The 102,047-nt window shown below is 35.0% G+C and overlaps 10 protein-coding genes and 1 pseudogene across 20 annotated transcripts; 4 read left to right on the top strand and 7 right to left on the bottom strand.

The window, feature by feature from the left end:
* Nucleotides 1-689: 689 nt before the first annotated feature.
* LOC114192761 (uncharacterized) lies at nt 690-2,605 on the top strand. The gene is made up of 4 exons (XM_028082572.2): nt 690-988; nt 1,065-1,244; nt 1,351-1,557; nt 1,687-2,605. The coding sequence occupies exons 1-4, from the start codon at nt 983-985 to the stop codon at nt 1,747-1,749; spliced, it is 456 nt and encodes a 151-aa protein (XP_027938373.2). The 5' UTR covers nt 690-982; the 3' UTR covers nt 1,750-2,605.
* A 2,023-nt stretch (nt 2,606-4,628) lies between these two features.
* LOC114191350 (U-box domain-containing protein 9 pseudogene) lies at nt 4,629-6,159 on the bottom strand (annotated as a pseudogene).
* Nucleotides 6,160-9,692: 3,533 nt separating this feature from the next.
* On the bottom strand, nt 9,693-14,040 carry LOC114191904 (U11/U12 small nuclear ribonucleoprotein). Of its 3 annotated transcripts, XM_028081355.2 has the most exons (6): nt 12,867-14,039; nt 12,581-12,695; nt 11,852-11,959; nt 10,831-11,525; nt 10,165-10,736; nt 9,693-10,045 (listed from the first exon to the last, which is right to left on the bottom strand). In XM_028081355.2, exons 1-4 carry the CDS (start codon nt 13,970-13,972, stop codon nt 10,881-10,883), a joined length of 1,974 nt encoding a protein of 657 aa, XP_027937156.2. In that variant the 5' UTR covers nt 13,973-14,039; the 3' UTR covers nt 9,693-10,045; nt 10,165-10,736; nt 10,831-10,880. The 3 variants fall into 3 exon arrangements, with proteins under 3 accessions (XP_027937156.2, XP_085531543.1, XP_027937155.2); XM_085675417.1 differs by lacking the exon at nt 10,165-10,736 and having other exon boundaries at nt 12,867-14,040; XM_028081354.2 differs by having other exon boundaries at nt 9,693-10,736.
* Nucleotides 14,041-15,193: 1,153 nt separating this feature from the next.
* Nucleotides 15,194-16,349, top strand: LOC114190376 (germin-like protein subfamily 1 member 13). 2 transcript variants are annotated; one of them, XM_028079228.2, is made up of 2 exons: nt 15,194-15,421; nt 15,566-16,349. In XM_028079228.2, the coding sequence occupies exons 1-2, from the start codon at nt 15,304-15,306 to the stop codon at nt 16,114-16,116; spliced, it is 669 nt and encodes a 222-aa protein (XP_027935029.1). In that variant the 5' UTR covers nt 15,194-15,303; the 3' UTR covers nt 16,117-16,349. The 2 variants fall into 2 exon arrangements, with proteins under 2 accessions (XP_027935029.1, XP_027935028.1); XM_028079227.2 differs by having other exon boundaries at nt 15,194-15,433.
* Nucleotides 16,350-19,240: 2,891 nt separating this feature from the next.
* Nucleotides 19,241-28,268, bottom strand: SEC (Tetratricopeptide repeat (TPR)-like superfamily protein). Of its 2 annotated transcripts, XM_028080152.2 has the most exons (28): nt 27,862-28,268; nt 27,266-27,411; nt 27,042-27,140; nt 26,881-26,931; nt 26,395-26,511; nt 26,208-26,264; nt 25,346-25,465; nt 24,950-25,012; nt 24,753-24,831; nt 24,095-24,204; nt 23,951-24,004; nt 23,791-23,858; nt 23,603-23,705; nt 23,225-23,427; nt 22,816-22,912; nt 22,171-22,242; nt 22,003-22,079; nt 21,792-21,908; nt 21,615-21,699; nt 21,354-21,521; nt 21,059-21,169; nt 20,885-20,971; nt 20,654-20,781; nt 20,440-20,522; nt 20,249-20,354; nt 19,978-20,124; nt 19,705-19,825; nt 19,241-19,617 (listed from the first exon to the last, which is right to left on the bottom strand). In XM_028080152.2, exons 1-28 carry the CDS (start codon nt 28,046-28,048, stop codon nt 19,504-19,506), a joined length of 2,970 nt encoding a protein of 989 aa, XP_027935953.2. In that variant the 5' UTR covers nt 28,049-28,268; the 3' UTR covers nt 19,241-19,503. The 2 variants fall into 2 exon arrangements, with proteins under 2 accessions (XP_027935953.2, XP_027935954.2); XM_028080153.2 differs by lacking the exons at nt 26,881-26,931; nt 27,042-27,140; nt 27,266-27,411; nt 27,862-28,268 and having other exon boundaries at nt 25,346-25,575; nt 26,395-26,454.
* A 7,321-nt stretch (nt 28,269-35,589) lies between these two features.
* PTAC3 (plastid transcriptionally active 3) lies at nt 35,590-45,127 on the bottom strand. Of its 5 annotated transcripts, XR_003605912.2 has the most exons (15): nt 44,647-45,127; nt 44,409-44,580; nt 43,669-43,886; nt 42,530-42,590; nt 42,160-42,232; nt 41,957-42,034; nt 41,034-41,191; nt 40,057-40,225; nt 39,027-39,492; nt 38,535-38,933; nt 38,043-38,246; nt 36,747-36,880; nt 36,137-36,471; nt 35,936-36,060; nt 35,590-35,712 (listed from the first exon to the last, which is right to left on the bottom strand). XR_003605912.2 is itself a non-coding variant. In XM_028080150.2 (13 exons), the coding sequence occupies exons 1-13, from the start codon at nt 44,986-44,988 to the stop codon at nt 36,285-36,287; spliced, it is 2,661 nt and encodes an 886-aa protein (XP_027935951.1). In that variant the 5' UTR covers nt 44,989-45,127; the 3' UTR covers nt 35,590-36,284. The 5 variants fall into 5 exon arrangements, 1 of the variants encoding a protein (XP_027935951.1); XR_003605909.2 differs by having other exon boundaries at nt 35,860-36,471; XR_003605910.2 differs by having other exon boundaries at nt 35,936-36,471.
* Nucleotides 45,128-47,148: 2,021 nt separating this feature from the next.
* LOC114192707 (GDSL esterase/lipase At5g33370-like) lies at nt 47,149-49,162 on the bottom strand. Of its 2 annotated transcripts, XM_085676302.1 has the most exons (6): nt 48,567-49,162; nt 48,355-48,482; nt 48,030-48,272; nt 47,810-47,930; nt 47,675-47,725; nt 47,149-47,589 (listed from the first exon to the last, which is right to left on the bottom strand). In XM_085676302.1, the coding sequence occupies exons 1-6, from the start codon at nt 48,820-48,822 to the stop codon at nt 47,354-47,356; spliced, it is 1,035 nt and encodes a 344-aa protein (XP_085532428.1). In that variant the 5' UTR covers nt 48,823-49,162; the 3' UTR covers nt 47,149-47,353. The 2 variants fall into 2 exon arrangements, with proteins under 2 accessions (XP_085532428.1, XP_027938296.1); XM_028082495.2 differs by having other exon boundaries at nt 47,675-47,930.
* A 197-nt stretch (nt 49,163-49,359) lies between these two features.
* Nucleotides 49,360-51,064, bottom strand: LOC114191349 (GDSL esterase/lipase At5g33370-like). Of its 2 annotated transcripts, none has more exons than XM_085676303.1 (5): nt 50,784-51,064; nt 50,533-50,660; nt 50,214-50,456; nt 49,886-50,138; nt 49,360-49,815 (listed from the first exon to the last, which is right to left on the bottom strand). In XM_085676303.1, exons 1-5 carry the CDS (start codon nt 51,025-51,027, stop codon nt 49,583-49,585), a joined length of 1,101 nt encoding a protein of 366 aa, XP_085532429.1. In that variant the 5' UTR covers nt 51,028-51,064; the 3' UTR covers nt 49,360-49,582. The 2 variants fall into 2 exon arrangements, with proteins under 2 accessions (XP_085532429.1, XP_027936320.2); XM_028080519.2 differs by having other exon boundaries at nt 50,796-51,063.
* A 17,859-nt stretch (nt 51,065-68,923) lies between these two features.
* Nucleotides 68,924-72,244, top strand: LOC114190477 (protein neprosin-like). Its single transcript, XM_028079375.2, has 7 exons — nt 68,924-69,715; nt 69,920-70,006; nt 70,154-70,405; nt 70,631-70,801; nt 71,141-71,194; nt 71,363-71,509; nt 71,585-72,244. The coding sequence occupies exons 1-7, from the start codon at nt 69,497-69,499 to the stop codon at nt 71,960-71,962; spliced, it is 1,308 nt and encodes a 435-aa protein (XP_027935176.1). The 5' UTR covers nt 68,924-69,496; the 3' UTR covers nt 71,963-72,244.
* Nucleotides 72,245-75,696: 3,452 nt separating this feature from the next.
* LOC146884826 (uncharacterized) lies at nt 75,697-77,514 on the top strand. Its single transcript, XM_085676045.1, has 2 exons — nt 75,697-77,091; nt 77,185-77,514. The coding sequence occupies exons 1-2, from the start codon at nt 75,697-75,699 to the stop codon at nt 77,512-77,514; spliced, it is 1,725 nt and encodes a 574-aa protein (XP_085532171.1).
* Nucleotides 77,515-96,280: 18,766 nt separating this feature from the next.
* LOC114191041 (ammonium transporter 1 member 2-like) lies at nt 96,281-97,965 on the bottom strand. The gene has a single exon (XM_028080189.2). It carries the CDS (start codon nt 97,912-97,914, stop codon nt 96,397-96,399), a length of 1,518 nt encoding a protein of 505 aa, XP_027935990.1. The 5' UTR covers nt 97,915-97,965; the 3' UTR covers nt 96,281-96,396.
* Between the last annotated feature and the right edge of the window lie 4,082 nt (nt 97,966-102,047).

The raw sequence follows: 102,047 nt of genomic DNA, 5'->3' as shown, positions 1-102,047 counted from the left end.
AAATTGTGAAACAAGAGTTGCTGAGTTATGAGATGAAACAAATGGTAAGATCCACTTTAGAGAAACAAATGTATAAAGTAAAATAGAGAAGAAAAAACCTTGCTTTGTTCCAAGAATTGAAAGGTACAACAGAAGGGGTAATGGACATGACGAAGCCGTGTTAAAGGATGAGATGGGTCATTCCCTGAATGAAATCATATCAATGGTGTGTCTTGGGTCCCATTGAAAAAGTTTGGCAACTTTTATTATTATTTGGGAGATAAACTGATAAACACATAGATGGCAAAGGCAAATTTAAGTGCAATAAGTGAGGAGAAGACAGAGTGAACAGTGACAGTTTGGCAGCAACAATAAACATTCAAAATCGAAGCTTTTTCAGATTGGTCATACTTGTGCACAGTAAGACACACCCACTTTTCTGCTGCACTTGGTCTTTCACTAAATGCCTGGTTTTTCTGGCCATTAGGTAGGAATGGGAAAAGGAATAAGAAGGCGATGGAGGGTCCCTTTCCCATACCTGTGTACTTTGCTGCTTCTCATTCAATTGGCCCCTTCACTCAACATCACTTTGCAGAACCAAAAGCAACTACCATACCATACCATTACAACAACAACAACCATCTTCTTACTATTATTAATATTACTATTATTAATATTCTCTGTGTTGAAACTGATTCGTGGTAGAAAAAAAAAATGGTCTGTGACGGCAGTGCCCTGGGCAGGTCCTTTATTACATAGACATGGTTTATGGTCACTACTCTGGCACCCTCAAACTGCACCCTTCATTCTCTGTCATAATCATAAATTCAACCGTGTAAAAAGGCTTTTACCATTATTCCACTCCTTCCCTTCACCCCTCGCTTTTCAGACACGAACCTCTGTCTGAGGTTTATTAGGAAACCCTCCCTCCCCACTTTATCAAAACCTTTTTGCTCTCAACTTTCTTTCTGCCTTTGGTTTTGGTTTCACTCACCTCCACAAAATGGATGTAAGCTTCTTTGGTACCCTTCCTTTTTAGTCACTACTCATCGTTATAACTAATCATTGCTTCTTCATGGTGATAGGAATGGAAGGAAGACGCACACATTCCAGAGTTTGGGAACTGGGATTTAACCAATGACTTCCCAATCACTCGCTACTTCGAGTGTACAACACAGCCCCGTCTGCTTCGTTACACCTCTTCCTCCGCTGAAACTCGTCTCCACCACAAACCTCCTCTCCCCCTCCGAAATCATACCAAACAGGTTTCCTTAATTACCTCCTCAACTTCATGCATGATATGGCCAAACCATGAAATGAAACCGTTTTTTGAGGATGTTGGAGTTGACTTAATTTGTGACTGTGGTGCAGGATACGAGGAACAAGGGAAAGAGATGCCCGCATGGGAATGCTAACAAAGGAAAAGTGTACGTAGTGAAGGAACAAGCAAGGAAGACTGATAGAAGAAGGAAGCATATGCAGGTGCAACAAGACGACACCGTTCCGCGAACTCCCAAACCCGTTGACGAAGATCTCTATAAGATCCCTCCCGAACTCCTCCACACTTCCAACAAACGGGTGTCTCATCAAACTCTCTTTTTTCTTATTAATGTTAATGCCATGTTTGTGTTGCATATATATAAATATATATCAGTACTTATTCTGTATACTAAACTTTTCTTGACTTTATTTATCATGGTTTTGCAGAAGAAAATTATGGGGTTCATTTCCAAGTGTTTTGTACAGCTTTCGTGTCACGAGCACTGCTAAGCTGGAGTTCTTATGAATGTGTTTGGATGACAGTGATGCGTGTTGGTTTCTAATAAGGGATTAAGAAGCGAATGTATTTTGGTTTTTTAAATTTATGTTTTGAGTGGGTATATTATATAAAGTTTCGAATTCATTGGATGAAGTGAGATTAGGATGATTCTGATACGTGTTGTAAGCGGAGTGAATGAATGTCAGAATGTCTAACGTTAATTAATAGTAATAGTGAATGTAGCTGTTGGTGACGGTTGTGTGGTGTCTCTTTTATTGGAATGATGCTCTTGGTTTTGGTAGGATGATGCAGTCATGCATTAACTACTCATTCCATCTATTGTCACTTTCACCAAGCAAACATCTTTTCTTAGCCATGACAACACGGTGAAGCATGACTAGGTGGACCACAATATCCATCCACACTGTCGGAAATCACCTCGCACATGTAGTTTCGTTTTTGTTTTCCTCTTTCTCTTCTCATCTCCAACTCCCTTCACCGGAGAAGCATGTAAGCCCTTCTTCCGTCTCCGTCATTGATGGTGACTTCAACAGCACGGTTGCTCCTTCACCAGCTCTTCAACGTAAACCTAGATATGGATCCGACATCAATAACATCATCGGATCGTACTTCAACATTCTAGAAGCGCCATAATACCAAACTTGGATCTCTATGTTTGCCAACAAAAACAGAGAAAGGGATTTCAACAGTGACACCTCCAAAAGTAAAAGTGGGAGAAACAGAGAGAGAGAAAAAAAAAACACTAAAATCGTTTAACAAGTTGTATTAAACGTGCAGAAATAAATTAATCAGGCTTCTTCAAGTTACCGCTATCCATCCACGACCCACGTACTAGGTCAGTGGCTTAACAAATTACGATATAATTATTTACATTTTTCAAATTCTTTTCTTTTTAATATGTATGTATATACATAAATATGTGTATGTGCATGTTAACTTTTTTGTCAGAATATATATTAATTTGGAGGGTAAGCAAGTCAATTTCCATATCAATATTGATTACAAATCAGGTTGGTTTCAAATTATATGAATAAACAATATTTAAAAAGAAATATTAACCTCGGAAAAAATAAGTTAAGCAAACAAAAAATTTAAATAGTTCACAAGTCTTGTTTAGCTGAAGGTGAAGGCTATTTCTCAAAGGGTGTTTTATATTCCTTTTATTTTGCTAAAAGATAAAGGAGTTTCTATTTGTCCTTAGGCTTTGATATACTTTGGGGCCGCAATCTGATAAAGTCAACGTTTTTTGAGTTCACTATTATTGGACTCTAAACTTCTACCTTTAATTAAAATATGGAGACACTTCTCATATTACTAACTTACTTTCATTTTATATATATTTTTTACGAGATTTTTTTTTTCAGAAAGTAAATTTCAAAATAATAAAAAAAGTACTTTCCAAAATGTATAAAAATAGTTAGTACCCAGTTAGAATAATTAGTATTTTTTATGATTAAATAACTATTCATTAATATTTTTTTCTTTAACTAATTAACTAAAAATGAATTACATTATAGCCTTCTTTTATTTATTATGTTTATTTGATAAATAAAATAAAAAATGAATTACATTGACGGTTATTCCATTTATATTTGTGAAAATTAATATAATATATAATTAGAGTGGTTGAAGGCAACCAAGTAACTGTGGTGGTCCACTCTAACACAGTACATGTTGAGGGATGATCCTATCAGCTAGCCTTTTCACATTACTATATGACCGATGCTTCAAAACAAAAATATTACCAGCTACTAATAATATTTTAGAGAAACATTTATCAATATTTACACAAAATTAATTTATTACATTAATGGATTCCTTTTATCTTCTTTTTCAGTTAGCCGTACTTCAGTGACAAAAGTTTAATTGAACCACCAATTTTTCTTTATAAAGAAATGACATGTATAACTCTGAAAAACTAAAATGTAAACTATTTTTATGGAAGTCCTAATTTTCATTTGATAAATGTTATGAAAGAAATCATTAAATACAAAATAATATTATGTTTTACAATAATGTAGTATTATATACAATTTTACATTAAATATTAAAAATGTATTAAATATTATGTTATTACATCTTACTCCAACTGACCGTAGCTGAATTAGGGTTAGGGCTAGGTTGGCAGTAGCTAGCTGGGCAGAGTAATAAGCACAAACGGTAGAATAAGGAAATAAGCACTTTCTTTGTTTTTTTTTTTAAATACAATAAAAACAAAGATTCTAACTTGAATCTTGGCCGCATTGTTTACTTTGTTTTTACAAATTTGAACCTCGAAAGTGTTAATTTGGGTCAAAATTAATTTCTTATCGGAGAAAAACTTCACAAATTTTAAATCAATTTTAAATAATCCCTAAATTAGGATGAAATTAAAAATAAAAAAAAATTCCTAGCTGACTTTAACTTAATAAAAATTATAAGGGAAACCAAAATCGCATTCAATGTTGGCACAACGTCATGAATTCATTCCTTTTATTATCGCAATAATTTATGTCAATAACTTCTTCTATTCGTTCAAAACCTTTTTATCTAAATACTTACAACCCTAATATTTTGTTTTATCATAAAAAATCTATGTGCGGGGTGTGAAAAAACTTCCAAAATGCAATTCAACACACCATTGACAGAATATGTAACGTGTCAAGCTATCAAAATTAATTATGTAGTACCAAAAATAATTAAAAACTAGATGTCTAACAACAAAGTAAACCAATAACTGCAAAAGTTGGCAAGCATTTTGAGAAGAAAATATGAATCTATTTATTCATGATTGGTAATGAAGGTGGTGTTACAATATTATTGTACCCAGAAGTCTTATTTTCTTACTTTCACTATACAGTTTCAGAGAACAAGAAATAGAAGAATTTGATCATGCACCAGAGCTTGGACTCTGAGTGTTTTCCGACTTTGAATTCGGACTCTTTTGCAAAGTGGACTTACCTATGCCAAGACAGTGAAGGATGGAGTTAGCTTTCCTTCTAGCCCTAGAGGACCCGTTTTGAACAATCTTTGAGAATGTGCCGTTGGCCACTTCTTCCTCTTTAATTTCCACCCTTTTTTCTCTGTCATGGTAACAGATTAGATGTAGAATTACAGCACCGTTTTCCTTCACGCTTTCTACTGTGGTATCCCTCAAGATATCAAGCAATAAACGGACACCGCCATGATTCACCAACGCTGCCACGGCATTAGTATGTGTGGCAAGAAGTGCCAACAGTGATAACATCTCATCAACAAGAATACGGTCAACGATCTTCCCAAGAATAATCTGCACTGCCCCTTCTCGCACGGTCCTCCCTATGTTTTCACGAGCAAAGCATAGTTTGAACAAGGCTGATTCAGCATCTTTCATGGCTGACGGATCTCCCTCTTCAAGTAAATCCACCAAGTATTTTATAGCTCCAGCCCTTCCAATTATATGCTTGTTCGAATCAAGAGATGCCATCGACGCAAAAGCTGCAGCTGCATTGCTTCTTGTCTGAACTTCTCCGGATTTCAACGAATCAATCAGAAAGGAGACCACTTTTTCGTTTTCTGCCAACAACTTCTTGTTCGTGTCGTGTATTGCGAGGTTTACAAAAGTTCCGATCAAATCATCTTGGAGTTCGGGGTCCGGAGGAGCTGTGCCGGATGATAACGGATGCATCAAAAGCTTAATCATTTGCGTGCTCCCGAGGACTGTTCGAACTGCGGACATTCTTTTTGCTAACTCACGAAGCTCCTTTGCAGCTGCTTTCTGCTCAGGAAGTGACAGTGACAGCTTGAAGAGCAGAGATCGCAAACGGTGTCTGTGTGCCTCGGTTAGTGGTTCGTTGTACATGTCGAAAACGGGATTTGGCAGGTTAACTCCGTTTTCTCTGCACCACTCTGAAATCATGCCTTGGAGCATGAAATTGGGAGTGAGAATACAGTGACTGAGAACAAGTTGGGTACAAGGGTTAGCTCCGTTGATTTCATTCAGCCACCTCTGGATGACTGGACGATCAAAAGTCTGCATGCACCATCATCATTCATCAATAATGAAAACCCTATATATCCTATAACAACTACTTTCTTTAACACCTTTCTTGGTATAACAGGTTCTTGATACGTGGCGATGAAGAAAGAGTGAATCTTGAATAGGAAAAATGATAAAGAAAAAGAAAGAAAACCTGTCCAGTGGTCAAGATAACAGGATCTGTCATCAAGTGACCGGAGAGAGGGCATTGAAATAGTGGGGGAACGGGTGTCATTAGATCGACGTTGATTGAGGTAGAAGCGGTGCACTTCAAATCCTTGAGTGCAGAAAGAACACGGATAGCTTTGTCTGCAGTGTGAACGGAGTAATCTTCATCTTCCACGATCCTTTCGATCGCATCCTTCAACTTTTGCTTCAGCTCCGTCACCGTGAAGGCCGCCATTGCAGAACAAGAATGAGATTTTGCTAGAAAGAACGAGAGTGAGAGACTGAGTGAATCAACGAACTTCGATGAATGCTGATAGCAGAATCAGAAACAATGTGAGTGAAGATAAGTGCGGAAGCGAAGTCATTTTATAGGGACTCATCTCACTCCACACGTGTGCATTGCACCAGTCAAGCCGTTATGCACTTTCTACAATAGTCTCAAACGCCACTCTTTTTTACAATCTGCGGTCTCAAAAATATAATCACTTTTTAATTAGATATATTTGTATAATTTATTTTTTAAGTTCACTTAATTAATTTTATATTCAATCGAAGTATTTTCTCAAAAATAAAATAAATTCTCAATTTAACTATGAAGCAGTATTTTCCTATATCACGGTCATTGATTATTATTACATTTGCGGAAAATAGCGTAAAATATTGGTCATTAGGCATATGCTAATTTGTAAGACGTGTACTGCTTATAAATTCTTTATTTAACTACGAAAAAAAAAACTCTTAAGTTCTGGATGCTATACATTTTATGATTTTAAAAATAATTTAAATGTATTCTAAAGATGTTTAATCTTGGATTTTATATTGTTTTTACATGTATATATTAAATCAATTATTTAGTAAACATAATTACATCATATATCATAAATTATATAGTTACATCCCATGTTATTATTTCTTTGTTCATCTATATTATATATCCAACATATTATTTTTAATTTAATATTTAAATCATATTTAAAAAAATATTACAATTTTTTAAGTACATGAAATATTTTTAAACAATTATATTACATATATATAATTATTTAAAAGTACGGGTTATATATAGGACATATTTGTGTTTTTAGAAAGTTCTATTTCACGAAAGATTATTAATATTATTTCAATCAACTTATAAATCCAATACTTTTTATGTCTTAGATTCTGGTTATTCCTCAAATAAAAATATTTACTGATCTGATTATGTTCATATTTCAAAGTATGTTAACATTATTACGGTTTTTTTTTAATCTGAAATCACGTCTTAAATTTAAAAGTCGAAGTTTCAATTATGCTGTTGATAATTATTGACCAATTTTCGAGATGTATAATGGAACTATCCTGGTTTTAAAAAAAATGAATGAATACGTTGTGGAATAAATCATGTAAGGAAACAAACTTGAAGATGCTTATACTTGAAAAATTTATTTTCACTTTTGATGTTCAAATTTCAAATAATGTTTAAATTATTTCTTTTACGACAATTATTAATAAAATTGAACGTCAATACTTAAAATATGATCGAATCTATTTGTCTAAGAAATTATATATATTCACTTATAAAGACTAAAATTATTGTTTCATATTATTTTCTCTTTCAGCATTTAATTAAATTGTACAAGATGCATTATAGTTATGCTATTTTTACTATAATGTTTTTTACAAGTATCACGTCTAATATATATTCTTGCATTTTCACAATGTAAAATTTGGATTAAAAAATTCTCCTACTATTTTGTATTCTATTTTAAATTTTCAATGTACTCCATATTATAAAATTTATACTTGAAAAATTATTCACTCCCTAAATAGGATAACTACGACAAATTAAGCTAACATAAAAACAATTTATTAATATACTATGCAAATGATTGACACTCATTTTGCTACATTTAGCATAAAAAAATATCATAAAATATTTTGTGTTATATTTAATTTTTTAAAGTTACCATTTAAAGATAATTAAAACTAAACTTCTTAATATAATAAGTAATTCATAAAAATTTAATCGTGCAAGGCACGGTAAAATACTTTAGTTTTCCTTTTAACATCCCGGAGGTTATGATCAATGTATACTTTCAGGGTCTTTCTTCCTACACTTCCAAGCATTTATTCTGCACATCCAAAATTTCTCTAAATTCTCAAAATATCCTTTGATCATTTAAGAAAATTCACGGACATCACACCCCAAAAATATCTTCGGATGTCGACTTCCAGAAGTCAAAATATATGACTTCCGGAAATCAAAATATATCACTGGAAGTTGCCTTCTGAAAGTCAAAATATATCACCAGAAGTCGACTTCCGAAAGTCAAAATATATCACCAGAAGTCGACTTCCGGAAGTCAAAAATCATTACCAAAAGTCGACTTCAGAAAATCATAAAACATTACCGGAAGTCGACTTCCGTAAGTAAAATAATTAAGTCAATTTTAAAATACGTATTAAAAATTATAAAACATATAAATTAAAAAAAAATTACTTTAAAAAATAAAAATATGTTATAAAAATACGAAATAAAAAATTGAAAAATAATTTAAATTAAAATAATAAAACTAAAGTTTTACTATTTTAATATAAATTATTTTTTAATTTTATTTTTAATTTTATTTATTTTATTGATATTATTATAATTATTTTATTTATATATTTCATGTGTATTGTATTTTATATTTTATTTGAATTTTTTAATTTTGTTTAAAATTTAAATATTTAATTTTAATCAAATTTTTAAAATTTTTTCAACTATATATGTTTTACATTTTTAAATTTAAATTTTTTTTTATATAATTTATTAAAATTTTAATAAAAATAAAAAAGAATTAAAAAATCATATTTAAAATAACATATATAAATAATATCTAAAGCAGAATAAATTTTTTATTTTTTTTTATTTAAAGTTTAATATTATTTTAATTTTACTTATTTTTATTTTTATATTTATTTTTCAGTATATTAAATAAAAATAAAATTATATATATTAAAAATATATATTAAGAAATATGAAAACATAAAAAATAAATAAAATAATAAACTAAAAAGATCATTAAAAGTTAAAAAATATAAATTTTAAAAAGAATTAAAAATATTCAAAATAAAATTTGTTTTTTGACTTACGGAAGTTAATTTCTAAATGTTTTTTGACTTCCGGAAGTCGACTTCCGAAAATATTTTTTGACTTTTGAAAGTCGATTTCCAAAAATTTTTGACTTCCAGAAGTCGACTTCCGATAATAATTTTTGACTTTCAGAAGTCGACTTCCGATAATGTATTTTAACTTTCGGAGTCGACATAATTTTGGAAGTATGATGTCTCCGGATTTTCTTAAATGATCAAAAGATTTTTTGAGAATTTAAAGAAAGTTTGGAGGTATAGAAGAAATTTTGGAAATGCAGGAAGAAAGACCCTACTTTTATTGTGATACTACTATTTAAGTAATTAGGATGAAAGTCCAAGTTTCTAAATGTTTGAGTTCTAAGTCTTGAACTGAGGTATCATCTTCTCTTTTTGAAAAAAAAAAAATCTATATATTTTTATTCAGTTATAGTATTTGAATTTGAATGTATACTATGGAAGAATCTAATTTCTTTTCCTTTAATTTTTTAATTCTTTAAATACCATGTCAAAAATTGTGTACAGGATAATAAAAGATGCAAAATATTTTAAGAACAAATTGTAAACACTTTTAATTAACTATATATATATATATATATATATATATATATATATATATATATATATATATATATATATATATATAAATTGTAACCGTTTAACCGCTTAAGCAAATCATTCAGAATCTATCTTTTGACATAAATAAGGCCCGAGGAGCCCTCTTTGCAACAAAAAATTGAATAAACAGATAGAACAGAGATAGTTGCCATTTACAGTAAGATGCAAACAGCACCATTGCCATATTTGTTTCCCTCACTCTTAGTATAATTACCTTCTGATATCTGGACACATTGACCGCAGACACACGATCATAGCTGGGTCTCTTCCAATAAGTAATGAAGAAACCTACGAAGCCCATTGAAGAGTCTGTCTCTTTAAATCAGTAAGTATCTAAAAAGGGCAGAGGGAATTCAGGAAGAAAGTGAAAGACTCTGTTGATTTCAGCTGGTCTGGAATCAAAGCATGAGAAATTAGCCGAGACAAAGGCATTTCGATCTCAATAATGCAAAAATATTCAACAAATTTTCTCAAAAAAATAAAAGCCTCAATAACGACAACCTTCACCAACCTTGCCATATTCTATGCTAAGGTTAGGAACAAATGACGGGGAGAGAACACATCAGGGAAGTTGTTGAAACAAAAAAAAGCTCAAGTTCAGACAGAATCCAACTCCAATCACTTCTTTGTTAGACACAAAAACGACAAAAACGTTACAAAAAGACAAGATAAAATTTCAGATGCCTGTTAGATAATATAAACTATATAATTGCTCTAGTTGTAGTTAAATGACTCAACATCCTAAGTAAAGCACTATCCAAACTGTTTCATTTTTCCTAGCACTGCCACATAGCCACACACACAATACAATGTACTGAAGAAACTACGTAGTTAAGTTTAAGTAAAACAACCATGAGATAATTAAAATAAAAAATCTTATGTAATGAATCTAATGTGGATGACATAATTGCCATTTTTAATGCTTTTCTATCGAGGAAAAATAAAAAATACAACGGTGATAATAGCGACCACCAACATCAATAAACCAGTCCAAGTAAAGCTTGCTTAAATAAATGTGCTTTCAGAATTAAGGATACAAAGGAGGATACATTGTCAAAATCGCCGAAGCTTGGTAAGTTATTACTGCAAATTTATGCAAAAAAAAAACCACGTCAAAAGTAGCAATTTACATTCAAATTTACATGCATACAACATTTAAAGAGGTAGCATAACTTACCCACAGGCCACAAGAGGTGTAGTATCTTCACAGTTCTGACCAAGACCAACCTAATAATGTTCCTTATCATAAAATTTATCGGACTTGATATATTTGGCGTCAGAGGATATATCATCATCACATATATCAAGAGATTCTGAAGGATCATATCGGTCTGAAAATGTCTTATTTGGGAAAGAATCTGAAATATGACTCCTGTGAGTGTCATTCTGCCGCCTATCCCTCGATCTAGATGAGTTATCATGCTTCTTTCTATTTGAGCAGTAATCCTGTTTGTTCTGATGACTACTATGCTCACGTGGTCTACTATGACTTGAGTGTCTTTCATGACTTGTAGAAGGCCGGTCTCTATGATCTTTTCCTCTGTCAGCATTCCATTGATCATCTCGGTAATGATGGCTTCGATGATGCTCATGTTTGAGTTGTTTGTAATCTCTAGAAAATGAAACATCCATTTCTTTGCTTTCATCGCAAAAGCTAGACTGTGATTGTTGCTGAGAATAACGTGGGTTGCTTGTTGTCACTGCAGGTGAGTCAATACTAGCTCTTGTTGAATTACTGGCTTCCATGGAAATGTCATGGCCAGGAGGCTTAAATGGAAACAATCCACCCTCTTCAGACATCTTCACAGGGTTCTCAAAACCCCCAGCCCGCTTGATTTGCTCCATGAAATCCTCTATCATGTACCTCATCACCTTCCAGAAGGAATTTAAAATTAAGTATAAATTAGCTTAAAGTAAGGAATTAAATTTAAAAAAAAAATGAAAATCTCTCAGATAATTTATTATTAAATAGTGTTATATGACATATAAGCCAAAACAAGTATGCAACAACTCTGATAGAACAGTTTCTCCAAGCTACCAACTATAACAATTATGGGACGATTACTAGATCACAAGATTATTCAGCTTTAATACAGAAAAGGAGCATTTGGAAAATGAAATCATGACCAAGTACATGAAATTACTATGATTCAACAATATAAGTAGAAAATTTCAATAACTAATGCAGTACTTCTAACCTGTAAAGGTGATTGATTTGTCTTCTTGCCACGATAAGACATTCTTCGACGTTTGTAATCCCTTTCTTCAGCTATCAACTCCTCTCGGGTCTTTTCTCTAGATGATTCCTACAATTGATAGAAATAGAAAACATGTTTAATAACAGGTACAATGAAAGGAAATATAATATTCACTCCCGGGATGGGTTAGGGGCTGTATGTAAAGGTGTTTAATTATTAAATGCCACCTTATTTTCGTTTATTTCCTGATTTAATAAGAAGTTTAAATTTACATGAGAAACAATTCAAACAATTTTCTATTACCGTTTTCTGTTATCACTATTTCAAACTTCATGTTTTAAAAGTGCAAAACAACGACAAAATTGAAAATATTTCCTCAAACAAACAGTCTCGTACGTAGCAGGAACTTGGCAAAAATTTATAATAACTTGCTCCAAGGTCATAAACGCATAACAAGTAGGAAAAATATATAGAATGTGGATTGAACAGTCTATTTCTTCTCCGGGAGGACCTAGGATATTCCACGACCAAGAGTCTCGGAGGAATGCCTTAAGATATTGAGATTCATTTAAAACCCAACCTCTCCTGACATAAGGTATAAGAAGTCCAGTTCTCTAAGTGCTAAAAAATGTGAAGAAAGGAGTAAAACCTGTCTACTAAGGCAAACTAAAGAAACGCAATACCAGAACAGAACTTGTTCTACAGAAAATTATTCAATATTAATAGTACCTGGTTAGATGATTGTGGCCTATGAATGCCATCATGATCAATTATGGGTGTATAATCAGGACGTTTTGCCCGCTCCTCATTTGCTTTCTCAGACAAATAAGAATGCTCAGCAACCCTGCAGAAATAAAGCTGCATATAATTCAGATTAAGCTCGCAAAATCCCAATTATTTGATTGTAAATGATCATAACAATACAAAAGACACAACTCATACCCCATAGTTTTCACAACAAAGAAGCATTTATGACAAAGAAATACTCAAATTGTGAAGAGGAAATAAAACATACAGCTGATAGTTACTTGGCTGCTGAGAAAACCAAAATCCCTTAATTTTCTGTTCAAACAAAGATCGCTCGTGCAATGCGGCAACAGCCGCTGCAACTTGGGACACAAAAATCTTCCTATTCAGTATGGAATTTTTCTTTTCGGCAACTGGAGCAGCAGGTTTGACATCCTTCATGTCCACACTCTCTTTATCTAAATTCTTAGACTCGTGCTTCGAAGTACCTTGGTCTTCTAAAGGAAACAACAACAGAACAGACGCACCAACAGTAATACAATGTTTCAGAAAATTAAGAACAAAACCCTTCCCGTTCGCTGCACCGTAAAGGATCGAAACCTGATACGCCAACCACGTCAAAGCCTGGTTCGAAACGGGGCAAATTACGTGAGCATTTTGGCTTTCCGTGGAAACGGAAGCTTCTCTTATAATCGACTTGAGACACAAACAACATAACAGAAACATATGCTGCTGCATAGCGGTGTCGACAACGACGCCGTATCTAGGCGAATTCGCTATTATCCAATCCATTAAGTGATGTTCATTGGCGATTCCGAGACCTGAAATGGCGCGAAGAACGGAGTTGGAGAAGGTGGTGGGAAAATCGTTCCAGGCCTGGAGTTCACGCGCGATGGAGAAGTAGTGAGAGGGGAGAATGGGCGCGTGGTGGGAGAGTGGGATTAGGTTGGAATGGGTATCTGTGTCGGCGCATTCGAGAGATAAAAAGGCGGGAAGCGTGAGGGTGGCGGTTCTGGTGAGGGCGTCCGCAGGGGAGAAAGAAACGACGGCGGGGCAATCACGGTAGAAGAAGTTGGAGAGGGAGTGGAGATAGAAAGAGAGTTGATCAGAGGGAGAGTTGTGGAGGGTTTGTGGGTAAGTGAGAGAGTGAGTGAGATCGGGAAGAGGGCGCGGAGAGGAAGGGCAACGAAGGTGGTGAAGGAAGAGCGCGTGTGGAGGAATCAGATGGTGTGGACTGAAAGGGCATTGTATTAGGTTAGTGTTTAGGGTTGGTGGGGATGGTGTTACAGAGAGAACGTCGTTTGAGAGAGCGATTAGGTTTTTCAGAGATGAGAGCGTTGAAGAAAGACCAGCGCTGTTACTCGAAGGATTCATCGATCTTCTTCCTCAAAAACTATCTTCACTTTCACACTCTCATTCCAGGGACTTCTTCAAATTCCAACTTTTTCAGTGTAAAGGACCAGGGCCTTTTGTTTGGAATTCTGGCCCATTATACACTGGCCTGAGCGAGGGTTTTGGGCCCAAAAACATAAAATGTACTGGCCCATTCACGTATGTGGGCCAAAAGCGAACCTTTTCGTTTTCTTAAATCCTAACTCTCCCAGACGTTAAAACAACAGTTATTTGGAATCGTGAATTCCACTATCCATGCCACCATCATTACCTCCATTATCTTCATCTTCAGATAACTATGTATGTCATGTTTTGAGAACTTAACTTACATTATCATTACTAAGTTGCTCAGTAGTACACATAAAATACTAAAGAAGATATACATTAGACCATTTTGCATTAATGCATCCAATACAGTAAAAAAATAAAAACATATGGTTTGTCAAAAGTATATTGGGAGTGCGTATATTTGTCCATAAGGATAAAGATAAAAATAAAAACACGCTATGTTTTTGTGATTTTGCAATAGGAAAGTAAAAGGGTTGGAGAACGATCACAATCTTTCAATTGGGATATTCCAAGTTTCTAAAAATAAATTCACACAATTAGTTTTAAAGTCATTGTCATCAAACTTCTTAATTACCTGCTTCATAACAACTCTTCTTTTCGGTACAAGTCCTATCATATCATATTCACCTATACGTCGCTTGTGTGAGTGATTCATCTTCAAACACTTGTGCTTTTGAAATCCTTAGGTGGTGTGAGAAAATTAACAAAAAAATCAAGGAAGCAACTTAGTTACTTCACGGATAGAGATCAGAGACTTTGTGAGCAGATAAATTAATGAAAAATTTGCCTTATAAAAATTTCCATTATCCCCCACTTACTCCAGAACGGTAACACGAAGGACCAATTAAAGAGTTTGGCACAAAAACAAATAAAAGCAATGAGGTGTAGCACTAGTTAAGGTCTTGCACACGTTCTAGAAAATGGTCAGAAAATTGTAGCCGCCGGTTCTCAAAACCAACAACTCTGAGTCTCTAATTCACCAGCTCCCATTAGAAAATTAATATTTGAAGCACAGGTAGTGGGTACGTACACTGTCGATTGTACAAGGCAATATTGAAGTTGTCATGGAGCAATATTAATCTAAGATAAACAAACTTGGTAGTCATTAAGAATGATTCAACCATCAAATAGTTATCTAATCCTGAAAACTGTAAAACACACAAACCCCTATAAATACCTACCTTCCCATGCTGCAAAATCATCAACTCTTACATATTTCACACTTACAATAGTTAGGAACAAAAATGAAGGTTGTTCAGTTCCTTGTTGTTCTATTGGCTTTGGCATCCTCTGTTGCCTTTGCTTATGATCCAAGCCCTCTGCAAGATTTCTGTGTGGCTATCAATGACACCAAAACCGGTGGTATATATGGCGGTATATATATAAATATATAACATTATATATATACATATATAAATTTTGTAGCTTTTTTCTGTCAAGAATAATCTGCACATGTCTATGTATAAAACAAAAGTCTCTTATTTGGTGGCTTTGTTCAATGTGCAGTGTTCGTGAATGGAAAGTTTTGCAAGGATCCAAAGCTTGCTTATGCTGATGATTTCTTCTATCGTGGATTGGGAGCAGGCGACACTGCGAATCCGTTAGGTTCAAAGGTGACAGCGGTGACTGTGAATGAAATATTAGGTTTGAACACACTTGGCATATCGTTGGCTCGCATAGATTTTGCACCCAAGGGTTTGAACCCTCCCCACACGCACCCTCGAGGAACAGAGATTCTTGTAGTTTTGGAAGGTACCCTTTACGTTGGTTTTGTGGCGTCCAACCAGAACGACAACAGGTTATTCACCAAAGTGTTGAACAAAGGTGATGTGTTTGTGTTCCCCATTGGTCTCATTCACTTCCAGCAAAACGTTGGTTATGGAAATGCTGTGGCCATTGCTGCTCTTAGCAGCCAAAACCCTGGTGTTATCACTATTGCAAATGCTGTGTTTGGGTCTAAGCCTCCCATCTCTGATGATGTTCTCGCCAAAGCTTTTCAAGTTGACGTCAAGATTATCGACTACCTTCAGAAGCAATTCTGGTACAACAATAGCTAGTGTTGGAAGAACATGAAACATTATCGTTATTATCACCTTCGAGGACCTTGGATAAATGATTTTCTAAATGTGTAGCTTTTCATGCAAAAGTCTCTCAAGAAGTTACTATACAATATTAAATAAAATGCATGTAGCTATGTATTATGTCTGTAACACAGTTGTTTTCGTGTGCATTTGAACCTTAATATACCAATATTGCAAGTCTAATAAAAGACGGGTAACTTTATTTAACATAGTTTATGAAAGTTTATTCATAAATAAAAAATGAGTGTACTTGAACTGAAAAATTTTGATCTTTTAAATTCGAAGTCGGTATATTTTTACTTGTTTGATTCATGAGGTGGTGTATATGTAAAAGAACATGTTCTTATTAATAATAAATTAATAAATAAATGTTCTGGAAGCATCCATCAACCTCAAAAATCCTAAAATCGTAGCACTGTCTCAGAGATTAACTTAGTTTAAAGTCTCTCTGCTTGACGTCAACAATTTAACATATGGCCATATATATAATATAACATTGGATAATGAAATGATTTTCCACATTTGAGATTCTAAGAGATTATTCGCATCTTTTCTTTTTGCTAATTGAGCTATTGAAATTGCTCAGTCCAAACGTCATTGGAAATCCTAACCAGAATTTTTTAAATATTTCTTTTTGTCAAACCTTATTGGAGTCTATTCATTATATACATAAAAGTACACATTTTATTTATTAGTTAGTGAAACATCCATATTATTGTATTAATTCGTCATAGGTATGTGTGTACACCTGTGGACACAATTCTCATAAATAATATCGATCAACGTCTATTTGAAATATATTTCAAATAGATGCTAAAAAATAATCATATACTATTTTACCTTTCTGAGTAATTTGTATCGATATAATATTTGGAAATCAAACAGGGATTGTAGAATAGAATAGATCACTTTTTTTTTACATTTTTTTTATTTAGATTTAGGTGATGGTAGAGAAAGGAAAAAGGTATAAACTCAAGAGTTATGCATTCTAAGTATTTACAAGAACACTTCAAATATGATTTTTTTTATCAACAATTGTAACTTTTGTTTATAGAGTTAACCGACATACAACTATTACAACAGTTTGTAAATTACAACATACAACATTCCCCCTTAATTGAAGCAACAACAATATTTTCTAGTTCATCTTCGAATCTTTTAAACATCTTTTCCTAACATAATGTAGCCAATTGGAAATCATATTGTTTATTTCTTCATTAACCAAAAGAATTTTAGATAAAGATGTTCGAATAAATTTCTAAAAAGAGTGAGAAACAAAACATCAATGATACATTTTTACTACAAATATTTTAGAACAATGAAAAGTTTAACCTATAATAAATAAAGTGAAATCATTTTTGGATAATGTTAGCCGAAATTTTCAAATTCGAAAATGTCATAAATTTAGGAAAACTTCTACATAACATTCCATTGACATATACAATAACGTTGGCTGACATTTGCAAGTTTGTGAATGTTAAAATTTTGGAGAACTTCTCCAAAACATTTCATTAATACTAGCATAAACACATGCACTATCACGTATGTGTGTACACAAATTTGTGTGATATTATATTAGTAGATGATGACATTGTAATGTTATTAAGTTAATATATAAAATAAAATTATATTTATTAAAATAAAGTGAAATATATCAGAAAAAATGAGAGAATAACTATTGATAAATAAAGAAGAAACAAATATAGACGATTTTGTAAAAAACTTGTAAAAATAACGGTCAATTTTCAAAAATTTGATAAATAATTATATTTTAAAGGGTAAAATTGATATTTTGAAATGTGAAGATATAGGATAAAATATATTTAGTGTACTATCCCTAGGCGGATTAAGGCAAGTACACGGCCAAGACCGCCTAAGCATAGCCCCACAAATAAAAATAATACATCGATAACCGTTCAAGTAGAACATAGCAGCCCAAGCAGCCACTGTAAAGGACTGTGTAATAAACCGATAACACCTAACTTAGAATACCACAAATAAGGCCCCTAGTACCCACATACGTTAACTCAGGGTCTAGGCCAAGCCCAGGCCTATCTAGAATCCAAACACTGGTCTAGTTCATAAGGATAACAGACATAATTAATAACCCTATAAATACACGTGGACCCAACAATTAAGAGGGACGCTTTCATTAATTCCTAATCCAATATTCAACTTTTTGAGAACCCTTTGTTGACTTGATCGTCGGAGCCCTCTTCGCAGGTAATCCCTTAAAAGTCCAAGCCATATACGGTAACAGCTCGAGAGGTCAAGGACTGAGATAAGGTGTTATTTATGTCCCTAATATCTCTTATTTGTTTCCATAAGAACAATTAGTATTAAAAAATGAAACTTAGACTAAAATGTGCAATTTTTTTAGAAAAAAGAAAACTCCAACTATTGTAATCAAAAGAGAAAAACAAATTAAATTTACTGCTGTTCAAATTTTAAGTTATTGCTTTCATGTTACACATTTTCGAATTTATGATGTTACACGTATTTAGTATTATTATTATTATTTTAGTAATTCAATTTATTTACTTTTACTTTTAGTAGTATCTACTTCTATTAAAAAAGTTACTCCTTTAAGTTGTAATCAATCAATAAGATTTTACACAAATACTACTTAAACTTTATTTTTGTGCTAACAATTCAGATTAAAAAAATTAAAATGAATTAAGAAGTAAAAATTATAATTATTAAAAGTAAATGATTGTCAAATAGGAAATTTTAATTTAATTTAACGTTACGGATCATAAGTAAAAGACGTTGGGTTGATTCCGACTGTGCCTTAAGCCCAAACCTAGCATTTCTAAGCCGAGAATTATTTTCCAGCCATTTCCGTATATGATGTTTTTACAGTAATCTTCCTTTTCAGCTCCAATGAAATTTCGATTTCGAACAAGAATCAGATAAAATAAGCTCATTTTATATTAAAAAAATACGTCCACCTCACTTCAAAAAATTCTCAGAATTTTCATGGTTCAAAACTTAAATAAATTTTATGTCCAAACAAGTCATTTCTATCAATGACATCTGAAATTAAATTATTTACCAAATTCCTCATCCCAATCCATCATAATCGCAGATAGAGAAGGCAAAACTCCAAAGCAAACATTTTGTTATAAATAAAAATAAGTCACATTGTTTTACTCTTTTAGACTCTTACTACTACAAGGTAATACCCACCCCAACGGAGTAAGTATGTCACAAATTTTCCTTTTACTAATACAAGGTAATACATCTCCAATGAGTAACTAAACCCACAACATATTTGAGTGAACTACGTCTCAACAATGTGGGTAGCTTCTATACGACTTTCTCTTAAATTTTCTTATCTACATTCCCGTCTAATTCCTATATCTATCTGTCGTAAGGGCATTCGAGATCATTTTCAGTGACCTTGAAATGCTGTGGGCGTTGACCGGAGCAATGCAGATTCCACATTTTGAAATATGATCTCTCAAGATTCCTCACCTGTAAGATTCCAGATCAACTTAGAGAACTGTACAGACAATGAAAACACCATATAGATTGTATAGTCTCAATATAATCTCCACTCACCCAGCGGGTTGTGTCAAACAGAGAGCACGTCATGCGTACAGCTTTAAGCTTAGAAGTAAGAGCTTGAAGCTTCGGCCGATTCAGAGCCAAGGATACTGCTCTTTCTTCATACTCTTTCATGCTATACACGGTTCCACAAAAGTTGAAAAGCAGCAAGTTAGCAAAAATAATTGTCAAGCGGCATAAGCACATTGGCAAGCCATGATGTTTGAAAAGCCAGGGAAGTATGGCACAACCACACTGAACAAAAAAAACAAACTTAAAAGTGCTGACCTGCTCACAATCATCTCCTCCCCCAGTCCAGTGGCAAGGCAGAGTGACCCAGCAACCCTAGTAGCCATTTTCTCAAGAGGTAGAGTAACCATCGGCAAACCTGCCCACAGTATATCCGTTCCTGTCGTATGTGCATTGCATAAAGGCCTAAAAGTGTACAGTTCACACATATAAGACGAAGAACAGAACAATATAAGTAAACAACTGCGAGGGAGTAAAGGCTGCGAATAGGAAAATGAAGCTAGACACAAAAATACGGGTCAGTAATTACGTGTCAAGGAATAAGTCAGCTAAAGAGCTCCGTCTGATGTGTTCGTTCTTCATTGCAACATCTGTAAAAATAATTTGATCTGGCTGTACCCCTTGTGCAGCAGCATCTGAAAGTGGTTCATGAATTAGAAAAGCATACAATAAAGATAACAAAAATTTGAAAAGATCTCACGCCCATACGAGAACACATACATGCTCTCAGTCTCATTTCTCCAGCTGCTGGAAATCTCAAGAGCCAGAGTGCACTGTTGGGTACCCGTTTAAGAATATTGCACCTAAAATAAGCATTGTCAGACACGAACAGAATAAGCTGCCAAATTTTGGAAAAATAGGAAACAAGAATTGAACATAATTGAGGGGCATTATATTTCATATAAACAAACAATAGAGAGCATCCTGAAATTACCATGTATTAAATATTTCAGGATCCATTTTGTAAAGTTGATTGAAGCATGCAAATATAAATTTATCCTCTGGTAGACCATAATCTGATCGTTTGTGTGGGCAGTTTGGATCTAACACATCCTGATTTTTCTGAATAAACAAAACATGCAGGACAATTAATGCGATGCATACAAAAACATACAACATTGAATTAAACAAAAGTTCTACATTAAATGTTAGTAAGAAAACTTACCTGTTTATAATCATTTACAAAGTAGCAATGGGGGAGATGGACAATCTTCTCAGAATAAATGTGTGCATATCGTAGTGGAGAAACAAACTGCAAAGAGAAATAATAAGAAATAAGGATGCATGTAATATGAGCGAGTTGATAAAAACTCATTCTCTTTTTTATCTAATATCTCACCTCATCAGTGACCAAGTAATCTATATAAGTAGCCCCAGTTGTTCCAGGAAATCCCATATATGAAACTTGAATTGGTGCAGGTTGCATAGCAAATATCTCATTTCTGGCACCCTGGAAAATAACAAGTAGAGCAACGTCGTGCAATATCAGGATAAAATTACAGTTCCAACAGGAGAAAAAAGGGTCAGTCACAACACCACGCAGTAAAAAAGTAAAATAAAGCCAACTTTGTTACAACAATTTGTACTATGGTTTGAATACATAAAAAATATATCATAGAATAACTAGTCCCTACCTTTGTATAACCATTGAGGTTGACAAGGATATGTATCTTATCCTCGTTGATCATTTTTGCAATTGAATCAGATGACATGGCAGACACATCCACAAAGTGTTCTGCTTCAGACTGAATACGTTGCCTCCATTCAGTACCATCATTTGCACTCAATGCATAGCAGAATACCTGCATAGAGATATAGATATATAGATAGTACATTGAGAGCATAAAGAATAAAACTTAATAGACAAATAGACTAAATAAAACCACATTAAATACCTCAACATTCTTCCGGTTGTGCATACCAAAAACAGATCCCATGAGATGTGACAAAGGGTGATTACCGAAGTCACTACTCACATACCTGCAACCCACATGTTTCCCATACTTAAAATTAAAACAAAAAACATTTTGGTACATAGAACAGGAAGTTCAGCTACAAAAACGATGACATACCCAAGCCTCAGTCTTTCATATCCTCCTTCCCGCTTGATTGGAATAGGAGCAGGATGGGTGAATGCAGGAAGAGCAAAACGAGATGCAATTACAGAGCAGTGTGCAGCATATTTACGGCTGCAAAGAAAGGGAAGGACATACTATATGTACTGAATAGAGCACTTGATATTTTTTAATTGGTTGTGCCTCCTGTGAACAGTAACATTCATACCTAATTTCCAGAGCAAGCATCGGGTCAAGTGGATATGCTATTGCATGGAAAGGCTGGACACTAGGAAGAACGGATATCTGAAGAACAGAAAGAATGATAAATGAAGGATACTCAAACAAGTACGCGTGTAAAGATAAGTGAAACAGAGTATAGACGACTACTACGGACATTAATCTGCCTCCTGATTATCCCTTCAACTTCCTTGAACATTTTATCACGATCCTCCCAACAGCAGACACACTGCAATATGACAAAAGATTATACTGATTGATGACAAAAGAAATTACATACTACATTAAAATATGTAATACTACTACCAACATGTGCCCATGAACTAGCAGAGCAAAGCATTGTGAAAAGCGGACCATAGAGCAATGGCATTTAAATACACACACCACCAGACAGGAAAAACATCTTCGATCCTTTTTGGCATGTGGGAAAGAGTAAAGTGATATCCCAAGGCAATACTAAAGATAAAAAGTTAAATAACAATGAGAACGAACATTGGTGCATTACAACATATAGTGCATCATTCAAATCACGAGTCAAATCAATTATACTGAAAAGCTCATCCAGAGTCCAATCAGGTAACATAAAGGAGACAATACTACGTATTATATTCATTCCAACCACATGACCGGACCAACGTAATCTATCAGAAGCCAGTCAATGAAATAGCCACTTAATTGTATGGAAGATGCATCGGGACAGAAAAGGTAATAATCAAAGGCATATGCAACAGGATTCTATCAAAAAGGTACTCTAAGAAACTTGCCAAAATTAATGCATATTATAATAGTGAATGAACAAAACCTGAAGTGTATGTAGTAGATTGCAAGTTGCTTCGGGGAAGTCGGGACGCAGAATCAGAGCCTGCTTGTAGCTCTTTACAGCAGCCTCTACATGTCCACTGAAATAAGGTGACATAATTCAGATTAGCTTATAGCAATGACAAAATATTTAGGATCAACTTTACACCAGCCACAGACAGGTTCTCCATGGGCAATGGAGGGATAAAGTCTAGACAAGAAACTTATGACTACTAATGCATCCAAGTAGAGTAAAAAGAGAATAAGAAAAATAATCCCTAAAGAATGCAAATTCCAGGTTCAATTTCAACGTGACTGAGGTTCTAAGAATACAAATTGCCTTAATTTCTCAATTGAAGACTATATCGCAGGCTTCACCACCCAAGAAAGCAAAACCAAAAAAATTAGTATACCTATCTTTATAAGCAGAAGCCAAATTTGCATGGGCTTCAGCCATGGTTGGCCTGACAGCAATGGCACGTATATAATCCTGGATAGCATCAGTAACTCTGCCAATCTCCTTGTATGTATTGCCTCTATTTACTAGCCCATCAGCTGCCAAGGGATCAATACGGAGGACTTCGTTGTAGCATGATATGGCATCTAAATAATTCCCCTACAATAATATGACGTTGAATGAGAAAACTGCCAGAACTGGTACAGTCATGAGCAATGCTTTTGCAAAAAGCTTCTGATCCTAACTGTTCCCCTTTTATCAAGCATGGATCTAACCTCGCTGTTAATAATTACTCATACGAGTATGCATGAGCTATATTTCACATATGCATTACCTGCTGCTTATAGATTATGGCAAGGTTGTTATAAGGAGCAGACAATCCAGTTGTTACATTAAGTGTAGCTTTATAGTATGAAGCAGCAGCAGCTACCATGTTCCTGCATCACAGAATTTTAACCAAGAAAAATCACTCTAAATATAACACAATTACCACCATTAATACGATACAAGGGGATCACATACCATTCCATGTAGATATTTCCAAGATTGGTCAATGCTTGTGGGTGGTTAGGCTGTAATGTAAGACATTGCTTCATCCCACAAATAAAGTACATGAGTAGGGATTTTAGATATATATTACATATGTAATGTAACAAGAGGTAATAAGATAAGAAAAAAATACATTATAGCACTGAATTGCTTCTTCCACTCTGCCAACATCTTTTAGAGCATTACCCTATAAGAAAATAAAATAAAATAAAATATCATGCAATACATATGCGTATTCAGCATTTCAAAACTATCTATGACAAAAGAAGAAACCAACCAAGTTATTGTAAGCTTCTAAAAATCTGGGGTCACATGCAACGGCTTGCTTGTAGTGTAGAATTGCCATGTCCAGTTGACCTTGCTCATAATATATACTGGCCAAATTTCCTGTGCACCAATTGAAGTCATTAGTGCAAGTAGGGTACCGAAATTGTAAAGCCAAATAATTTGAAAAAATAAAAAGGAAACTTGGATATGCCATTGGGCAAATAGATATCTGCATATGGGACAATCATCTATTCACTATCCTACAACTATTGAATTGTTATTTTCCACAAACAGCAAAAATATATCAACCAAGTATGCTACATTATATCAATGATCTTCCACAAAAAATTATGGATAGTGATTTTAGAAATAGATAGATAATCCATCAATTAAGTACGTACTATTCCAGTTGTTCAATGGTTAAACAACTGATTATAAGTTTCTAAAGAATTGATTGATTTTACATAACATGACTGGTTGCAGCACCAAAACAAACCCTTTTGAATCAAGGCCATCATATATTAACACTCAGAAGACCAAACCAGACTTTTAAGGAAGTTAAATGAGAGGTGTTTTCAATCTTCATTATATCAAAAGTATTTCCACTGATATTGTACAAAGAAAATAAATTAGCAGCAAACAGTAGAGAAGAAAAAAACAGAACCCACCATAAGCCATGCCATAGTTTGGTCGTGTCTGAAGAGCATGCTGATAACACGCAATAGCTTCTTGAGACATCCCTAAAGCCTGATATAGGAAAAATAAGAAAATTTTAGACATCCCTGAAGCTTAATATAGATAAAAAAAAAATTCAAGTTTCCAACAAGTACTAATCCAATTCAACCAATCATGCTTAACACCATACCTTGTAGACGTTCCCAAGGTTCAGATATGCATCAGGGAAGGAAGGTTTTAATTTAACTGCTTCCTGAAAAAAAAATTTCGGGAAAAAAAGTAGAGAACATATAAATTATAGTGTGACAGAAATGTCAGGGCAGCATCAGAGGCAATTCTAAATATAAATACATCAGAACCTCAGGAGAACGAAGCAAAAAGCACTAATCTAAAAATGATAAAAGCACAGAACATATGTATGATATAGAAAAACTTCCAGTAAGCACCATTTAATAACGAGAAATAAAGAATCACAAGCAAACTCAACAAAAAAAAATTAATAATACAATACGGTGCGCCACTAGCTTCTATCACACTTCTATCACGAGTTCAAGAAGTTCACTCAAAATGTAGAAAAGAGACATACCTTGTAATACTGAAGGGCTCTGTTGAAATCACCAGACTCCATGAACAGACCAGCAAGATTTGACCATGCAATAGCAAAGGTGGGTTGAATGCGCAGTGCCTCAAGATAACAACTGTAGGCCTGCAAAAAATGTTAGATTCTGACTATTTGCAGTCTTGGAGATGGAAGTTACAACTAGAACCATCATCTGAGTCGAGGCTTGAAGACAACAACTTGACATCTGTATCGAACTGTGGATTTGAACACAGTTCCATGCACGAATTATTTAAATCAGTATCTAAAATGAAAGAAAAGATTTAGGGTACAAAATACTAAGCATTGAAGGAGCGTTCATTGCTTCCAGACCAGTACACATCTATTTTTACTAATTTTATCTGGCTAGACAGAAAATGGAAGATGGTTATGACCCGAAGAATAACTAATTGTCACACTTCCCAGAGAATCCATCAGATCATCTAACCCAAGAAGCAATGTTAGGGTAAAGAAACTAGAGTAGCTCTGACAGTAAGATGTGGTACACCCAGACCTGGGTAACAGGCAGAGTGGCAGAAGAGGTCTCAAAAAATCAAATCTCCCACAGACTAATCCAACGAGATGGCGAATCACTGATACTTTGTAATCAAGTAGGGTATCATCTAAAACTAGGAAGCCCAGTCACTCTTTAGAGAGAAACTGCATTCGCTACAAAAGGGAAGGAAGTGGTACAACAAACCCAATTTCAAATATGTTCCAGTGTGGCGGAAAGGTTAAGAGAAGACTTTATCTCCTATGAGATATGAAGTGATAGTTCATAAACCAATTGATTGTAGAAAACCTCAAAACTCAAAAACACCATTTAAACAATATCAAACTTAGGACTTACTTCTTGCACCAAGCCTTGAGCTTTCATTAAATTACCCAAGTTGCTATGGGCATCAACCTGCAGTGCAACAGAAAGCAATTACACCAACCACATGATAAAACAGTGCAGAAGGAAACAGTAAAAGGACTCTATGCTTTCTGCTTAGCATGAGAATCTACTGATCATCAAACAAAAAGAAAAAAAATACCATTAAAGGATTAATAGCAAGTGCTTGACGACAGCACTGGGCTGCTTCATTGAGTCTTCCTTTTCGCATGTATGCACTAGCTAGATTTGACCATGCATCAGCAAAATTGGGACGGAGCTACAAGAACAAAATCAAGAGGCAACAGGATAAACAAACTAATCAAGGATTGCACAAGAACATACAAGAAAGTACGTAAGGAAAATTGGCATCAAATGAGGGGGGAAATTACTAAATCATTAATATATATATATATATATATATATATATATATATATATATATATAATTAAGATAGCCAGCCAAAAATATTCAATTAAATTAATACAAGATATGTCACTACCAAAAATCTGACTTTTGGTTGTTGAACAAAAATGACGACGATTATATTTTTGAAACATGGTACAGGACTACCACACTCGAAGTCGTAATAAAAAATAAAGCAAAAGCAATACAAACTATAGTTATTAGTAGAGAATTGCATGCAGACCTCAATTGCAATCAAATAGTAGCGAATTGCAAGGTCAATGTTTCCTTTCTCCTGCACAAAATAAAGCTCTGTTTATTCTGAAAAATGCATGAAATCTGCCAACTGCACACGAAGGTAGTATAGTGAGTTCCATCACCGAAATCAAGGAATAGGTTACTTACCTTCCAGGCATTAGCCATATTCCCGTAACACTCAGCAAAGTGTGGTTCAATCCTCAGTGCTTCTTCATTTTTTGCAACACACATATCAAAATCATGTAACTGCCGGCAAATAGTACCATTAGTTCAGAATGCAGTAGAAAAGGAACAAGAATCAGCACCGAGGATTATAAATAAATCATCCAACAAATGACAGACAACGCAACAACAATAAAAGAAGAACAAACCTGATAATAAATTGCACCCAGGAGTAGTAAGTTGTCAGTACGGAGCGGATTTCTCTCGTAGACAGTATTGCTGTGTTCTAGGGCTTGCTTATAATTGCCACTCTTGTACATTTGATGTGCAAGAGACAAGTGCATATCTTCATCGACTGCGTCAAGGTGAATTTTTTACAAATAATCAGACAAAATTATTTCATGGAAGCCTCGGGAAGCATGGAAGCGGTTCAGTAGTAAAAATTGTGACTTTTATCCAAGCACTCACAACTACCAACTAAAGAACAAAGAGCCAACAACATAGGTAATAAAACATCGAAAAGTACAATACAAAATACTCCCTACTAAGAGTTCCCTATCAAACCCTAATTATGATGTAGATGAAGCGAGAACAAAAATAATGTACAAGAAGTGTAAAACCTCCTGAAGAATCCGATTCCAGCTGAATTAACTACATCAATAACAACCAAGAAAATGAAGCGCGGATACAAAAACACAAACCCAAAAACATTGTGCAAGAAAGGGTAAAAGTGCCAACACAAAATCAACAAAGAGCTGGATGTGCAGTGAATATGGATTAAATACAAAATTAAAATTAAAAAAACCTTCGTTAGATTCATGACCGCGTAGCGGTAAAAGAGTGAGCGACGCGGGTTCCTGCTTAACGGAGAAGGGCTCGACGCGATCCCCGGTGAACTGCGGCCGAGAAGTGTCGGCGGAGCCAGGAAGCTGAGGCTGGTGATGGTAGTGGTGACGGTTGTGGGCATGGTTGTCGCCCTGCACGGAGATCATGATTCCGGCGGGGAGGGGCGGCGAAAACGATGAAAGGCGAATCAGAGGTCGCCTTAGAATATGATCATGTAAACTAGTGGGATCGGAGCGAGATCGCGTGAGATGAAGTAACGGAGAAAGAAGATTGCTCGAAAAATCCAAACCCTATGTGAGAATTTTCTCGAGTATTCCTTCTTCTTTCTCTCTTTTTGGGCTTCGTTTCTGTTAAAACTAGAAACGATGACACGGCGGAGAAGTGCTTTATAGGTGATGAGGATCTCTGTGTGGACTGATCTGGGCCGTTGATGTGATAAATCAAATGAAGACCACCGTTCGGTAAAGCCAGATTTTATTGTGCTTTGACACGTAAGGGGCTTATTTAATATTATTTAATAGTTCTATTATATTTTTCCTCCGACATACCATGATGCATTTTCACACATTTTCCTTGCTTTTTTAAATAACAGAGTAATATTAATTACAGCTAGATATTAGATTTATGTCTTTAATTTTGTAAGAATGGAAATAATATTATTGGAAAAAAATATTTTATTAATAAGTTTTGTGTTCAGATTTGATGTTAAGAACAAACATGCCTGTTATTTTTATTGCTGAAGCGAATGAGTTTATGCAGAAATTATTTCACTATGTTCTAACATGATAAACTATCTTTCAAAAGATAATGTGATGTTTTGGAATATATATGATTCATGGCATTGCTTTCTATATTTATTTTCTTTTATATTTTTGTTCGATTTCTCACAAACCTAACACATTTGTTTGTATGGGTACAAAATAAAATAGTTAAATTTTTTTTTTATTTTTTAGTAAAAGTTGAAATTAGTTTTTTTTTTATTTTAATATAATTTATTCTTATAATTTTATAAACATGTGAATTTAATCATTTTAATTAATTTTACTTAATTTATTTATTATTTTAATTAAGTTTTATGATAATATTTAAGTTATTTATATTTTAATGTTAATAAAAAAAATTACTTGTAACATTAAATAAACTTATGAAATTTTGATTATAAATACTAAATCAACACATTTCTAAATTTTAAAGATTAAAATGTTCAAAATTCTTAAAAATAAATAATTACAATTCTTACCAAAATCAAATCAAAAATATATTTAAACCAAAATAAAATTTATATAATAACAAAGTTAAGAATTCCAGTTTCTCTAATTTGTTCCTTATATTTAGGTATTTGTATTTGACTCAATTAATTTGTTTTTGATTTTTATATTTATATTTGATTCAGTTAAATTATTATTTTTATAAAATATTTTTAATATGACCATTTTTATTAAATTTAATTTAATATACATTGGAGTTATCATATAAAATCTATATTTGTACTAAAATTTAAGTTATCATTTAGATTAGTACTAAAATTTGAGTTATTTTTAAATTTTCTCTAGTTTTTTTATACTTGACATCTTAAAAAATAGAAAATAACGTACTAATGTTAACACCAATTTAAAATATCTTATTGAGTCATTTTTTCGAATATAAAAAAAATAAAAAAAAAATTCAATTGAATAAAAAAATATAAAAAACAAAATGAATAAAAGAATAGACACCAAATTCTAATTAAACAAAAATTCAAATTTAGATACTTTAGTTTATCCAAATAACACTATTTTGATATATAAAAAGTGATTGGTTGTATTTTTCCTTCTAGCATTCCGAAGCGTCTCGAAGCACCTCATTACTCAATTGCATGTGTCATAATTTATTGGCTTTTTGTTTGATCTTGTCTTATTTAATGTTAATTTTATTTTTCATAAATACATATATTTATCGCAAATAAGATTAAATTATTGTATTTACATATTATTTCCTATTCCAAATGACACTGTCGGTAATTATACTAATTAGTTTAATAATAATGAATGAATAATCTGCATATTTTCTTTTTTTCGAGACAAAATGCCATTTCAATAAAATTATTCTTGTTATTATTTTTTATAACTATAATATTAATACGAATTATTCACCAAACTTCAAATTACTTATTTTATTTGTTTTATTATTATTTTTTGTTTCTGTTGTCTTTTCAAAATTATATGGATTTTAATGTTTTAAAATATATTAAAATTTTTATTAATTTATTAAATTTGGTTTATTTTAAAGATGCGTAATGTAAAGAAAATATGAATAAAATAATGTACCTGTTAGTAATAAAAATATAATAATTTATTATAGATAATACTAATTATCTATATATGTAGGTCAAGTAACTTAAATTGCAATCAAATTATAATAATAAAATAAAAAGAATTACAGTATATCTATAAATTATATTTAATCTAGTGTAGAATATTTGATTCAACCATTACCGTTATTAGTATTAGAATTTTAAAGTCAAAAATACAAATTTGATTATCAGCGAATAATTATTAACAAAAAAATATTTGCAAGTGGATTTTTTCATCCAATGTTAAGTAATAAAACAAAAAGATATAATACAATTAATTTAATGTGAACAAGTAATTTTGTTTTAACCTTTTCATATTAGTGTGACACTAAACATTAAATGTGACTTCTACGTGTTGTATTTGTTTTGTCTGGTTACATGTTTGTGGTAGACTATGTATCCTTGATGTAACTTCTACGTGTTGTAAATAACAAGTAAATATTTTGTAGTATTTTTAGTTTGTGTCCTTTGTTAGGTTTGAGTTGAAACATTTAAAGTGTTTCACTTAATATATTTTTTATTGTTCATAAAAAGTTAAACATTAAATGTGAGTTATGTAAATTAACTTTTAACCTATTTTAAAAAGTGAGTTATATAAAAAAGTCTAAACACATATACATATATAGTATGATATTAAAATTCATATGGTTTAATATTTATATCGAAAATATAATATTGTGTTTCTAACCAAAGTTACATATAGACAGAATTTTAAACGTTTCTCTGATAAGAAGTTTTCTTAATTCATTTTCATACATTTTATCTTTAATTAAGAAGAGCAAAACACAACCCTACCATCAGTGGCGGGTTGAACAAAAACTTTAGGGTCGCCAAATTAAATTTGTTAGATATAATTTTTTTTTAATTAGAAAAAAAAACTTATTTTTTCTTCTCATTTCCTCTGCTTAAAACAAGCACACATTATAGTAAAATTCAAAAAAATATCACTATCTTTCGTTACTATATCATCATACCAAATCATGAATACCATCTTGATAAGCCCTTCGTACCTCATCAATTTGATTTGTTGGGTATTGTCAAATTTAAGGACGTTTTTCCCGGATCGCGTTGTAATGAATTTTTAAATTCATTATATTTCGGGGGAACCGTGGCTCCCCTATGTCCCTAAGTAATTCCGCCAATGCCTACCATGTATAATTTTATTATTGTAAAATAGGTTTCATAACTTTTATACTCTATAGACTAGTCGACCAAGTCAACAATGATCGGTTGGTCAAGTCAACATGAGTTGATCGAAGAGATTACTTTTAAGAAGGTTTTTAGAAATGTTATCGACTTGCTAATTTGAGCACACTGTGAATCGAATATGAGAAATTCCACACCTGTTTTCACCTTACTCAATCACTCTCAATTTGACTGAGAATTATAATTTGAGTCACACAGCTCCACCGAATGGATACACATTCAACGCATCACCGAATGGATACACCTTCAACACATAGGACATGCTAATCTTCTCGTATCATTCTTCTAAAAAAGTGCAACTTAGTCTGATCAGTCATGTTGAACCAATTGACCTAAGTGAAAGTAAGTTAAATAGGATTCAGCCGTGATCAGACCAACCCTAATCAAAGGTCCATGACACAAAAATTACAAATACAAGTCAAAGGTATGGTCGTTAAAACTTTTATCTCACATTAATTATAACATTTATTGCTTTCACGAATCGATCATGCATCGACTTTAGTATTGAAATACCTTTAATTCGTATTCACCGATGGATTGATGAACATGATCACAAACGGAGAACAAGACATGGTACTTGACTTCAAAATTGTTTAAATAGGCGTTCAAACCTACACTCAAAATAATTAGATATTTAAAAGTTAATTAGTTTAAAACACATTTGGTCTCAAAAATTATTTAAAAAACATCTATTAGCAAAATAGTTATATAAATAATTAAAAAGTAATTATTTAAGTAAATAATTATTTAAAAAACACATATTTTAAGTTATAATTATTAAAAAAACATGTAAATAAGAAAAATTGTTAGTTAACCATTTTAAATTTCGAAGTAATTTTTTTTTTTGAAAAAATAAGAAAGAAAGAATTCTAAAAAAAATAGTGGGAAGTGTTTTACACAGTTTAAATTATTATTTTTTAATAACAGTTACAATAATTAAATTACCGTTAAATGTAATATTTTTTTGCAAATAATTATTTGAAGAAAAAAACAATTTATAATTTTTTATTAAAAACACAATTATGTTTAATAATTATGTGTATGATTAAAATAATTTTCAACATTCTATAAATAAAAAATAAAAAAACTTAAAATATTGATTTTAACATATAATTTATTTTTATATTTACATTGTATTTTCTAAATGAATATCTATTAATGTTTAGAAGGTTGGCAGGGGGCCATTCCCCCACCCCAAATTTTTAAATATTTTTATAAAGTATATGTTATTTTTTTAAAATTTTTATATATAATTTTTTTATAAAATATAATATTTAATGTTAATAAATAATAAAATATAAAATTAAAAATAATAAGAGTAATAAATTGTATTAAGATTTTTTTTTTTGTTTTTTCTTATTATTTTTAAATATATTGTATTTATCTTCTAGCATACTAGTGTAACACAGACGCTATCGCGTCTGTGTGTATGTAACTTTTAAATATGCATGATAATATTATAATGTTATTAAGTTAATATATGTATTAAAATTATATTTATTAAAAATAAAGTGAAATATATCAGAATAGATAAAATAATCTATTGATAAATAAAGAAGAAGAAAAGAAACAGAGATATCTGATCTTATAAAAAGATTGTAAAAGTAACGGTCAAATTTTAAAAATTTAATAAATTATTATATTTAAAGGGTAAAATCGGTATTTTGAAAAGTGGACACAAAAAGGAGAATCCCCTTAAAATATTGTTATAGATATTTTGTTTTTGAGAAAAAAATATTTAAAGTTATACACAAATTTATTTTCTGTGCTCTCATCTTCGTTCTCTCCCATTCTTTAAAGAAAAAAAATAATAACTCTTTGTTGTTTATTGATAATAAGAAATTAGTTTGATACTTAGTATTTTTTGCATCTCATGAGTCTTTTTGTATATTTTCTTTATGAATATAGAAAGAAAAGTTATGTCCTATATATTTGTTCAAAAGCACTTTTTAGCATATATTTTTCTTATAGTAATTACTCTTTCAAATTTCGATTAGATTTTGATAAATAATTTTTTAATCTCAATTTTTGTTAAACTTCTTTATTGATAGAATAAACATACATTCTTGTCTTTTTAAGCATAATAATAATAATTCAATTATTGAATGAGATGAATGCCGACTTAAAATTCAAAGAACTATAGGTTGAAAGTTTCATATAATTCTTTGAAACTTATTTAGGGGATGTGTTATCAAATATGAGAATATCCAATGAGATGAAGAGATGAAATTATAGAAAAACTTATTTAAAATGAGTTTCATATCAAATACAACTTCAAAACTATCATTTTTTTTTAAAGAGAAACATACAATGAGATTTTAATACTAAATTATATATGCTCTTGTTATATTAGTGACAATGATTAATTATATAAATTTTTAGTATATTATTTTGACTCCTTCAAGATTTTTTATCAAGATCCGCCCTTCGTTTCCATGTCTCTCTTTCCCAATCTATATCTTTGTTTTATCATTTTATTCTCACACTTTCTTGATGACTTTATGTGATGATGACCCGACAGACTCATACTTATTTTATTAACCGACATCCATCAAATTAATTTTTATTTTAACTTATATTTTTTAAATTGTCAATATATATATATATATTAATATAAATAATATAATAATATATAAATATAATTTTAAATATATAAATAATAAAATTTAAAAATTTTAGAAAGCCATGATATAAGCAAGTACGCCCTTGGAGACAGATACAAATATCATAGTATCCGTATCCATGGATATTCGTACCTACTATACTCATTTAAATTAAGATAAAAACATGATTAAAATATTAACATATTTATTTTTGGGTTGTTTTCTATCAATTAGTTTTAAAATACGATTTTCTTTTCTTTCTAAATTGTTATTCAACACTATCTAGTGTTATATATTATATTCTATTTGAATTTATGGTTAAAATATGTTGTTCTTAAATATTTTTCGTTTTTATAAATATTCATGAATACCTGCAGATATCCATGAATATTAAAAAAATATGCAGGTACCGCATAATGAATATCGCATAACAGATAGGATACAAGAGAGTTGCTACCCACGGTGTACCATCCTATTGACATACCTAATTATGAGTGGTTGTGATAGTGGCGGCTGCAAAATGAGGTTGATAATGGTTAGTGACGCAAATGGGAGAGAGAAAAAGCAGAAGCAAGAGGAATTAGTTGGCATGGCATTTGTAATAGACGAAGATGCGTGAACCACTGTTCCGAATCTGATATTTGGCCGCCTAATCTTTTTCACGCTGAAACACGTGACGACATTCCAACGTGATTTCACAAGGTTACAAATTTTTAAGTAGTGAAAATAATGATGAATATGGTAACTGTCAGTTTACATGCATGAGCTTCAAGAAGAGGGGTCCATTCATGCAAGCAGTTTCACAGGAATGAGATTTTCAAGAACAATAAACCTGTCATTTGTCACAGTGGCGAGTTTCTCAAAGACCAAGTCAAGATGCTCAAATATAAATGGCTAATCTTTGAAGTCTGCCTTCAATGAGTATCCATGGTATCCTGGGATTCCAACTGCTGGATTAGTAAGGAATTCAAAACAAAAATGATTATCTTTGACAAACCGAGAAACAAATCCTTTGTATTTTGTAGAGTATGTAAAAGGTTATTTAAACAAAGCGGCAAATTGGAGATGAGAAAGAAATTTCAGATGCCATACATGTTGAATATCCAAAAACGTGTCATTGTTGTCCACTGAATTTGTTATTACCATCACAGGTTGCTTTTGACCGATGATTTACTGTGCATGGTGTGAGATGATAGGTCGTATAGTGGGATAAGATTTTTGTTGGTGGTGGTGTGGGATGTTTGGTAGGCTGGGCCCACGGTGAGATTATCATGCAGGATCAGTAGCTAATACAGAACCGGCAAAAGTATTGTTGACAGAGAGTGTTGAGTTAGAGGACCGAGCCATAATAGGACCAGCATACTTCTGATCAGACCTAATATAGCAACACCAGGTGTGGCCAAGATTTTAACAAACATGGCTCTATGATCCGTGTCGCTGTGAGAGATTTACAATTATTTTCTGTCATTTAATATACTCCATCTGCCATGATAATTACCCACCACAAGAATTCCCAATATTACATAAAACGATAATACATCTGGCGTGGAATAATTACCCCCTCGGATCTCTTATTCAAATGATTTTGAGATATCAAACTATTCATTTTGCTGTTACATTTGCAAGTCTGAGCAGGCGTAACTTCCATTGCCAACTACGATCCCTTCCTCTGGATTAAAAAGATAAAAAAAAGTATTCAATGTTATTTTACCTGCCTAACTAATAACTATAATTGATGCCCCATACAAGTCATTAATTTCTTGAACAAATGATATTAACATTTTTATATACTATTTTACATGAAATCTACTAGTACCAATCAACCAATGAAGTTTTCTTGCTGAATGAAGTTTTCTTGCTGAATGGAAGGGGAATCAGCCAATGAAGTGAACCTGATCTTGTCAACACAATCAATCCCGAATTATTGGTTGTTGGTGACGTTAAATTTCCAACAGCGTCATTTCGTGTTAGTGGAATAAAAAAACACTGTTGCTGCAACAGTGGGAGCCTGCCGTTGCTTCATTTACAAAACACCCTGTTCAAAATAGTAGATTGTGGTGAAGTAAAAAACTAAAGATAGAACTAATGCTTACCAGTTATGCAATCTTCAAGGCCTGATACTATGCATACATTAAGCTAAGCACAAAATTTGCACATCTGTGCAATGATGATACATTAAACCACAACCGGTAGTTATACCAGTCCCAAGCATAACAACCATTACAGAATGGAGGTATAGTTTTACAATCCTTCGTCCGTGATGACACCATTGGAGGTATTGTCAATCCTCTGCTTGGCAGAAATCACCCTATCCAAAGTCTGGTCCGAGACCAAGATCCCTGTGGTTTCCAAATCAGCAACTACAGCAACAGCCGCATCTAGTTCCCCAAGATCAACGCAGAGAGAGATTATCTCATCATAAAGAGAACTGTAACATCGGAGAAAATGAAGAAACAATAAGCTGAAAAGCAACAGACGTGGGATGGCAGAAAACGAAAGGTTGCCTTCATTTTGCAGTTATCATAGTGAATAAAATTCTGCAATGTCTAATCCAACCCCACAGTTATTTATTCTTTTCTCAGAAATATCTGGTTAACTTTCTTTTCCTCCTGGTCAAGCATATAAAATATCTAGATTTTTGTTGGCTGGGTTGGGTAACCCACACAAGAACACGGGTCTTGTTTTACAAAGAAAATAAATTACCTCCCAAACTTGTAACCAAGTCCATGAGTTGTTTGCAAAATTGTTAAGAAAGCTGAGGGTAGAGGTGCCCTTATAGCTGCACGCAAGATCATGGCACAATCCCCTATAGTTGGTGTCCCTCCCAATTCTATGACCTGTACAATATAGGTCAAAATCTCATTCAGCAAAGACAAGCATATACCAAAGAATGTTGATAGGTTAAATATATCCAAAAAGACTAAAGTAGTTTGCTAGTTACTAATAACAATTTATTCAGTGTGTTAGCTCCTAAGTCAAGTGGGAAATTCTAACTTCAAACAAAGTAGTGGAAGTCTCAGCATTATTTACACAGATGATGAATATATCTCCACTACATTCTAACTAATATATAAGCCAAATTTCAAAATTCAATGAATCATTACACAATACTTGGACAGGAATCAACAAGCAGAAAGGTAGACAACTAGATACCAATGTTCTTTTTTTAATTCTTCTTGTTTGAGAACAAGAACACTTCTATATGAAGCAAATATATATATCAAAATTCAGACTATTTATAAAATTGTTTTCGACACACCAAGAATGTTTAATATCCCATTGAAGGAAGACTGAATCAACAGGATTCGCAAACTAGCGTAACTGATCCATGCATCACCATGAAAGTTGAATCAAGTAAAAAATAACACCTGTCACCAAAATGCTGCCAGCCAGCATGTTCCAGTAAACTATTTTTAGAATTGATAACCTGAAATCATAAATCTCAAGAGTATCCCTCACATTTAAGAAATAACAAATGTAAAGGGATATCCTAGATATGCTAGTATTCTTTACATAAATGTTAGGGTTGCTGCAATGAATCTTTCTCACAAATATTTCATTGAAATTCCCTTAGTTATACGATTTTAGCCTTCATGTAATTGAATGAATAAACTCAGAAATTGGAACTAAAACAATTTACAGATTAAGCAACTTCACCCAAACTCCCAAACTGTTGAACCTTAAGTTGAATGACCTTCGCAAGTAAAAAGGAGAGAAGATGATAAAATCGGGTAACAATATCCCTCAAACACGTCAATCATGAATACAAGAAAGTTAAGACCGCCAAAATCAAGATACAAAATTTAATGTCATCATCCTACATCATTTTGGATCTTAAATTACTTTTATGTGCAGTGTTATAAAGTACAGCTTTTATTTTGTACATTTGAAGAGGCAGTAATCATATTCCGTGTCTGCAAGAAACTGAGAATTTGACCAGTTAAAACCATTTCAACAAGAAGCAAGTTTGCAGTTAAAAGTCAAGCTTTAGTTATTTACCTTCTGCATAACTTTGATTGCCAACACAACTTCCCATTCTTGTGACCATCTACGAGGAGGTCTGTTCTTCAGTTCTCTCTCCCATGTCCATCCCCAAGCATCTGCTAACGTGTACATGTCTGACACATCAAAAATTTTTCGCTTCCTCATTTCCTTAAATGCCTCAAATACGTCCAGTGGAAACCAATCATCATCATCATCATCCTGCCAGCAAAGAAGTTAGATTCAGAATGTAAAAGCTGCAACAAAGATTGAAAGAATGTAATGTTAACAGAGAACGGATGGTCCATAAATGGCTCTCAGCTTCTCATGAATCATTCTCACCAAAAACCTCAGGCTGCAATATCAGTTTTATCATGTTGGTTTTTACATCCTAACATTTTGGGATCTTCTGTACACAAAACCTGCCTTACTGTCTAAACAAGTAGAAGAACCCAACTCTCTCCATCCAAACTTACAAAGGAAAAGAATACCAAGGAATTATTATCGTACCGCTGCCTGCAATCTGGATTTTCTAAACTTTTTGGATCTAGTGATAGGTTGATCAGAATCTTTAAACAACTGGACTCCAATCATTTGAAGAGGCTTCTTAGCTTCAACTTCCTTGACTTTTATCCTGTCTACGTCTTGGTTCTCTGCTGGTTCTACTTCCTCTTCTACTTGTTCTGCTTCCTCCTCCTCCTCATCGACTTCATCATCTTCAGCATCTTTAGTAGCATCTTCTATTGCATCAATGTCATCTGCAACTTCAGAGACGTCTGATTTAGCTGCATCCATTGTCATTTCTTGATCACCAGTTAAGCCTTCACCTAAAAAGCGACGTATCCAGAACTCTGTATTTCCTTCCTGTAGCTGTATACGTGAAATCAATGCATCCAGCTCTTCATCCACCTAGAACATGAATCATATTTAAGTTTAGCATTATATATTATAGGTCAGATGGAGAGAAAAGAAAAGGTACTTAAACAACACAAAAGAATCGACCTCTTCTTCCTCCTCTTCCACCGGAGGAATCCAAAGGGGCCTACCACGAGATCGATTTATTCTCCTTGCTTTTTGTACCCGTTGGTAAAGAATATTTCTAGTTCCATCAGTAGGCAAGTCTTGTGCTTCTAGTTCTTCCTTCAATTCAGACACAAGCATTTTACTAGCAGCCTTAGGCTTTAAAGAATTCTGTTCAGGCCCCTTTATGAGTTTCTTTAGTCTCTCCTTCACTCTAATATAATCATATTCAGATACACCATCCCCTAAAACTGCAATTCCTTCAATCTGCAAGGTCTTCAGGAGCTTTTTATTGTAATCCCTCAAATCCTCCAGGCATCTTTGTTTGAAGGAGGTCTCCATTGGGTTTGAATATATAAATCCTTGAGCATCAGGATCTAAAGGTGTTTTACCTCTTCGAGGCACCCACCGCTTGCGCTCGCCAGTTAGGCCACCCTCCTCAACATATCTGTCCAATTAACAACAATAAACACATTAATAAGAAAAATCTATACAATGATAAGCATTAGTTAATTGAGCCCATCAACTAAGATTTACTATATCAGTTAAAAAGAACGCCTGCATTAAAAAAAAATAAAGGAAAGCAAAAAGAAAAAGTTAGAAGCTTTTATAAGTAGAAAACTTAAACGAGATTCTTAGAACCACTGCTTAGATTTTGATTTGCCTATTTCGCCAACTGGTGGTTTTAGAATATTAAAGTTACATCTGGTAGGAAAAATAAGCTGGACACAAACACAAGCCTTAGAAAAACAATTTATTATCAGGAGGTAAAATATCATACATTTGGTATGCACACTACTATTGGACAGCAGAAAAACATCTGGGAAGAAAACCCAACCGAAATAAACTAAATAAATAAAAGACAAGTGAAACCAAAATAATAGTTTTAATTTGGGTTTCAGCTCACTTGCTGAGAACAGATAACAATCATTTATGAAAACATGTATAAAATAAATAACTTAGATCAAAATATTAATAATAATAGCAACTGTTGTTGAAAAGGAAACAATACCTGGCAATATAATCAATCTCATATCCAAGTTCAGCCTCTTCTTGTAATGGTTCAATCCATGAGCTTACTAATGTCCGGTATTTTCTGCTCAAGATCATTGCTCGTGAAGGGATTGTCTGGTTATCTTTGGCCATAACTTCTAAAGCTTCAAGCATTTCAACAATTCTTCCTGAATTTCAAAATGACAACTAGGTTGAAGCAAAGCATTCTAAGTTAATTTTGGTCATAAAATTTTATAAATATACACTGAACACCACAAAGGAGCAAATCCCTGATGACTATCTTTAGTTACAATGTCTCAACAAGGGTAACAAATATAAGAAAATAACTTTTTAGGAAATAAGTACGTGCTCTGGAACCAGATATTCTACATATAATGACAAGGCGGATGGATTCCCATGATACTCCCCCTGAAAATTCTTCTTTGGGCTGAAATTTAAGCACAACTTTAGAATAAATGCCTCATTATTATCTCCATACATTTCATAAAACAGATTGTGATGATACTTTTTTGGGTACAACTATTTTAGGTTAAGGAATTGGTGCCCTAATCCAACAATGGAAAAGCTGGAGTTAAAAAAATATTAATGGGAGATGTGATAGGAGCACACTCTTTAATACACTCTCTCGGACACTCACTCTTAATAGTTAAACTTTATTGGAAAATACAAAAATCAAGAGAGGGAATCATTATATAAGAGGCGGGTTGCACACTTTTGTGATTTCCTATAATATTCAACCCATGAGAGTGAGTATATTCGAAAAAGTGCGTTAAAGAGTATGTTCCTAATATCTCTCTACTTATGAAAAACTTACACTTATTTCGCCCAAGGAGATAAGGAAAAGTTCAAACTTGTGACACAACAAATGCGAGCCCTTAAGGTTGATTGAATAAAATTGTAGATTATTTATTAATAGAGACAACATCTCTTAGAATGAGAAAACTATAAATGAATAGCCAGTAGATAGAATTATACCTTCCCGACATAATGCTCGAAGGTACAAAGAAAGTGGATCTCCATGATTCCCTTCATCATGTAGAACTTTTGTACCCCCTTCAAAGTTTTTAAGGGCACGAAAATGCCTAATAGCTTCTCGTACCACACAGTACTTCGTAAAACACTCCACTAACAGGCTGAAGATACAATATGGGACAAAATAGATCAAGAGAACATTCCACAGTCCTATATGACAAAATTAAACACTTCATTTTATTTAAACAAACACAGCTTAATGAGTACATAGCTATAAGATCCAAAATTACAGGTCATTAAACAGGTTACCTGATAATCTAAGTATCTTTCAGAAATAGAAGGAAAACTAAAATTAAAGAATAGCATATAAGCAATAGAAGAGTTAACATTTAGTTGAGTGGTGGCTATTTATAACATGTTTGTATTTCCGTTGAAATGATCCCAAACCAATGTTCATATTACAGCTACAGTTTTTTGTTTCATGGTATAAATGAGCGTTGAACATGAATCAATGGAGCATAATGTGTATCCATACATGCTATTAGCTGCTGTTGCAAAGTAAATTGTCTAGTAAGCAGTATCAATAAAATCTACATATTAAAACAGGATTCTGAGGCTTCAGACCTGAATTATACTCCTGGTTGTTCTGTCTAAATTGGGGTTTCGTGATTCAGTATTAGATTAGTAGTGTGCAGTTGTTGTGCTTCCTTGGTGTATTTAATTAGAGAGTAATGCCCATGTTTATATTTTCTTTGAAATCTATTGGTTTGTCACAGAATTTGCTGCAAATTCTGTTCATTATATATAACAGCTAACATTTAAAAAATAAATAAAAGTTTAAATTTTATACTAAAGTACTCAAATAATATAACATTGAACATGTACAATGGTCAGGTTCGTAAAAGAAAAATAACAATGTTTCGTACGCATGGGTCTTCGCATTTGGCTGTATACGCTTGTGAGATTCAACCATCATGCCGAGTAACTCAGCAACATCTTGTACTCTATAAGCCACACAGAAACAAGTTTAATACGATCACATCACATAAGAACAACTATAAATCAATGCATGAAATATTCAATTTAAGAATTCTAATGTCAGGTTTCACAGCCATTTAAATTATCTAACCTGTCATAAGATTCAGCTCTAGTATACGCTTGAATAACCCAATTATATGTATCTGTATCGGGCTTCATATAATCTGTTATGCCACAAATTAAAAATAACTTACAGTACATAGAATTAATAATGAAGAAAGGGATTTTAACAAATTAGAAGAAAAGACCATCTCAACTTCAACAGCACAAACAAAGAAAAAAAAAAAAGAACGGAAACGAAGAAAATACATGAGAAATGAAAATTAATTGTGAAACAAGTTACAGTATAAGAAATAGAAACAAACTTCCCTTGAAATGGTAAATGAAATATTTATAAGTAAACAAATATAAGCATCAGAAAAAGAAGAAAGAGGGAGGGAAAGAAAACGTGGAGTGCACACCTTCTCCATATTCCATGTTCTCAAACGTTGCAAAAGCTATTTCAGGTATTCCGCAGGTAGCCTTATAATTTTGAAAGAAATAATATTAATAAAACATAGTGAAAACATCAGAAGATCAAACAGGCTCACATTTTGCTTTATCAAATCCAATTATTATTTGAAAATTTACAACAAAAAAAAACTGGCATTGTTTGTCTGAAACATCTACAACTTAAGTATCATTGTGTCATATTTCATATCAGTTACCTTTACATATTTTCTACTCAAAGAGAATGGAAAAACACGAGGCAAGGATTTTATAGCAATTTTCAGTAGGTAATTTATCCATATAATAATATAGGTTAGTTACATTTTTTGTCCCCAATGTATTGTAATTGTGCAATTGTAGTTGTTTAAGTTCTAGTAGTGTCAATTGAGTCTTCCAGGTATAAAAAAAATGTAATGTCAGTCCCCTCAATCCGAGAGACTCAATTGATACAATTAAACTCTGGAGTGACTAAAATAGTTCCATTGATCAACACAGTTGGAATCTGAAGAACTAAAACGGCACAATTGCAATACTTGGAGGATCAAAACTGCAATTAAGCTAATGATGCATGTACCACTGCCACGGGATAGGAGTCCCTTAATTTACACCAATAATCAGTTTCATGCACAGATAAAAATGTAGGAATGAAATATAAAAGAAATATCTTTTTCAAAAAAGGAAAATACGGACCCCTAAATCACCCATATTTCTAAGGAGGTACAAAAACAACTACTAATATTCCTAAAGATCAAATTGATCTTGCTTTCACTATTTCCCTTGCAAATTCTTGGAAGCAGGACAGTGTAATATCACAATTATAACCAAAAGAATGATGCTATCCACCTACAAAATTCTCCTCCTATCTCAAAACGAAAGTACTAGATAGAAAAAGTAAATGAACTTAACAGTCTTACAAAAATATAAAATGCATTTAGTACTCTTAACGTACAAGGGAAGTAGGAGGATCTAAAGTTATGCTAATTGAAAACCAAAGACAATCCAAAAGTCACAATAAATGTTTCCACCCCTATTTTTTTGGCAACATGAAACTGACCCCTAGACTATAACTGCACAAAACATTCTGAGATAAAACTAGACTGAGGAAGGTAACCTGCACACTAAGGAGGCAATTAAAATGAAATGTGGTTGCCATCCTTCCAGCTGCCTCCATCTCATAGGCAATGTCTAGCGCATTAGAATGGTCCCCAGCTTTGCAGTCTTCTTTGATCAGCAGATCATAAACCTCATCGGTAGCCTTGAGGCCAATATCGGCACCCTTGAAGAACACTTGGTTGGCACCTTCCAAATGCTTGCTCCGAATAAGTTCCTCTACACAACAACAGAATTAAAGCACACCATAAAGGAGAGACCAAAACAAATTAACAATAAGTAATTAACAACATGAGAAGAAGATAAACAGAATTATGGTATTTTTTTAGTTCTGTTTGGACGAGCTTCTCTACGAAGACTTACGGGAAAGAAAATACGAATAAAAACGAAATTATAAGCTACAATTAGCTATTGCACAAGTTAAAAATGAAAATTTAGAGAAGTTTTTTGAGAGAACTTCTACAGATTAGCTTATGCTTAGCTTATGGAATGACTAATATCAATTTTTCTTCTTAAATCTCTCTTTTAAAAGGTTTTATGAAGAAACTCGTCCATACAGACCCTCAAAGCTAAAATAAACTTCGACACTTAGCTTTTATAGAAACTAGATTCCACAAAACTTCAAGTGCATAAGTTGATTTTAGTTTACTAATAAAGCACAATTCATTTTATCCTCGCATCTCTTTCTCCTGTACGTTTTAAGAGCAGAGAAGATTATTCAATTAGTCAAAATGAATATACCAATAAGAACAATCCAAGCTTGGCGAATATCATAATTTAGGTCTTGCATATCTCCAAGTATTTCGAGACCTCTAATGGCGCGACCTTTAGACCCAAATAACCTTACCAATGCCATGAATGTCTCGTGAACCGGTCGAAGCCCTGCAGCCAACTCTCTTCTCAACGATTCCATCTGCGTAAAACAATAATCAGTTGAATTGAAACGGCTTTCGGCGTCGTCGTAGAGAAATTATCATACCGCAGCTTCTTCGTGGCCGTTGAGGGCGTGTGACACTACCAATCCATGAAATGACCGAGGGCCAGGGCTGAGGCCCGCGGCGATCATGTCGTATATGACTTCCGACACGCCGTTTGAGTCGCGGTTCCGGGCCCGGTCCATGAGCTCCTCCATGAAACTGAAGCGGAGCCCGTTCTCGACCGAGCTCTGGTCATCCTTCGGCTGCTTCTTCTTCCTGCCCCGCTTTTCCGGAGCTGAAACCGCCGCGCGAACCGTCACAGTTCGGGGAGAGAACTGGTTCAATTTGAACGGGAAACTGACGTAACGGTGAGTGTAGCTGTAAGGTAAGATGAGTGAGGACATGAATGTGTATAAAGAATTTGAGAGTAACGGATTTTGGTTTGGTGGCAGTGTCGACCGACTGAAGCAACAGCGTGGTGTGAGGTGCACTGATGATAAGGCAGACCGCGAATTGAAAAAGTGACGCACGGATTAAAAAAACCGCAACGAAATGAAGTTGACGAAATCTACATCTTATTCTCTCGAGTTTTTCTTTATGCACCTCCATGTTTTCTTCTTGTTGTTTATTAAAGTGGCAAGAAGACTATTTTACCTTTAACGAAAAAAATAATCAAGATTTTTAAATTATTTTTTAATCTAAAAATATATTTCGAACTGTAAAATGTATTATTTGTTGAAACGCATCTCTTAAATTTTATTTTATGGGTTAAATATATTTTTGTTGTGAAAATTATAATTATTTTATTTCCGAAATTTTGATTCAATTTAGTTTTCTAACTTTAGTAATGTATAAATTTTACTTTTTAACCAAATTTTTTTAAATTTATTTGACATTTCAAATATGTTTTACGGTAGCATTTGAGTTAACATTGAAGCGAAAATGTATCAAACGGTGTAAATAATTCAAATATTATTATGAAATATGCTTGAAATGCCAAATAAATTTAACAAAAATTGGTTAAAAAGACTAAGTCTACATAATTCTAAAGATAAAAGACTAAATTAATCCAAAATATTGAAGAGAAATTAATTCTAATTTTTACTAAAATTTAAGGGATTAAAAATATATTTAACCCTTAAAATTCTAATAGATTATTATAAACTCAACAATCCGAAAGATATATATTTTTTACTTATAATTCAAAATGTACATTAAAATAAATACATTACAAATTATAAATCCATAATATAGTTTTATATTAAAAAATTATTCCACATTTTACGGTTTCAAATGTAAATTTTTTTGAAGTTAATGATTTGTGACATAAATGGATTACAATCCTCGCTCGCTATTCAACCCATATATTTTCTCTGTCTCGAGTGTTTTTTTGTGCATCTCCAACTTTTCTTTAGGATTTTCAAACTTTTTCAAAATATTTGAAAAAATATTTGAAATGGTTTTTGATTTTTTTTAACTCCCATTTTGAAATCCAATAAATAAATATATATATATATATATGTGTGTGTGTGTGTGTAATTTTATTTTCAAATATTGTATTAAGAAAAATAAAAGATTGAAAAACAAATAAAATTAAAAAATGAACATTAAAAAAAATTAAAAAAGAAACCAAAAACAAAAAATAATATATGTAATATATATATATATATATATATATATATATATATATTACGTTTTTAATTTTTAATTTTTTAATTTTAATTAATTATTAGTTTTATTGTTTTTGATACATATAAATATATATATATATATATATATATATATATATATTTAATCTAGTAATAATATATTTTGAATTTTGAAATTTGATAATTTTCTTAGTCAGATATCGAAATTCGATAGCTTTATAAACATGTTTTTTCGAAATTTGTTTTGGAGGAAATTTTTGAAAAATTTGGGAGTGTTAAAGGGTGGAGGAAGAAGTGTCCCTCCATTTCACCCCATCTCTTTCCTCCTTTCTTCTCTCTTTCTCTTTGCACTTGCCCATGGGCTCGCGTACTTTTTTTTTTTTTTTTTAAGAAAACAGTAACGATAATAGTACTCTGTTTAAATTCAAATAGTATATATTGTTCTGAAAAAATGTGATAAATGATGTATTGGAATTGACAATAAAATTTTACTATGTAAACTTAAATCATAAACAATTTTAATTAATATTAACTATTTGTACTGGTCTTGACATCCGGAAACTCTGTGAAGAGTATTATCTCTCAATACGATTGTAGTTATGTTAGAGATAATTATATTGATAATCGTTGTTTAAAATAAAATTAAAAATTAAAAATATTTCCTTCAACTAAAATATTCCCAAAAACTTAATAAAGCATCAAGGGTATTGTTTAAGAAATATAATTAGAAATTATTTATTTATTTATTTTATTTGTCAATAACCAAAATTTAAATGATTTGAACATGTTAATTGTTAATCACATTTTTATAGCTACTCCAACAGTGACAAGAATACTCAAGTATAGTTCAAAAACATGCGAAAGTAGCACATGAAGATGAACTTTATAGATAGAAGAAGAGTACAAGAAATACTCTAACGCATAAAAATATGTATGTTTTCACTTTCAGATAAAGAGGGTTTACACATCAATCTAAGCAAAAAACAAATAAGCAGCTTCTATTTTTCCCTTTATAAGATTGAAGATAGAAATAATATGAATTGACCCTCCCTTAAATACAATCTCATTCCTGAAAAAGTCACACAAAAAATATCATTTATTCTGATTTGTGTAGTGGAGATTAGTATTTGTGGGAGTCCAAGGCCAAAATAGTTGAGAGATTGAAAGGGTTCATGTAGTTGGAGGCTCCTGAAATAATCTGCTGAACGATCAACCCGTTAGCCTTTTCCGATGGATGGAATGGGTCCCAAAATGCATGTGTGTCACGGTCTGGACATAGGTTCGACGCCACCGTGCACAATCCAACACCATTGAAGGGTCCTTGGCCGCAACACGCAACTTTTGAGGTAACAAATCCTGTATCCACAAATTCATCCCACAGAAGAATTCAAGTATTATTGAAAGTGATGTTTGGTTTGGATATAACGAATGCATTGATTACCGTATGCTTGAGGATCAGTGACGAAATCATCGTGCATGAGTTGTGTGTTGGCTGCAACGAAGACATCCGAACCAAGTTCGTTATTGAGTTGTGTGATCATTTCAACAAGCTGTGGATTGTACAAGGAAGACGCACTCTGTAGCTCCTCTGAGCATTCGCCATTTCTGCCTCCTCGCATGGCTAATTCCGCTGGAACACAACCCAGTGGACCAGTTCCTGTCACCAACACCCTTCGTGCTCCAAGTTCATACAGCCTCTGATCCAAGTCCATGCATTGTGCGTGTTTGAGTGAATGTGCAGATAACATAACACTGTACTCATTAATTACCAGATTAATGAATTATCATGGTTTTACCTGTAGAATCTTCTTGTACTCAGAGATGACATAGGTGACATAATCCGGTAAAGCGAATTGGCGGGATCTAGCAGAGTTAGGCACCAAGAAGTAGTTATTCACAAAATCGTTACCTCCACAGGTGATGAGAACTAGTGCTCCATTTACTAATTTCCTTGTTTCATCATCTCCTATAAGGGCACTCACCCTTTGTTGGTATTGTTGGAAGTATTCTAGTTGTCTTGGCATTCTGATAATGTTTACCTGCAACAATATATATAATACATAATAATCAATCGCACATGTAAAGTAATGGTTCATGCTGCTATATATATAATTCACATACAAATTGGACTCCGGTGTCAACGAGTACTCCAATGCCAGCAGAAGCAAAGTTTGCACCAACCAGCAACTTTTCCCCGTCAAGCTCAGGGCTTAAATATGGCAACGTGGGTTCGGACCCGAGTGCTTCACCTGCAAAATTTAACCACAGGTCAACAACAGTAGAAATGAAGTTGAGAATGGTGAAATAAGAATTAGAGAGGTTATGAAGCGAACTGATAAAATCAGGAATGTTGCGGCCATTGGAGAATCGTCCGGTGGGGGTGTGAGTTGGATAATCAATGCCATAAGGTGGAGCATCTGCTCTAGCTGTGGTGACTAGGTAGTTGTTGTTGCCATTATCAACAAGTGAATCTCCAAACACGAAGAAGGCTCGTGCTGCCTCTGCCTCCTGCAAATTGAAACATGTAAATGCTAGTGCCGTCACTAGACTCCAAACAACGTAAGACGTGAAAATGGGAAAGCTAGCCATGGTTTGGAATTGGAGATGAAAGTGAAGTCTAACAGGGTTAACTGTGGTTGCTGGCTAGGCTACTCTGATGCACACATATATATAGATTGATATATACATGTGTTAATTGCAGGCATGGGATTAGGTGGATCGAGGTGGTTGTGTCATCGTAAAAATGAATGAGTAAGAAGTAGGTTATGTTAGGTTAATTTTAAATGAGTCTAAATATTTGCACCTGTATATATGATGTCTCCGAAGTTTTCGGTATTAGATACATGTTCTTTATTTCTTTACCTTTTTCAACAGCCGCAAATTATAGCTTCAAACTAAAATAGGCCCTTCTAATGGAAATGGGTATCAGGAGAATAGTGAAAGTGAAATCAATCGCATTAAAGTTTCTTGACTTGTAACGCTAAACTATTGCCGTTAATTTTTTTTTTCCTCAATGCATGACTTATAAGATTAATGGCCTTTCCGGAACTTCCATTAAATGTTCATCACGTGCATTATCTACCATTAAAGACACACGAGCCTTTTACTCTCATTAAGCACACAAAGTTGAAAGCCATCGTTACAATTAGCATTCTCCACTACACACAAAAATCTTCACAATCAAAAGGAATACAACATTTTAGTTTAGGGCAAACAGCACACTTTGAACCACAAATGACACTAGCAAGGAGATCTTCATGAGATAAAACAGAACTCAGGAGAACGTAGAATATAGCTTCACAGTTCACACATATCCTGTGGTGACCAATGAAGCCATAAATCGTATCAATCAAACCCTGGAATCTATGGCCATGATGGTGCTAAGATTCATGGGGTGCATGTACTGAACCGACCCAGTCATCATCTGTTGGACAATGATTCGGTTAGCTTTCTCCGATGGGTGAAACGGATCCCAAAACGCATAAAGATCACGATTTGGACATAAGTTGGAAATGGGTGTGCAGAGTCCCACCCCATTGTACGGACCTTGACCACAACAAGCTATCTTCGATGTGACAAACCCTGTTCAACAACAACAAACAAAAACTCAGAACCCTCTTCTGAGAAACTATGGCAGTAACAGTGAACGTACCATAAGCTCGAGGGTTGTTAACAAAATCCATGTTCATTTCATACGCATTTACAGCAATGAAGACGTGAGCACCAATCTCTCGGTTGAGTCCTTTCACCATTTCAACAAGTTGTGGATTAAACAAGGAAGAAGCTCTCTGGAGCTCCACGTCGCACTCACCATTTCCACTTCTCAAGGCCAACTCTGCTGGCACACACCCCATTGGTCCCGTACCCGTTACAAGAACCCTCCTACCTCCCAAATCATACAGCCTCTGCACTTTTTACGTAAATGCATAAGATGAACAATGCAACAACAAAATCTAAGCTTTTGTTAAATATATTCATACCTTCAGAATTAGGCGATACTCTGATATGATATAGTTGACGTAGTCTGGGAGAGAAAACTGGCGAGACCTTGCTGAATATGGAACCAGGTAATAATTGTTCACAAAATCGTTCCCTCCAAGAGTGATGAGAACAAGTGCTTGGTTCACATGCCTCCAAGCTTCCTCTGCACCAATATGCGCACTTAACCTTTGCTGGTAATGCTGGAATAGCTTCAGTTGCTTGTAGATGTGAATGATGTGAAGCTGCAAGAACAATTACATAACACACTCCTTTTAGTTATATGAATAAGTAAAATTAACACAAAGTAATTGAACTCACAAACTGAAATCCGGTATCATTGAGAATTCCAATTCCCGCAGATGCAAAATTGGCACCAACTAGGAGTTTCTCTCCCATAAGTAGAGGGCTCAAATATGGCAGTGTAGGCTCCAAGCCAAGTTGCTCACCTGCAATACATGAAACCAACCTCAGCTTTCAGTCATATATGCATGCATGCAAATGGGAGATTAGGTAGAAAACTACTAGAAAAATTGAAATTAGTAACGAATAATCTTGATAATTTTTATTACAAGAACTCATACTGATTATGTCAGGGATGTTTAGGCCATTAGAGAAGCGTCCAGTGGGTCTGTGTGTTGGGAAGTCAATGCCATAGGGGGGAGCATCTGCTCGTGCAGTGGTGGCCAAGAAGTCATTGTTGCCACTGTCTACGAGTGAATCACCAAAAACGAAGAAAGCCCTCGATGATTGAGCAGAAGAAAAACTTAAAGACATAAACAAGGTTGTCGCTATTATACAAATAGCCATGGACATGGTTATGAATGAATAGTAATTGTCGCTGACACTTGGAGGTTTGGGAAAAGGGTAATATATATAAGGTGTGATGTGAGAAGTTGATGGATGTAACGATGTGTGAAGTGATGGAGAGCACATTCATAATCATAAATGAGTTTTTCTACCACCTCTACGAAGTTAAAAAGCTACCGCCGAATGAAGAAGAGAAAGTACCTCTATTAATTGCTAGGGTTGTTTGCTTAAGCAAATGTGTGACTTTTTCCTCAGATTCCCAAACACCTCCCTCTTCGTATCAAATGAACACAAATATTGGCCCGCGCCAACCCCCACAACTACTCATTACTAAAGCGTGGTAAAAATCATGCGTCATTAAAACCACAAGAAACCTAAAGCATTTTTACCTTGGAAAATAATTTTTCGACAATAATTTTGTTGAAAAAGTTATTAAATAGAGTAATTTTTTATTTTTTAATGAAAGTTAAAAAAATAAAATAATAAAATTTTAGGATTTTTTTTACCAAAATTAGTTGTTTGTCCAAATAAAACTTTGTTCAAATATCATTTGTCTTTTACTTTTACCCAGGTAATTGTATACTTACTACCACACTTGTCAAGGCCATATATCTATTTTACATTCTTTTTTATGTTATACTACGTATGATAAAAGGATTACGGTGTTTTTACTTATATCTTTCTTTTGCATAAAAATAAATATTAATTTTATGATTTGATTTATCGGTGATGCTTGGATGTCCTTTAGAAAAAACTTGTTATGGTGATGAATTGAACTCACGTTCAAATATGATTTCAATGATTTTGACTGGCGTTACACTTTGGGTCAATGATCTAAAGTAGTACAACATATATGAGACTATAACAATTGCAATTATAAGTAAAGTGCAAAATGATTATTTATTTAACTTCGTTTAACAGCTTCCGTTCCAAGAAAAAATAATTTTTCTAAAAAAGTGGTAACGTTTTTTAAATTATTTGTACAATTATATCAACTTAATTGAAGTCTGTGTTTGTGTAGACTTCGATTCTTTAAAGAACCAAAACCTATAATGATACACTAATATTTTTAAGAATATATGCATGATTATAGGTTACAGTTTTACAAAGAACCACTTATTCTTAACCAGACAAAAAATAGGTTTCAGTTATACAAACCTATCCCTTATTGTTTGGATGTTTATTTTCTCCTTTCTCGCATTTGTTTTGGTCGATTTAATGTTTGTTCGCAATGAAAAGACACACAATGATGCATTTTAGTATTCATCGTACGTTCGTCAAGGTCGAGCCTTACTCTAGTGTTCACGCCTTCTTCACCCCGTACACTTAGCTTCCCATTTCTACATTTTAGTGTTCCAAGCACACTTCCATTTCTGTATTTAAATAATTTTTTTATGTCACATATAGACTTCAATTACTTCCAAAATCAGAGTATATCTATGAAAAATATGCATCAGACCTGAAACCTAAAACCTTCCTTTTTTTTTTTTACCTCTCTTGGTAAATCCACGTAATCAAATCAGTCTTTTCTAAAGGGGCATCGAAGCATTCATCTCGATTTATATTGGATACTCAATTTTTAAAATTTTGAATTTGCTCTATATGATTCTTAAAATTATTTTTCAAGTTTGATCACATATAATATAGATTAACATGGTGTAGCATTTAATAACCACTTGAGGTTTAATATGTTATTGTTGTGAGAATTACATTTAAATTTGATGTAGGGGCCTATGGGAGAAAAAGAAATAAATTACTGACAGTTGATACAGTTGGGGGTAGATTTAATGCAGCTGAAGTCAAAGTGGTGATAAAAGGGCTACTATATTATGCCAAAGTTCAAAAATTATGCTCAACCAACTTTGGTGTGAAGCTAGATATGGACACTGCTTGTTGCGAAATCATTTGAAAGCTCAAACTGAACTCATGTGCGTCATGTTTAATTCATTTAAGTATTCTAATTAACTAATTCATTAATCTCAAAAGGACACTTTCGATGGGGTATAATAAAACCTACATTAATGGTTTTCAGAAAAACCGTGTCGGAAAGCCTTTGGGATGGACATGCAGGAGAAAAACCATTGAATAAATGGCAAATAAATTATATTTAAATGTAAGAAAAAATTAATTTAAATTATTTCTTTTCCAAGTAAAAATTATAATGTGCACTTAATATTTGCGAAATGAAGAAAATTTTAAAACAGTTAAAGTCATAGATTTTAAAACAGTTCAACACCGAGAACCAATCTCCTATTAACATATATTATTCAAATTTTAATTAAGTTTAATATATATATATATATATATATATATATATATATATATATATATACAATCGACGAGATTATATGTTTTAATATTATATTATGTATTTTTAATTATTAGATTGGTTAAAGTGAATATATAATGAAAAAAAGATTACTTATTTTCTTCTGATAACGAAATCTTTAACTTGCATTGCAGAAAACCACAAACTTTCATGGGAAAGAGCAAATATATATGATGTGTGGATGTGGGGATGTCAAAACATTATTTTTCATATGATTGCGTAACAGACAGGTCTATCAAGTCCACGACATTGTTGTTTTTTTTTTCCTTATATATATATATATATATATATATTAATTCAAGTTCATTTATGCTTATAATCAATAATATCAGTGAGGTTTCGTTCTCATTTGGACCAAACTAGCAATTAGCCAAATATTCTATTTTGAACAAAGCACCATCCAACAATGTACCTAGGTTCTCTCCTATGTGTGTGCGCCTCTAATAACAAAAAGTAATATGTCGTTAAGTTGATTGTTCTCGAGTTAGATTGCAGATCTAATTTGTTTTTTTTAAGCTAGTTATCTAGTGCAAGTAAAAAAGATTGAATTCCAATATATGGTAGATGGTGATAAAAAAATATTCATGATAATTATATTAAATTTTTATATTGTAATAAATAAAAGTTATTTATATAATTATATCGAGAAAATTACAATATGATTGATAATGAGTTAGAAAATAAAAAATAACTAGATAAATATATCAAAAAAACATTCTACATGGTGAAAATAAACAACAAATAAAAATATTAAAAGATTAAAAAAATATGTCTTACAAACAATTTGAAACAATTGAAAGAAATCTAAAAAAAAATGTATAATTAATGGTATGATAAGAAGAAAAATACCTTAGAAATTTAAGAAAACTTTTCAAATATCAATAAGGGTTGATTTTTGTGTCTTGTCATCAAATTCGTTGTACATAAGAAGTACATTCAATTCGATAACAAACAAAAGATTGATGAGTAAATTTAAAAAAATTGTACAAAAAGTAATATGCAGTTCCATATTCATTTGTTCATTATTCCCCACTTATGGTACATATATAATTTGACATATTTTTTTCTTCGAGCCAGCCACCTAGTGCAAGAAATAAGGGTTGATTTTTTAACTTATAATCAAATTCTTGGCACACAAGAAGTACATCCCATTGGATAACGATAAAAGATTGATTAGTAAATTTTTAAAAAATACTAGGAGAAGTAGAAGTAAGATGCAACTCTCCACTTATTTATTTATTGTGTCCCACTTATTTGAATATCCCGTGTCGTCTATTTTTTTTCCCAATTTAATTATTCAATGAAAGCAATAAGGGATGACTTTTGTGACTTGTAATCAAATTCGTGGGACATAAGAAATACATCCCACTAGATAGCAAACAATAGATTGGTTAGTTAGTTTTAAAAAATTATACAAAAATTAATATGCAATTCCTCACTCATATGTTCATTATTCCCCCTTATATTGCATATCTGATTAGACTTCTTTTATTTTTTCAAGCCAACCACCTAGTGCAAGCAATAAGGGTTAGGGTTGAACTCAAATATATGGTAGATGTTGATAAAAAAATATTCATGATAATTACATTAAATTTTTATATTGTAGTATATAAAAGTTATTTGTACAATTATATCAAGAAAATTACAATATGATTGATAATGAGTTAGAAAATAAAAAGTAATTAGATAAATATATCAAAATAGTATTCTACATGATGAAAATAAAGGACAAATAAAAACATTAAAAAATTAACAAAAGTGTGTCTTACAAACAATTTGACACAATTGAAAGAAATCGCACAAAGAAAAAGAAATGTATAATTAATAGTATGATAAAATGAAAAATAACATATAGATCTAAGAAAACTTTTGAAATATGAATAAGGGTTGATTTTTGTGACTTATTGTCAAATTCGTTGTATATTAAAAGTACATCCAATTGGATAACAAACAATAGATTAGTTAGTAAGTTTAAACAAATTGTACAAAATGTAATATGTAGTTCCTTACTCATTTGTTCATTATTCCCCACTTTTGGTACATACATGATGTGACATATTTTTTTCTGGTAATAAGAAGTACATCCCATGGGATGACAAAAAAAGATTGATTAGTAAATTTAAAAAAAAAAATACTAGGAAAAGTAATACACTGCTCCCCACTTATTTATTTGTTGTGCCCCACTTATTTGCATATCTTGTACTGCCTATTTTTTTCAAATTGAGTTATTCCATGCAAGTAATAGTGGTTTGCTTTTGTGACTTGTAATCAAATTCGTGCGACATAAGAAGTACATTCTACTAGATAACAAAACAAAAGATTGATTAGATTAGTTAGTTTAAAAAAATTATACAAAATGTAGTATGCAGTTTCCCACTCATATGTTTATTTTTTCCCACTTAGATTGAAGATCTGACTTGACCTTTTTTTTAAGCCACCCACCTAGTGCAAGCAATAAAGGTTGAACTCTAGTATATGGTAGATGTTGATAAAAAATATTCATGATAATTACATTAAACTTTTATATTGTATTAAATTTTTATATTGTAGTAAATAAAAGTTTTTTATACAATTATGTCGAGAAAATTACAGTCTGATTGATAATGAGTTAGAAAATAAAAAATAATTAGACAAATATATAAAAAGAGTATTCTACATGGTGAATATAAACAACAAATAAAAATATTAAAAAATGCGTGTCTTACAAACAATTTGAGACAATTGAAAAAAATCGCAAAAAGAAAAAGAAATGTATAATTAATGGTATGATAAGATAAAAAGTACCTTAGAAATTTAAGAAAACTTTTCAAATATCAACCAGGGTTGATTTTTGTGACTTGTTATTAAATTAGGTGTACATAAGAAGTACATCCAAATCGATAACAAACAAAAGATTGATTAGTAAGTTTAAAAAAATGGTACAAAATGTAATATACAGTTTCCTACTCATTTGTTCATTATTTCCCACTTATGGTACATATATGATTTGACATGTTTTTTTCTTCAAACCAGTCACCTAGTACAAGCAATAAGGGTTAATTTTTTAACTTATAATCAAATTCGTGGTACCCAAGAAGTACATCCTATTGGATGACAAAAAAAAGATTGATTAGTAAATTTAAAAAAATACTACTAGAAGTACATCTCATCCGCACTTATTTATTTATTGTGCCCCACTTATTTGCATATCTCGCCTATTTTTGTTATTTGCATAAGGTTTGATTTTTATGACTGTAATCAAATTTCAAATTCGTGGGACACATAAGAATGATAAGTGTCACCTTCATTAGGTGATATTGCATGTGGTAGTAAAAATAACTAAACAAATTTAACCAAAACTATCACCTTCAACTATTTAAAATCAGCCTTAAAATTTTAAGATGATATTATTTTTAAATATCTCATTTTGAGTTACGTTTTATGAACTTCTAATGTAAAAAACTTATGTTGATATAATTATTAAATAACTATTTTGAAATTAACAATTTTATCACGTGTAAAATGCTTTTGGAGGATGATTATTCTTTACTTATATATTATACTTTTTATTAAATAAAGTCATTCATTTATTAAAAGAAACTGGGATGATACTTTGATATGGTTGAATGAAGAAGAAGAAGCATATACAATAAGGTCTAGAATATAATAGACTACAAGGTATTATAGGTGGAAAAATTAATAGTGTTTTTAAATCTCTTTGGTGCTTAAATGTGTTTCTAAAGACACAAATACTAGGATGGAGGATAATGCTGGATAAGGTGTCAATTAAGACAAAATTAGTAAGTAAAGACATACATTTAGGTAATACCTTATGCGAGTTGTGTGCAGAAAGTTAGGAGAGTGTCAAATATATCTTCTTTGACTGTAAAATAACCAACACAGTGTGAGAGATATGTGATCGGTGGCTTAGTGTCAATACAGTGTATCATAACAAGTCATGTGTCAATTTCCAACACTTTTATCTTATGCAACTAAATGGAAAACAAAATAGAAGTTGGAAAGGAATGTGACCGACTATTATCTGGAAAATCTGGAAGCATAAAAACAAGGTAATTTTAAAGAAAAGGAAAGTAGAGCTAGAAGAAATCTTTTGTATGGCACAAGTGAGTGCATGAGCTTGGATGAAACATAAATTACCAAATGTAACATTTTCATATAGTGGTTGATATCAATGTCCAATTCATTGCTTAAAATCATTGTGATTCTATCAAGAAATTATTATTGAAGGACAAACACACACTTAGTTTGAAAGTAGGGAAGTGAAAGTTTATTTTGTAGAAAAGTAGTGTTAGGAAAAAGGGTTGGAGAACATATGTTCTTTTTTTTTTTCAGGGGATGAGAATGTTATGGAGTACAACCGCTCTATTTATTTGGAATAGACAATAGGGCGATACAACTTCTCTACTGCAGGAATGGAACTGGGTGACACAAGTATATATAGGGATGGGAGACAAAGTTGCAACAGGTTAAGCAAGGATAGACAATCACCAGAAAAATGTCATTAGGCTCATTATGTTAGTATAACATCACATTGGGAACATATCTCCACGTGACTCTCTAACCTTTGAATTAGTATGAAGTGGCAGGGTCTAGAAAATTATTTTGATACTAGATACGCCTATCATTTTACAACTTCTTTGCAACTATAAATTGTTGTAATACTAGACTAACCTATTAGTCTTTTCCTCAAGACTGCATAAGCACTTCTAAAAAATGTGTAGACCTTTAATTGTTTTTATATAAAAGGGTTAGAATTCTCATTTTACTATTAAGTATGATGTTGTTTTTACGAGTTTTGCTTTTATTTAACTGTTATTTCAATATTTTAAATTGACATTAATAAATTATGTATAGTTTTAGATTTATCTAATCTTTTATTAGCTTATACATATTTATTTTGATGAAAAAAATAAAAAAAATATAAACATTTTTTTAAAATAGAGAAAGGATACTATGTCTTTTAATTTCTCTATAAGAACTTAAAAGAAAGTGAGGAAGTATTGATAATAAGGTTAGAAATTTCATCACAACATGTGAAAAAGAGGAATTGAGATAAAAGAATAAAATAAATATTGAAGGGATAAATATACAAATAAATAGTGAATGCAAAAGAGTCCTAAAATAAAAATATAGATAAAAAAGAAATTATAACAATATCATAAATAAAATATTTTAGAAATTTTACATAAAATTTAATATTATTAATATAATATAATTTTCTAATCATAAGATTTAAAATATAATACAATATAAATGAGTACTTGTATTGTACTATAAGTATAAGGACTTTGAAAATGAAATTGGTGACTTATTCTAAAAATGTGATCACAAGGACAAGGAGGTTTTTATTCCAGCTCCTACCGTCAAACATAAATATTACTCACGTTTTTTTTTTATGAGTTTTGAAAAATATAAAATTTTCCTTCAACGTCAATTTAAGGATTTCCAAACACAAATTAGACCTATAACGCAGGCCTCGAGGACCTAAAAGTCCGCTCAAATTCTTGGGCTTGCAGAAAGCCCAAGCCCAACTTACCGTCAAGTGCTTTTGGTAAACTGACTTCATTTTCAACCAAATTAAAAAAAAAAAATCAGATCCAAAATGAAAGAAAGAAGAAAAGAAGACTGAAAGTATTAAAAATTAAATTTTGAGCTTATTTCAATCTCACAAAGTCGGTGACTTTTGTATATTAAAGAATAGACATTTCAAACGTCTCAAACAGCTCTTAACATAACAGGTGATATAATAAGTTTACCAAAAAATAATATTAATTTAATTGAACTCCACAAAAATTAATTTATAAGTTTTATATTGTACTATTAGAAAGTAGAATAAAAAATTGCATGTATGAAATGTATTCACTAATAAAACAAATATATATATCGTCATTCAGTTAACATCTGTCGAAGAGAACATAAACGTAAAAAATATCGATGAAATGATTTATTTACGACGTTGTTGGTGAAACCTTAAAACTGATTTGACTTAAACTTGAATGAAAAGAAAAAGATGAGTGAAGTATTTACGTATTGTGTAGGAATTGAAGAAATTTGTTGGTAGATGAGTATCATGATTTGCTTCCCTTCCCCGTTAATGTATATGAGTGATGGTTGGTGTTGTGTTGTTTTGTGAGATGAAAACAGTTTATGCGAACAGAAAGAGCCATATTTGAAAGCATTTGAGTATTACATTACACATTACCCATCACCATTAATTAATTCCAATATTAATCACTACATTAATTTGGACATTTTCCATATTAATGGGGAATTAGTCAACATTATAGCGTACCAAATAGTCAAGAGGATGACTAAAAAGGTATTGCCAAGTTCAAAGATTCCTTATTAATGATTTCTTAACTTAAGCCACACTTCTTCCAAAAAAAACCTTAAGTCACACTCCTTATTATATATATATATATATATATATATATATATATATATATATATATATATATATATATATATATATATATATATATATATATATATATATATATATATATATATATATATATATATATATAAACGTTTATGTGTTTTTAATGAAATCTAATTTTTTTTTAATGTTTAAATTGTATTAAACATAAACGTTTATGTGTTTTTAAAATGAAATGATAAAATAACTGGTTTATTTACAGTTATATAATAAATAAAATTAGATTTCATTAATTTCACAATATTTATGTTTTAGAACAAATTATGATAGTTTAAATATGAAAACGATTAGTTAGATTAGATGTATTAAAAATATCACTGAAAAGAATAATGTTTACATATATAAAGAAATGTTTACATATATTCAAACACATTTTTCAGTTAATATTGTAGTGGAAATGTATTAAATAAGATAAATAACTCAAATATTATCATGAAACACGTTTGAAATATCAAATAAACTTAACACATTTTTGTTAAAAAGATTAAATTGAATCAAAGTTTTGAATAAAAATTAATTCTAATTTTTACTGAGGACAACAATATATTTAACCTTAAATTTAATAATTAAAACAATTTAATTGAACATTACTTTTATTTTTACATAACTACAACAATAACTATAACAATTCATTTGAGGTGGTTGGGGGAGGACTTTCTAAGATTACTAAAAATAAGCTACTATATATTACACTTATTATAATATGTGATGGGGAAAACAACAATAAACAATATACCAGAGAATGCAGCGGATATAATTTCCCCTAATTTGCAAGAATCTATGAGGAGCAATAATCAAAGAGCATCAATAATAAATCAACAAAAGCACAAATAAAGGCACCAAGATTTTTAACGTGGAAAACCCCTCAAATCAAGGGTAAAAACCACGAGTCGTCCAGACCAAAGAAATAGCTTCACTATGATCAACAAGAGTACAAAAGAGTCTTAATCAATAGCACAAATTAGTGCCAACACCCAACCAAATAACAAAGCAACAAAGCTTTCAAATAGAGAAGAACAAGAGAGGAAAACCTCTACAAATCACTGCTGCAGTGCGAAATTAATATCTCCCAACTCAGACCTCGTATCAAAGATCCGACCGGTCAGAATGAAGAGCAATGAGTTCCGAACCTGCTGTAAAAATTTCAGCCCGATCCAACGGTGAACGAATCCGCAGCGCCGAATTTACTGCGACAGCTCTATGAAAAATGTGAACAGAATTTTCCCTCTACCTCTCCCTCTATGTGTTAGGGCTTTCAGTGTATTCTGACTCTATTGTTCTGCCTCTCTCTTTATTTTATAGCCTCCTCTCCACTAGGTTTAAGTGAGACATGGGCTTCTCAAATTTTGGGCCTTTTCTCCACATAGGAAGGGAGCCCAATACCCAACAAATCTCCCCCTCACAACTATGTGGAGATAACCGCCAAACCGGCGATCTCATAACAAACTTCAAACTTTCCTCTTGGCAATGCTTTAGTCATCATATCAGCACCATTATCATCTGTATGAACTTTTTCCAACTCCAACAACTTAGCATCCAAAGCATCACGTATCCAATGATATCTCACATCAATATGTTTGGATCTAGAATGAAAAGTTGGATTCTTACCAAGATGGATAGCACTTTGGCTATCAACAAACAATGAATAGTTATCTTGCCTAAAACCAAGCTCCTGCAAGAATTTCTTCAACCATAACACCTCCTTGCATGCTTCAGTAATAGCAATGAACTCTGCCTCTGTAGTAGACAACGCTACACACCTTTGTAGTCTTGATTGCCAAGCCACAGCTCCTCCTGCAAACTTTATCAAATAGCCCGAAGTGGACTTTCTGGAATCAATATCCCCAGCCATATCTGAGTCTGAGTAACCCATCAAAGTAGGTTTATCACCTCCAAAACAAAGCTTCATATCAACTGTACCATGAAGATACCTCAAAATCCATTTCACAGCATTCCAATGCTCTCTACCTGGGTTTGACAAAAATCGACTAACTGTACCAACAGCATGTGCAATATCTGGTCTTGTACACACCATCGCATACATAAAACTGTCCACCGCAGATGCATAAGGAACTCTACTCATATTGGTCTTCTCAACTTCATTTGAAGGACTTTGCTTAACACTCAGTTTAAAATGAGTAGCAAGAGGAGTACTCACAGCTTTAGCATTTTCCATCTGGAATCTCTGCAACACCTTCCTAATGTATTGCTCTTGTGATAGATAAATCTTCTTTTCTCTCCTATCACGTGAGATATGTATGCCAAGAATCCTTTTAGCAGCTCCCAAGTCTTTCATGGCAAAAGACTCGCCAAGTGTCTTCTTTAACCTGTCAATTCTGGAAATATCTTTCCCAACAATAAGCATGTCATCAACATATAATAGCAGGATAATAAAGTCATCATTAGAAAAACTTTTAACAAAGACACAATGATCAGAAGTAGTCTTCTTGTAACCCTGCTCACACATAAAAGATTCAAACTTCTTATACCACTGCCTTGGAGCCTGCTTCAAACCGTATAGACTCTTCCTTAGCCTACACACATAATCTTCCTTGCCTTCAACAAGAAAACCATCAGGTTGCTTCATGTATATCTCTTCCTCCAAATTACCATGAAGGAAAGCTGTCTTCACATCCATCTGCTCAACCTCCAAATCAAGAGTAGCAGCTAAACTTAGCACAGTTCTGATGGATGACATTTTCACCACAGGTGAGAAAATCTCATTGAAATCAACACCCTTTTCTGTCTGAAACCTTTCACCACTAATCTGGCCTTGTACCTTGGAAGCGTAGAATTTGAATCTTGTTTCACCCTGAAAATCCACCTAGTTTCCAATGCCCTTTTGCCCTTAGGCAATTTCACCAAGTCGTAAGTGTGATTATCATGCAAAGATTTCATCTCATCTTGCATTGCATCCAGCCACTATTTCTTCTCTTCACTATCCAAAGCCTCTTCAAAACACTCAGGTTCTCCACCGTCAGTCAAGGTTATGTACTCATCACAGGAATACCTTGTAGAAGGTTGTTTTTGTCTATTAGACCTCCTGAGTTGGACTTGAGGTGATTCAGGTATATCACCAAGATCGTCATCATCATCATGTTCCTCTTGAGCATCATCAATTGGAACCTCTACTCCACTTCCAAACTGTTGATCATCAACATCACCATGTTGCTCATTGTCTTGAGCTTCCGTTTCAACATTCTCCAAATTGTGAGCGGGCAACCTCATCGGATTACCATCAGTGAGATTATTGTCTTTCTCGGGTGTGGTCTTCTTCACCTTATCAATGTCTTCAATGGTCTGATCTTCCATGAATTGTACATCACGGCTTCTAACAAGCTTCTTCTCAACAGGATCATAAAACCTGTAGCCAAATTCATCCTCACCATAGCCAATAAAGATACATTGCCTTGTCTTTTTATCTAACTTGGATCTTTCATCCTTAGGAACATGAACAAATGCCCTGCAACCAAAGACACGCAAATGATCATAGCTAACATTCTTACCAAACCAAATTTTGTCTGGCACCTCAGTATTCAAAGCAACTGCGGGACTGAGATTAATAACATGCACAGCTGCAAGCAATGCCTCTCCCCAAAAGTGCTTAGTCAACTTTGCTTCTGAAAGCATACATGTAACCCTTTCAACCAAGGTCCTGTTCATCCTCTCCGCTAGACCATTCAACTGAGGAGTTTTAGGAGGAGTCTTCTCGTGTCTAATACCATGCTGCCTGCAATAAACATCAAAAGGTCCACGGTACTCACCACCATTATCACTACGGATGCATTTCAGCTTCTTGCCTGATTGCCTCTCAACCATAGCATGAAATTCCTTGAACTTTTCAAGTACTTGACCTTTCCGCTGAAGAGCATAGACCCATAGCTTCCTGGAACAATCATCAATAAAAGTAACAAAGTAAAGTGCACCACTAAATGACTTTACCTTTAATGGGCCACAAACATCAGAATGCACCAATTCAAGCAATTCTGACTTCCTTGAGGGAGGATGCTTCTTAAAAGATACTCTGGTTTGTTTACCAGCCATGCAATGAGAACATTTCTCCAATTCTGCATTTCTCAATCCCATAAGCACATCCTTTTTAGCTAAGCAGTTAAGCCCTTTCTCACTTATATGACCAAGCCTCCGGTGCCACAAAGATGCCTCCATATACATAGCATTCACACTGTCTTCAGCAACCAAAGCTTTAGTCCAATACAATTTAGATTGTTTCTCCCCTCTGGCCATAACCAAGTTACCTTTAGTGAGCTTCCATTTACTATAACCAAAGTGATTGTCATAACCACAATCATCAAGCAACTGCACAGAGATTAAATTAAAACGGACATCCGGAGCATGTTTGACTCCTTTAAGCAACAACTGCACTCCCATGTTGGTTTGCAGGCAAACATCACCAACACCAATCACTTTAGACTCACCATCATTACCCATCTTCAACACTCCAAAATCACCAGAAGTGTAAGATGTGAAGAACTCCTTCCTAGGTGTAACATGCAGTGTAGCACCACTATCAATAATCCACATGCTCTCATCAGATACAAGATTAACGGACTCAAAGTCACGAAGAAGAACAAGATCACCATCTGTAGCAGTAGTGACACGATCATCATCATCATGATCATTCTCTCTCTGTTTGCCCTTCTTGTCTTTGTTCTCCTTTTTCCACTTAAAACAGTATTTCTGAATGTGCCCTGTTTTATGACAAAAATGGCACTCTAAATTCTTGTATCTTGACTTGGACTTGCTCCTACTCTTCTCTCTACCACCTTTATGTTCCTTTTTCTGACTTCTCCCCCTAGCTTCTGTAACAAGCATCTCAGACTGAGATGAAGAACCATGTGCCTTCCTTCTCATCTCTTCATTAAGAGCACCGCTCTTTGCCATCTGAAAAGAAACAACACCATTCGAGGCAGAGTTTGTAATTGAAACCCGAAATACCTCCCAAGACTCTGGTAGAGTATTAAGCAACCATAATCCCATAACTTCGTCATCAAACTTTATGCCCATTCCTGACAATTGATCTAGGAGCCCTTGAAACTCATTTAAGTGATCAGAAATAGAAGAATTCTCCCTGTACCTCAAATTCATCAAGCAATTTAACAAATACAATTTATTATTGCCCGACTTAGAAGCATACAAAGACTCAATCTTCTCCCACAAAGCTCTGGCATGTGTCTCATTAGCAATATGATTATAAACATTATCTTCAACATATTGCCGAATAAAACCACATACCTGTTGGTGCTCAAAGTCCCATTCTTCTTCAGACATAGAATCTGGCTTCTGTGTAGCAAAGACCGGAAGATGCAATTTCTTGACAAATAATAAATCTTTCATCTTGCCCTTCCACAAATGATAATTTGTACCATTCAAAGCAACCATCTTTGCATTTGCCTCCATCATTCAAGCAAGTAAATATAGCCCAACCAAGAGCTCTGATGCCACTCTGATGGGGAAAACAACAATAAACAATATACCAGAGAATGCAGCGAATATAATTTCCCCTAACTTGCAAGAATCTATGAGGAGCAATAATCAAAGAGCAGCAATAATAAATCAACAAAAGCACAAATAAAGATACCAAGATTTTTAACGTGGAAAACCCCTCAAATCAAGGGTAAAAACCACGAGTCGTCCAGACCAAAGAAATAGCTTCACTATGATCAACAAGAGTACAAAAGAGTCTTAATCAATAGCACAAATTAGTGCCAACACCCAACCAAATAACAAAGCAACAAAGCTTTCAAATAGAGAAGAACAAGAGAGGAAAACCTCTACAAATCACTGCTGCAGTGCGAAATTAATATCTCCCAACTCAGACCTCGTATCAAAGATCCGACCGGTCAGAATGAAGAGCAATGAGTTCCGAAACTGCTGTAAAAATTTCAGCCCGATCCAACGGTGAACGAATTCGCAGCGCCGAATTTACTGCGACAGCTCTATGAAAAACGTGAACAGAATTTTCCCTCTACCTCTCCCTCTATGTGTTAGGGCTTTCAGTGTATTCTGACTCTATTGTTCTGCCTCTCTCTTTATTTCATAGCCTCCTCTCCACTAGGTTTAAGTGAGACATGAGCTTCTCAAATTTTGGGCCTTTTCTCCACATAGGAAGGGAGCCCAATACCCAACAATATGTCAATTATATTATAATTATTTATAATTTACTTGTATTGCTTACATAAAATGAATTGTCAGCGTTTGTGTTATTGTTAGAGATATTATATATCTCTTAGTTTTCCTTATATTAATGGAGATATTATATATTTTATTATTTTATTATTATCAAATATTTTGTATTATGATAACATATTAGATTTTACTTTTTTCTTTATATCATGAGATATTGTACTCTATATATTAAACAAGTTATAGTAGATCAAAATATGAAAAATGAAAAAAATTCTCTTTCAGTTTACATTTCATCAAATACCTATTGTGTATGTTTTTCTTTCTTGTGACTTATATATATCTAACATAACATTAGATGAAAAAAATTAAACACCTTCCGCATTTTCTTTTTTTTATTGATTTCATGCCATGACTCAATCCGCATAATAAAGATATAAATATATAAGAATGGTTCAAATTTTGTTTAAGATAAACTCTAAATAATTCTAATACAATATTAATATAGTAAAATTTAAGACAAATTTAATCTTATAAAATTGACTATACTTTTATATATATATATATATATATATATATTTATTGTATGTTAGTATGTATACAAGTTATTATTCTACTATACGGTATAGTAGAATATATTTTAGGCGGCATCATATTTTTTTCTCCTCAAAATCGGGACATACAAATTTCATTCTAAAATTGTAATGAAATACGTTATAAAATTAAGATGTGATTATATAGAATAATTTAAATGATTTTATACAGTCATTTAAAAATAAACACAAAAAGTAGTTTATTAACCTTTTTACAACAATTATTTTTAAAACCATGACAATATTTATCATTAGATAGTAAAATTAAACTGTATATACTATTAATACATGACCATTAGCTTAATACATAATTTCTTTCAAAATTAGTATGAAATATTTATTCGATCTTAAAATCGTGACACGGAAAAACTATTTTTCAAGCTAAAAAATAAATTTAGAAATTTTTTTTCTCAGAATTCTTTTCACAAAATCTAAAAAAAAAAAAAATACTATTTAGACTGATTTATATTGTTAATCTCAGATTTATTTTCTTCATGCTAATATAGTCAGGGCATTAGCTGCCATGCATAGAATAATAAAATATTTCTATGATAATATCTATAAGAAAAAAGATAATGAAACTTTCGTTAATAAAAATTCTAAACCTGTATTTCATAGGTGTCTCTGCATTTTGTATGTGCATGAAAGAGAGCTCTCAAATCTTAATATCCACAAACAACTTGCAGACAAATTAACCATCTTCTCCAATAATTAATAGACGTTGACTATACATATATTTTCATTATTTTTCTATTTAGTTATTTATATTATATCTAATTGCAGACAGTATAGCTAGATTCACATGCCAGTTCATGTATAATTCCATAAATGTTTTTTCTCAATTGAAGGAATAAATATATTACGTATTTAATAAAAGTATTTATTATATTAAAATATAGAAACAGTAGCATTACTTTTTCATATTGTAAATATTTTTTAACCGAGGGACCCTTTATAATTTAATTCAGCTTCCATAATTTCAGCCATATGTAAAAAGTTAAAATACTGCTTCAAAAATCAAACCTGTCATACCAAGCTTAATATGTTTGGAAAGTTATACAGAGTGACCAAGTGTTATCTGCATGAAATAATGAATATTTTGTGTTTTCTTTTCTTCGAGGAGGCAAAGGGCAAGTTGGCCAAATGTATATTTGACAAGATATAATAATAATAATAATAATAATAATAATAATAATAATAATAATAATGGTGATGATGATGATTGGTATTCATGAGAGACTAAAGTACCATGTTATTCACATTACAAACTATTGATTGGGTTGAACAATTATCTGATCAAATATTCTTGTTCATGTTATTCACACATAGGTTTTAGAGTATTTCGATGGTTATAAATATTATGTCGAGTTTGGATTGTATGTTGAATTTTTTTATACTATTATTTTGCTGTGTTTTTAACATATATTGGTGATCACTGATTTTGAAACTGTAAAATATATTAAAAATATTTTTAAAGTACCAATACATTATATCTTTAATACTCAACAGAAGATAACAATCAAAAATTCAGTTTCTAGACTCGATTATATCACACCAAATTTATTTTGTGGATGCACTCTCATAAATGTCAATGACTTACACCTAGTACCTATAAAATGAAGATTTGTTTTATACACTATGAAGACTTATTGATGTGGTTTTAGTGCATTTATAAGTGCTATAAGAGACAAAAGTTTATTTGTTAATCAGATGATTTGTTATTTATATGCAATGGGTCAACTGCAAATCGTGATTCCAAAAACTATTACCATATTTTTTGGAATATATAATAACAGATGGATGAGGGACATGTGGTCTTGTTATAATTGAAAGCTTGTTGTGAGGTTTAAACCATACATGTATGGTGCAAAAACCTCTTTTCCACACTCTTTTTATAAAAGCTATTTTATTTTTAGATACTTAACTATTTTCAATAATTTTTACTCTCTTTCCGATATATTGAGGAGTTAGATCCAAAAAAAAAAACTTAAATATTTTATGTAACACGATGGTCTTGGTATTTGATATAGTTATTGAAGGGATATTTTTTCAGGCATTGAAGAACTCAACTTTTAGTTAACTTAAAAGTTCTCATAAAAATTTATTGGTGGGTCAAACAATTTGAATTCCGGTATATCCATATGACTTCATCGTCCATATGTTTATTTGAAAATAAATAGATTTTAAAAAAGAAATTGTTTATTTTATTTTATTTTTCTTAAAAAGTGTTGGAAGAAAGTTATGAAGGGTTTGAAAAGTATAAGAGGTGTTGACATAAATTCGGATGCTCCTACAGAAATGTAGGTGATGAAATTGAAAAGTAGGAGTGCCCCACGTGGAAAAACCAAAAGGTTAAAAGCGCACCTCTCTCCACCAATTGAGTGTCAGAGTTTAAAAAAAGGTTAAGCAAAGGAATGGAGAGACTGTGAAGGAAAGCAAGCAATAGCGAGGGAGGGAGGGAAGGTGTGCTTCAAGCCAAGTATTAATGGCAAACTGTATGCTGGCAGATACACATTCAACAACTGTAATAAAAAGCTGCATTCTTTCGCTTCGCTACCTCTCACTTTTTATAACACTTTCATTTAACAAGTTTCAACTTTCAGAGCTAACCAACTTCACCTCACACTTTCTCTCCTTCCAACCTTCACCACAAATCTTTAAACTTCATCATCATCATCATCATCATGCTGAAGCTTCAAAAGGGTCTCTCAGAGCACCACCAGCTTAATTGATCTCAACAACTACCCTCCTCGCCATTAATATTATTAATTACAGAGAGATAGAAGGAGCCTCTTCTCTCCTTTCTTTCCTCTCCACTAGTCCTTTTCCAACTTTCTTTTCTTGGCTCGGTTTTTAGGCTTGGAAATAACCATGAAACTCAGATTTTCTTTGTGCCCTTTGCTTTGCTCCTAATGGTTTCCTAGTTTTTGTTCTACTCATTTCTTGTTTTTACTCGGCGCTGAAAAAGATATGGGTGTTCCTGGGAGAAAGGGGAGATGCTCCTGTTCAGCTCCTTCTGATAAGGACCATCTTCTTCTCCTTCTCATTCTCTTTCTTCCCATGCTTCTGCCCATGGTTGAATCCAGAACGCTAAATTACACCAGACATACGCAAACCAGTACCCTCAGACTCCAAAGGATTACCAGGCACTTGGACAAGATCAACAAGCCTCCTGTGCTCACCATAGAGGTAATAATAATAATAATAATAATAATAATAATAATAATAATAATAATAATAATAATATTGTTACTATATATATATATATATGAATATAGAATATTTTAGGGTACGTTGATGAGTGGTTGAGATTTTAATGGGCAAATAAATGTTTGTTTCCCTTCATTATTACGTAACATTTAAGTATTGTTTTGGCGTGGGTTGGTATTGCAGAGTGCAGATGGAGATGTTATCGATTGTGTTCACAAAAGAAAACAACTGGCTTTAGATCACCCCCTTTTAAAGAATCACAAGATCCAGGTATACGTGTACAACAAACCTAATTAATTTGGCACCACCCTCTTTATATTTGCTTTCCTTGCACTTCACTCATCTTCGTCTACTTGTGATCATCCCCAAAAAGTACTGTTATGTTAAAAGTGTGGCGTTATTTGATGGATGTTATAGAAAATGCCAACGGAGATGCCAAGGGGAATGATGAAAGTGAATGAGGGAGATGAAGGAGAAAGCATGGCATGGCAAACGTGGCACTTGAATGGGACACGGTGTCCAAAGGGAACGGTTCCGATACGACGGAGCACGGTGCATGACGTGCTGAGAGCAAAGTCTTTGTATGATTTTGGGAAGAAACGTTCACGACTTGTTCCTCTTTCTCGCCGCAACGATGCCCCTGATGTTCTCAGCGCCAATGGCCATGAGGTATATAACCTTTTTACTCTACAAAAGTGTAACTTTTGAGAAATAGATCTACCAGGTGTTGCAAGAACACCGAATCCTTTTAAATAATTTGAAGATTGCTTTCATTCTACTTCAACTTATTGTACTAATATTCTCAACGTGTATTTTATTATAATTAAAAAAGGGTTTTGACCTTAGAATCAGTAATTATTGTTTTTTTATTGATTATAAATTTGTGGAACGCAGCATGCGATCGCATATACGGGGTCGTCGCAAGAAATGTACGGGGCAAAGGCAACAATAAACGTATGGGATCCATCAATTCAAGTGATGAACGAATTTAGTCTTTCACAGCTTTGGATTCTTTCAGGATCCTTCGATGGCACTGATCTTAATAGCATCGAAGCTGGATGGCAGGTACTTGTTCCAATTCCAACACTCTTTTGTCCCCTTGTCTCTTTCATCATCAAAATACACAATTACACAAGTTCAATAAAAAAATATTTTCTTTAATCTTTAGAAAAAGGATGAACGATGAATGATGAGTTCTCATTAAAATACTATATTAAGAAGCAATTATTATTATTATTTTGTAAAGTTGATTTTCAATTGGTTCCTTGAAGCAGCCAACATGAATTAATTAGAATGCATGTGATACACGACACATTACATTAATTCAATAACTGCGTGGAGAAAAAAAAATTGTAATTTTATGAAATATTGGATCTTTGAAGCTTTGATGATTGTACTAGTCAGGTCAGTCCGGAGCTCTATGGTGACAGCAGACCCAGATTGTTCACTTATTGGACGGTTAGCATTTCTTTCTTTTTACAACAGTTTCATTATAAGAATGTCCAAAAAATAGTATGTATGACTAAATAAATATATCTTTTGCGCTAAAATGATCATGGTATGTGAAGTAAAATATGAATTAAGTGGAATTTTTATAGGTATTTATGAAATTTTGTGGTGATGCAGAGTGATTCATATCGTGCAACCGGATGTTACAACCTTCTCTGTGCTGGGTTTATTCAAACAAACAGTAGAATAGCCATTGGAGCTGCGATTTCTCCTGTGTCTTCCTATGGTAGCAACCAATACGACATTACAATTCTCATCTGGAAGGTGAGTGTTGAAATGAATGTTTGGTCGAAAATTAAGGATGTTTTATTGACATGTTTAAGTTGTGTGATGAATCAGGATCCAAAAGTAGGGAACTGGTGGATGAGTTTTGGTGATAAGACATTGGTGGGGTATTGGCCGGCGGAGCTATTCACGCACTTAGCAGAGCATGCAACGATGGTGGAGTGGGGAGGAGAGGTGGTGAACTCACGGAGCAATGGGCAACACACGTTCACACAAATGGGTTCTGGGCATTTTGCAGAAGATGGTTTTGGAAAAGCAAGCTACTTCAGGAACCTTCAGATCGTAGACATGGATAACAGTTTGAGTTCTGTGCAGAGCATCTCAACCTTGGCCGAAAACTCTAACTGTTACGACATCAAGAGCTTCTACAGCAACGAATGGGGCACTTACTTCTACTATGGTGGCCCAGGGAACAATCCACAGTGCCCATGAAAACTATAACGAAAGTGCATATCAATTGTCATGCACTGCAAATACACTTCACTTTCAAATTACTCCATCTCTCAACACCCCAAAACAAAAAAGTTTATCTCATATAATATATATTTCTCTTACATTCTTTACTTGTACGTATTTTCATTTCTTGTTTCTACCACTTCACTCTTTTCTTTTATTCAATCGCCGCAAGGCCAGGAAAGGAAATTTTCAGATGTAGTCAACAATATCGATGCAAAAGGAAAAAAACGATGGCAAATGGCAAGTTTTGAATCTAAACATGATGTCTCAAATTTTACTCACGGTCGATTTCTTTCTTTATAAGTTTTTTTTTTTTCTTTTATAAGAAACGAGATTCATAATATACATTCCCATATATTACAACAAAAACATGTTAATTATATTTTTGTTTCCTTTATACTTTTGAAATATAATTTTGGTAAACAAAATCAACTTGATTCTTAGTCAATTGATCCGGCAAATTACTATTTTTCAAATCTAAATTAGAGTGTTACTCAAGTTTCCACGGTCAAAATAAAATTTTGTAAACGGTTTATATTGTAGATAAGTATATTCAACTCAATAAATTCTTTTTTAATATTGATTCCAATTAGGAATTCGTGTATTTTTTTCATTAATCATAATTTTTGTATTTTTATATAAAGATGAAGTAGTGTATGGAGATTAAATGGTAGGAAAGAAAGAAACGAGGAAATAAATATGGATTGAAGTGATCAAATTGAAAACGTAAAATTTAAGAATGTAAATTGCAATAAACTAAATTATCAAGGCTAAAATAAAAACTAATAAAAGGAATTTTGAAAAGTGATAACTCTAATTTCGATAATCATCATTGGATTTGACATTTTTATGAATGTTTTTAGAGTGTTTAAATTGTAAATACAATTTGTCACATCTTTTTTATATTTGAATAGTCTATTTTTTCCCCCTTTTTTTCTCACATTCAAGCTAATAAAATTAAAAAAAAATATATAAATTGTAATAATTGTTTTAAAATCACCCTCTTGTGTAGTCGATTATGCCTACTCAACCATGTTTTGCAGGAGTTATCATATGTTTGCTTACCTTTCAATCTCACATTGTTCCTTTTTTCCATTTTGTCAAACAAACGATTTTCTCAATGATTTCGCAACCATTCTTTCTTCACTTCAACTCTTATGTTGACTTTTATTTCGATTTCCTCTACTTGAGTACCTTTTGTCACATCCTTCTCTTGATCTTGTTCTCAACATCTACCTTTTATACTATTCATTTCGATGTTTTCACCTTGATACCCTTCTTTGATGTTTCTATTTTGATAACCTCAACAATTTTATATTATTAGAGTAAGAAAATAAAGATGAATATGAAAAGGGAAATAATTAATTCTTCTTTTATATCTATATTTCTTTATGATCTAATACCATAAAATATAATTAACATGGTTTTGTTATAATATATATGAAATATACCAACATCAATCAAATTATATGTTAGTAGATAATTTAACATTTTGGTTGGTTTTAATATTAATTGACAATTAAAAAATAACCTTAATCCCAAAAAAAGTATTAAATTGTTTAGATGTTCTAATTTGTGAAAATATAATTAGAGTAAGAAAATAAAGATGAATATGAAAAGGGAAATAATTAATTCTTCTTTTATATCTATATTTCTTTATGATCTAATACCATAAAATATAATTAACATGGTTTTGTTATAATATATTTTAAATATACCAATGTGAAACCCCTTAAATTAAAACTACCTTTTCTCACTCTCTAAAAACCATCAGAAAGCACAACTTCCACTCTTCCTCTCTACTCTCAAGTTCTTCCCTCATGTTTCTACCAGTTACTTAATTCCCTCACCAGTTCCCTGTATCTTTGTGACCAGATTCTGGAGGATCAGACTCAGCTGGACCCTCTGGTGCTTCCTCCCTCAGCTCCTTCCCTCCTCGGTAGGTTCCAATTTTTCAGTTTTGGTTCAATTTCCGCTAGAGTTCATCTGCTCATCTCTGAATTCAGAGTTAATTATAAGATTCCCTCTTCTCTATGTCTTGGTGATGAATCTTTAGGTTAATTTGAGACCTCTGCTTCCTTGGTGCCCCTTTCAACTTCACCAAGCTCAAATCTTAACAAAAGAGGTAAGGGAAGCTAACTATCATCTAAACTTTCAAGTAATTAGGGGCTTTGTATGTTTGGAGGGGATGATTCTTAGCTTAATTTCATGCTTGAACTGCTTATGATGTGTAATTGGATTGTGGTATGAATTTCGTAACATTGCATGTGTAGAACAATGTGGAAAACCTGATGATTTCGCCTAGGCGAGTGACTCTCGCCTAAGCGAAAATATCAGGGAATTGCCTCTGATTGTTGCGCGAGATCTCACCTAGGCGAGCTGGGGTCTTCTGAGCGAGATACCTCCTCGTCTAAGCGAACCAGCCTGGCCTGAGCGAGAACTCGCTCAGGTGTTCGAGTTGCCCACTGTAAGGGGTCTCGCCCAGGCGAGAGTAGCCCGCCTAAGCGAGACTACTTCTTGGCCTAGGCGAGATTCGCTAGCTTAGGCAAATTTCACTGCAGGGTTATGTTTTCTTCCCTGTTCTAAATGAATGATAGTTGTATGGATGGAAAATAGATATTGTTTGCTTACACTATGGTGGATGTTGATGATTTGTAGTGTATGCATATAATTGTATGATGAAAGTTGGTGAAATGAGAATTGTGAAGGGATGAGATGAACTAGGATTTCATGGGAATTCCTAGGAAAAGGTACTTAGTGTGTGTAAGCAATTAAGGACTCGTTTTTGGTTGGCATCTTGACGCTCCAATAATCCATTAAGACTCATGTAGAGCGTGATGGGTTACGTCATGAGGAGTAGCAGGAGGTCCTAGTCTATGGACCCGATCAGTCATAGACGCGAAAGGGACTTAACTTGGGAGTGGTTGGGTGATAACCCCTTGAGCCTAAACTCTGCAGAGTTTAGGAACCTTCACAGGTGCAAGCTACCAAGAGATCCAATTTGCTTACATAATCCGGATATTGAGTTAGAGTCGGGTACTTGTGTGTCTTGTAGTAGCGACTTGGTTTAAATTATAATGTGTGTAAAATTGTTTGTTTATTATATATATATATATATATATATATATATATATATATATATATATATATATATATATATATATATATATTTTATGTGACTTCACCACTTTTTATGTGAGTTGTTAGCTTACCCTTCTTGCTTGGCATGTTTTTCCTTGAATATCTTCTTTTGCGATGACCACCTACGACTTGGTGTGAGCAGAGAAGAATCCAGGTGATGGTACTTCTCCCTCGGACCGGACCTGATCAGTGACTCCTAGTTTCCTTTGTTTATGGACTCGTGTTTTTAGAATAAAGCATTTTGGAATGTATAAGTTGTACTTTTCCTTAAGCCTGCTTCTATAAGTAGTACAAGGTTTGAAAACAGATTATTTTTGGGATGACTGTATTAAACTTTTGTATGCCTTTCTGTCGATCTGCTTTGCTCTATCATAATATGATGTTTTGTTTAATAGCTGAAAAGTCTATTAAATGGGATGTTACATTTTTGGTATCAGAGCAGTGATTCCTTTAGGATCTTTAGGTGTGAGCTTGCTTAGCTTCTGTTGTATGTTCTTCTTAGTGTTGTGGCCTGGTTGTGGTATCTATTAGTGAGACTAATGATTCCCTCTTTGTGTGGCCAGAGAGCTATGGCACCTAGACCTCCTCCTCCTCCTATTCCAAATCCAGATAATCCTTACTTGGTGGGAGCGATTGAGGCAATGATTGCAGCCATGCAGCAACAAAAGGCCAATATGATGAATCAGCAGAATCTAGCCTTGCAACAAATGGAGTCTGCTAGGCTAGCAGCAGAGGCAACTCAACAGAGACACTTAGAGGCCTTACACCAGTTGGGGGAAAACCGTTCGACAATCGGTTCATCTCAAGCTCCGCCACCCCGCATGCAGGAATGGAGTTTAGAGGATTTCTTACAGCATCATCCATCCTGCTTTGATGGCAAGACTAGCCCGGATGGAGCCGACCAGTGGATGCGGGACATGGAACAAATTTATGATGCCAAGCGGTGTCCTGCAGAAAACAGATTGGCGTATACTGAGTACCTTCTTGCTGGGGAGGCCGTTCATTGGTGGTCTAGCATGAAGATGATGTTGGAGGATAACCAGGACCCCATCTCTTGGGAGCTGATTAAGAAAAAATTCTATGCTGAATACTTCCCCGATAGTGTGAGGTATGCCAAGGAGGTTGAGTTCCTACAACTGATGCAAGGGGACATGTCGGTATCTGAATATGCTGAGAAGTTTAAACATCTAGGCAGATTTCATACCTTGAAGATGGCTGAAGACTGGCAGTGCAGAAAGTTTGAAAATGGGTTGAGAGGAGATCTCAAGCTCATGGTGTCCCCACTCTCGATTAAAGAATTCCCGGCCTTGGTGGAGAAGGCACGAGTGATGGAAAAGCTTAAGGCTGAGGTTGAAACACAGCAGCGACCCCAACAGAACGTGGGAGGATCATCAGTGTCCATGAGCAGACATGAGGACAGGGGGAAGCCATACTCCAAGCCTCAGCCTCAGGGGCCTAGGAGACCTACTCACCAGCCTCAACAGTTTCAGCCTCATAGGGCACGATATTTTCTTTGTGGAGGACCCCATATGAAGAATGCTTGCCCTCAGATCTCTAGCAGGAGGACGTGTCACGAGTGTGGCCAGGAGGGTCATTTCATCAGGGATTGTCCTGCCAGCAGGAATGCATTGCCGAGACCTTCACCACAGCCTCAGTCGCAGCAGTCCAGGGGAGGTATGAGACCTCAGGCAGCCGGTGGGGTATATACTATGACGGGTACAGAGGCGGTCAGATCAGGTAACCTCATCATTGGATCATGTATGATTGCTGGTAGGAGTTTATGCGTTCTGTATGATTCGGGAGCTACACACTCCTTCGTGTCGGAGTCTAAAGTGCTTGAGTTGGGTCTTCCGGTGAGGGAGCTCAAGTTTGACCTGGTAGTATCCACGCCTGCTTCTGGGGTAGTCAGGACCTCGACCTTGTGCGCGAAGTGTTTGATAGAGGTTGAGGGGCGCAAATACAGAGTAAACCTTATTTGTTTACCCTTGGAAGGGCTAGATGTAATCTTAAGGATGGATTAGTTGTCTACTAATCACATTCTTATTGATTGCAACGAGAAGAAGGTGGTGTTTCCTAGCTTGGAAGATGAAGATCAGTTGATATCCTCACAGCAGGTGGACCAGGCAATCAAGGAAGGATCTCAATGTTTCTTAATTCTGACTCACTTATCCGTTGAGGAGGGAAGTGGGAGTGTTGAGACACTTGTAGTGAGGGACTTCCCAGACGTGTTCCCTAAAGATGTGCCTGGTTTACCCCCTCCTAGAGAAATAGAGTTCTCTATTGATCTTGTGCCAGGAGCAGGGCCAGTATCAATGGCACCATACAGGATGGCTCCTGCTGAGCTTGAGGAATTGAAGAAGCAAATTGAAGGGCTGCTTGAGAAATAGTTTATTAGACCGAGTGTGTCACCTTGGGGAGCGCCAGTGTTGCTAGTTAAGAAGAAAGACGACAGTTCTAGACTCTGTGTGGACTACAGGCAGCTAAATAAGTTAACCATCAAGAATAAGTACCCTCTGCCGAGAATAGACGACTTGATGGATCAATTACACAGAGCCACGGTGTTTTCTAAGATCGATCTAAGATCGGGATACCATCAAATTCGGGTCAAGCCAGATGATATTCAGAAAACCGCTTTCAGGTCCAGGTACGGGCATTACGAGTACGTAGTAATGCCTTTCAGAGTGACTAATGTCCCTGCCATGTTCATGGACTATATGAACAGAATCTTCAGACCATTCTTAGACAAGTTCGTGGTGGTTTTTATTGACGACATCTTGATATACTCTCGGAGTTATGAGGAACATACGGAACACTTGAGAACAGTTTTGAGCATCTTGAGAGAAAAGTGGTTGTATGCAAAACTGTCAAAGTGTGAGTTTTGGATGTCTACAGTCTAATTCTTGGGGCATATGATATCAGCTCAGGGCATATCTGTAGATCCATCCAAGGTGAAAGCGGTATTGAAGTGGGAGCGTCCTAAGTCAGTGACAGAAATAAGAAGCTTTGTGGGGCTAGCAGGCTACTACAGGAGATTCATTGAGGGATTCTCCAAAAATGGTAGCACCTTTGACACAGCTGACTAGGAAGGATCAGCCTTTCGCTTAGACTGACCGTTTTGAGGAGAGCTTCCTAGAATTGAAGAAAAAGTTGACTAGTGCACATGTGTTAGTGATTCCAGATGCTAGTAAACCATTTGAGGTGTTTTGCGATGCTTCCCATCAGGGGTTAGGATGTGTTTTGATGCAAAGCAGGAGGGTGGTTGCCTATGCCTCGAGACAGCTAAAGAACCATGAGAAGAACTATCCCACGCATGATTTGGAGTTGGCAGCGGTAGTTTTTGCCTTGAAAATCTGGAGACATTATCTGTATGGCGCACAGTTCCAGGTTTTCAGCGACCACAAGAGCCTGAGATACCTGTTTGACCAGAAAGAGTTAAACATGAGGCAGAGACGATGGATGGGGTTTCTTAAAGACTTTGAATTTGAGCTATTATACCACCCGGGGAAAGCAAATGTGGTGGCTGATGCTTTGAGCAGAAAAACGGTTCATGCAGCTCATATGATGGTTAAGGAGATGGGCTTAGTGGAACAGTTCAGGGATATGCAGATACAGATAGTTCTAGGGGAGGGAGTCATTAGATGCAATCATCTAACTGTGTCTAACGATTTCCTTGTTCTGATAAAGGAGAGGCAACTATCTGACCCTAAGCTACAGAAGACCGTGGGACTACTTGGCACCGAAAAGGCCAAGGACTTCACAGTAGGAGTTGACGGGGTGTTGAGGTTTAGAGGCAGAGTCTGCATACTTGAAGACTTAGAGGTGAAGGGTATGATTCTTGAAGAAAGCCATAAAAGCCGCTTTAGTATGCACCCAGGCATGACCAAAATGTATCATGATTTGAAGGAGTCTTTTTGGTGGGCGGGCATGAAGCAAGATGTTGCTCATTTTGTGTCATCCTGCTTGACCTGTCAGAAGGCCAAAGCAGAGCACCAGAGGCCTGGGGGAATGTTGCAACAACTGGAAATACCAGAGTGGAAGTGGGATAGCATTTCCATGGATTTTGTTACCCACTTGCCTCGGACTGTGAAGAATCACGATGCCATCTGGGTTATAGTGGACCGTCTGACTAAGAGCACCCACTTTCTAGCTATAAATCTGAGGATGTCCATGACAAAGCTGGCCCAACTGTACATCAGCGAGATAATGAGATTACATGGAGTACCATCCAGCATAGTCTCGGATCGAGACCCACGGTTCACCTCCCGCTTCTGGCAGACCTTGCAGAGTGCCTTAGGCAGCAGATTGGCTATGAGCTCAGCATATCACCCCCAGACAGATGGTCAGTCCGAGAGGACAATCCAGTCTCTTGAGGACCTCTTGCGGACTTGCATTCTAGATCATCTGGGCGCCTGGGACGACGTCCTACCTTTGGTTGAATTCACCTATAATAATAGCTTCCATGCAAGTATTAGCATGACACCTTATGAGGCCCTCTATGGCAGGAAGTGCAAAACCCCCTTGTGCTGGTACCAAGATGGGGAATCGGTAGTAGTGGGTCCAGAGTTGTTAAGGCAGACTACCGAGAAGGTTAAACTAATACAAGAAAGAATGAAGGCCTCTCAGAGCAGACAAAAATCCTATGCTGATCAGAGGAGGAGACCTCTGGAGTTTGCAGTTGGAGATCATGTTTTCTTGAGAATTACCCCGACTACTGGCGTAGGGAGGGCCATCCGCTCGAGAAAACTATCTCCTAAGTTCATTGGTCCATACCAGATCTCGAGGAAGATTGGACCAGTGGCTTATGAGGTCGCTCTACCTCCTCAGTTGGCTAACCTTCACCCTGTGTTCCACGTCTCACAACTCAGGAAGTACGTGCCTGACCCCTCTCATGTGCTGGAAGCAGAAGATTTACAGATTAAAGGAGATCTTTCAGTAGAGGTTCATCCAGTTGGTCTTGGTGATTTTCTGACAAGACAACTAAAAGGAAGGGTTATCAGCTTAGTCCAAGTCATATGGGAGAAACGGACGGGCGATTCCACTTGGGAATTAGAAGAGGATGTGAGAAGGTCATACCCCCACATGTTTGCAAGTAAGTCTTAAATTTTCGGGACGAAAATTTTTGATGTTGGGGAGAATGTGAAACCCCTTAAATTAAAACTACCTTTTCTCACTCTCTAAAAACCATCAGAAAACACAACTTCCACTCTCCCTCTCTACTCTCAAGTTCTTCCCTCATGTTTCTACCAGTTACTTAATTCCCTCACCAGTTCCCTGTATCTTTGTGACCAGATTCTGGAGGATCAGACTCAGCTGGACCCTCTGGTGCTTCCTCCCTCAGCTCCCTCCCTCCTCGGTAGGTTCCAATTTTTCAGTTTTGGTTCAATTTCCGCTAGAGTTCATCTGCTCATCTCTGAATTCGGAGATAATTATAAGATTCCCTCTTCTCTATGTCTTGGTGATGAATCTTTAGGTTAATTTGAGACCTCTGCTTCCTTGGTGCCCCTTTCAACTTCACCAAGCTCAAATATTAACAAAAGAGGTAAGGGAAGCTAACTATCATCTAAACTTTCAAGTAATTAGGGGCTTTGTATGTTTGGAGGGGATGATTCTTAGCTTAATTTCATGCTTGAACTGCTTATGATGTGTAATTGGATTGTGGTATGAATTTCGTAACATTGCATGTGTAGAACAATGTGGAAAACCTGATGATTTCGCCTAGGCGAGTGACTCTCGCCTAAGCGAAAATATCAGGGAATTGCCTCTGATTGTTGCGCGAGATCTCACCTAGGCGAGCTGGGGTCTTCTGAGCGAGATACCTCCTCGTCTAAGCGAACCAGCCTGGCCTGAGCGAGAACTCGCTCAGGTGTTCGAGTTGCCCACTGTAAGGGGTCTCGCCCAAGCGAGAGTAGCCCGCCTAAGCGAGACTACTTCTTGGCCTAGGCGAGATTCGCTAGCTTAGGCGAATTTCACTGCAGGGTTATGTTTTCTTCCCTGTTTTAAATGAATGATAGTTGTATGGATGGAAAATAGATATTGTTTGCTTACACTATGTTGGATGTTGATGATTTGTAGTGTATGCATATAATTGTATGATGAAAGTTGGTGAAATGAGAATTGTGAAGGGATGAGATGAACTAGGATTTCATGGGAATTCCTAGGAAAAGGTACTTAGTGTGTGTAAGCAATTAAGGACTCGTTTTTGGTTGGCATCTTGACGCTCCAATAATCCATTAAGACTCATGTAGAGCGTGATGGGTTACGTCATGAGGAGTAGCAGGAGGTCCTAGTCTATGGACCCAATCAGTCATAGACGCGAAAGGGACTTAACTTGGGAGTGGTTGGGTGATAACCCCTTGAGCCTAAACTCTGCAGAGTTTAGGAACCTTCACAGGTGCAAGCTACCAAGAGATCCAATTTGCTTACATAATCCGGATATTGAGTTAGAGTCGGGTACTTGTGTGTCTTGTAGTAGCGACTTGGTTTAAATTATAATGTGTGTAAAATTGTTTGTTTATTTTATATATATATATATATATATATATATATATATATATATATATATTTTATGTGACTTCACCACTTTTTATGTGAGTTGTTAGCTTACCCTTCTTGCTTGGCATGTTTTTCCTTGAATATCTTCTTTTGCGATGACCACCTACGACTTGGTGTGAGCAGAGAAGAATCCAGGTGATGGTACTTCTCCCTCGGACCGGACCTGATCAGTGACTCCTAGTTTCCTTTGTTTATGGACTCGTGTTTTTAGAATAGAGCATTTTGGAATGTATAAGTCGTACTTTTCCTTAAGCCTGCTTCTGATAATAGTACAAGGTTTGAAAACAGATTATTTTTGGGATGATTGTATTAAACTTTTGTATGCCTTTCTGTCGATCTGCTTTGTTCTATCATAATATGATGTTTTGTTTAATAGCTGAAAAGTCTATTAAATGGGATGTTACAACCAACATCAATCAAATTATATGTTAGTAGATAATTTAACATTTTGGTTTGTTTTAATATTAATTGACAATTAAAAAATAACCTTAATCCCAAAAAAAGTATTAAATTGTTTAGATGTTCTAATGTGTTAGATCTAATGAAAGACGGTAAGTTCTTTCTTGCAAGTTTAAAAACACAAATATATGTTATACAAAAATTAGTTGAACTCTAGATTATTTATAGAGCTGTCAAAGTGGGTCAGAACCCGTGGGCCAACCTGGCCCACCATGGGTTCGGGTCGGGTTGGGTTAAAATTTTTTTACAAATTTCAGTACGAGTCAATTTTTACTCGGCCCACCAAGAACTCGGCTCACCCGAGTTGAACTCGTGGTGGGTCCGGTTAGCCCACCAACCCGCATGGTGACACATATTATGTTGGACTTTGCAATGTTGGGTTGTTTCTTTAACCAAACACATTGGTGGGTTGGCAAATGGAAACCTAGCTTCAACTAATAAAAGTATAATTATTGAAAAAAAGTATAATTAGTTTGCTGAAAAAAGTATTGCATTCAATAAAAGATTGGGTAAGTCACAGGAATGTTTTGATCTTAGATAGTAATTTGTATTTTTATTTATTTATTTTGGTTTGTATTGGAGTTTAACATCATTTTGGATTATATTGAGATTGTATTCAAGTTTATTTAAATTTTAATCCGAAATATAATTTCTCACTTAAGAAAAACAAATATTTTTTTAATTAAGTGGAATAGTGAGTCAACCCGTTTAACCCACCAACCTGTGGTGGGCCGAGCCGGGTTCAAATTTTTTCAGTTCGCTAATAAGTGAGTCGAGTTGGGTTGACCCACTAAGTGACCAACCCGTGGTGGGCCAGGTTGGGCCGGGCCGGACGGCCCATTTTGACAACTCAAATTATTTAACAATTTTTTCTTAACATATTGGTTTAAATAAACATTTGGTCTCTATTTTCGTTGTTTTTATTTAATTTGGTCTTCACTTTCATTTTGCATTTAATTAGATATTCTTTTTCATCAAATTTTGGTCAATTTGATCTTTTTTACTAATGGTGTTTAAATAGTTAACATTTTTGAACAGTACATGTCACGTTTAGCTCATGTTTTTTTTTTTTTTTTTAGTTTTAAAAACAAAATTGTCCACATGTCAAGTCACAATTATGCCACGTGTCAAAGTCAATACCATAAGTCAGTTTGTGATTGTGTAATTTTTTTTGTTTAATTTAGTCTCGATATTCATTATTTTTGTTCAATTTAGTCCCTATATTTACTATTTTTGTTCATTTTCGTCCTAATTTTGGTTAAAATGAATCAATTTTGTCCCTTTCAAATTAACATCAAATTTAATATCTTTTATAAAAAATTATACTAATATTTTTTCTAAAATTGATATTTTATTAATTATTTTTGAAATTCATTTATAAATTATTAAATTTAAGGCTTAATTCATCTTTTGGTCCTCTAATTATGATGTATGATTCATTTTGGTTCCCTAATTTTTGTAAGATTCAATTTAGTTCTCCAGTTTTTTAAAACAGTTTAATTTGGTCCCTCCCGTTATCTTTGGTTAAACGGCAGAATAGTGTAGTTGTGTCACTTTGGAATAGAAACGTGGTAAGTTTTTTAATATCTGGGCATCAATGTACTGTGATGAGGTGGCAACGAAGTATATGGAGGGAGAATTGGTCAATCCTAATTTCACAATTCATCTTCTTTGTGCGGGAGTTCTTCGACATTTGGTGTACGTTGATTGTGAATGATGTCGAAGGGGCACTCTTCTTCTTCTTGGTTGTGTAATTGCGGGGAATGCAAAATCCAAACTCATCCAATCATGGTGGTGGCTTTTCCTCTCACGGTGGAGCACCATATTGCAACTATGGGCAGCGAACACTTCATCTTCGAATCCACAACCAAGACGACAGCGAATACTTCGTCTTCGAATCCTTCTTCTTCGTTTGGTTTTTTCTGGATTGATTATGCTTCTCCACCTAATCCTCAAATTTGATCTTCAATTTCCTATTTTCAAAGAACCCTAACCCTAACAGATTTACCCCCTTTCAAAACAAAGTTAATTTTTTTAACTCAAGTCCACATCACCCAATCTCAATACATTGCCACCTAATGCACACATGCCACACTATCACATTAAAACAGTTTGCCGTTAATTTTTGTAACGTTAACGTCGAGGACTAAATTGAACCTCTTCAAAAAACTGAAAGGACTAAATTGAACCTCAAAAAAATTAGGGGACCAAAATGAACCCCACATCATAATTAGAGGACCAAAAGATGAATTAAGCCTAAATTTAATTATAAATTGAATATAATTCTTAGATTTAATTGTTAAATAAAATACAATTATTTAAAATATTATTAGAATATAATTATTAAATATTTTCTTATAACATTTATATTCTTAAATATTGATACTTTTAAAATTGATATTTAAAAATATTGCAAATATTAGAAATATTTTAGAAAAGTAAACTAATATTTATAAAATTAATATTTAAATATAAAATATTTTAGATTTTAATATCTAAAATGTAATAAAAATATTAAATATTTTAGATTTAAATGTCAAATGTTAATATATACATTTTAAAAAAATTTAATAATTATATTCTAATAATATTTTAAATAATTATATTCTATTTAACAATTGAATCTATGAAATATATTCAATTTACAATTAAATATAATAATTTATAATTGAATTTCAAAAATAATTAATAATAATATCAATTTTAAAAATAAATATATAATATTTATAAAAAAATAAATTTGGTCTCAATTGGAAAGGAAAAAAATTGTTCAATTTTAACAAAAACTGTGACTAAATTGATAAAAATAACGAATATAGGGATTTAATTGAACAAAAATAGTGAATATTGGGATTAAATTTAACAAAATAATATAATCACAAACTAGCATGTGGCATTGACATTGACACGTGACACAAGTGTGACTTGATACATGGATAGTTTTTTTAAAATTAAAAAAAATTAAAAAAATATTGTTAAAAAATGTTAATTATTTAAATATCGTTAATAAAGAAAGAACTAAATTAACTAAAATTTAATAAAAAATAGGATCTAATTTAACGTAAAACAAAAATGAATATAAATTAAACAAACACAATAAAAATAATAACTAAATATATATTTAAGTATGTGGGCTTTCGTCATTTCTTATTTTTATTTAACAAAACACCATCTGCACAAAGATCATTAAATATCATATTTCTATAGTTTTTTCTTTTGGATAATTATGTTAATATTTTATACAATCATAACTATTTGTTTTTGTTTTATTAGAATATTTAATGTTTTATATAGTATTTTATATTGTTAAATGAGATGTTAAATGAAAACTTTGGTTACTATTTTCATTAGTTATTAGTTTATTTTTGTAATATTTGATATAAACAGTTAAATAAAATAATTAATGGATAACTTACTAACAATGAATTAGAGGTACCTAGAATTAAATGATATAAAGAAATGAAAAGCAAAAGAGAAGCAAAGAAAAATGTAAGAGGAAATATAAATGAAATATTTTAGATAAGAAAATAAATATTTTTATTATATCTGTATTTAATTTAATTTTTATTATCTGTGTATTATTATAATTATTATTTTGTTTATTCACAATTTTTTAAATTATAATACTTACTATATAATTGATTATATAGTTATGTTTAATATAATGAAAAAAAGAAGATATTATTTGCATATATAATTGATTATATTGCTATTTTTTTCGCATTACCTCTGTCCAAATATTTGATTATTTTTTTTTTAGAAATAAACGCATAGGTCAGGCCTCTCTCTTTGCCTTTTTGGTCTTTCCTTTCCAAAAACAGACAAGAGTGTATACGAATCAATGATAAAGACACCCTATTGGTTATCCTCCATAGTTTAAATGGGGAATAAAGTCAAGTTGAAATAATTGAACATAACACAATAATTGAACAAGTTGAAATAATGTAAAGAGAAAATATTTTGTAACATTTTTTCTTTATTATTTTTAACTAAAAACTAACTTTTCGGCCTAGCATTTTGATAGACATTTTTTATTTCTATTTTTATCATTTTTTTTTCATAAATTTATATATTTTTTAAGACTTAAATATGTTTTTATTTCTTTAAATCGGAGAACTATTTTTTTTTCTTTTTATTTGATTTTTTATTTTACGATATGTTTATATGTAAGACTATGATGATGGTTATGTTGATGACAAGCTAAATGAAGGTCTATTCAATATTTTTTACCAAGATAAAATTAAATGACAGAATTTTTAAATTTTATTAAGAACTTAAATATAGACTTCCAATTTGATAAGTTATTTCTTTTTGCCTTTCAATTAAAGTTTTTCTATATTCTAGTTTTTAATTTTGCAAAATGCTATTTTTAGTTTATGGGTTAGTGATCATCGGTGGAAATGATACTTCTTAAATTGATTATTCTAAACATCATATTTACATGATCGTAGTAGCATTAAGATGGATAAAATCGATGTAAAAAACGTAGTATCTTTTACACTGGTTATCAACTCATGAAAAATACTATATTGATTAATTATGTACACACTTATGGTAGAATGCCATTGAAAATGTCATAAAAGAAGCTCATAGAGTACTTTCTAATTCAATTAAAAAGAAAAATCAGTGTGATAATATTTTCTTAAGAGTATATACTTTAAATCTCACCCAGTATTAATATAAAATTAATTAAATTATAGTTAATGCACTTATCCGACCAATAATATGACCCAACAATACCCATTGAGCCTTATAAAAATATGGAGTATACACACTCTCATATATAAAATATCCTAACATATCCAAAGACTCGACTCAAGTACTTGGTAAGAAAATTTAACTTAATAAAATTTAACTTTATGATTAATCTTTTCCAAATTTATTCTAAATTTAATCAAATTTAACGTACAATTTGTAAGCCTTTCTTTTTTTCAGTTACTTGTGATGGGCCTGGCCCCTCCGTAGGCCCAAGGGGCAGCCCTTCAGAAGGGCACCTACCCTACCAGCCACCCTCACTTTCTCATTTGCTCTGGTCTCTCTTACAGAAGCAGTTCCCCTTTTTCTCATAAATCTCAAGCAAGGTGCTCTGCTAGGGCACACCCTCCCTACGTCTTCACGTTAGCAAAACTCCCTCTTCTTCTAGGTAAGTCGAGCTCTGACCTTGTCCTTCTCTTTCTCCAGTCCGAAGGCTAGTTGTCTTGATTTGGGTTCTCCCTAGCACCCCCCTTTCTCAACTCTGTGTGGATCTGTTTTCAGCTTCGTACCCTGCTCCTGTGCTCCACCACCTTTCTTGAGTTGCTACCCTCTTCTGCTAGCGTTTAACAAGGTAAGGGGAGCTATGTGTTTAAGTTTAAAAGTTATCGTGGCATGCTTATGTTCTGTTCCATGTTGTGGGTGCTTGTATGGTGTTGAATCGTGAAAATAAATGGTTGGCTATGTTCTGTATGTTGCTCAGTGTCGTTTTCCTGTCTTGCATGTGTGTTTGGGAGTAGATCTGGGCAGTTTCCGCCATTGCAAGTGGGTGGGCAGTGGTGAACTCTGCTATTTTTGCCCAAGCGAGCTCGTCTCGCCTAGGCGAGAGTATCAGAGCACTCACTGCCACGAGAACTCGCTTAGGCGACCAGCCCGCGTTCTGAGCGACGCCATGTCTCGCTCAGGCGAGGAGGTCTCGCCTGAGCGAGAAATCGTGAAAAACCCCACGCTGCTCATCTCGCTTGAGCGAGAAATCGTGGAAACCCCACGTTGCTCATCTCGCTTGAGCGAGAAATCGTGGAAACCCCACGTTGCCCATCTCGCCTGAGCGAGAATGCGCTGCGTCAGTAAGACCAGCGTCTCGCCTGAGCGAGTTTGCGAATGTGTGATATGTTTTCTTAACTGTTTGGGTGATTTGTCGTAATTATGGGTTAGACTTTTTCCTCCTAAAATGATGTACGTGGTTATACTTGGGTGTTTTGGAATTCTTATGAACGAAATTGGCATGCTTGGTATGAGATTGATCATGAGTTTGTGGCTTCGTGATGTTTTAACATGACAATTGGATGAATGACCAAAAAGAGTTGGGAATTGTATGAGAAACATGATTATGATGATGAGATAGGCGTAATTCCATGAGTCCCATGGGGAGACTTCATGGTGGCGTGTAGTGTATATATTAGGATATGGATTCAAGTAAGGATCGCATCCCGAAACTCTAAAGGGTCAGTGAGTCTCAGGTAGAGAAATCTGACCCAAGTGGTGAGAGTAGCGGGAGGCCCTAGTCTTTGGCAGGATAATGGCCTTAGACGCTTAAAGGCTAACCTCGTGAGTGGTAGGGTGAAACCCATTGGCAATGGCTCTGCAGAGCAGTAGAGGCCACCACGAGTGCAGGCATCCAGTGAATCCGATCTTAATATATGTATCCGGATAATTGAGTCATAGTGTCTTGTTTGATTGTCATACCATGAATATTGTGCCTCTGTGTTGTATGCCTGGGAATGCCTATGCATTTATTCCTTTATACCATGATAAGTATTGTATTACACTAGCTTACCCTTGCATGTTTGTGTTTGCTTTTTGCTATGTTTTCTCTCTTGCGATGATCACCTTCTGGTGGGAGCAGATGAGAGGGAGGTTCGAGATGGATCTGGGAGAAGCAGCGGTGCGGCCTAGACTTCCTGTTTAGAGGTCTTAGGAATAGTTTCAGGGCCAGGAGGCCTTTTGTAGTAGTTGTCTTAATGGCAACCCTTTTGCAAAACTGTTGCACTTCTTTAAACCTTCTCTTTCTTAGGACCATGTGATATGCCTAAGATTCCTGTTAAGTATTTCCGGATGACTGTAATAGTTATCTCCTGTACGTTTTATATTCATCTAAGTGCTTCTCGTTATTATATCTATGTGATATTTCATTTAGTAGCGTAATCTATTAAAAATGGGACGTCACACTTTTATGGTATCAGAGCCTTCGTTCCTAAGTGTCTGTGGGCTATGTGTTTGCTTAGCTTTCGTTGTGTCTCTTCTGTCATGTTTAGATGAGTTCCAGTCTAATCCAATTCTGATGGTGCTTTCTGTGTGTCCAGTGATATGGCACCCCCTCGTGTAGCTCCTCCTCAACCGACTCAGGGCGATGGGCAAGACCTAGCTAGGGCGATCGAGGCTATGGCTGCAGCCTTGACGCAACAGAGCAATGCTATGATGCAACAGCATGAGGCGGCGATGCAGCGCCAGGAAGCCTCTCTTGAGCAGCAGCACTTCATGATGCAGCAGATGGAGGTTGCTAGGCAGGCTGCTGAGGATGCACAGAGGCAGCATGTGGATGCTCTCCGTCAGTTAGGAGAGAATGCTGCTGGTGCTCAGATGTTTGGTCCTCATCCCCGACCTACACCCCCAGAATGGAGTATGGAAGACTTTTTGAAGCACCAACCTGCCAAGTTTGATGGCAAGAAGAGTCCCGACCAGGCGGACCAGTGGATGAAAGATATGGAGCGCATCTTCGACGCCAAGAGGTGCCCGGATGAGAGCAGGCTTGCTTTCACTGTTTACATGCTCACCGGAGAGGCTGAGCACTGGTGGGCCAGTATGAAACTGGTGATCGAAGAGAAGCACGAGGATATCACCTGGAGAGCCTTCAAGAAGAGGTTCTTGTCTGAGTATTTCCCTCATAGCGTGAGGTACGCTAAGGAGGTAGAGTTCCTCCAGTTGACTCAGGGGAACAAGTCAGTGGCCGAGTATGCCGAACAGTTCAAGCATCTGGGACGTTTCTACACCATGCCACTAGATGAGGAGTGGCGTTGCAGGAAGTTTGAGAATGGTCTCAGAGGAGACATCCGTCTGATGGTAGCTCCACTGTCCATTAAGGACTTTGCGGCCTTGGTGGAAAAGGCCAGGGTCATGGAGCGGATGAAGGTGGAGGTAGAGGCTCAGCAGCAGCCACAGCAGAGAGTTAGCGGACCATCTGGGTCCAGGCCACGAGTTGAAGATAGGAGGAAGCCTTATGCGAGACCTCATCCACAGCTACAGGGTTCTGGAGGTTTCTCTTCCCAGCCCGGCAGGATACAGTGCTATCATTGCGGAGGACCGCATGCGAAGAATTTCTGCCCACATCTACCAGGTTTCCGCAGATGCAACCTTTGTGGCAGGGGAGGCCACTTCGGCAGGGATTGTCCTTCTAGGAGAGGGGCAGTAGCACGACCCCCACCGCAGACTACGAGTCAGAGTACAGGTCAGACTCAGCAGAGAGGAGGAGGCAGCAGGCCTCAGGCTACAGGCAGGGTCTTTGCGACGACTGGGTCCGAGGCAGCAGGGTCAGGTAACCTTGTGATGGGTTGTTGTGTGATTTCTGGCAAATCATGTTGCGTGCTTTTCGATTCTGGAGCGACACACTCATTTGTGTCAGAGTCTTGTGTGCGGGAGTTGAGTCTGCCGGTGTGTGAGCTACCGTTCGATCTAGTGGTATCTACTCCGGCATCTGGGTTGGTTAGGTCTTCTTCTGTGTGTTCTAGGTGTTCAGTTGAGGTAGAGGGGCGCGTATACAAAGTCAACCTTATATGCCTCCCTCTGCAAGGGTTAGATGTGATCTTAGGAATGGATTGGCTCTCTGCCAACCGTGTTCTCATAGACTGCCGAGAGAAGAAGTTGTTGTTCCACAACTCGGAGGAACCCGAGCTAATATCTTCCCATGAGGTTATGAAGGAGATTCAGAGCGGCGCGCAGTGTTTTATGATCCTTGCAAGGATAGAGGTTGAGAAAGAGGAAGAGATATCAGTGATACCAGTGGTCAGGGACTTTGAGGATGTGTTCCCTGAAGAGGTACCGGGTTTGCCCCCTAAGAGAGAAGTTGAGTTCTCCATAGACTTGGTACCAGGAGCCGGTCCTGTGTCGATAGCTCCTTACCGTATGGCGCCAGCAGAGTTGGTGGAGTTGAAGAAGCAAATAGGAGAATTGCTTGAGAAACAGTTTATACGGCCGAGTGCTTCGCCGTGGGGAGCGCCTGTCTTGTTGGTAAAGAAGAAGGATGGCGGCTCAAGGTTGTGTGTGGACTATAGGCAGCTGAACAAGCTGACTATCAAGAATAAGTACCCCTTGCCGAGGATAGATGATTTAATGGATCAGCTTCATGGAGCGTCGGTGTTCTCCAAGATTGATCTCCGGTCAGGTTATCATCAGATTTTGGTGAAGGCAGAGGATGTTGAGAAGACTGCTTTCAGATCCAGATATGGGCACTACGAGTATGTGGTCATGCCATTCGGTGTGACTAATGCTCCGGCCTTGTTCATGGATTACATGAACCGGATCTTTCGTCCGTTTTTAGATCAGTTTGTCGTGGTCTTTATAGACGACATTCTCATCTACTCCAGGACGCAGGAGGAACATGCCGAGCATCTGAGGATAGTGCTTGGTATTTTGAGGGAGAAGCAATTGTTTGCCAAGTTGTCAAAGTGCGACTTCTGGATGAGAGAGGTGCAGTTCTTGGGGCACATTATATCAGCTCAGGGTATAGCTGTAGATCCAGCTAAGGTAGAGGCCGTGGTACAGTGGGAGTGTCCCAAGTCAGTGACTGAGATTCGGAGTTTCGTGGGTTTAGCTGGCTACTACAGGAGGTTTATAGAGGGGTTCTCTAAGATAGTAGCACCCTTGACACAGCTAACCAGGAAAGATCAACCGTTTGTATGGACTGTTAGATGTGAAGAGAGCTTCAGGGAGCTTAAGCAGAGGTTAACGAGTGCTCCAGTGTTGGTAATCCCAGATGTGAGTAAACCCTTTGAGGTTTATTGTGATGCCTCTCATCAGGGCCTTGGATGTGTCTTGATGCAAGAGAGGAAGGTGGTAGCTTATGCTTCTAGGCAGTTGAAGGTTCATGAGAAGAACTACCCTACTCATGACCTAGAGTTAGCAGCAGTGGTTTTTGCTTTGAAGATTTGGAGGCACTACTTGTATGGTGCACAGTTCCGCGTGTTTAGTGACCACAAGAGCTTGAAGTACCTTTTTGATCAAAAAGAGTTGAATATGAGGCAGAGGCGGTGGATTGAGTTTTTGAAGGACTACGACTTCGAGCTTCTCTACCACCCAGGGAAGGCAAATGTGGTGGCAGACGCCTTGAGTAGGAAGACAGTGCATGTGGCACACTTGATGATGAAAGAGTTGGAATTGCTTGAGAGTTTCAGAGACATGAAGTTACAGTATGAGTTGGAGCCGGAATTCATTAGGTGTAGCACCTTGGTTATATCTAGTGACTTCTTGGGCTTAATCAGGGAGAGACAAGCTACAGATGTTAGTCTGCAGAAGGTGAAAGAACTACTGGGGACGGATCAGGCCAAGGAGTTTGCCTTGGGCAGTGACGGTGTGCTGAGGTACAGGGGCAGAGTTTGTGTGCCAGAGGATGCAGAGTTGAGAAAGTTGATCCTTGAGGAGGGACACAAGAGTCGTCTTAGTCTGCACCCTGGCATGACTAAGATGTACCAAGACCTCAAGGAGAACTTTTGGTGGCAGGGCATGAAAAAGGAAGTTGCACAGTTTGTATCGGCCTGTTTGACTTGTCAAAAGGCGAAGGTGGAGCATCAGAAGCCCGGTGGAACGCTTCAACCTTTGGACATTCCGGTATGGAAGTGGGATAGCATAGCTATGGATTTTGTTACCCACTTGCCTCGCACCGTGAGAGGGCATGATGCTATATGGGTGGTGGTGGATCGGCTAACGAAGAGTGCTCACTTCTTGGCTGTGAATCTCAGGATGTCTATGACCAAGTTGGCTCAGCTCTACATCCGAGAGATAGTGAGACTTCATGGAGTGCCTAGTAGCATAGTGTCTGACAGAGACCCTCGGTTCACTTCCAGGTTCTGGCAGGCACTGCAGGAGGCTATGGGTAGCAGGTTGAGGATGAGTTCTGCTTATCATCCTCAGACGGATGGCCAGTCAGAGAGGGTGATTCAGTCCTTGGAGGACTTGTTGAGGACGTGTATTTTGGACCACCTTGGTAGTTGGGATGAGGTGTTACCGCTGGTGGAGTTTACTTACAACAACAGTTACCAGGCGAGTATAGGGATGGCACCTTATGAGGCTTTGTATGGGAGGAGATGTAGGACTCCTTTATGTTGGTACCAGGACGGTGAGTCAGTTTTGGTTGGACCAGAGTTGTTGCAGCAGACCACAGAGAAGGTGCAGTTAGTGAGGGACAGATTGCAAGCATCTCAGAGTCGGCAGAAAGCTTATGCAGACAGAAGGAGGAGACCTCTAGAGTTTGAGGCTGGGGAGCATGTGTTCTTGAGGGTGACCCGAACCACTGGTGTGGGGAGGGCTATCCGCTCAAGGAAGTTGTCACCTAAGTTCTTGGGTCCGTATCAGATCTTGAGGAGGATAGGGCCCGTGGCTTATGAGGTTGCATTGCCACCCCAGTTGGCTAACCTACACCCAGTCTTTCATGTTTCACAGCTACGGAAGTACGTGTTTGACCCATCACATGTGTTGGAAGCGGAAGATGTGGAAGTCAGGGAGAATCTCCAGGTAGTGGTACAGCCCGTGGCTATAGAGGATCGTCAAGTGAAGGAGCGCAAGGGAAGAGCCACTAGTCTCGTGAAGGTCATCTGGGACCGGAGGACGGGTGACTCTACTTGGGAGCTTGAGGAGGACATGAGGAGTTCATACCCACACCTGTTCTGGTAAGTCTAATTTTTCGAGGACGAAAAATTTTGTTGTTGGGGAGATATTGTAAGCCTTTCTTTTTTTCAGTTACTTGTGATGGGCCTGGCCCCTCCGTAGGCCCAAGGGGCAGCCCTTCAGAAGGGCACCTACCCTACCAGCCACCCTCACTTTCTCATTTGCTCTGGTCTCTCTTACAGAAGCAGTTCCCCTTTTTCTCATAAATCTCAAGCAAGGTGCTCTGCTAGGGCACACCCTCCCTACGTCTTCACGTTAGCAAAACTCCCTCTTCTTCCAGGTAAGTCGAGCTCTGACCTTGTCCTTCTCTTTCTCCAGTCCGAAGGCTAGTTGTCTTGATTTGGGTTCTCCCTAGCACCCCCCTTTCTCAACTCTGTGTGGATCTGTTTTCAGCTTCGTACCCTGCTCCTGTGCTCCACCACCTTTCTTGAGTTGCTACCCTCTTCTGCTAGCGTTTAACAAGGTAAGGGGAGCTATGTGTTTAAGTTTAAAAGTTATCGTGGCATGCTTATGTTCTGTTCCATGTTGTGGGTGCTTGTATGGTGTTGAATCGTGAAAATAAATGGTTGGCTATGTTCTGTATGTTGCTCAGTGTCGTTTTCCTGTCTTGCATGTGTGTTTGGGAGTAGATCTGGGCAGTTTCCGCCATTGCAAGTGGGTGGGCAGTGGTGAACTCTGCTATTTTTGCCCAAGCGAGCTCGTCTCGCCTAGGCGAGAGTATCAGAGCACTCACTGCCACGAGAACTCGCTTAGGCGACCAGCCCGCGTTCTGAGCGACGCCATGTCTCGCTCAGGCGAGGAGGTCTCGCCTGAGCGAGAAATCGTGAAAAACCCCACGCTGCTCATCTCGCTTGAGCGAGAAATCGTGGAAACCCCACGTTGCTCATCTCGCTTGAGCGAGAAATCGTGGAAACCCCACGTTGCCCATCTCGCCTGAGCGAGAATGCGCTGCGTCAGTAAGACCAGCGTCTCGCCTGAGCGAGTTTGCGAATGTGTGATATGTTTTCTTAACTGTTTGGGTGATTTGTCGTAATTATGGGTTAGACTTTTTCCTCCTAAAATGATGTACGTGGTTATACTTGGGTGTTTTGGAATTCTTATGAACGAAATTGGCATGCTTGGTATGAGATTGATCATGAGTTTGTGGCTTCGTGATGTTTTAACATGACAATTGGATGAATGACCAAAAAGAGTTGGGAATTGTATGAGAAACATGATTATGATGATGAGATAGGCGTAATTCCATGAGTCCCATGGGGAGACTTCATGGTGGCGTGTAGTGTATATATTAGGATATGGATTCAAGTAAGGATCGCATCCCGAAACTCTAAAGGGTCAGTGAGTCTCAGGTAGAGAAATCTGACCCAAGTGGTGAGAGTAGCGGGAGGCCCTAGTCTTTGGCAGGATAATGGCCTTAGACGCTTAAAGGCTAACCTCGTGAGTGGTAGGGTGAAACCCATTGGCAATGGCTCTGCAGAGCAGTAGAGGCCACCACGAGTGCAGGCATCCAGTGAATCCGATCTTAATATATGTATCCGGATAATTGAGTCATAGTGTCTTGTTTGATTGTCATACCATGAATATTGTGCCTCTGTGTTGTATGCCTGGGAATGCCTATGCATTTATTCCTTTATACCATGATAAGTATTGTATTACACTAGCTTACCCTTGCATGTTTGTGTTTGCTTTTTGCTATGTTTTCTCTCTTGCGATGATCACCTTCTGGTGGGAGCAGATGAGAGGGAGGTTCGAGATGGATCTGGGAGAAGCAGCGGTGCGGCCTAGACTTCCTGTTTAGAGGTCTTAGGAATAGTTTCAGGGCCAGGAGGCCTTTTGTAGTAGTTGTCTTAATGGCAACCCTTTTGCAAAACTGTTGCACTTCTTTAAACCTTCTCTTTCTTAGGACCATGTGATATGCCTAAGATTCCTGTTAAGTATTTCCGGATGACTGTAATAGTTATCTCCTGTACGTTTTATATTCATCTAAGTGCTTCTCGTTATTATATCTGTGTGATATTTCATTTAGTAGCGTAATCTATTAAAAATGGGACGTCACACAATTGAACTTAACAAAACATTTAACTTCACACACTAAATTCTAAAATTTATTATCACGAACCCAATAAAATAACAAATATTAAAATAATAAAATGAAATACTAAAGCTTTGGTCGTGGCGATCTCGTTGCATGAAGGTTTGTGGTAGTGGTGGCCTCTCGTGACAAAGGAGGTGGGGTCAGTGAACAGTTTCTTCAGGTTTATCCATCAATATGTATATTGACTCTGAATTATTGACTAACTGGTTAACCAGAAAAATAGTAACAACAACAAAACATGCAAGCCATATTAATGAAAATTGTAATTTCTCCTCCCCTGTTTGTAGTATGTTAAAGACGTGAGATAAGAAAATAAGTATGATGAAGTAGTTTTCAGTATAGTGTACGATTAAATGACACTATCGACTTATTAAAAGACCAAACTAGTTTTGAAAAAAAAAAAACAAAAAAACCAGACCAAACCAAACTAAACCAACAAACATTTAAAAATGTAGATCCAAGGTGAGTGTGTCTGAGAATTTGGTTGCGCATGAGATATGAGTATATATGGTTTTAGAGTACAGGTATTTGCAGACTAAAGAGAAGATATTGATAGTTGTGGTGCAGCAGGGGGAGAAGGAGAAGTACTAGCAGGTTCTATTTTACGCATCATCAATCCTACGCCTCTGCTAGAACCATCTTCATCGTCATGGTACGCATAAGCAAACCCTCCATGCCTAGTCAAATCCATCCCTGCAGTTTCATCGTCCCTCGATATCCTCAACAGATTCAGCTTATGAAGCCCGTAGAACAGCGGTCCCATCGTCGCCGTAACCCACCCACACACCACCACTATTTCAATCAACTGCGCCGCCAGCAACTTCCCGCCGCCACCCATCAACGCCCCGCACGGCCTCCCAATCCCATAAATCTCCTCCACGTACTCCCTCTTCGCGAACAGCCCCGTGAACAACACCCCCCAGGCGCCACACCCGCCGTGAAGCTGCGCGGCCTCCAACGGGTCATCGTACTCCACTTTCGCTGCCACCTTGTTAAGCCCAATCAAAACCCAGGCGGCCACAAACCCACACACTATCGCGGCCCACGGCTCCACAACCGCACAGCCCGAGGTGATGGCAGCGAACCCGCCAAGCAGGCCGTTACACACGTCGATCACGTTCCAGTGGCCCACCAATAACCGCTTGCTGAAAAGCGTCGTCAGAGCCGCTGTGCTCCCAGCCAATGTCGTCGTGACAGCTGTCCTCCCTATGGCACTCCATTGACCATAATAACCCAAGCCCCCATATCCCTTCGCTATAGTAAAAAACGAACCGGGGTTGAACCCGTACCATCCGAACCATAACAGAAACGAGCCTAACACAACCAAAGACGCGCTGTGCCCACGCAGAGCAACGGACCGGCCCGTCCGGTCGAACCGCCCGATTCTCGGGCCTTCAATTAAAGCCCCCCACAAACCCGCTATGCCACCAACCATGTGAACGACGCCGGAGCCAGCAAAGTCGATTACCCCGGATCCAAACAAGACGTTCCCGTCGATTCTTGTGGCGCTGGCCCAACCGTCCCCCGACCAGAACCAATGCGAAACGATGGGGTAAACAAAGCCGGTTAGAAAAGAAGAGTAAATGAGATAAGCCACGAATTGTGTTCTCTCGGCGATGGAGCCGCTGGTGATTCCGGCGGCGGCGATGGCGAAGGCCCACTGGTAGAGGAAGAAGCTGTAGTCGGCGGTGGGAGTGGGATAGTCTCTAAGGCCGAAGAAGTGGCGGCCGATGAAGCCGTTGGAAGGGGCACCGAAGGCGAAAGCGAAGCCGAAGAGGTAGTAGGAGAGGCCGCCTGCGGCGGCGTCAAGGACGTTGGTGAGCATGATGTTCATGGTGTTCTTTGCTCGGACGGATCCCGCGCAGAGCATGGCGAAACCAAGCTGCATGGCGAATACCAAATAGGCGGAGAAAAGTAGGTAGGTGTTATCGACGGCATAGGTGGCGTCGTTGAGCTTTCTGGAAATGGAATCGAATTGGTTACAGAGGTAGTTGGTGGCGTCGGTTTGGTTGATGAGTGTAGCGAGGTGAGAGGAGCAGGAGAGAGAAGCCATGGGTGATGGAATGAGACAGTAAGGAGTGTGAAGAAGAGAAGTAGTATAAGGAAAAGATGAATGGCTGTGAATGATTTTATATGGTAGAATTGAGGAGAGCCACTTGCGGTTATTTTATCTGCTTCTGTTAGGTTTGGTGGTTTTGAGAGCTGCAGAGAGAATCTTTTAATTAAATGAGTTATAAATGATGTTCGCGAATATAGATCCTACTCAAATATTATGTTCAAATCCTACAGATCGAGTTTCCGCTTCGTTGGCTTCCCCTCATCCCCAACTTTTCTTTCTACCTTTCCTGCTCTTCACAAAAAATCAAATTTATTTTAATGGAGGATAATATTTTATCATAAAATACTAAAATTTTTATTTCAAAATTATCAAATTTATCATAATCTTCCATAACAAGTGGATTCATTATCACATTCCATTTATCACATGTCTAAAAAATTTATTTTATTATTAGAGGTATTCGAATTTCTAACATCTGACTCGATACTCAAAATCGGATAAATCGCTTAAAGACCGATTTAATTACGTAAGATATTAACCTTGAGTCCCTTGGAGAATTTGAACATAAATGAAGTCTTTAGGTCAAAAATTGAGTCTAAATCTTATTAGAAGTTTTAATTTAATAAATAAATGCTTTAGTAAAGAATAAAAAGATTTATATTTTATTATTATTTTTTATCTTGGAAATATGTATTCTGTGTGATTGAAATACCTATAAATAAAAAGGTGTATTCAGGATTTAAACATTTTTTATTTACGACACCCGACCTTTTGTCTGAAAATAACTCTTATCGTAATTTTATTCTTAAAGTAATTTAAAAAATTATATTTAAATTATCATTTATCTTACTTTCGTGATATTAAGTAATAAAATATCGAAACAATAACATAATTAGATACGGATATAATTAATAGTTTTGACATTAAACTTTAAACAGATAGTAAAATTATTAAAAATCTTAATATTTTTTCAGTAATAATCGTAATGAAAAAAAAAAAAAGTATTATTTGTGATGCACGAAAGATATTTATAATGTGATTCCAAAACTAAAATGAAGCAGTAGATAGATGAAGACAGAGGCGTCCTTATCTGTCGATATTCTGTGAATAATGTTACAGCACAGAATTGAGACAGCAGAGTAATATTTGTGCCGTAATTTGTAACCACTCTTTTCTCAAATTTCTTCATTGCCACTTACTTTCTGCTTTACTTTTTAATTCACATAATTCCATGCCCTAAATTTGGAACTTTCATAGCCCCTTACAACCCAAACCCACGTTCATAGGTGCATGGACTTTACAACTCGAATATTAACCTTGTGCGTCTTTATATGGATGCACATTATAAATTTGTGGGGACAATGATCCCATAAATTTCATGTTTTATTTCCTTATTACATAAAAAAAAATATTATCACTAAAATTCATACATATATCTTGCCATTATAATTGTTGGCGAAAACTTAAACATAATAATGGATGTATCAAAATGGGTTCAAAGTTGGAGTCCATTCAGATTCGAATAGGTTTATATTAAAAATAAAAAAAAAAATTAGTTAAACTAAACTTGATTTACTTGACTTCTAGGTTAAACATATTTTAAATAGATTAGAGGCGGGTCGACTTGATCGCCAACACTCTCCTTTATCAATTTTTATATATTTTTCATCACTTTTTTTATTATAATTGTTTACTATTTTTAATTTTGTTCGTTGGCAATCTAATTTAAAGATTATATAATATTGTTCAATAATATTTAAATAATTTGGATGTTTAATTTATTTGTTTGAATTACACTTACTATATTTATAATAATAATGTTCCGTGAAATATATGAATAATTTAATTATTTTGTTAGGAATAGATTGGTCAAGTCAATCCATATTGTTTGCATTGCAATTAATATCTTAAGTGAGTCAATTCATTTAATCCACATAACCAAGCACTACAAGAAAAATGTTTATTACCTACAACAAAAATTTGTATGTAACCTAAAAAATTCGTAGAAAATACAATTTTATTTACGAATTATCTACAAACAAAAATTCGTAAGTAAAGTGGTTGTAACAGATGTTATATACGGATTTATTCATATGTAAATTACATACAAATTTATCTATATGTAAATTAGATACAAAATTAGTCAAGATAAGTTATAAAATTTATATTTCATACAAAAGTAAACTATATTGAATTAATTCATTTTAATTCAATCTAAAATGAATGTGTACATGTGAAATCGATTGATTGACTTTAACAATTATGTGTAAATCAAACTAAAGAATTTTATATTTCTCTTTTCCTGAAATGGGTAGTTTATAAAAATATTTAATATTTTCCATGGAGAAAATTTTCTAGATTTGGAATTGATGATAATTGGTTACAAATTTTAATATACAGAGAATCCATATTGTTAGTCATGATTGTAGTTCTCATTATACTATCCAGGATTATGTTAATTACTCAAAAAATTTCATTCCTCACTCTCATTTATATATGTCAAATACTTGAAAACTTTGAACCCCAAACTTATCAGCAAGCTATTAGATTTTCCCACTGAAAACAAGTCATTTTAGATGAGTTTGTTGCCATGGATATGAATAACACCTAGACCATTATCCATTTATCCACCGGTCAAAAGCTCGTAAGCTATAAATGGTTGTTTAAGCTTAAGTTCAGGGGTGGGCAAAAAATCTAATTTTCTTGATCTAATCCACTTTTGCTCCAATCCAATTCATTTATAATCCATTTTATTAAAAATCCAATCCATTTAAAATCCATTTAATGGATCTGAATTTCAATCTAATTTACATTTTATATATATCTTATGGATTGGATATCCATTTTATAAATCAAGATTTTTAAATGTGGATAATCCAAAAAATCCAATCCAAATTTTCAATTTAAATTTTTAGTTGGGTTAGACTAAAGGTTGATATGAACTATGCTAAATTCAGACTTGGACGGGCCTTGCTCGACGACCTATACGGATCGGGCAGGCCCGACGACCATAAGAGGTTGGGCGAGCCTAAAGATATGAACGGGCTAGGCGGGCCCAATGACCCAAATGGGCCCAACGATCCGAAAAATTCGAGTGAGCCCGATGACCCGAACAGGGCAGGCGGGCCCAATGACCAGATGAGCCAGGTGGGCCCGAAGACCCGAACGGGTCAGGCAGGTTCGAAGATCTGAACGGGCCAAGCAGGCCCGATGACCTGAACAGGTCAAGCGGGCTTGAAAAACCGAACGGGTCAGGCAGGCCCAAAGACCCGAAGGGGTCAGGCGAACCCAAAGACCCGAATGGACCAAGCGAGACCACTGACAAAAACAGGTCAGACAGCCCAAAGACCCGAACGGGTCAGGCAAGCCCAGAGACCCGAACGGACCCGAACGGACCCGAACAGGCCCAACGAACTGAACGGGCCCAAAGACCCGAATGGGGCGGACGACCTAGATGGGCTCAGCGACCCGAACGGGCCCGATTACTCGGACGAGCCCAACGACCCGGACGAGCCTGACAACCTACATGGGCCTTACGACCTGGATGACATGACGAAACAAAGACCCGGACGGGCATTACGACCCAAACGCTCCCTACGACCCGGACAGGCCCGATGACCCAAACGGGCCTGACGACCCGGCATGCCCGATGACCCGGATCGGTCCGATGACCCGGACGGGCCTGCCGACCTTGACGTACCCGACGACCCAGACAGACCCCACGACTCGAACGTGCCCGACTACCTGATTGGGCCTGACTTTTTGGACGAGTCTATCCGGATCGTCTGGCCTGTCTGACCCATCCGGGTTGTCGGGCCCATTCGTGTCGTCCGGCCCGTTCGCGTCATTGAGCATGTTCGTGTTATCGGGCTCGTCCGTCCCGTCCGGGTCGTTGAGCCCGTTCGGGTCGTCGAGCCCATCTGGGTCGTCTGGGTCGTCCGGGTCGTCGGGTCCATCCGGGTCATTTGGGCCTTAATGACACAAGTTTTAAAAAATTCAATTTAAATTTCTTTTATAAAAAATGGATTTTGGATTTTGAACTTGATCCAAATATTTGGATTGGATTTAAATCTTGATCCAAATATTTGGATCTGGATTTTAAAAAAATCCAAACTACTTTTACTAAA

This window comes from Vigna unguiculata, chromosome 7, assembly GCF_037176805.1.
Source record: "Vigna unguiculata cultivar grain cowpea cultivar isolate G323 ecotype 2 chromosome 7, ASM3717680v1, whole genome shotgun sequence".
Classification (NCBI taxonomy): Eukaryota; Viridiplantae; Streptophyta; class Magnoliopsida; order Fabales; family Fabaceae; genus Vigna; species Vigna unguiculata.
Note: the sequence above shows the minus strand (reverse complement) of the source record. Positions and strands in the feature narration are given on the sequence as shown.

Bases quoted from the DNA above. Each gene is read 5' to 3' on its own strand.
- LOC114191349 (XM_085676303.1), bottom strand. From the start codon at position 51,027: ATGTCCATGGCTATTTGTATAATAGCGACAACCTTGTTTATGTCTTTA. The intron at 50,139-50,213 runs GTATGAATATAT...TAAAAAGTGCAG, and splicing joins AGTATCGCCTAATTCTGAAG to AGGCTGTATGATTTGGGAGG. The intron at 49,816-49,885 runs GTACGTTCACTG...GTTGTTGAACAG, and splicing joins TAACAACCCTCGAGCTTATG to GGTTTGTCACATCGAAGATA.
- LOC114191904 (XM_085675417.1), bottom strand. From the start codon at position 13,972: ATGAATCCTTCGAGTAACAGCGCTGGTCTTTCTTCAACGCTCTCATCT. The intron at 11,960-12,580 runs GTACTATTAATA...TATCAATTGTAG, and splicing joins GGCCACAATCATCTAACCAG to GAATCATCTAGAGAAAAGAC. The intron at 11,526-11,851 runs GTTAGAAGTACT...TCCTTCTGGAAG, and splicing joins CAAATCAATCACCTTTACAG to GTGATGAGGTACATGATAGA.
- LOC114191041 (XM_028080189.2), bottom strand. From the start codon at position 97,914: ATGGCTTCTCTCTCCTGCTCCTCTCACCTCGCTACACTCATCAACCAA.
- LOC146884826 (XM_085676045.1), top strand. From the start codon at position 75,697: ATGGCACCTAGACCTCCTCCTCCTCCTATTCCAAATCCAGATAATCCT. The intron at 77,092-77,184 runs GTAAACCTTATT...GATTGCAACGAG, and splicing joins TTGAGGGGCGCAAATACAGA to AAGAAGGTGGTGTTTCCTAG.
- LOC114192707 (XM_028082495.2), bottom strand. From the start codon at position 48,822: ATGGCTAGCTTTCCCATTTTCACGTCTTACGTTGTTTGGAGTCTAGTG. The intron at 48,483-48,566 runs GTTCGCTTCATA...TAAATTTTGCAG, and splicing joins CAACATTCCTGATTTTATCA to GTGAAGCACTCGGGTCCGAA. The intron at 47,590-47,674 runs GTAATCAATGCA...TTGTGGATACAG, and splicing joins CACTGATCCTCAAGCATACG to GATTTGTTACCTCAAAAGTT.
- PTAC3 (XM_028080150.2), bottom strand. From the start codon at position 44,988: ATGTCCTCACTCATCTTACCTTACAGCTACACTCACCGTTACGTCAGT. The intron at 42,233-42,529 runs GTGTGCACTCCA...GTGGCATAACAG, and splicing joins GAACATGGAATATGGAGAAG to ATTATATGAAGCCCGATACA. The intron at 39,493-40,056 runs GTATTGTTTCCT...TTAATTGGACAG, and splicing joins GAGATTGATTATATTGCCAG to ATATGTTGAGGAGGGTGGCC.
- LOC114190376 (XM_028079227.2), top strand. From the start codon at position 15,304: ATGAAGGTTGTTCAGTTCCTTGTTGTTCTATTGGCTTTGGCATCCTCT. The intron at 15,434-15,565 runs GTATATATATAA...TTCAATGTGCAG, and splicing joins AACCGGTGGTATATATGGCG to TGTTCGTGAATGGAAAGTTT.
- SEC (XM_028080152.2), bottom strand. From the start codon at position 28,048: ATGATCTCCGTGCAGGGCGACAACCATGCCCACAACCGTCACCACTAC. The intron at 19,826-19,977 runs GTCAGCACTTTT...AACCGTGTATAG, and splicing joins GAGGAGATGATTGTGAGCAG to CATGAAAGAGTATGAAGAAA. The intron at 19,618-19,704 runs GTGAGTGGAGAT...GGAATCTTACAG, and splicing joins TGTTTGACACAACCCGCTGG to GTGAGGAATCTTGAGAGATC.
- LOC114190477 (XM_028079375.2), top strand. From the start codon at position 69,497: ATGGGTGTTCCTGGGAGAAAGGGGAGATGCTCCTGTTCAGCTCCTTCT. The intron at 70,406-70,630 runs GTATATAACCTT...TGTGGAACGCAG, and splicing joins TCAGCGCCAATGGCCATGAG to CATGCGATCGCATATACGGG. The intron at 71,195-71,362 runs GTTAGCATTTCT...GTGGTGATGCAG, and splicing joins GATTGTTCACTTATTGGACG to AGTGATTCATATCGTGCAAC.
- LOC114192761 (XM_028082572.2), top strand. The intron at 1,245-1,350 runs GTTTCCTTAATT...ACTGTGGTGCAG, and splicing joins TCCGAAATCATACCAAACAG to GATACGAGGAACAAGGGAAA. The intron at 1,558-1,686 runs GTGTCTCATCAA...ATGGTTTTGCAG, and splicing joins TCCACACTTCCAACAAACGG to AAGAAAATTATGGGGTTCAT.